This window comes from Cryptomeria japonica, chromosome 3 (genome assembly GCF_030272615.1).
Source record: "Cryptomeria japonica chromosome 3, Sugi_1.0, whole genome shotgun sequence".
In the NCBI taxonomy this organism is placed as follows: domain Eukaryota; kingdom Viridiplantae; phylum Streptophyta; class Pinopsida; order Cupressales; family Cupressaceae; genus Cryptomeria; species Cryptomeria japonica.
In genome coordinates, this window is record NC_081407.1 from 714,271,695 (window position 1) to 714,415,873 (window position 144,179).

At 37.1% G+C, this 144,179-nt stretch overlaps 1 protein-coding gene across 1 annotated transcript; it reads right to left on the reverse strand.

The window, feature by feature from the left end:
- Nucleotides 1-9,784: 9,784 nt before the first annotated feature.
- On the reverse strand, nucleotides 9,785-101,864 carry LOC131034213 (uncharacterized). Its single transcript, XM_057965605.2, has 5 exons — nucleotides 101,492-101,864; nucleotides 101,331-101,405; nucleotides 56,609-56,668; nucleotides 56,447-56,502; nucleotides 9,785-10,863 (listed from the first exon to the last, which is right to left on the reverse strand). The coding sequence occupies exons 1-5, from the start codon at nucleotides 101,588-101,590 to the stop codon at nucleotides 10,011-10,013; spliced, it is 1,143 nt and encodes a 380-aa protein (XP_057821588.1). The 5' UTR covers nucleotides 101,591-101,864; the 3' UTR covers nucleotides 9,785-10,010.
- Nucleotides 101,865-144,179: the final 42,315 nt, after the last annotated feature.

Genomic DNA, 144,179 nt, shown 5'->3' on the forward strand with positions numbered 1-144,179 from the left:
CAATTAAATCCAAAATAAAACCAATTAATTAATAAATTAAACATTAATAATTTCAATAATAATAAATCAAATATCCATTAATTAATTGATTAATTATAACTTTAATAATTATTACTGAACATTAATTAATTAATTAAATAAACATTATCAAACCATAGGATAATTAATCCAATCCATAATAAATCATACACACACACATAACCGACCGCACATAGATAGAACGAGATACCAACTCAAGACTGGACACCACTTACACCCGACAAGACTGACAAGGTAAGCATACTAGACCATGCATAGGTGAGGGCAAACCAAGTCATCTCCAACAACTACCATTGGGATTAGGACACGCTCAGACCTGTGAGACCAAGTGGAGTCGATGTCTGGTACCTGCAATCCTGCATCCATCGATAAACACAAAGGAACATATATACAACATCATAGTAATAGGCAAGTGAAAGAGAATCGCAACACCTTATCATGATCGCGATGAGTGATAAGGCATCGTCCCTTTCACGAAGACAGTCACCCAATACAAACACATCTTATAAAATCATCATCATAAATTAGGGTTAGTACATAGAATGATATAATCAAATCTTCATAAGATAGACTAAGCTAGGGAAATACGATCTTGATACGTAAAATACAAGGTGAGTCAAGGAGGGACACTACACATGAGGGTGATTACACTAACAAATTTATTAATGCTTGCCTTCTAAGGATGAAGCATTGATGAGCAATGCTTATCCCTCTCCCAAAGTTGGTCCTACCCATGATGACATTTTGGTGCAAGAAGAGACTATTAACACTTCTTTCAATAATCTCCCTCCTAGGGATGAAGCTTTGAGGAATGATGTTGCTTTTTCACATGGATCACACAACATAACACAACTTGTTGTCCCATGGAATTTGTGCTTGTCCATGGATCACCTAGCATAACATAACTTGCTAGCCAATGAAATCTATGTTCCTTTCTCTATCTCTCTCCCATGAACCCACAAAATAGCACACTTTGGTAGTGTTGGATCATGATCTCTTCTCCCCTCAATTGGTATACATCCTTTTTCTTTGGATATAAGTCCACGTGTTCTCTTGCAATAACATGTCAAGAATGACATTAGTTGTTGAGAAATTTTAACGTCAAGGTCTCTTTAACTAGTTGACTTGGACATTTGGTTTTAGTACTAACATTGTTTTCTTTGTGTATATTTGAAGGTTACTTGCATGGATCCTATGCTTGGGGACTTACTCATTCCTCAAACTTAGTGATATCCAATCCCTAGCTTGTATTTCTCTCTAATGCTCTTTCTCTTTACTTTTACTTTACTGCGAGTATGAGAGTAAGTTCATGCTTCACTAAAGTGGTGGCTAAATGTAGTGTTCTAAATTGTACTCCTTTAATTATGAGTCCAATTTCACACTCATTTTAGTATTTTCTCATTCCTCTGTGCATTATAGAACCTTTTATTGCATTAAATTACTATTTAATTCAATATTATGAGTCCTATTTCAATTTCATACATCAACACTTTATTTGGGCCCTTATGTTTAGGTGTGCCCTTTATCTTTTATCATCCTAATTCATTATAAGTTCTACCCTATTTCAAATTTTAAAACAACTTTTCCCCTACTTAAATATTATAACTTTTAATATAAGTTATGAGCCCCCACCACCCCTCTCCCCCCTCTCTATAATGGGGGCAGTTCTGAAATCAAGATTCTATTATCTTGCAACCTTCAAATTTTGGGCCTATATTTTTAGGACAATGTTGCCTAACATCTTTGTCTGATGCTTTTCGGCTCAAATTTTGGGAGGTTAAAGAGTTGGTCTTGCCATTTCTATAACTATTCCCAATGCAACAAAAATGGTTATTCTAAGTTAGCCAAAAGGTGAATTAACCTTACATCAAGACCAAAGATGAGAATCAATTGATTGTTATGGTTTATGTAGATGACATCATTTTTGGAGGCAGTAGTAACAAAATGTGTCAAGGGTTTGCAAAGTAAATGGAAAAGGAATTTGAGATGTCTATGCTTAGTGAGTTATCATTCTTCCTTGGTTTAAAAATTTCTCAATCCGACAAAGGCATATTTATCTCATAAAGCAAACACATCAAGGAAATGTTGAAGAAAATGATGATGGAAAACTGACTATAAGTTAAGCAAAGATGATGAACCTCTTGAAGCAAATTAGACATTGTAGAGGTCAATGATTGTGAGGCTACTATATATGACAATATCAAGACCAAACATTATGCAAGCAGGAAGCATGGTTGCACATTTTCAAGTAGCACCAAAAGAAACATACGTGCAAATAGTCAAAAGGATATTTAAATATCTAAAGGATTTTGGCTTGTGGTATTCAAGAGGTGAATATCTCACCCTAGCAGCATACACATATGCAAATTGAGAAAGCAATGTTGATGATAGAAAAAATACGAGTGGAGGATCATTATTTCTTGGCAACAATATAGTGTCTTGGTTTAGCAAGAAACAACCTTCAATTTATTTATCGGCAACAAAGGATGAATATGTAGCAACATCATATTGCAAACAAGTTATTTGGATGAAGTTGACATTGAGTGATATTAAGGCCGAATATGATCATCTCATTTCCATACTTTGTGACAACACTACTACAATCATTATCTCAAATAATCTTGTTATGCACTCTAGAACAAAGCACATTTTATCAAATATTATTTCTTAAGAGAACAAGTAGCAAAAGAGAATGTCAAGTTGAAGTACATTGCCACAAAGGAATAGATCATAGAAAGAGGCTTTTGAGTATCGTAGAAAATAATTGGGAGCATCGATTCTCTCATTTAGTCACTAAATTCTTAGGAAGAAGCATGAATTCAAGGGGAGCTAATCATTGCATTATCTTTCAACTTCATGGAGAAGACAACTCAAAGATAGATTAGATGATGAATATTATTTATGAGTAATGAGCATCCCTTTTCTATTGATATCAAAGGGGGAGAGTTATAAATAGTGGAAGATTTACATTGAAGGGGGAGAAATATGTTCCTGTTGCGTTTAAAAATTATTTCTTTGAAGGGTTTCCATCAATGACAAAGGGGGAGATTGTTGGAAACATTATTGTCATTGATGTCAAAGGAGTGAAGATAAAATCATTGTCATCATATTGTTGTTGTCAAAGAATAAAATTGTATGCATTAACATGTAACTTTGGGTGTTTGAATGTGTGAAGGCTAAAGGAAACTAATTGCATCTTTCAAGGCAATTATTAAGAGCGAAAATGGGTCGACCCTCTTTTGAGAAATTTTGATTAATTGTTGAATGGGGCCTCCTTGAAATGGGTCAAATTCCTTAATATTTTTGCCCCTCTTGGGAATATTAAAATAAAATTATTGTTTTTTATGTGATTGACCTGCTTTGAGAATGTTGACTCTATTGGGTGAAGACCTACATGATTGGGGTATAAATATAAGTTGAAAAGAATATTAGAAAGCAAGCAATTAAATGCAATATCATTCAAATTTAGAGTAGAGAATACTCCCACAACTCTAACAAAACATAGGAAACACCCAATAATGTTCTAGACTTGGGGTTTTTATTTTAACAACACACAAAGGTCCATATTTGGACAAAACATGAAAATGAAGGCCTATATAAACACATTTTTAGATCAATTCTAAACAGGAGTGGAAGGAACCTAATTGAACAAACTAAGAGGGACTCAATGAAATTTTTTGAGACTAAATTATTGAGTCCCAACAATGCCTATGAGAGGCACACATCCCAACTAGAACCATTGTCGATATTTTTTCTTGTATGCCTTGAAACTATGCTATCTTCTCCTATGTGGATGGAATGTACCTATAACATCTTAAATGGTATCCCTCTACATTTTCATCCAAACTTATGCCTCACTTTAGCATTTTGGCCTTCCATGCTTTGACCATGTTTGGTTCTACTCACACCGGCTTCAAATTTCAATCTTCATGTTCACCTGGTTCAATGGTCTTAAGTTCAACCCTGTAAGGCTAGACGAGGATGCCCCAAGTGTCCTTGTCCTTGGATAGTGGCACCCCAAGTACACTTGTCATAGACAATGGTACCCTAGGTGCCCATGTCCATCTTAAAGGAGCCCAATTTTTTACCCTTCAACAATCAAAAAATATAGGTGGGAATTTCCTTCCCCCACCGACCTGCTTCAAAAATTCAAACATGTTTCATCAAGCAAGGTATAAAAGAAAATCTTACCCCCTCATTTGAGACATCTCTCCATAAGTTTCCAATTCAATTTCTCAAAAGCAACATTCAATTCAAGTGAGCAAGCAATTAAGCATTCAAGATGACATCCATGATCAAGACATTATGAAGACATCCTACATTCCTACATGACATCATCAACCTTTTCATGAAAACTTCAAAATAAGACTCATCAAGGTATAACATTACAATTTCAGCATTTTAATTCAAATCCAACCTCTAACCTCTTAAAGGCACGCTCTACACTTCAATTCTATGTCGATTTCAATTCAATTTTAGGGTTAATTTCGAACCCAAGATTTGACCTAGGCAAACCCCTATCAGCAACACAATTTTCCTTCCACTATGTGTAGGTGACAAGTTCAAAAGATATAAGTGCAGATTCAGGCATAGTAGACAAAGACAATCAGATCCATCTTTTGCATAGGCGAAAAGTGGAGGACAAGGTCGCCCCACACACCTATGTCTGAGAATATTATGGCAAAACTTTAGGAAAGATTTTGACCAGCATTCTGATTTCGGAAAGATATGTGTTACCCGTATCCAGCACTCTAAGAACAGGGTTGCCCCAAGCACCATTGTCTTGCACTTTTAGGCTCAACTTCCTAAAACTTCCTAATTTTAAACTTGTACTTATGTTTGCATATCAAATCTGAAACTACTTATGCATGTTAATTCTTGTCAATTTTACACCTTTAGCCCTAGATCTTGCATTCAATTTACATCTTCCCATAGCCCATTTTTAACTCAAACAAAGAGACTTAAATCCACCTTATGCTCAGTCCTTTTCTCAGATTTGTGATTGGGCCAATTGGATTCATTCCTATCCTTAAATGTAACCATTGTGGAAATAGGTCTAGTTCCTAGATTGCATGCTTAAAATTGTAAACCCTATTTACCAACATTACAATACCAAGCACCATCTCTTTGTGATCATAAACTTTTTTTTGATAGAATCTTCTTTAACATATTATTTGTCTTCTAGCTGCTAGTCTCCTCAAATTATTAACTTTCAAGCTTGGAGGTGGCTAGGTTTGCTTTCCAAGCGCCTTGCTTATTTTTACACAAGTGTTCAATGTATTGTTTAAGGTCCATTTTCTCAAGTACAAGGCAATCTAGAATCATCTAATCGTTGTATTAGTCAATGCTTGGAACACCTCTACAGCACTGTTAGCCTAACAACTAGTTTATGTTGTGACATTGATTGCCACTTACATGTCATCAATTTGGCATGTCCCTCAATTCTTCAACTTGCATGTGGTAAAGGCAAGACCAAACAATGTCAAAACTTCCACATTGCATCTCAACACATCCCCACAACCTTGCTAATATTCTTAGAAACTTGTTATTCGACATTAGTGTGTGAGTGTTGAGCTATTGATGGTTCTAGGAAATTTTTAATCATCCAATTAAGTTTAATCTAACAACCAACACATTAAATAAGATTTACAATAGATATCATAAATAATTGTGCTATTGGTTCACTACATGAAAAACAACAAAGTTTAGATCCATTTGATTTCATCACATAAAATGTTGTGTGCACTTATATTGCGTGTCAAAACATCTCCATTTCATTACACCATTGATAGTGCTTCCATGTCAATCTAATGGGTCCAATGCTTTTGAGGAATATCTTCGTGTGCCCTTTATTTCCTACAAAATTTCAAATTCTGCAACAAGATTTGCTATTTCTAGTAGGCATCCTTCCATGTTGTACTCTTCCACCTCCTTTACACATTTTTGCACTTCCCTCTTTGCTATGTTTCTTTGAATCTTTGTGTTTTTGTCATGTTCTTTTATTCCTACAAAGATTCAGCCTATGTGTGATTTTTTGCATGTGCTTCCCTATCCTCATTTCCCACCAATGTCCTACTTCTAGACTTCTTCATGTCCAATGCACTTGTCCATTCCTAGCTAGCAAGTCTTGCTCTAGAGTTTTGGCATTCAAGCAATAATCTTCAACTACTTCCCTTCATGTCTAGGTATGCCAATATAAGCCTAAATTAAATGTAATGGAGATTTGTATTCTACCAGATTTTTCCCAAGTGTCATTGGATCTCTCAAAGGCATAGACCTAAATGCAAGCCACGTGAATATGATGAAAATAGGTATAGACAACCTAACCACCATAAACAAAGACCCTACCTCTATGGATCTAAAAATCAATACCTTGAGCTACTTCTCTAGCACAAAAGATTACCCTAAATGTCATGGCTTGTTTTGCAACTAATCCAAAGAAAACTCTCATGCAGAGTTGTTGTTCTGAGATGATGCGCACTAGCGCTTTCCCACCCAACAAGTAGAAGAAAGGTACTTCATTGTAGTATGTTTTAGTGGGTTGGTTGTTAAATCAATATTCTAACTATTCTCACATAGATTATAGGGTATCAAATAATGAAGGTCCAATTCTGAATGATAAAGCATGTTTGTAGATTAGAGAAAGGGATTGTCTATTAAGGATTTGCCTACAAGATAATGTCTCCATGACAAGTAGTATTTAGGAGGGTCTTTGAACCTAGCTAGTATATCTCACATGCTATATTTGTTGGCATGATTGTAACAAGATTAGATGAAATGTGACAGCATTATAATGCATTGCAAATTTTTGTAATTGTTTTCTTTTGTTGCATCTAGGCTACTACTAATTTGTAAATGATAACTAGGTATGTTTACTTGCAAGTTTCCTTATTCTATGAGGTTGTGTACACAACCTTTGTTTCATTACTAATTGGTGGGCATGTTCTCATCCTTTTTGCAAGTTGAATCTGTCATCCAATGGAGTAAGCATTGATGTAATTGGTGAAAGGCCAAACTTTTTTCATTGTTAAGCATATATCTTATTTGTTGTCAAAGCAATCTAGGTTCCACCATATCTTATGTTTGTCTCAAAACTAATAAATAAAAAGAGTATCATGCTAACATGTTGTCCCTCTTACCCATGTGTACACAATATTAAGTGGATTCACTTGTTCAAAACACTAGTTTGATGCATGGTAATAGTGAGTTTTTATCTACTTGTTGGAGGGCTTGTAGATCTATATGTAGTCAATGCTAACATGAAGATATGATAGATCTTGGGGTTCATAGCATTTTGGGTATGGCTACTTAAGGACCTCGAATCTAATTGTGTATTTCTCTTTAATTGTCCACCTTATGGACCACCCCTCTTGGCTTGCAAAACTTAAAGATGAAAGTGAATTTACCAACACACAAACATTAATCCATTCATATTATTATATGAACATGAATCCTACTTGTTAGCTTAGATTTTAGTGATCTTCCTTACAATTTATAGAGATAAATATTTGAGAGTCTACTAGATAGAAAAGAGCACTATAAATAAAAATCACATTCATTTTACACCTACTGGAATGCCCATTGCATCTACGAGGGCAATTGCTAGTAGATATTATATTGTTTTTTATTTATTTTCATGGTTTAAATCTAAGTAAATAAATTTCATTTACACTTTATTGCGCAAAAATGACATCATATAGATGGAATGCTACTTCGGTCCAAACATCCCCCTCCACCTAGTCATTTATTCGGGTGCGTTCTTTAATCTTGAATTAGCCGTTCTATGGTAACAATCGACGATGTCTTTGGTTCTTCTGGGTTAACCTTGCTGCGAATATGTGACTCTATTGGCATAACCAATAGAGATTGTGCATAGCATTCTACTACTCAAGTACAGTGCATTCATTTTTCATCAAATCCTTTGTAGACGACTTTTTGCATCGTCTTTCTTTTCTCTTTTTCAGGGAGAAGAGCGTATAGCACCATGAGCAAGCAGCTCATTATTTATATAGCTACACAAGAAACCTCAGATCTCTTCAGAGTTCAAACTATAAAAGTAGGCAGCGTAATGTCTACATCCCTCTTTTAAATAAAAATGTAAGTACCACTAGACTTGAACATTATCGGATTTGAAATGCCGGTCAATTATTTTCCTGGCCTTCTAGGAGGAGAATTACAAATCATTTGGGTAAAATCTTGCATTCAATATCATTTGAGCAGCTTTTGCTCACACTGATTTCTTACACAAATAATACCAGAAAAAACAAACAAACATAGTTAGGACAGAGTATTGATCTACCAGGAAACCGTAACATTAACCTTATCTAAAACAAGAATAATCTGATCATGGCCAACCAGCATACAAGGGACAACCTTGGTACATCATTAGTTGAACTATAATGATACACAACTCACTTTTGGCAGAATAATCTCCCACAACGAAATGGACGATAATGTGAAGTTAGTTTATCTCTAACCACAGGGCTTAATTTCTCTCTGATGAGTAGTAGTACAACACAACATATCAGATGGGGAATTTGGCTTACCAGTGCAGCATTGTGTACTACAGATTAAAAACGTCGTATCAATGGCAAAATGTACTTGAATGTAGGTGGCAGCGGCAGGGATGTAACTTTTACAATGTGAAAGGAAATACAAGAGCAAAGAAAGAAAAATAAAATCCAAGTAAGTATATTGATGAAATAAATGTTACCAAGAGAAATGCAAAAACTTTGGAGCAATCACCCAAATGTGAAGGCAAAAGAACTTTTGAAAGGGAAAAAATAAAGAAAAACCCCTTGTGTTATTATGAATGAGGCAATGTCTAAAATGAGAGAGGGAGGGGGAGCAAGAAGCTCTTTATAATATTGTTATTAAGAAGAAATGAGAGAGAAGACATCTCTTAAATAGAGATAAGGAGAAGAGTTACAAAGTAACTTTCAAATCTATGAATGCCACCATTCATAAAATGTGTGTGTTATGTGCCCACATCCTCTAAAAGAGGAAATCTAAAATTTCTTAATAAAGGAAAATAAAAGAAATGAATTGTCCTCACACATGTACTAGAGGACAAATTACATGTAAGAATTCCAAAGGAATATCCTAAACTAAATACAAATGAACCTAAATCAAGTAACAATGCAATCTATTTTTCATTGGTTCTTTTAGTTTATTTCTCTTTCTACTGAGCACAATAAAATGGAAAAATCCTATGGAGAAAATAAAACTAAAATTAAAAAAGATAATGTCTAATGACGCGGGCATGGAGAATAGCTTCCGGTCACATGCGCTGTTTCATGACATAGAGAATAGGATCTGTCTCTTCGGAGTTATCCGATAAAATTAGAACGATACAGAGAATAGGGCAACATTGCCACCAGTGATTAATGTGGCTGACTAAAATCAGTAGCATCGTGCTAAGAATTTAAAACTTCGGTTCTTGATATTGCACTGTTCTGCTTTGACTATGCTTGTCAATCACGTAATTTGGCATATTCACTTGGCTATGTTCCTATTAGCCTGCATTTGATACTTGGATATAATTTTGAACTTACGTAAATATTTGCATATCCCCCACTAGAAAAATATGCTTCTACAGTCAGAAAGTCCTAGTTGACGTAACTGCTACACCCCAACTTTGATATACTACTTAAAGTTTATGGTAATCTTAATGCAAATACAAATCGCTTAAGACATTCATTTTGAGATTCCAAAGATCAACTTCGGTCTAGAAACTGTTAAAAGATTGAAGGAAGCAAATGAATAGTATATAATAAGGAATGTAATTTACAATTTCCATCACAGAAAAGAATTGATCATTCATCTAATGGCAAGCTATCAAATAACTATACCTGAATCCCCAACCCCTATAAACTTTCATAATTCATTCTCAACCTGCACTTGACCTAAGTTCTTTGCTTCCTTGGAATTATTCCTTTACTTTGTTCCTTAAAGCTTCCCTGTTCTCAATGCTAAGCATTATTAAATCTCTTTTCGCCAGATCTATTATGAACAAAAGAATTACTTTTCCGTATTTTAAATAAAGACGAATCATCATAAGAATCTATTTTGCGTGTATAGGCTGCATCAGAAACTTTCCTTTTTACACTGGAATTTCTAGAAACTGTACGGCTAGCATCACCGGAAAATATCTTTTTTTCATTCATTGATCTGAAGGCTGCAGATCTTGGGCTACTTCTACCATCCCTCTCCCTCGTTTGTGATGTCCTGTAATCTCTAAATTCATTGTAACTGACCCTATCTTGCTTCCAATGTTGCGTGACTTGATCATTCCCATTGTGATGGTCCTGCATAACAACTTTCTTCTGTGACTGGCACTCTCTTTTATCATGCCTGAAACTATTTTCTTCCATTCTGTTTTCATGGTGACCTTTAAAAAAGTTCTTATCCTCTTTACTTTGCGTATTGAAACTATTTTCTTCCATTCTGTTTTCATGGTGACCCTTAAAAAAGTTCTTATCATCTTTACTTTGTATACCTCCTGAGCTCCTTTCGTCATCAAGAAGTCTTGGCCTTCTTGTATCCCTGAAATACTGGATTGGTTTATCATTGGCATTTAATTCAGCCAATTCTTTTTGGTAAGCATTTTTATCTCCTGATACTTTGTTCATAGCTTTTGTATCATATGGGCTGAGCCTGTCCATCTCCATTAATGCATCTGCATCTCTAGGTTCTTGGCGACCATTGTCCTGTACTTTGTTTGAATAGCTGTCCCATAAAAGTTCCTCAGATTTGATCTTTATTTGTGCCTCTGTTGACATTAAAGATTTTGGATGTGATTCTTGAGTTTTCAGCTGGGAAACCCTGAAATATAGCCGAAGGTAAATTGAATAAGTCTTCAGTAAAATATAATGCATTCTATTAGCAATGAAAATACGACCTCTCAATATAACTTCACAATCAAGAAGCAAATTCCCATATGGAAGGTCTAATAGAAATAAAATGATTAAGTATTTAACAATGTAAATTTATGGATGCATTATTTGAAAAAACAAACTTGTTCTCTCATAGTTCATTGAATTGTTGAAACATATAATGGTTAGTGTGAAAACTCACTATTCAAAATTGATTTGCCGAAAGTTGAATTTGTTTCAATGTTTAGAACATGCATGAATTTACTATCACAGTTTCAGATCTCTGCAATGACTCAAGTTTTCACTGGCTAACATACACTTGTCAAATTCGGGATGAATTGAATAACCACTCCTGGTAATAAATAGCCGAAATCAACATGGGCAGGGCATGTATTTTTGGATTGCAACTGAGAAATTTGCCAATTCCAGAAATTTGTCACCTATTTTAGCACCCCGAATTAAAATTTTGGACATGGAAATAATTCAATGTGTACATATTTCCACCAAATCATAAATAGATATGAATGCATGGATTTCTAGTAAATAATGGTTTCACTCTGCCAGCTGAGCCAAATCAGGAGCAGAGATTTGTGTTTTTGGTGACCATCTCTCTACAATATTTTGAAAATGAATCTTGGACTATATGCAAAACTGAGTTATTGATTTCAACATCTCTGCATACTATTCATGTCCCCTGGAATCAAAATTGTTTCAAAATACTTACCTTTTTATTAAAACAACCAGATCAAGACTCCTCTTCAGAAGAAATAGCCCTGTGGCGTTCTAGAATAGAAGGTGAAGTTGATTAAAATGCCTCTATAGTGAAGCATGTTTCTCAAAAGACTTAAATAGCTGTTATTCAAATATGCAATTGATCCAAAACAGGATTTCCGAGCTTTCAATGCAACAGCATTCCATACATGTACTCCTTATTGGAGGTCACATGTTTGAATCAAGAGGGCAGGTGCTGCAGTCACAGTTAGGAGGGACCTCAAGGAGATCAATCCAGACCGTTCAGCAGGAGTTAAACACAACGGAAACAAGACATATGATGATGGCAATGCAGAACTGATTGAATTATATCATAAAAACCAATTACAATTTGCCAGCAACATGCAGGCTACAAGATTCGGCTCACAGGCCTAATACATACATGCTCAATTACAATGTCGGTCAGCTCCGGACCTCTTAATCTCAAGATAGATCTTCTCTGTTCTAATCGAATCATTTCTAATGCTCAGTTGCATTGATTTATATGATCAAGAAGGATCCGCGTCGGCCCAAGATGAATCAAATGCCGATGAACAAGATAAAACGTGTAAAACCACCAGGTCGGCCTCTACCAAAGAGAATCCTCCGCAAATCCAAAGGATGAAGTGCAGACCAAAGGGAAGGTTGGCCACACACCAAGGAATGTTGGAAACAACGAACAGAAGCTCTGCAAGCTACGGAAAGGATCCGCAGGACTCGCCAATAGCAAAATAGGTCCAGGCGGTTCCAATGTTCTAAGCCAGAAAACCGTCTCAGATTCCATAATCAATAACTTGTCGGAAAAAGATCCAAACAACCTACGAACTTAGGGTAAGGAAGATAATCATGTCCATAAGCAAAATCCAGCTCCGCAAGATCCAGTGAGAAAATGCAAGAAAATGCAAAAAGAAATGCTAAAACTGCAAAACAGGAAACAAACTGAAAAAAAATGTTTTTGGTTGATGCAAGATTGCCAAGAGCCCCCCCTTTTGCTTTCAGTTTTAGGTTTTAGATAGGTTTGGCAACAGTCAAATAGTTTAGATTAGATGAGGTTGAGTTGATTTACTCCTCAACACCTTGGCTATGAATGATATATGATAATCATTTCATTTGACCATCATCATTAGAGGTGGAGACAATGAATGCAAATATGAAGATCAATCATGAGAATTGAGATGATGAATGCAAGATGAAGGCTTAAACAACATGAAATGGCTTTGATGATGATGAGGGACCCTTTGAGTTGGTGAGATGAGTGCTACTACTCACAAATTTGAGCAAAGATGAGTCACTGTCAGTGACCCCTTGAAACCCCGCGTTGCCTCAACCTACTGTCAATGTCCCCTCAAATGTCCGATCAGCTCATGGGCATTTCCTATGACCCTCTAAATGTCCAACCTAGATGAGGAAATCCTTTTGCTTAGCAAGATAAACATCTCTTGAGGTAATTGCTTGATGTTTGACGAGATTGAGGTGATCAAGCAAGCAAAGTTAACAATTTTTGGCTCACCGTCAATGAGGTGTGAAAACCCTGACCACTTCCAGTCAATGCATCCTCAAAATCGCGACCTCCTTGAGCGACTGTCAATGCATGCTAAAATCCTCGACCAAGGTTAGAAGAGATAATGTCTAAGGCAATGACTATGTTAATGATGAAAGAAAGATGAATTCAGTGTGTCAAGAAAGATAAAAGAGAGATCAAGATGGATCACTAAAAAGTTTGAAGGCATGAACATAATGGGGATTGGAAGCTTTTGCCTTCACCAAGGGCTAGACCACAAGCAAGGCATTGTCAATGCCTACCCAAAAGCCCGACCACTTCCTATCAATGCCCCATGCAAAACCCAATCTTTTTGAGCCACTGTCAGTGACCATGCAAAAATCCGACCATTTTCAGTCAATGGGGTCTGAAAAGCCCAACCATTTCCAGTCAATACCTCCCTAAAACCTCGACCACTTTTAGTCGATGCCCTCTCAAAAGTCCAAACATCCTGTGCCTATCAATAAGTCTGATCACTTCTTGTGATCATTAAAATCCACAAGGAAGGAAGATATGTTTGAGCACTTATGATTGAAAGAGGGGCCTGCCTAGGATGGACATTTTTTTCAAGTTTCAAAGGTAAGACAATGTCAGCCCTAAGCATTGGAAATAGAAATTGCAAAACATTAAATGAAAGGCTACAAGTCGGCCTAATTCAATCAAGAGATACACCCCTTTATTGCCTATAAAGATAGGTTGATCATTCCATTTGATCAACAAACCATTTGCAAAGAGAATTACCTTCTAAGAGCAGCGATCTCAATCAGGCAGGGCAGCAATTTTGGTTTCCATTCAAGCTAGGCGAATTCATAAATGAAAGGATCAGGGAACTTGTGCCTCCTTCAAGTCACAACGAACTCCGTCAACAGTAGGACCAGCGATCTTGCATTAACAAAGGAAGCAATCAGCATCAACAATCAGCGAATTCAAGGCTCAATTTCAGTATTTACCAGCATTGTCACAGCGATAGCACATTGAGACGGGAAATTCTGCCAAATTGATGGCAACCTTGAAGTTAACAGTCAGTTTATAGCTCATTTGCAGGTCTGAATCAGGTTATTTTGATCATTTTGTTGAAATCAGAACTTAGAATGATGCTGATACAGCTACAGGTCTAGGATAATAAGAGGATTCAGTCATAGAATGCTTCTTGCATCATGCTTTGATACCCTCGAATTGATCATTTAACATGCTTTAATGCAAAATCCATTATGATTAGACGATTATTTTCAGATCTTGACAGTCTAGGATTTATATTCCCGACTAGGGTTTTAGCAATTCATTGAGATTTTAATGATTTAGTAAACTTCTAAGAAGAAATTGCCAACCTAGATGCATCTTTAGATGTTGTAGACATTAAGGTTATATCAAAATCCTAACATAGACACCTCTTTCAGGTAGAGCATGGCAGCCCCGAAGGCAAGAGCAATCTCAAGGCAAACCCTCATCAAGGAGGACTCAAGAGGAGTGATGCCCGAATCAAAGATCACATCATTTTGGAGCAATGTAGGAGACACCAATTTTGGTCAATAAGTTCCAAGGTCCCTTATACACAAGCAGGCCATCCGGACTTTCAAAGAGAATGATTGACAGTGGGATAGTAAATGCAGTAGGTTTCCTTCCAGACATCCAATGCAATAAATTGATAGTTGAGTGTGCTAAACACTATGATGTCGGCACTAGAACAGTAGTGGCACCTGATGGTAGAGTACTTGCCTACCTATCCGAGACAGCCATTGGTGAAGCCTTCCACATTCAAGATCAAGAAGGGATGGTCTACAAGAGCAAAAAAGGAGCACAAGCAATCTATGATGATGATCTCAACAAATGCCTAGGCATAATTAACAAGTATTGGGTATTGAAAAGCAGACCCGACATATCAAAGGTGTAGTGTCGTAAATTGTCACCGAGCCAATTTACAACTCATGTTTGTGCCCCTGCTTGAGTGTCCTATTCTCATCACCTATCTAGGTCCATTTTGTGCCTATTCTCTAGTTCGGATGCCATGTACACCCACTGATGCACTCCCTAGAGGGGTATCCTTCTCCCTAAGGCTTCATTGTGGTCCCTTTTCGAGAAGGACTATCCCTCTTAGTACATCCCAATTTTGAGTTAGGGCAGGGGTCCTATCCATCCAATGGGAATCCATCTTCGTGGCTCTGCATGATCGTTGGAGGTCAACCTAATCGATAATTTACCTAGACACCCCTATATAAAGACATTTGATCAACCTAATTTCATCTATCTGTTCTAAGACTCCAAGTGATCTGATCAAGCAATCAATTCCTTGCATCCGTGAAGCATTCATTATCAAGCATTTTCAAAGATCTTCAAGGCTGCATATTCATGATTCAACCATTGTTGAGCAAAATTACATCATTCATATGCAAGTATTTGTGTGTGATTATGGTTTTGTAATGTCCATGCCATTGCATACCACATATGTGATTACATTCAAAGAAGCAAAGCATCATCATCAACAATTGCAGATCTGAGGTATATCTTTCCATTATTTATTTCAGTATTTGCATTTATTCATTCAAGGTTAATTCCTTAACTGGGGTCTCGACAATTTCCCCCTTTTCACTGTGTGCAGGAATAGGTACAGTGCTACGTTCGGGAGGATCAACAATATTCATAGAGACGAACAGGTTCCCTTTTTTATGACAAAAAGTTTGGAGGACCATGGCGACCACCACCACAATCCCGACAATTTAGGCCAAATTTCGAGGAGCAAATCCAAATCATATTTCTTTGCTCAAATCCAGGTTTGTGGCTCTGTGGGACAACTGTAGCTCACTATTTATGCCTGATCTCTTCAATATTCACCCACTTCCCCTGCTTTCAGCATCTTCAACAATTTAATTCAATCTAAGGAGGATAAATTCCTAATCATAGGAACCAAGAATCTAATCAAAATATTAATCGAGGCTAGATTCATTAGATTCCTCTCCTCCTTAATGTAATGGTCTATTAAGCAAAGATTAGTGGTTTTACTACATGTGGTGGTGAAACCCTAATTTTTCACCATCACATTTTGGTGAACTCAACATCTTATGTTAAGTTTTAGTGATCAGATTAAGTAGAGATACTTCAAACACAAATGCACAAAATTTATCTTGGGAAAACCTTCCTCTTGAAGGTGAAAAACCCAACAAAGAAGTTCCTTTATATATTTATAGATATACAAGATGTCTTTACAATGAATCTGCTCCACTCCTTGAAGCTATATGATGGTATAGATTCTCCTAGACTGCTGTATACAATTCGCACTGTTGTAGGAATGTTGTAAGATGATCTATCTAGATCAATCTGATTTCTATATCAATTTATATGTCTTGAAGATGAGAGCACGCTACTGAACAAGGAGTTGATCTGTTAGAGGAAGAACACGAACTGCTGAAAGAGAGATATCGATCTGCTGAAGGATGATAATACCATATGCTCGTTGTGTGTATGATTCGATGTCTTGGAAGTGAGAAGGGAACCGAACTATATACCCATATCAAGCAACACGACTTCTCCAAAGTCGGCTCTTCTCAATCATCACGTCCTTCCAAGGATTAAGTCAATGCTAACTAACATGTCTTATCCATCAAGGTGGCAAGTTAGGTAATTAGTTATGCTTTATCAATAAACCGCTTCATGAAATTGCCATTATAAATTAAGGGTCGGCAATATACGAATCGAACTATATTAAATGTGTAAGGCCGATAGGCCATTCACACATTTGATGGCTAAGTTGGCCCTATAGGATCCAACCGAAGCTACACATCAACACTCCCTCTTAGCTAGGGAGGAATCCTTCTCGATATTTGAGTCATATAGTGACATCCACCATGGCTACTCCTAGAGGGTGGGTCCATCATGGCTACTCCAATGTATGGAAATGTAAGTGAACACAAGTGCTCATCACGGAGTCACTCAAAGTGATGGCGTCATCTCAACATGACGTTCACCATGGCTACTTCCAAAGGGTGAATAAGCACAAGTGCCAAGTCATGCAGTCTCTCACATGACATCCACCATACCTACTCGCAGAGGGTGGATCCACCATGCCTACTCGCAGAGGGTGGGACAAGGGCTTACACCTCAACCTTCTCTCTCACAGAGAAGAATGTATTAACAAAGGCTTGCACCTCAAACTTCTCTCTCCCAGAAAGAAATGCATTATAATACATATCAAGTATCTCAAGATATGCTTGGCTGCAACTAGATGTATCTGTCTTGATTCACACATGAACTGACTCAGTGCACTTATTGCATATCAAATATCTGATCTAGTGTTGACAAGATACATCAAGAATCCAATCAATTGTTTGTACATAGTAGGATCCACAAGATCTAAACTAGCTGCAACTTCCCTGAATTTCTCCAAGTTAGTTTCCATCGGTGTGGACATAGATTTGCAATCTATCATTCCAAATCTTTTCAAGATATCAATGGTGTATTTCCCTTGACTTAGGATAATCTCATTGGGCCTCTGCCATACTTCCAAGCCTAGAAAGAAGTGCATGAGTCCTAAGTCCTTCATTTCGAATTTTGAAGTCAACTCCTTCTTGCATCTATGGATGAGGTGATCTTCCCCGGTGACAAATAGGTCATCAACATAAAGTACCAAGATCAGCATTTCACCATTGAATACCTTGAAGTAAAGATTTGGATCAGCATCATTCTTGCAGAACCCAAGCCCACTAAGTATCTATCAATTCTCTCATATACCAAGCACGAGGTGCTTGCTTAAGACCATATAAAGCTTTCTTCAATTTACACACATGAGACTCTTTCCCATGAATCACAAACCCTCAGGTTGCTCGACGTAGACCTCTTCCTCAATCGCACCATTGAGAAAAGTTGTCTTCACATCCATCTGATGTAACTTCCATCCCTTATCTGCTGCAATGGCAATGATGGTCCTGATGGAAGTATAGCGAACAACAGGAGCAAATGTTTCTTCATAGTCTATTCCCTCTTTCTGGGAGAAGCCACGAACCACAAATCTAGCCTTGTACTTTTCAATGCTTCCATCAACTACATGCTTAATCTTGTACAGCCACTTGGAAGATACAATGGACTTCCCTTCAGGTCTAGGAACAATATCTCACACATCATTCTTGATAATGGATTGATACTCTTCATCCATTGCATCTTTCCAAACTTGTTGTTTTTAAGGCTTACTCAACACTGGAAGGTTCAGTCTCAATAAGATTACACATCAATGCAACATAGCTAGAGAATCTTTGTGGTCTTTTACTTTGTCTGAATGTGCCTCTAGGAGCTGCAAACTATTCTACCTCCTACATAGTGTTTCTTGCCCAAAGAGGTCTCTTTCGAGTCACAACAATATCTCTAGGTCCATCTGTAGGATCCAAAGGTTCAATTGGATCATCATTCTCTTCAGGTTCTGTAGATTCCCTCTAAATCTCAAGAGCATGATCAACATCCATGTCTTGAGGAGTCTCATGATTTTCATCATCTATCTCCAGGCAAGAACCCTTTGATTTTTTCAATGCAACATCTTCCTCAAATGTGACATCCCTGCTTTTACTTCTATTTGCTTCTGACTAGGAATGTAAATACGGTAGGCTTTGGAGGTTTCACTGTAGGCCACAAATATCCCTCTCTTTCCAGAAGGTTCCAACTTGGCCCTCTTGTCCTTGGGAATATGAACATACACAGAACAACCAAAGATTCTCAGGTGACTGATATCAGGCTTAATCCCTGAAAAGGCTTCCTCAAGGGTCATATTTTGCAATATCCAGTGACGACATTTGTTCTGCACATATACAGTTGTTCTAGAGGCTTCTGCCCATAGAAAAGTCTGAAGGTCTTGATCATGAATCATAGCTTTTGTAGCTTCAACAATGGATCTGTTCTTTCTTTTTGCAACCCCATTTTGTTTAGGGTTGTGTTGTGATGTTTTCACACATCGCCCCATTGCAAATGGGGACCCATGTTTTTTTTTTTGCTCGTTTTGCTCGTTTTTGCTTTGCTTTTCTAGGGTTTTGTTAGTTTGTTAGTTGTCTGGATTTAGGGTCAAGCCTTAGGGTTTTAATTACCGTCTTTTCGGACCAGAATCCAGTCGTTTTTGGGAGCTTTTTGATTTTCCTTTTCTAGAATGCAAATTTTGAATGCAATAAATTCGCCAAAGTGATCTAATTTTCAATTGGAATGTTCATGCAGAGCTTAAATTTGTCTAAGTGTTGAAGATGAAATGTGAATTTTTGTCCAATTGAATATTTTTGACCAAATTTTGACATTTTTTATTTTTGATCCTAGGCATCTCAAATGATTTGTTTTCGCCTTGTGAAGTGTTAAAATGTGTAAAATCATGTTATTTTGGCCTGTAGGAGCAAAATCGCTCCTGTCCCTTAGTGAAGGACGGGAGCTCGTTTTCAAATATTTTACTATTCCTGCAGGGTCAAGATGAATTTTACGTTTGAAGTGATGGAGAACGGCGAGATCTTTCCATTGAATATAAATTGAAGATTTTCATGAGCACAGAAATGCCTCCAGGAGGAAAATCGCTCCTGTCCCTCAGTGAAGGACCGGAGCTACAATTCAAATTTCGTCTTGTCCTTGCAAGATTTTGAAAGTTTAATGATTTGAGGACGTCCGAAGGAAGATACTTTGCCAAATGAATATAATTTGAGATGCAAAAACGAAGGAGAATGACCTATATTGACCAAATTGCTCCTGTCCCTCTCCAAGGGACCAGGGCGAGGTACCTTGTAGCTCTCGTCCCTCTCCCAGGGACTAGAGCGATTTCCTTCATTATGCAAAATCCAGACAAAGGTCAAGGCAAGTTTACGTTCAAAAACAAGGAAAAACATGAGATAAATGCGTTGAATATAAATTGAAGATTTTTGGGACGTCCATAACAGTGCTAATTGCCTAAATCGCTCCTGTCCCTCAATGAAGGACCGGAGCTACAAATCCAATTTTTCTTTGTCCTTGCAAGATTTTAACGTCTTGACGATGTGAGAAGGTCCAAAGAGGTACATTTTATCAAATGAATATAACTTGAAGTGCTGTCGGGGAGATCAACAGGGTAGCAAGTCCGGCTTGAGTGAGGTCCTGATCCTGAAATTTGGCTAAGTCTGGAATGTCCTGATCCTGAAATTTGACTAAGTCTGGAAACTGAAAAACCTCCAAAAACTAGATTTTGCAATATAACTCCTGGAGGTCTGAAACCACTCTCAAACATCCTGAAAGTATATATGGAATATAACTTAAAGTATGTCACTTATACTTAAATGTTATATTCCATTAAAATTGTCCTGATCGAGAGTGCGAAAAGTCAAATTTCGCTCGTGTCCTTCTCCAAGGGTCCAGAGCGAAATGCGCTCGTGTCCCTCTCCAAGGGACCAAGGCGAATCGCTCGTGTCCCTCACCAAGGGACCAGAGCGAAAATGCTTAGTTGAGCCATTCCTGACCTTGTTTGGACGAATCGAGACATCAAAGGCATGGTGAAGGACGAAATGAGCATGATAGAACATCCAGACTTGATCAAAAAACAATGAAATGATGAAGTTTTGCCTAGAGGGTCAAGTTCGCTCCTGTCCCTCACTGAAGGACCAGAGCGAAATTCTTCATAAGGTACGATCTAGGCAAAGATCAAGCAAATTTTATGTTCGAAGGCAAGAAAGGAGGTCAATCGAACCCGTTGAAGACAAATTGAAGATTATCAAACGTCAACAAAGGACCAAAATGCTTAAGTTCGCTCCTGTCCCTCAGGAAGGGACCAGAGCGATTTTTGTTGTAGATGATTTTCTCGCCAAATTTCAACCGATCTCAAGGCATGAATGAATGAAAGGAGGCATTGCGAATCCGTTGAATATAATTTTCGAAGGTGATGAAGTAAAATGAGGCCCACAAGAGCAAAATCGCTCCTGTCCCTCTCCAAGGGACCAGGGCGAGGTACCTTGTAGCTCTCGTCCCTCTCCCAGGGACCAGAGCGATTTCCTTCATTAGACAGAATCCAGGCAAATGTCAAGACAAGTGTACGTTCAAAAGCAAGGAAGAACATGAGATGGACGCATTGAATACAAAATGAAGATTTTTTGGACGTCCACAAAGGTCCTAAATGTCTAGTCCGCTCCTGTCCCTCAGGAAGGGACCAGAGCGATTTTTGATATAATTGATTTTCTTGCAAAGTTACAAACAATGTCAAGGCATGAACGAATGGAGTGAAGAAAGACGAATCCGTTGAATATAGACTTGGAACCTGACAAAGTGAGATAAAGGCTACAAAAGGAGGATCGCTCCTGTCCCTCTCCAAGGGACCAGGGCGATACAATGGTGATGTTACTTCCTATGCAAGTTCAAGGTCGATCCAAGTCAAGACAAGGTGGCGAGGGACATTTCAAGGCGTCTTTAGCAAGCACAAACATTAAAAGGTCGTCACAATGATGAAATTCGCATCCTAGGACATAGATCGCTCCTGTCCCTCTCCAAGGGACCAGGGCGATGTTAGATGCATTGGTCATTTTGTGCAAGATTTACGTAAGAACAAGATTTCATAAGGTAATGCAAGGTCTAAGGCATCGTTTGAAGATAACATACAAGAGTTTTGAACGTCCAAACATTGCTAATCAAGGTAAAAAGTTCACATCGCTCCTGTCCTTTGGACAAGGACCAGGGCGATCCTATCAAGAGCACTCATATTCCTTCAAGATCAAAGCAAGGTGAGGTTAAGCGAGGCAAGGGACGACGTTTGGAGGACATCACAATGAAGATCGAAGATAAAAGGATGCATATTGAACGTGGAAATTTGAAGATCGCTCCTGTCCTTTGGACAAGGACCAGGGCGATGAACATCCAAAGACACTCATGAACGCATGCAAGGCAATCAAATTCGAAGAGCTCATCATGATGATTAATGTTGAACGTGGAGATGAAGGAGTTGAACGTGAAAAATGCAAAAATCAAGACAAAATCATGGATCGCTCCTGTCCCTCTCCAAGGGACCAGGGCGATGAGGTACGTCCCTCTCATTTTCATAGTTTTGGCGCCAAATAAGCAATTCAAATTTTCCTTAAATGCTAAGTTCGATAAAAAATTGAAAATCCTATTTAATTTGGCATTTAATGTGGCGTTGATCTTTTATTAATTATTTTGCCTTTATTAAAAATCGAAATTTGCAAATTAAAAACGTAAGGCATTAATAATTAATTAATTAATTAATAAAAATCGAATTTGAAGCGCTACAAAGGGAGGTCGGCCTTGCTAAATCATTTAAAAATCATTTAAAAAATTGTTTTATATCCTCAAGTCGGCCTAAGGGATAAATGCAATCCAAGCGCTATATATGGGGAGTGGAAGATTTCATTTTCACATCATCATTTTATCCTTCTACATGCGAATTAAGGAAGACAAGGGAGAAGTGCGATTTGGAGTTTACTAATAAAGGTGGTGCGATATCTTGGAGACTTCGTTGGAGCGAATTTGTCAAGGATTGAAGACCACGTCAAAGGTGCGAGACTAGGAGGATTTGTTAAGGCGAACTTGAAGATCCATTTGAGCGAATTGTCAAAGAGGCAAGACTTGAAGATCACGTTGAAATCCAAAGGTGGTGAAATTGATCTTTTGAGGAGATAACATTGAAGACTATTTATACCTCAATTTCGCCTAGGCGATTTTATTCATTTTGCATTTTAGAGTTAAGCTCTCAAGTAAGGTATGGCAAGATCTCTTGTTTTAATTTCGAATTTTGATTGTCATTGCCTTAATTTTGAATTTCGAAATTTTGTTTTTCCTTAGCTCAATCGTTTTTTAGGAAATGATTAATAAAGGACTTATCATTAAGTTTCCTAAAAAATTGCTCTCTAATTTATGTTATGTATTGCAAAATCATGGTACTAATTTTGAAATGTTGTGTAGGCATCAAATGGAGGTCTCTTCAAGGAAAATCAAGCCGGATCAAGGACGGTCTTCGCCAGGACGATCAAGCCAAGACAAGGGCGACCTCTTCCAATCCAGCGTTCCAAGGCGAGGTACATCATCCTGCACATCAAGGACAAAAGGAGTTAGAACAAGAGTTAATTAAAGATAGCCTCTCAACGACATCAAATTGAATATCTAGCAAGCTTCAAGTGTCAGATGAGGTGGCATCCCAGTCATCACTCCTCCAGTCAGTGAAGTCCACCTCAGCATGTCCAGATTCAATGTACTTAACTCATGGAAGGTGGCACAAACTTCGATGTACCTACCCCGGCTATCCATTGGTCGATTTTTCTAGAAGGGACATGTGTCCAAGCAATACAATTTTATCATTGGTCAAGCATTAAATGTTATGTAATGGTTGTAACAAACCCTAATTAGGGTTTTCATTGTAAAATCTTGGCCATTGATCTTGAATTGATCTAAGCCATCAGATTGTATTGTGGGCACTATATAAGCCCAGGCATTTCATTTTGTAAAGAAAAAATTTTAGATATGATTAGAGAGAGTTGTAAATAGTTGGAAGAGTTAGAATATAGTTGATAGAATAGCAATTAGAGTAGAATAGGAGGACAAGGCAAGAAATTGTTGCCATTGATTGTAAACAAACTCCATTTTCATTGAAGTAATGGTGAAATATGTCGTTTTTCTTGCAATTTGCATGGTTTCTTGTTGAGTCTTCAATCTTAGATGGTAGATGATTAGATGAATGGAGGAAATGTGATTGATTAATGGTGGAATTCGTACATCCATACTACTAGCAGTTTGTTGATTGCGGACTTGCCTTGCGTAGTCAACTGGAATCATTCAGCCTAAGCTCAATTTCAATTTGTTGCCTCTTCATTGATATGCATCAACTTGGATGGTATCTATGCCTGCGGTAATAATTTGAACATCATAAAGCTCCCCTTAGAAGATTGCACTAGTCTTGTGTAGATGTTCCATTGATGTCAAAACAAGACCTAGTTAGAGTTTCATCAAAAATCCAATCATTGCTCCTACATTCTTAGTATTAGGATTAGATCCTCTCTTCGCCCTTATCCTTTTTCCATTTTTTTTAATCTAAGTTAGTAAGAGCCTGTGTCCAGCAAAGCAGATCAGAAGTTCAATGTAAGTCCCCTTGTGATTCCAGCAAATCACATCATACCACTGGAGCTTGTCCACACGTGGAGACCCCACTAAAAGAACCTTGGAGTCTACCTAACTGATCCTTTACGCGAATCTTCAGCAGTTAGAGACTATTTTCTCAAGAGAGGATAAGATACCCTTAGGTATTTTATTCTGTGTATGATTGTGTACAAAACACACGTCAACAGGTTGTAAGGGACATAAAAATCCCTCTTGATCCCTACCTCAATACAAACACCAAAAAAAGCTACCCAAGGTGTATTCACCTCCATTGTCAGACCTTAAAACTTTAATTCTCTTTTCTTATTAATTTTCTACTTGAGCTTTAAACTCTTTAAACCTACCTAGGACTTCATCAGACTCTTTAGACCTTAATAAATAAATCCAATTCTTCCTAGAGTAGTCATCTAAAAAAGTTATATAATACAAAAATCCACTTAGGGATGGAATTGACATTGGACCACATAAATTTGAATGTACAAGATCTAGAATTTCTTTAGACTTACTTTCACTACTATGAAAAGGATCTTAATATTTTTACCCATAGCACAACCTTTACAAGTACCATCATGTACATGATTAAGTTTAGAAATACCTTTCACCATCTTTTCCAGAGATTGCAGAGCCCTAAAATGAAGATGCCCAAGTCTTCTATGCCAAAGTTCGATGGAACTGGAAGAATCATGAAGAAGAGCTTGGACTGGAAGAGTGGAGATCTTATACAAACTCTCATGTCGATTTTTTATCACACAAGCGGTCTTGATGTTGGAGTTCTTTGGCCATGCTAGAACTCTTCCTTCAGATAATGCAATTTGATAGCCCTTATCCTCCAAGGTTGAAATAGACACAAGGTTTCTCTTGATCCCCGACACGAACAAAACATCACTTAGGTGAAGTGAGACTCCAGATTCTAGGTTTAGAGATGTAGCACCAAATCCTCTTACTGAATAGCGTGCATCATCTCCAATGATCACTTGAAGATTAGACGACTCCACCAAATCTGAAAGGTGCTCTTGATAGCCGGTGATGTGTCTAGAGGCTCCACTATCAATCAACTAGGTATTACTGTCCGTAGGAACATTGCTGGATAATGATGATATGAAAAGAAAACCATGGGAGTTATCTTCTGCCTCCTTCTGAGATGAAACTCCATTGATGTTTGCCCCTTGATGCTTGGGTCTTGTCAAACGATCCCTTGCATAGTGACCAAACTTGTCACATCTAAAGCACTGGATGCGAGAGAGATCTTTCTTCTTCTTTGAATCAGGTGCGGAGTATGATTTTTTATCTCTATTGCTTTTGAAGTTGCCCTTTTTCCAATTCTTTCCTTTCTTGGTAGATTGAGTGGCAAGAACATGAGTATCTTCGTTTTGAGAACTTTTGATAATTCCCCTAGCCACCAATCTTGATTCTTCTTGAATGCAATCCGCACGAAGTCGATCAAACTTAAGTATTTTGGATCTTCCACTTATGCTTTGGATAAATGGCTCCCATGCATGAGGAAGGCCATTCAAAGCCAGCATGACAAGATCTTTATCAATCACTTGATCTCCAATTGCGCTTAGTTGATCTCTCAATTCTGAAATTTTCATGAAGAATGACATAACTGATTCTCCTTTTGCCATCTTTACTTGGTGGAGTTGTTGCCTCAAAGCAAGAGCCCTACTTGTGTTGTTAATCTCATATAAACCTTCCAAGGTCTTGAACATGTCTCTCGCAGTTGTCATCTTGGATGAGAGGTACCAAGTGATCCCTCACGAAGTCGATTAATATCTTCTTTGCTTTGATGGCATTTTTCTTAATTTGAAGCTTCTCCTCATGATCTTCAAGTTCGGATAAATCTTTTTCCTCCACAAATTGAAGAAGATCATTTTCTTCAACTACAATGAGCACTCTAAACTTCCATGAGGTGAAGTTAGATGCACCTTCAAGCCTATCCTCAACTTTAAGACTGTTCACCATTTTTGAGGCTTAGTAGATACTTCTTGAAGGAGAGAGAAGAGAGAATACTTCGCAGTTATAGGAAATCTGATCACGATCTTTCTTTACTGTGGCTCTGATACCATGTTAAGTTTTAGTGATCAGATTAAGTAGAGATAATTCAAACACAAATGCACAAAATTTATCCTGGGAAAATCTTCCTCTTGAAAGTGAAAACCCCAACAAAGAAGTTCCTTTATATATTTATTGATATACAAGATGTCTTTACAATGAATCTGCTCCACTCCTTGAAGCTATATGGTGGTATAGATTTCTCCTAGATTGTTGCATACAATTCGCACTGCTGTAGGAATGTTGTAAGACAATCTATCTAGATCAATCCGATTTCTATATCAATTTATATGTCTTGAAGATGAGAGCACGTTGTTGAACAAGGAGTCGATCTGTTAGAGGAAGAACACGAACTGCTGAAAGAGAGATATCAATCTGCTGAAGGATGATGATACAATCTGCTTGTTATGTGTATGATTCGATGTCTTGGAAGTGAGAAGGGAACCGAACTATATACCTATATCAAGCAACACGACTTCTCCAAAGTCGTCTCTTCTCAATCATCATGTCTTTCCAAGGATTAACTCAATGCTTACTAACACGTCTGATCATCAAGGTGGCGAGTTAGGTAATTAGTTATGTTTTATCAATAAACTGCTTCATGAAATTGCCATTATAAATTAAGGGTCAGCAATAATTATCGAACTATATTAAATGTGTAAGGCCGATAGACCATTCACACATTTGATGGCTAAGTCGGCCCTGTAGGATCCGACTGAAGCTATACATCAACATCTTACACCCTTATTACTGATTTATGTTCTCAGATTTAATTGTTTATGCAGTTTGAAATTCAAATTTACATTTACAAGTTCAATTATCAATTGAATTACATAAATTTAGAGGTTAAATTCACACAAACCCTAATTTATAATTTTAAAATTGAACTTGTGGGTTGCCTGATTTGGATTAATTGTCTCAGATCTGATTTGTGAGCATTTTAATTTTCAATTTTGCATTCATGGATCTTATTTTTAATCAAACTAAATAAATTTAGAGGTTAAATTCATAAAATCCAAAATTTATTTTGGTTCATTTGATTTGTGGGTTGCATAATTTGTAACTTTTATTTTCAGATCTGATCTCAGACATTCATAATGGAACTTAATAGGTGTGATTTATTTGTCATTTCACATATGATTACATTGCTTTTTACTTATATTTATCATAATCATGTGTCGGATAGTGGTTTCTTTCACTTCACATTGCTTCTTTTCATTCATGGCACATTGGCATATTGCATTTTTTGAATTTCTAAGTTGCTTCCTATTAATCAATTAAATCTCAAAGCTTTTATCCATGATGCATGTTGTCTTATGGTGATATTTTTAGGAAAATGCATTACATATGTAGATCACATAAGAGCTTTTGTAGATCCTAATCCTAGAGATGTTAATGAAAAACCTAATACTTGTACCCCCCATAGGGTATCTATTGTGAATGAAGAAAGAGCTAATACTCTTATCAATGATCTCTCTAATGGAGAGAAAGCATTAAAGAGCAACATGGCACCATCTTCTTCTCATACACATACCCTAGCGCAAGGGGGGCAAGGTCAAAATATTGGTGCTTCAATCTCTCTATATCCCCCTTATTCTCCTAGAGCCTATCTTAACCATCAAAACATTTGTAGAGAAAATGATGTTATGCATTTCATTCATGATCTATCTCCCCACATAACATTAAGTAAAAATGAGGTCTTAGATAATAAAAATCTTCCTTCCCAACCTATCAAAGAGGAGATGCATGATGATAGAAAGGAAAATCTCCCTACACAAGATATTCCTTCTTCATCTACTTTTCCGTGTGTTCCTTCTAAATACACTTACACTACAAATTTCAAAGAGATTCATTATCATACTCCTCAATTAAAACATTCTTATAGGAGTGGCTATAACATAATATCAAAACAAGGACTTGGAATATTTGAACAAGGAATTAGAGTCCCTGTAAACCCTCCTACACAAACTAGTATCGAAGGTCTAGGACATTGTCATGATTCACCTATGGATGATCTTCTTAGAATTCAAAACATTAAGGAGTATCTTGCAAGACATAGAACCTATCATCCATCTAAGGGTGCTTCTTCTTCAAACACTCCTTTTTGTTCATATCATCAAACTCATGACCATCACGCTAATGATTGTCCGCATTTTCAAAAAAGTATGCAAGAACTAGTTGATAATAGAACTATTAAAATCATAGATGACAATCTATTTTCTTCTACCAACCCTTGTCCTACATCACAAGAGACAAGACCTAATCCCATTGATGACCAAGAGAAGTTAGCCACTAGAATCTTTTGGAGATTGAAGTATGATAAGAATATTGTTTTTCCTTTCATTAAAATTAACCACAATTCTAAGCATAAGGAAGGTGATGAACATTGTCTTTTTCATCATAGTTATTCTCATTCTCTTGGAAAATGTAAAGCATTTAAAACATTTGTTCAAGACCTATATGATAGAGCTCGCATAGCTCTTACAACCGATCTTGCACTCTTCCTTGGTGAAGAGGTAGTGCCTTAGCACAAAATTTACCCTTCATATTGCTCCTCACCCTATGGCACTAGCAGTTAACTTCATTGGGGGCTCTTTGTCATAAGAGGTGATGATTTTCAATTACAAACATCTTGGGGCAGCAACATAATTCATCCTTGCCTCTATCCTATTTTTTCTCTCTATTTAAAGTTTCACTATTCCCTTTAGGGGTTGCATTTTTCATGTTGTGATGTCCTTTCTTGAATGGAATGGTATGTCTCTTATGATTAATCTCTCCTTAGGGAAGTTTGTGATCCTTTATCTGATTCTTTCTTTCTCTCTTTGAAGATTACCTCTTCTTTAAAGTTGCATTTTACATATCCTAATGTCTTTTCTTGCATTGAATATTCCTTCATGTGAGTACATTGTGCATTTACTTATGTATAATCTCTCCTTAGAGGTTGTGTAATCCTTCTCATTGTCCCTACACTTGGGGGGCATTGATCTTTGTCTTATCCTTTCTAAGGATCCACTTTTCCTTTGTTGAGTGGTGTTTGCTTATGATTTGATGTCATTCCTTGTGTGAAGTTGTTGTTTGCTCAAAGATTCTCTCTTATGCAAGAGGTGTGTATCCTTGACTACAACCTCTTTTATACTTGGCAATATATATCTACTATAAACTTACCCCTCACATTGCGTCAAAAGTGTGTCATCCTTCATCAAGAATCCCTTTCACCTAGCAATAGGAGGATGGTAGGCATTCTTGTTCTCCTTCTCTTCTTTTGGTAGAAGATGCAATGCTTGTTCAAGAACTCCTCTTGGAGGTAGATGTCTTTTGACCAAAGATCTCTTCTCCTCCAAGGATCCTCTTTACACTTGTTGCAACATATCTCTTTTTCAAATATCTTATCCTTGTTTGTAAGAGTATTGCCTCTTTCGCTTGGATTTATGAACATTGTTGCCTAAAGGATATCTCCCTGGTGTTGAAGGTGGGTATCCTTGTTTCTAACTTCCTTAAGACATCAACATAGGGCTATGTTGACATCTTAAAGGGAGGAGGGGGAGGTGGACGGGGTGGGCATACATATCACCCTCTATGTACTATATTTTTGCATGTCTTAAATGGGATGTTCATTCTCGAAACTAGAGAAAACAAACTCTAACATGAGATGCTTCATGCCCAAAACCAGACGCAGCATTGATATATGTCTTATACGGGGTGCACATTCTCAAAACAAGAGCAAACAAACTCTTACACGAGATGTCCTCGAAACTAGGCATATATTTGTCTTACACGAGGTTACACATTCTCGAAACTAGAGCAAACACACTCTTACATGAGATGTTCTTGATACCAGACACACATTTGCATTTTGATTTCATGTCTTACATAGGTTGCATGCTCAAAACCAAAGAAAACAAACTCTTCTACGAGATGCTTAACACCTGAAACTAGACATCACCTACACACACGCACGAGGATGAGTGGAACTAGCAAAACACAGCTAGACTATTCCTACTCTCCTCCCCAACATGGATCACCTAGAAAAACACAACTAGAATGTGTATCCATGTCTTCTCTTACTCTTCTTCTCATGGATCACCTAGAAAAGCACATCTAGAATGTGTATCCATGCTTCCCAATTTCTTCTCATGAGCTCATAGCTTGGCTATTTGTAGTTCATGGATGATGTGTGCTTTTGCTCTTCTAATGTGATCACTTGTGTTCTTGAGATGTCATTTTCAAGAATGATATTAGTGGTTGAGACATTTGGATATCGAGGTCTCTTTGACTAGTTGACTTGAGATCTTGTTTTTGGTATTTAGCTTTTGCGTGTTGTGTGTCCTTTTGCCTTTTTCTTTTTGTTTGTCTTTTTTGCCTTTTTGTTTTTTGTTTTGTTTTGTGTGCCCTTGCATGTGATTGAGTGAGTTAAGATCCTAAGATTGGGGGCTCGGTTCCTTGAAATTAGTGATGTTTTATACTCCTTGTGATTGTGCTCCTAATTGTTCTTCTCTTTCATCTCTTTCGTCTACTTTACCACGAGTATTTGCATAGGCTCATACTCCCATTAAAGTGGGTGCTAAATGTAACGTCATAAATTGTCACCAAGCCAATTTACACCTCATGTTTGTGCCCCTACTTAAGCGTGTCCTATCCTCATCACCTATCTAGGTCCATTTTGTGCCTATTTCCAATTCTAATGCCATGTACACCCACTTATGGACTCCCTAGAGGGGTGCCCTTCTCCCTAAGGCTTCATTGTGGTCCCTTTTTTAGGACCATGATGCCCAACGCCATGGTCCCTCTTAGTGGAGACCAATTTTGCATTAGGGCAAGGGTCCTATCCCTTTGACGGGAATCCATCTTCGTGGCTCCACATGACCGTTGGAGGTCAGCCTAATCGGAAATTTACCTAAACACCCTATATAAAGACATTTGATCAACCTAATTTCATCTATCCGTCCTAAGACTCCAAGTGATCCAATCAAGCAATCAATTCCTTGCATCTGTGAAGCATTCATTATCAAGCATTTTCAGAGATCTTCAAGGCTGCATATTCATCATTCAACCATTGTGGAGCAAAATTACATCACTCATATGCAAGCATGCGTGTGTAATTAGGGTTTTGTCATGTCCATGCCATTTCATACTATATATGTGATTACATTTTAAAAAGTAAAGCATCATCAATTGCAGATTTGAGGTATATCTTTCCATTATTTATTTTTCTATTTGCATTTATTCATTCAAGGTTAATTTCCTAAACCGAGGTTTGACTTAGGCAAACCCCTATTTCCAACCATTTTCCCTTTTTCAATGTGTAGAAACCGGTACAGAGTTGCGTTAGGGAGGATCGACAATATTCATAGAGACAAACAAATTTCTTTTTTGACAATGGAAAGTTCGGAGGACCATGGTGACCACCACCACGGTCACGACAATTTAGGTCGAATTTTGGGGAGCAGATCCAAATCATATTCCTTTGCTCAGATCCAGGTTTGTTGCTCTATGCGACGACTATAGCTCGTTGTTTATGCCCAATCTCTTTGTTGATGTGTTTTTCATGCACATGCGAACACAAAATAAAATACCCAAAAGTATCTTATCCTCTCTTGAACAAAGCTTCTCAAATGCTAAAGATCAGCTTGAGGATCACTTGAGATAACTCCAAGGTTCCGGTATGTCAAGTTACGACGTGTGGATAAGCTCTGTTGGTTTATGTGATTGCTAGTATCACAAGGGGACTTACGTTGAATTGTCAAATGCTTGAATCGTTGGAACTTGATCATCTGATGTTGCAATCTTGTGATGTTTTTTGGTCCTAAACTAGCTTGAGTTGAAAAAAGGGCAAAAGATGAAGGGTTGAGAGAATCTATTCTAAGACCTAGAATGCAAGAAGATAGGTGAATGATTCAATGGAATCCTACTGGGCAAGGTCTCAGCATCAAACTGAACAATTTGACACAAGCTCAGTGCAATCTTCTAAGGAAATTTCAAAGATGTTCAAATCATTACCATCAAACATTGATCACCATTCAAGTTAATGCATAAACAATGGACGCATAACAATTTGAAATCAAGCTCATATCATTCCAATTGACCACGCAAGGCGCACTTACAATCAGCAAGAGGCTAGTGGTATGGACTAAATGGATTCCACATTAATACATTCAACAATTTTCTCCATTCAATCTAATCAACATGAAAATAAATTTGAGAAGTAAAGACTATGCAAGTTGTTGAAGCAACAAATCAAATTCACCTTAACTTCAATGAAATCAATTGTTCTTTACAACAAGGTTTGACTACAATCTTTGCCTTCTCCTAATCTAGCTACCATCTTAGCTCTATTCATTATTCACTACTCTATTCACCAACTATTTTGTTGCTATTCTCTTCTAAAACTATCTATTCTTCTATTCTATTTACTATTAACCTTTACAAATGAAGAGCTTGAGCCTTTTATAATGCTCTCAATACAATTCAATGGCTCAGATCAACTCGAGATCAATGGCGGAGATTTTAGAATGAAAACCCTAATTAGGGTTTGTTACAAAAAACTCTATTTTGGCCAATGAAATAATTACAACATTTTGACATGACCAATAGATAATAGGGGTAGGTGCCATGAAGTTTGTGTCTTCATATGATGAGCTTGGTTCATTAAATCCGGATGCACAAATGTGGAACTTCTTTGATTGGTGGAGATAGTGACCGAGATGATGACTAGGAAGCCACTCCAACTTGCACTTGTAAACTCGATTCATCACCATGAAGGGATGTTGAGAGATACCTCTTGATACTCAACATTTCAAGCTCACTCAAAGTAGTGGTGATGGGAAACATCGAGGTAGCTGAGTCCTTCCTTAATCCTTGCTAGGTTGCCTTGGGGTGATTGTATAACTTCTCCTTCGCATCGCATTGATCTCTTCATGTCTCCATAGTGTGGTGAGGGTTGAGATTCTTCCTTCCTTAATATCCTTGTGCTTGCTAAAGAAGTTTTCTTCTTGAACTTGCATGGTGGCAGAGTCTTGCAATCTTTCTCTTTTTGCTTTGCAATCACCATCCTCTCTCGTTTGCAAAACAAAACAAACATGATATCAAATACACATAATATATAACCTTGATAGCTCTTCTAACTTGATACATTCTTTGATTTTATGTGTTTTGTAGGTTTGACAAGAGGATTTAAAGAAGATATGCTCTTATGAAGGAGCACTTGAAGTTGTCTTTTGCTCCTAGAGAGGTTTGCTCCAACCCTGATGCTTATGAAGTTATCCTTAAACTTGTTTTGAACTCGCTTTCATTCATTTCCCTTCATTCTATGGGTTCAAACATTGAGTCTTTCCTCCATTTATTGATGCAAACATGATAAATTGTCCTTAGGGAAGGGCTCTAGAGGAAATTCGCTCCACATGGTGTGCACATGAAGTTCGCTCCCCTCTCTCAGTTCATGAAGTAGCCCTCTAACTTACCTTTCATCATCTTAAATTCAAAATTGTTCTCTCCTAAGCATATTAAGACATCAAATTAGCTCAAGGAAATGATCTATTAGCTGTTTTGTATCTTATTTTGGGCAAATGAAACAAATTCGCTCCCCTAAGCTTGAACATGAATTTCGCTCCTATAGGTTTGAACTTGATGTTCGCTCTCCTGCCTCATTTCATGAAGTTCGCTCCCCTCCTTTGATTCCTGAAGTTATCTCCTCCACCTCAGTTCATGAAATTCGCTCTTGTATGCTAAAAGGTGAAGTTCACTCCCCTCCATTGATTCCTGAAGTTCGCTCCCCTCTTTTGATTCCTGAAGTTCGCTCCCCTCTTTTGATTCCTGAAGTTCGCTCCCCTCCTCTAATTCTTGAAGCTCACTTTTGACTCAAAATCACCATTTCTCTTTGCATATGAAGTTCACTCTTGGAGGTCGTCACATGAAATTCTCTCTCAAACTCATTCTCATGAAGTTCGCTCTCCATCCACAAGAAATGAAGTTTGCTCCACTCCTTGAGTTCATGAAGTTCACTCTCCTCCATGAGTTCATGAAGTTCGCTCCTATGGGCTTAAACATGAAGTTTAGACATGGAGTTCACTCTCCAAGGCAAGCACGTGAAGTAATTCTTAAATCTCACCTTTCATCCTCTTAACACCAAAGTTACTCTTTCCAAACATCAAATCAGCTCAAGGTAGTGGTCTTGTAAGCATCTTGCAAGTTCGCCTTCAATTAGGGGCTCATGAAATTCGCTCTACTTAGCTTCCACATGAAGTTCGCTCCCTATGCTTAGACATGAAGTTCGCTCCTCTATGCCCAAACATGAAGTTTGCTCCTATATGTCCAAACACGAAGTTCGCTCCTAAGGGCTTTTAGATGAAGTTAATTTCGAACAAACTTTTCTTCCAATCACTTCATTGTTGCATCAATTCAATCCTTAAGAGTTTTCAAGTCTTCATCGTCAAACTTTCCTTATGAAGGCCTAAAATGCAAAATTTGCTCCTATCAAAGAATACATGAAGTGGGCTTTGTTCTAAAGAAGAAGTTCTTGAGGTGTTCTCAAACCGAAATCATACTCACTCTCCTCATCCATACACTCTAATTCACACTCAAACAAGACTTCTAAGACACATTCACTCCCAAAGTGACGCTCATGAAGTTCGCTCTTGAGGCTATATACCAAAAGTGAATTTCAAATCAAGACTAACTTACCTTCGCTTTCTTTCACTCACTCTCTCAACTTAAGTGCACCATGCCATACTCAACATGAAGTGTTAGGGAGAATTTCACTCTAAGGGAGAGGCACATGAAGTGGATTGAACTTTGGCACTTAGTGCTTTCTCACCCCTTCTTCTTTGTTCCATTTGGTTGAAATCATGATGGAATTCACTTCATTCGTGACGAAGGTGCTAACAAACTCACTCATTTCACACCTCACACAAGGCCATCCACCTGACTCCTGACTTCTTGATCATCAATATCTCTTCAATGCAAAGGCTAATAGCTTAGGACTCTAACGCTATCCTAGAAAGCAAGAAAAAAGTGGGGGCCCCCATTTGCGATGGGGCAATGTGTGAATATCCCACAACAAACTTCAATATTCACCAATTTACCCTAATTTCAGCATCTTCAACAATTCAATTCAATCTAAGGAGGATAAATTCCTATCATAGAAACCAGGAATCTGGTTAGAATCTTAATCCTAGAGAGGCTAGATCTATTAGATTCCCCTCCTTAATGTAATGGTCTATTAAGCAAAGATTAATGGTTTTACTACATGTGGTGTTGAAACCCTAATTTTTCACCATTACAAAAGGTACCCACCAAGTTGCATAGAATTGATTTTAAGGAAGAGTTTGGTGATTTGATCACTCTACTCAACCAAGTTACAGGAAGTCCTCGCGCATTTCAATTTGAGAATTGGATATTCTACTTCATGGAAACAGTGTCAACTGGAAGAGAAAAGATCAATTGGGTGAGTATCATAAGCAACAACCTTGACATATAGTTGAAGAGGCTTCAATGCAATAAAGACATTTTAGATGAGTTCATACCTCATATATTCACTAGCCAAAGCTCATGAATATGCAGGATTAACGTATAGAGGTCCAGATGGAATGGGAGTTGGAGAGATGAGAGCATGTGAATCCTACACACAACTACACAACCCTGGCAAAGCACATTGCAGGAGAGTGAACGATGCTTTCACTATGCACTTGACAAGAACGTTGCAAGGCGGCATCCATCAAAGACTATCCCCGCAAGTAAAAGAGTTAGTAAAGAAATTTGGTGCTTCGCATATCCAATTTCCCAAGTTCACCTACATAAGAATTCCAGGATGCTCTTGTTGGCCCTACATGCTACCACACTACCCTACCAACAAGATGGTATTGCTAGAGTTGGTGAAACAGTTGATCACATATGATAAGGTGCAAAAGAATAGACATAAGACAAGGATTGATTTTCCCATCTCAGTTGGGCAATCAATAGAAGTGTGTCCATTCTTGCAAATAGCTAAGAAATTGGAAGAAGAATTGAGATCCTACCCTCTTATCCCATACTTCTCTAGAGAAAACTTTGATCCTTAGGACAACATGAGAAGAGCTAACAAAGAAGGCATAAGCATAAGCTACAATTGGAAGATTGTTGGATGAATGCCCAAGATGATTTAGAGATAAGAAGGAAGATGTGTTCGAGGCTACCGATTGACATCGTTAGGACATGTAAAGTTTTCAACATTCTAGATCAAGCACAAGATAGTGGAGAACGCCTGGACAGCCTGTATATGAATGAGAGAAAGACAAGAAGGTAGAGGTCAATTGGATTGATATTGAGATCACTGATTTGAAAGACTTGATGAAACCAGTCTTAGCACACACACAACGATGGGTAGACATCCAAACTTAGAAGTTAAAGAGCCAGAATGCACAACTGACATTCGATTTGATAGGAGAGTCAGATTCATTTGATGAAGAGACAGAAAGCATGAGCATGAGTAAAAGTGCCACCCAGTCGGTTCACTCCAAAGGTTCAAAGAGAAAAGAAAGTCATAAGGGTCATTACATAAGAAGCATAAACCAAATTTAGGTTGTCCTTCTACTAGTACTTCTTCCATACATGATGTAGAGATGAATCGGGTAGTTGACAAGGAGAGTCAACCACCCAAGGGAAATATAGATCATGGAGTGAATGAATCCATGGAGTCTACAATCCAAAATAGTAGATGGGAAAAGATAGAAAAAGGGAAACAACCCCAAGGGCTCAGTTCCACATGAGCAAGCTAATAGCAAAGTGGGTGAAGATGAATATGTGGATATAGAGAATGACGATGAAGAAGTAACCTCTCCACCCCGAGAAGATCAACAGCTCAAGGAGGTGCAAGTGGGAGAAGAAAGATCCGCTATCCAAGCATGGCTTAGGGAGAGATTAGCAAAGGAAGTCATAGTGGTAGAAGAAGAGCCTGTGGATGATTTAGATAGTTTCCTAAACAAAGCTCAAGGGACAGTTGAAAAGAAGGCTACTAAGATGTCAAAGATAACAGAGGATAGTACAGGATCTCAAGTGTTACAAATTGCCACTCCAAGGGTAGACAAGCCTAAAGATAAGATCACAATGATCTGGAGATTATTGAGTTAGGTCTTCCCACCACTGAGAAGGTGATGGAAGAGTTGAATGACATAGTAAAAATTGTTCATGATATGTTGAAGCTTGAAGTAGAGAAAAACAAAAAGCTCAAGAAAGAAGTGAGTGCATTGAGAAGCTACCTATTGCAATTCAAAGAACCAATAAAGCAACATGATCCTTCAAGAATGCCTCCACCACTGCTTCCTCCAAACTTAGTTGATAATTTAGAAAAGATGAGGACTTCAGCTCATCTGATGGAGAATTGGATAAATAAGTCTTTCAGAAGGGCAAATGCATTTGTGAAGGATCTAGTAAGAATATTTGATAAAGTCTCAAGTGTTCTTGAAAGAACCCAAATCCTCATGGCAGCTTATGATGTTTTTACTTTCACCAAAGATTACACCTTGCCAAGACTGCAAGCAATGAAGATAAGCAGACTTTGGTGAATGGAGAAGTATTGAAAGATGGACAATCACTTTACTTCCAGCGGTGGTATATCTTGCTCTGAATGAGGAGGATCAGCTTCGAGGATATCAACAGTGGTTGCACTCAAGTAGACAATGCAATAAACATGATACATGATAAAATTGTGGAAGTAGCTGAAATCATACTTGAGAAAGAGATGAATGAAGGAATTCATATAGATGTCGATCAGCTAATTGAGAGAGTGAAAATCATATTCTTTGGGACAGTTGGATCACATTTAGAGAAGCAGCTAGAAGACATACACTCATTCACAGTACTCAACAGCAAGACTAAAGATTTCGGGCCAGGATTGGAGAAAACCTTTGCCTCTGCCTTAGAGGAGGTGAGCTTCATGGAAGATCAATTGAAGAACGTACCTACTGCTTCAATAGCTAAGATTGAGATCATAGTGTCCAGATTCATTGAATTTGCAACAAAAGAAAAGGATAACGGAAACAAACTTCTAGAAGAAAGTTTGTTATGATCTCATGTGGCATCTTTTTTTCTCATTGGAGGATTTTTCCTCGAAGTTTGTGCCAAATGGATGTCATATTCCCAATGGCTGATATTAAATAATTTGCAATGGTTAAGTATTTTGTAGTAACAAACCCTAATTAGGGTTTAGGTGGCAAGATCTTGGCCCTTGATTTTAATTTAATCTTGGCTATTCATTGTATTTGAGAGCACTATATAAGCTCCACCCATTTCATTTGTAAAGGACCGAACAGAAGAGTTTTGAAGAATTGTTGCTTTGATGCTGCCAAATATAATAAAGTCATTAAAGTGTTAGTGAATTATTGTGTTTTGGAGCATTTGCTCGTTTCTTCATCCTTTTATGAGAGAACTTAATATCTAAAAAGACAAAAAAATAGATAGAATAGAACTTGCTTAAGTATTTGGATGAATGAAAGACTCATATGCATGATTGATAGTGAAGCTATTATTGTTCATACTACTAATATTTCATCGATGGTGAAGTATCTTGCGTAGTCAACTGAACTCATTTCAGCCAAGCTTAACTTCAATTACTACTTCTTCATTGATATGCTTCATCTTGATGGTATCTATATTTGTGGTAGTGATTTGAAAGTTATCAGCTATTCCTAGAAGATTGCACTAGCTTTGTGGAGTTCTTCGCATGTTAAAGAAAAAGTTTGGTTGAGCCTCCACTTGAAGTCATCCATTGTTCTTGCATTCTTAGTGTTAGTTTAGCATTCCTAAACCCTTACCTCTTTTTTGCATTTTTTTTATCAAGCCAACATTAGTAGTAATAGGAAAGAACCACTGCAACATCATTCAAAAAAACAGCATTCCTTGTGATTAAGAAGTTTCATCTCCTAGAACAATTACTTAAATCCTTTTGGAGGTACAACAAAACACATCAAACCATTGAAGCTATCCAACACGTCAAGACCTAACATTGTAAACCTTGGAGTCGTCTCAAGCAATCCTTGTGTTTAGCATTTAACAAGTCTTTATTCAAGAGAGGATAGAGTATTCCATACTTAATTTTGTGTTCGATAGTTCATAAAACACACATCAACAAGTGGAAATGCCAAAAAAAAGTAATAGATTTGAGCAAATCAAGATTAGGATCCAAAAGTTCACCTTTAAATCAACGGAAGACTACAGAGTCGCCAACCCCCCCTCTAATTATCTAGGGGAGGATTTGGTTGATTATGGGGTTGGTCTCGAGGTGGCTCTTTATTTCTTCTACAAACTGGATTTCCCAGAATAGCTACAACAGGAAATCTCCTTGCCCTACATCTCACCAGACTATGGAGTTGGGCTAATTGTTCCTCTTCTTGTAAAACTCGACTTTGTAATCGTCAGAGTTTCTTCTACACCTCCAAGCCAAAGTTCTCAATTGTGTAATGAGGTCTTCTTACTCATCTTGCTAGCACAAGTTCGGTTGAAGGACTGGAAAGATATCCTTGTGAAGAAACACCATTTTGATTCATCACAAACAAGCAATTCATCAAAATCACCATGCGAGAGTATTTAATATATAACTCTCTAGTAGAGTCGCCAAAAATCTGTCAGTTAACAAATTTGCCAAGTAACTCTGTTTTCTCACGCCCAAACAAATGGCAATTGAAACCATCAGTTGAGTTAGATGTAATGATATTTTACACTTGCTCTCTGCTTATTTTACAAGGCACAACTACCTTCTAATAAAACATAATAAATGAAAACTATGCATGCTTTTAACCAGAAAGCAGGGGAAAGGCAAAACTTTTAACCAAAAAGCTTTAAAAGGAAATAGGAAATAACTAAATTTAGGACAAGATAGAATACAGAGATTCTATACTGAAGAATCAAATCGTAACAACCTCTAACTTAAAGACTGTCATAATATCCATTCAAAGATGAATTATTCATAACAGATACTCTAATATAAAATTTAAATTACTTCTGAAAACAATAAGAAATTATCTAAATAGAAACGCATTCCACATAAGAAGAATAAACCATAAGATTATCGTAACTCAAAGTTTAGGACTCTTAGGAAACAATTCAGATAATTTTCATTAATTACTCCTTCAATAATTGTATTACATCTTCCTCTCTTTTTTTTCTCTCTTGAAAAGAATCCCCCCCCTCATTCTTATTCATAGCCAGGTTTTAATAACTATCATCAAAGGTAACGGCTTCTTGAGGGTAGTCGTTACAAAGATAGTTATACAAAACTTCAAGAAAAACGACTCTTGCAGAGCCATGTCGCATTCTTCCCCGAATATTCAGTTGCGAACATGTGTCTTCCTCATTCACATTCTTCACATCATCAAGATCATATTCTACTCCTAGTGATATCTAAAGGACTAAATTTCAAGCATAATAATCAATCAACCATAAGAATTCTACAATACTGGAATTCAGCAAGTGAGTTTGTATAGGTTCAGGGGAAATACATTGCACGGGGCCAGGTGAGGAACATTCAAGCCCTTCAAGATAACATGTTTGAGAGGGGCACCCTGAAGAGGTGAGGGTAAAGAAATGGGATAAATTGATTCTAACCTATCACTCTACTTCTCTACAACCTCCTTCGCGATGCGGAAAACTTAGAGCTCTTGTTGTTGCGTGTTTGGGATGATAAAGAAGTTAGAAAGATGACGGCCAATTTCAAGGATTAAAACATTAAATGCATTTAATTTTGGTGGTTAAGGTACTGCAACTTCTCTTTAAAATTGCGCTAACACGCTTCTCATGTCCTTTATCATTTGTTGGTCATGAATGAACTGAATTGACTGACATCACAAAAAAACAATGTCTCGAGAGCCGAAAACGCTTTGAGCTAGGCAATCGGCAAAATATTGAACTGCTGAACCAAGCTAGCAAAGAATACATAGGTTCCAAGATTTCCCGATTGACCGACTATAAGAATTCATACATCTTCAAAACCGACAATGTTCTGAGAAGGGTCGGTCGGTCAAGGATTTCTTGAACTTGGGAATCCAAAGGAAAGGTTTAGGGACATGTTAGCCTGTCGATTAGGTACAAAGGTCCGACAAAAGCCTGACTGTAAACAAGGCTTGCTAACGCTAAGTGCGCGTGTCGGGGTGGAGAGTGATATATGAACTCATATTTTAGGCTTGAGGCAGGGAAAATGAAAATTTCAAACATCGAAGCAACTCTAACAACATGCAAGCAAAATTTTCCTTGAGTGCACCCTCAATTGAGTTAGGAATTATTTCAACAAAAGAAAAGTTGCAAGCATTTGTCCAAGCCGACCAAGTGCTAGAGATAAGGAGTACCTGGGTGTCATGAACTATGGGGCACTAAAATCACTCTATCATGGAATTCCAAACAATGAACAAGGTCGCACAAGCACTAAAGTGAGAAGTGCGAGGATAGTTGAGCGCTAGGATCAAGTAAACAAGGAATGCGGGTCACTAAAATAATGTGCACAAGGACAAAATGACTTTGTGAAGAATTTTCGAACGAATTCCATAGATTCACCAAGGAAAAATTGACTTCGATTGTGAATCCATACTTAGATCTTGATTTTGCATCTTAACCTTGAATTCTCTATTGAGACTTCAGATTGAGTTTTTGAGTTTAGAATTCGACACTAAAAACAAGGAATTGAAACAAATTTTGTAAATTTGCACACTCAGCCATGGAATTTGAACTTCAATTTTTGAATTCCTTACTCAAACAAGGATATTAACATCTCAACCTTGAATTCCACATTTCAACATGGATTGCACTTGAATTTTGCATTTTGTCCAAGGATTTTTACAAAAAAATTGTATTTTCACTTCCAACCTGTTGATGTGTCTTTTATACACGATCAAACACAGAATAAAATACCCAAAGGTACTCTACTTGTGGATAAGCACCAGTGTTCGTTGTGTTTGTTGTTTCATCAAGGGGCCTTACGTACTTTCTATGAAAGTTGGTTCTTGCGACTACTTTATCAATGAGGAACTAGATTTTCCTAATACTAACCGATGTTTCATAAAAGGCAAAAGATAAGGGATTCGAGAGGGTTATGCTAAACTAGGCCTAAGAATGACTAAATGGAGGGCGATCTTAGTGAAACTCTACTAATCTCAGTATTGCCATAGAACAACAACTCTATTGGAATCGGTGCGATCTTCTAAAGGAATTCAAAGATTTTCAAATCATTAATGAACATAGATACTATCAATAGGATACATATCAGTATTCAAATAATGATTGAACCCTAAACAATTACAATATTTCCAATTGACCACACAGGGCACACTTACAATCAATAAGAGGCTAGTGGTTTGGACTATGAGCTTCACTAAAAGACCAAACACAGCATTTATCACTCAATCTAACTCTAACATCTAAATATTATCTTCAATAAGAATGATTCAAGAAGATGAACAACCATGTAAGAAGCCACAAAGATTGCAATAAAACACCATAACTTCAATATTTCATTGATCTCATAGCAAAATATAACAACAATTGTTCAACTTTCTCTCTTCACCAAATTTGTATAGCTACACTTCTTCTCTGCTACTAATAAACTTATTCCTCTTAACTCTAACCTTTAAAATGAAATGAGTGAGAGCTCATATAGCATTCTCAAATACAATGAATGGCCCAGATTTAAAGAAGATCGAGGGCTGAGATTTTGACACCTAAACCCTAATAAGGGTTTGTTACAAAAATAACCCTAATTAGATAAGCATTATCATAACATAGCCAATAGAAATTGGCACAAATAACGAGGAAGCATACTCCAATAGGGATTGAATCGCCACATCCTTTCATAACAACTTCTCATCTAGAATTTTGTTTCCTTTTCCTTGTTCCTTTCCGGCGTATTCAATGAATCTGGACGTAATACCTTCAACCTCTGCAATGGGAATCTCAGGCAGGTTCTTCATTCGCTCTTCCAAGTGAAGGACCTCATCAAAGGCCGAAAGAAGAGTCATCTCCCATTCGTGCTCCAACTCTTTTGTTTTCTCGATCAGGAACATAGTAGCGTACATCTGATTTCGCTACTCTTCTGTGATCATGTCTTCCTCTCTACAAAAAATAACCTTGGTCCTATCCTCCAATTCTTGGACATCCACATATGTTTCAATCTCTATCCTTCTATCAAGGATTGCACATAATACATCAAACACCTTATCCTGAATAGGATGGATAGTGTCCTCAATTTGGCTGCACCTACTATTGATGTCCTTGAATAGAACTTCCTTCATTTGGAGCAAAGTTGACCATTGTAGGAGATTATGGGTTCCACCATCAATTATCCTCTCTCATGCTAAAACCTGTCTTGATGTCCTTCTTACCACTTGCAATACTGGGAGGACAATGTCTCTAGTGTGAGTGAATGCATCGACAATTACCACTAGATTATGAATGATCTCAAGGACTTGGATGGCCCTATGGATTGATTTCATCATTCTTCCAACAAATTCCTTAGCTACCATGTAGGATCTATCAATCCATGTATCCATGAGTCAAGCTAAGTTCTTCATCTTTTCTGCCTGATTTATTGACTCAAGAGGGAGTGCCTGCAAGGGTGAGACTACTGGATACTGTCGCCTTAACGGTTGATTAAGGTGGCTAAAATAATTCCTCCAAGCGTTAATCTCGTTTTCCAACCTTTTATTCTTTTCCATTTCTTTTAGTTTATCATTAACTGCCCTTACTGAATCAGTCGCATCTTCCATGGCTTGCTCGGAGGTAAGTGGGCCAAGATCAAATGTCTCTGAATCATATTCTTCTGCCATGATCTCATCATCATACTTGTCCACTGTTGGTGTAGCTATCTGTATCTTTCTAGATCCTGTATCATTTTTTATTACCTTTGACATCTTTGTAGTTTTCTTCCTTTCAATCTCCTCTTAAAATTGCCTAGAAGGCTTTCCAAATCAAATACTTGCTCTTCATCTTCAACCACAACTACCTTTGTAAGTCTTTCTCTAAGACAATTTGGAATGTAAGACCTTCCCTCCCTTACTTGCACTTCCTCAAGCAATGGCCTCTCGGCTCTAAAAGGAGATCTCGCTTCATCGTCATCTCTTTCTCTTTGTTGCTCATTAACATCAACTTGGAGAGGAAGAGACTGACTTGATGAATGCTGAGGTGTCCTTCCTTTGTCTTGTTTATCATTTTGTACCGTGGACTCCATGGATTCATCTATCTCATGCACCTTCTCTCTTTGATCCTCTCCTTGACTTATCTCCTTTTCATGTTTGGAAGAAGCACTCGAGGGATGATCAAGATTTATCTTTTGTTTCTTCTTGGATGATTCTCTCTTTTCAGGTCCTTTTCTCTTCGACACCCTAGAATGAGAAGTGTTCTCACTTGCACTCGCCTCTCCTTCTTCCGTTCAAGACTGGATCCATCAATCTCCATTTCTTTGTCTTCTTTCTCATAGGAAGATTGAAGACAACTCAAGACTGGATCCATCAATGCTCTTAAGTCTGCGACCTCTTGCTCATCCCAATCAATCTCCATTTCTTTGTCTTCTTTCTCATAGGAAGATTGAAGATATCTCCACTGTCTTGTGCTTGATTTGCTACTCTATAAACTTTGCATTTCCTGATACGATCTAAGGGCAATCGAGAGTGCATCTTTCTTTTTACCTCTACATCATCTTGAACATTCATCCAGAAGTCCTCTACTTGAAATACATGCTTGTACTTCTTCCCAATTGTTTCTTCCATATGACCATTAGGATCAAAAATTTCTCTCGAGGCAAAAGATGTGAATGAGTAGAGAAATGGATCCTTTTCTGCATCTTCAGCTGCTTGAGAATTAGGACATACTTCAATTGAATTTCCAAGTGAAATAGGTATAGGGATACCATTCCCATGCTTATGTCTTGATGCCTTAGCACAAGCTGCCAACTATCTAGTCACCTCAAGTAGTACTATCCTATCTGTTTGATACCTTGGCAACATATAAGGAGGTGAAGAACATCCATGTATCCTGATGTAGGTGAATTTAGAAAATTGAATGAACCACACAACATGTTTCTTCACGAGCTCTTGTGCTTCTGGAGATAATCTTTGGTGAATTCCTTCTTGTAGTGTCATGGTGATTGAAGAGCACACAGTTATATTGAGAGGGGGGGTGAATCAGTATAATGAAACTTTTTGCCAATTCAATATTTTATATGATAGAATCAATCACTGAAAAATAGTTATGCACATGAACACAATAATTTTGAGTGGAAACCCAATGCGGGAGAAAGCCACTAAAATGATGTCATATATATATATATATATATATATATATATATATGTAATTCTTCTTTTACAATTGTTTGTGAGCACCAACCCACTGGAAGCACCAACCCCCTAATTTTTGTTTTGTGAGCACCAACCCACTGGAAGCACCAACTCCCCAAATTTTTGTTTTGTGAGCACCAACCCACTGGAAGCACCAACTCCCCAAATTCTGTTTTGTGAGCACCAACCCACTCTATGAAAATCTGATTATATTTTGCACAGCACCCCTACACAACACTTTCTTTTCAGATATATTCTTTTATTTTATTCTTCACATTCCACACATTACACTCCAGATTATTCTGGAATTTTACTTCATACAGTATTTTAATATTTTCAATATTATGCACCTCTCATATACTGTTATAATTGGCTTCTCAGTATACATATGTGTAGTTGTATACTCCTTATTTTTATTCTTATAGCATCATATACGTCTGAAAATCACCCTCCTTTTTGACTGAATAATTCCAGAATTATATCATACACTACACACTTTCACACACATCGTAACTCAATCTCCCTTTATACCATTTCATGCCTTTTGGAAAGCGACGACCATATGATTCAAAGAGATACGTCTCTTTTAATATTAACATTCCCTTGAACTTTAAGTAATGCCTTTTCATTAATTAATGTCCATTTTTTATTATCATAAGCATTAATCGCACCTCGTCCAAACTAGCCACTAATCATACCATTATTTCCAATCGAGATATAATTGGTTCTAATCAACCCAATTATTAAGTCCAAGATATCAAGTTGTTTCTTTGACCAATATAATTTAAATGGCAATAAACCTTAAACCGACTCATATAATGAGTCGAGTTTATTCTCGTATATTATGTCTTTATTAATTTAAGGATCGGTTGTGATAAAATTTGCCCAGAATTTAAGTTGGCTTTCAATCTCCATGGACTTGGTAGATAATAGTCTCGGTTATTCTCTATGCTCATAGCTTCGAGTTTGGAATTCATTTATTAATGTACTATTCTGTCAGCGAATGCCTCCTTCAACGATCCTTTGTAATACCTCTTCAAACAAAGTCGATAATTGCTTTGCACTACATTACAATATCATTTGTTCCTCGAACATATAGAATCTCGACCATATTATATGTTGAGTATTCAACCACATGAGTCGTCTATTTGAATACGTGAATATGCTCAGTATGTTTGACATTGTTGCATTAGTTTCTCCTTATGTGGCTTCAATATGAGCAACAGTCAGCAATTATTTGTTTTCAACACATTGCCACCTTGTTAACATGAGTTCGCCATGTGTATTATGCAAATCTTACAAAGCTATCACTCCATACCACGTGTATGATGAATGGTGATCTCTCTGAGGTATTGTAGCTGCTAATATTCATATTATCTGGTTTGCTCTTTAATTTCTTTATCGATGCTTATTCCCTCATCTTCTAACTTAGTGCTGCCACAGTAATTGATCTGTGCTTCATTGTCTTTAACAAAGTCAGTGCTCTCCATATCTTATACCATCTGTAACTTTACCAGATGCAATCGCTGTCTTTTATTAATCTATGAATCGTCTTGTCTTCATAACAAATCACTGGCTTGTATTGTTCAATATTAACCATAATAAGAATCGGTTTGTATCATGGATCGAACTTTATCTATTGTCATGGGTTGAAGAAGTCGATGCCTTAATATTATCGCTGTCATTAGTCCATTGCTTTAATATCTCTGTCATGTTCTCATCAATCGACCAATTACCCAAACTATATTCCATTGCTTATCGCTGCATCTAATATAAGATTCGGCTACAGATTCTGATCGCTGTGTATTGTTTTTTATTGTCTTTAATGAAATTGAAACCTTACTCCATACTCGCTACCATCTCAAGTCGTCATTCTTCATTTTGTCCACTACTCTTCTCATTTTTTATTGCTCCATAGTACATTGTTTATATTTGCTGATGATAAGATATTCTGGAAATGTATTATTAATATTCTGGACCCGTCCTTTTTTTGATATCAATGACAACACTTTCATCAGTGATATGCATTGTGAAAGTATCATTGACTAGTTTCTAGTAATTCTTAGGCGGATGATGCAATTGAACATAAGAATCACATACTCTTATCTCTCCGGGTCCTCTCCCAACAACTCCTCTATGTGGTACTCCTACATATTCAAAGCATCTGGCTAAAGAATATATAACATATGAACTCATGTGGAATGACTTAGTAGGGACTAGCCTCCTCAACTGCACATCTAAGTTGTTACTGATAATCCTGGTCCAGTTGAACATTCCTTTCCCTTGAACGATCACTTGTATAAAGAACATTCCTTTTGATATAGTACTACCCTTCATAATTCTTTCCCTTTGGAAGGGACACAACATTTCACAATTAGCACCCTTTGAGAGAGTGCAACCCTTCATAATCTCTGCCATTTGAAAGAGTCACTTCCTTATCTACTTCCCATTTCTTTCTTCTACCATTAATCCTCCCTTGATTCACATGCTTCATTCATTTCTTTCCTTTCTCCATATCTCCCCTTCTCAAATGAGGTTCTCTTCTCCCTTTTATATCTCATTTTTGAGGGAGTCGCAACTTTTCCTTCCATGTCTTTTGACCAATCATTAACTTAATTAAATTTTAATTATATTCAATTATATTCTTTTATATTTTAAATTACATTTTATTTTTTATTCTTTTGTATTTTAATTTTATTATTATTATTTATTATTAAATTCTATTTCAAAGTGGGGACATTACAACCTACCTATAAGAGTAGACGAGGAAAAAGAAGAAAGGGTGATAATTAGGAAATATAAAAATCCTAGAAGGATAAGACCATACTGACTAAGGACCATTGAGAATATAAAGGTAAAGACACAACCTAAAAGGACAAGCCCACTCCCATTAATATTTATTGAACAAATAAAAGTAAAGGAGAACATTGCTACAAGAATAGGGCCACATTAGTTGTAATTTATTTTAAAAAATTAAAGTGTACGAGAAGATGCCTACGAGGACAAGACCACATCAACTGAGATTCATAGAAAAGATCAAGGTAAAGATGAAGATACTTCCCCTGATTTGGAAGTAAGTTAGGTAGTAGAATAAAGGGTTTCATAGAATCTAACCCAATAACTCAAGAATAAGGACAAAGACACAAATAAAATGGAAACATGTCAGAACAACAAAGAGGCATTATGCAAATTTCCACTCACACAAATGAAGATCCATGGCAAGAAAGGCCATCATGATTGACTATTGAGAATTACAAGTGGTTTCACGAGATTACCTTGAGGACAAAACAATGTTTTAGGCCTGGATAGAATGTTGACAGCATACAAGAGGTTTTATAGTACTACATGTATAATTTGGGTGATTTATGGAAACAATTATCCATTACATATCACTCAAATAGCCCTAAAAAACCTCTAATATGCCCAAATAAGCCATAAGCAAGTAAAATATCATGAAGGGAAAAATAAATTCGTGGGAAGAAGATAATTATGTCTTAAATGTTGGGAAAGCATTATGAAGAGGCATTTAAGAGGTTATAAAAAGAAAGGAAAAGTGGGAGATAAGAGCATAAATCATGTGAATTATATATGTACAAGAATAAAGAAGATGATAAGTGAGAGTAAAGCATGAGAAATGAATTATAAGACATGCATAAGACATCGAAATATGTTAATAAATATCTTATGTATATTGATCTATATATATGCATGTATATAATTTCTTATGATTTGGTTTCTACTTATTGCTACCTAGTTCTCTCTTTTTATTGCACCACATCAAGGTCCATTATATGTAATAGAGAATAAAACTTTGGACTCCATTCTAGGTTTTTCTATCAAAAACCATGTAGTCCCAATGTTTACCACTGCAACTAGTAAATTAAATATAGAAAATCACAATGTACAAGACAATGCATACCAAACACGGCAGTAAAATATATCTTTATTAGCACATGCAATCATTACAAAGAAGAAGACCAGAGATGGTCGGCCAAGGATTACACAAATCCGACAATACCGTCCCCCTTCCTTGGCAATACACGACATATTTAAAGGACCCGACGGTTGTCAAGAGGTACACAACTGTCAACCAACCGACACATAACTACCCGAGACTAACAATCCACTCAATACAATTAATTAATACATTGTCGGATAACAAATATTATCAAACATAACAAGCAATTTATGCCGGCAACATCATCCCCCCAAAAAGAAAAAGTCGTCCTCTAGACAACAAGCAAACATCAAATAATATTTGGGAAGACTAACAACAAACAGTGACTTCGACTGGACAACCCCAACTTGTAGTGTATTTGCCAAATCAAATGGGGGTCGAGGGGCAGCACCCCTCGCAGGGTCCCCCCGCCACCAACACCAAATTGCAACCTTCAAAACCACACGTAACTCCATGGCGCACATGATTTTCGTGATTTTTTAAGACGCCAAAAACAATGCTGATGAAGCCAAAAAAGGGCTTTAACCAACGTCTGCAACATGTCGTGAAGAAACCATCTTGTTGTACAGAACAATGGCATTGAGAGGATTGTACCATATATGACACAATGAGAACTCCACACACATGCTGAGGTTGATGATGTGCGGCTGATTGGTGTTCCTGTACAGGATGCAACCACTATCGTACGATGCGAAAGAAATGCTCTGGCCGTACGGTGTTGACAATAGGTTTTGTCCATACGAGACGGAGTATCCTCTGTATGGTGTGGGCAATATGATTTGTCCGTACGTGACGGAATTGGCGTAGGGCAATAACTCCTTGGAACTTCAAAATGTGCATTGGCAATAGGGAACGATGCACTAGGTGTCGTACGGAAGGAATGCACCTGTGATACCGTACGATACGAATGAACTTGACATGTCGTACGGAATGAGCTGAAATTCGTACAATACACAACAATAACCATCGTGAAGTCCGTACAATTATTCCACAATTATGTCGTATAGTTGGACGTACGATTCTGAGGTGATGTACGTGGCAAGGAGAAGGTGGTCGTATGGTGGTGATTCCCTCATGGTGGTTTGATGTCTGTACGGTGGTGATTCCCTCATGGAGGTCTGATGTCTGTACGGTGATTCCCTCCTGGCAGTTTGATGTCCGTACGGTGGTAATTTCCTCATGGTAGTTTGATGTGATGTCGTCTTGGTCTTTAATTGCCTTTGTGTCTCCTTCCGTACAGACTCCTTCGTACGGGTTGAGCCTTATTCCCTTCGTCCAACACCGAACCCTGCCAATGTACTGTTTGTCTGTGTGGCTTTTCTGAATTTCACCTCTATATGGATTTGTGGTACGAAACTCTTCTGACCCCAAGTCTTTACTCCTTGTTTGGGTAGTATTCCGCAAGGCATATAGATCCTTTTGAGGTAAATGGTGTGCTTCCAAATTCCGTACGGATTTGTTGTACGGATGATGTGCTTTCAACTTACACAACCTTCTCTCATACAACCCCCCTATAGCATACAGATGACGTGCTTCATTAATCTTGCAACTTCTCATATGGCCTAACCCCATACAATTCCTTTGAGCTTGTTGGACTTTGCACTTCCTCAATTTCACCAATCTGTAGCATGTTATAGTCGGCGCAAAAGACTTCATAATCCTCCATCTACTAGTGAAATAATCCATTAAGAGAACTCGTCTCATCCTCAAAGCAATCTTCCAATTCGAGCACTGCTTCATAGTTGGGTTTCATGCCTTTCCTCCCTCCATCCATACCTAACTCTCCACCCTCAAACTCAAGAGTCCGAGGGTGCCAGTTCTTCACTCACCATCTAGTTCCTCAAGTCAATGACGTGCTTCCTCCCGTCACTCTCGATCGAGGGTGTGTTTCGCTTCCAGTTATGATTCGCCTTGGCAGTAATCAACCATCCCCTCCCGAGGAGTGCATCATACACCTTCTTTTGTAACCGGATGACTAAAAAGTCCAAGAAAACTTGTTGTGTCCCAATCATTACTAGTGCAAGGCACCTAGCACTCCAAGAATGTAAGCTTTGATTTTCTTTTAGTTTGTGTGTTAATGTGTGATGTAATAATGGACCAACCATTGAGGACTCAATAGAGCCATGGTTGAGTTGTCCAAATTTTGGTTTGAGTCAATTGTCAGGATGTTGCTAGCCTGAGAAGTGAGTTGCTTAGGTAGGTCACAGGCAAATACTCCAGATGAATGTATTCATGGATTAGGAGTCAATTGAGTTGTGTTTAGGTCTTGTAAGGTGTTTGAGGACCTTCAAGAGTCTTAGAATGCAAAATTGCATCCTGGAGCAAAAGTTGTCAAAAGTTGTTGGGCAACATTTTGCAATTTCTTGCAAAAGTTGCATTTTTTGGTTATGGGTGTTAGGTAGTTGGTTGAACCAACTAAACTAGTGGATATAAGAGAAATTTCACTTCATTGTACGGGTTGAGGTATTGGAAATGCAAGAGCAAGTTTTTGGTTTGTGAAACAATCTTGTTTCCACCGGGTTTTTGATAGTTTTGTCTTGTTTTTCATTGCTTGTACGGTCCAGTACGGACTAGATGGTGTAAACTCATTGCCATCTTTGTATGTTCATTGTATTTGCTTTCAATAAGGTTGATTTGCAGGTTTGATTGTTCTAGGTTGTGAAGATTTTTGTCATTCTTTGCAACTAGGAGCAACACAGTTGCAAGTAGGGTTTAAGAGCAAGAAATGGCTCTAGCCTAGGCATTCTTTGATGGCACTTGTTGTAATCATTAAGAATGCTAGGTTAGGGTCTGTATATAGTTTTGGAATAGGGTGTGTGATGTTGTAGGTCCAGGAGGAGGAGAAACAATGAAGACCTAGGCTCACCGCTGGGAGTAGGTGAGTTAGGACAGTAAGCAAAGTGCGATTTGTGAGCACTTGGAGATTGATGCAAGCCCAAGTGGCATATGTATGGAAAGCCCTCAGAGTGTCCTTGAAGGTTCCCAAGGTGTTTAGAGCAGGAGTTTTGACTGGTGAAAGGTTCTAGACCAAGTTTGTCAATCCACCGGTTAAGCCTAAAACCCCACAAAATAGTGCAGCATTGGAAACCACACCTGTACGGATAACCCAGATGCACTTTTCCAGTATTGTCTACAACTTCCAAAAGGGTATCTGAATCCATGATTTATTCCTATGCTTGTTTGGGACTTTTGCAAATTAAACCCCAAAAATTGCTTAAAGAGGGCTAATACAATTAGGCCTATTTAGGTGCCGGTAGAGACCTAGAAGGCTTGAGAAACCATGGCAATGGAATTGGTGAGTCTTAAACTTCAAAACACAATGAAGACACCTTATTAATGCATTGGGAAACCATAAGGAGAGTTGGTGTGTTAAGATCCTAGCAAGACTGGTTGGAGCCCAAGAGAGGTGAGTGTGAGTAGCTGAGGTGACAACCTCAAGTGGAGGAGTTGATTGTCCAGAAACCATTGGCTATACCTAGGAGGCAAGTCAAGAAGGTTTAGACCTTGGAGGTCTCATTGTCATAACCCTTACCAAGTGCCATAGGAAGGACTTGAGTAGTTGTAGGGTTGAGTAGGACAAGTCACTCAAGAAGGTGAAACAAACAAGGCTCCAAGACTCTCTGCATCAATTACTTTTTGTGCCATCAATGTTCCCAATGGTTGGATGTCGTGTTGGTCACCACCTACCAAGTGGAAGGTTGGCGGCCAAAGCTTCGGCTTCCCCAGACATTTCCATGTGTCTTCTAGAAGTACATTTACTCCCGAGCCTCCATCGATAATGGTGTTTGTCAGCTTCTTCCCCATTATTTCCATCTTGACGACCGTCGGCTTCCTCTCGATGCTCACCATCAACAACATTGGATCACTGGACTCATTCCCTTCGGCTGATGGTTTTCCCATCAGTTCCTTCTCGTGTGGCTTACATCATTTCTAGATGACTGTGTTGGCAATTGCCATTCTCAATTGGGGCATAATTTGAAGAAGGTCTGCCACCTTGATGGGTACGGTTGTTTGTAGCACCTGTCGGACTATGTTCTTCTCTGACTCACATAATGACATACTTGTAGTTCCATTGGAAGTTACTCGTTCCTTCACCAACACTTGTTCTACTTCGGCTTGTTCCTTTTCCGTACCAGAGTTTAAATACATCGCCTTCTTTGTTTGTGCTCTTGTGATTGCCAAAACTGCATCCTATTGTTCCTCCACGTTCAGCATATTAATACCCTTCTGATTCGGGTAGTTGGTGTCTTCATGGTCACCTGGTCCACACCATTTGCACAATAATTGTATGTTGTCTTTCTTGTTATGGCAGTCTCTCGCAAAGTGTCTCCATACACTACATTGTCGGCACTGTATGATAGGATGTCCTCTGGAGTCGTACTGTATTTGGTTTCGCCCTCATTGATTTCCATAACCACTTGGCGATACATTATGTGATTTCAATGGGCTTGACTCTCCCTGTGTGAAGAGTACTTGTGTACTTCTCATCTTCAAATTGTACGGGCACTCCTTGATTGAATGCCCCAGCACTTGGCAAATTTCACAAAACATATTTCTAGGACAATTACCTTTCGTGTGTCCCTCCCTTTTGCACTCAATAAACCATAGTTCATTACCTTCTTTGTTGGTTCCTTTCTCAGCCTTCAATTCTTTCATCATTCTCAACATATCCCGTCAAAGGGCTCGTACGGTTTTGGATTCTTCGTCACTACTACCTTTAGTGCTCTCATCATCATCGGTCTTCCTCTTCTCTCAGGAGGAGGTTTTGTTTTCACTCTCGATGTCCATCGCTCGATTGTACGCATCAGCGTATGAGGACGGAGGCACTACTTTCATCTTCTTGTGCAGTGAGGGTATCAATCCCTTCGTGAACCACCTCTTCTTCAACCTGTCGGCTGGTTGGTTTTCCATCTTGTTCAACAGTTCTTTGAGCCTACGGTTGTAAGCGCGTACACTCATTTTTCCCTTGCTTAGTATTATAGATTTCGGCCACGATCTCATTATCATCCCTCAAGAGTTTGAATTCCTCCTAGAACACCCTCTTCAGATCACTCCATCTCATCTTGTGTTGGGCATCGAGGTCTATGTACCAGTCAATGGCGATCCCACAAAGGGTGGCAGGAAATGCTTTCAGCCAGTAGTCCCTGTCATCTTGGCCATTTGCCTCCCAAATGGTTATGCATGTTTTGCAATGCCGTACCGGGTCCTACGACCCGTCTCCCGTGAACTTCGGCAGTTTTTGCTTCTCCTGGTTGTTCAACATTGTTTTCACTTGGAAGGTACGTGTGTATTCGCCTTGTGTGCCGGACCTGGGTGGATTGTTTCGACCGCTATGTTTCGGTGCTTTCCCTGCACTCTCGGCCACGCAAGCGTCCTCTACACGTCCACCTTCAACATCCCCAACACTTCGAGTACTTCCAGGTGTGTCGGACCTGAGTGAACTGTTCCGACCACTACATTCTAGTGCTTTCCTTGCACTCTCAGACACGCGCACGTCCTCTACACATCCACCTCCAGCGTCCCAACACTCCGAGTACTTCCAAGCTTCGACTCGTCTTTGTGCTCCCTCCGGCCGAGGGTCGGCAGATCACCTAATCGCTTGGTCTTAACCACCCTGTGGCCTCTTCTCACCTTTGATGGGATCTACTAACATGAATCACTCAAGGCTGACCCGATTTCTTTTAAGGCAACGGCGCCAAAATGTTTACCGCTGCAACTAGTAAATTAAATATAGAAAATAACAATGTACAAGACAATGCATACCAGACACGGCAGTAAAATATATCTTTATTCGCACATGCAATCATTACAAAGAAGAAGACCAGAGATGGTCGGCCAAGGATTACACAGATCCGACAATAACGTCCCCCTTCCTTGGCAGTACACGACATATTTAAAGGACCCGACAGTTGCCGAGAGGTACACAACCGTCAACCAACCACCACATAGCTACCCAAGACTGACAACCCACTCAATACAATTAATTAATACATTGTCGGATAACAAATATTATCAAACATAACAACAGGCAATTTATGCCGACAACACCCAACATCTAGAAATGGACAAACAAATCATGTGGAGATCTAAATAAATTTGTTCTCAATTTCCATTGAGAAACCTCATGTATTGTCCATGTGCAATCTCAAGTGAGCCATCCATCAAACAATTGCCTACAAATAGCATCAAATTTGTCTTTTCCATTCATTGGCACATCAACGGCCTCAACTTAGTCCTCCAATCAGTCAATGGCCCATTAGTGGCTTCAACTCATCCCTCCTATTGATCAATGGCCCATCAATAACTTTCATTGAGCTCATAGTCATTCAAATAACCCATCAATAACCTCTTTTTCCTTCACCATATAATTCCACAAGTAACATCAATTGAGAGACGTGCAACCACAATCAAACAATAAGAATATCATTTATGATAGCCAACAAATGATAAATATGTACAAATTTATCAATTGAATTGATCAAAGCTAGACATACATTTCACATGACTATCCTCCATTTTATATTTTCTGAGATATAAGATAAATTAACAACGGATTTTAATCTTGTTGAATGACAATAAGCTAGTGATTTCCCTCCATCCAGAGCCTTTTTTACTTTTTCAACAACAAAGAACAATGTCTTTATCAAGAAACAAGAACAACCTCTACTAACAAATGGTATATCATTTTACATATTCAATATATGTCTTCTACCCCTAAATCACCATTTCTTAAGGCATCCTTGAGTTTCACAATAGGCAGTATATAGTATATGCACAAATATAAAAAGAGAAATTGACTAAACACTCTTGTCAATGTTATTTTTCAACCTATATGCACAACTGCTTTAAATGTGCAATGGTTGAGCTCGAATAAACCTACTCTTTGCGAAGGTCATTAATTTGTTTGTTCTTCCTTGCAATTTCCATTTGTGCAGTCTGTTAGGAAAAAATATGTGAGTAACTATTAAATCCAAACACAACATAGTAAATCCAAATGAAAAATCAAAGTGAATGTGCCTGGATAAATAGCTCCAAGATTAACCTTGAATAAGCATGAAATGTTGCGAATCAAGACATCCTTGTCTCGTTGTAAGGAGTGATTCTGCATAAATCAATACAAGATCAACATGGTACCTGATTAGAAACTCCTTGCTTTTTCCTGTCTATTCCACTATAAATTAACCACTTAGCTGTAACTTATGACAATTCCATTTCCTTTTATATTAAGGCAAAAGCTAATTTATGTACAATCTAAGTGCTCTTTTCAAGATAGCCTAACATAATGCTTAGAGAAGTAATCATTAGAGAGATAAAAGAAGTTTCCATCTGTCCTCCATACCAAGAAATTTAAAATAAGAAACTATTTTTGTATAAAATGTGAATATTTAGAAAATAATTGTCCAATCAAAACAAGGAGTAAAAAAATTAAATCTACACCAAAAGAAGAGAATTTACATTAATATCTATAAATAAAGAAGAGAATTTATGTTAATATCTATAAATAATCAGTGTACGTCAATTGGACTCGAGAAGTACAAACAGGTATAAAAGAAAAGTAGCTTGGTAGAAAGGGTGTAGTTTATGGAAAGTTAAAATAACAAAGCACAAAGAGAGCACAAATATAATAAAAGGTATTAGACTTAAATTCATTAAACCATAAGATATAGTAAACGTATAAATCAACCTTCCAGGGACGAACCTCTCAATGAAGCATGGAGCAGATGCAGATCGAAAGGAGAAAACATGAAAGGAGGCCAACGTTTGCATGCCTGTAGTAACACTCCAAATAGAAAATACATACATGTAGTAACCCACTTCGTTTTCATAGGAAGCACCATTTGAGTTTAAGAACCTATTTGTAATCTTCTAAAAAACTTAACATGTTGTTACAATTTTTATAACCTTGAGCCCATTGTAATTTGAGTTGTATTTTCTATTTAGCGTTAGAATTATTTTAGCTTAATGTGTTTAGATATATGCAACACTTGTAATATATCAAGGTTAAATTAATCAATTAGATGTTTATTGAAAATATAAAATATTTTTATATTGCTTTTAGTTTTGATGATTTTATTACCATGATAGAATTGATCTTATTGTTATATTTACTTGCAAGGAACACTCGCATGCTACCACATAGATATTAACAAGGGTGTAATGACCTGCATCCCTGCGACAGTAAAAATAACAGCACTTAAACAAACATCACTTGCACATCAACTTCTTGTTGAGACAAAAAAGTCTTTAAATGTGCTATTTAATTTTGTGTGTATTGTTGTGGATGGAATGAGTTGATTATTGTGCGTGTTTCCTTCATTTGACCAACTCCTATCATAACTCTAATGTTATTGGATGAAATAATATATAAATTTCAGTGTTCCACGAGGACGCGTCCCCCCTGAAAATGCAAGCGTTTCCGAGACGGGGATGTCCCCGAGACGCAGGGATGCCTGGGGAACGTCCCTTCACTGCCACCAAGTTTCCTCAGTTGTCTCCGAGACGTTTCCTCACCAGGGGGAGATTTCTCAAAAGTTTCTTGTGTCAAAAATGCCAAAGGGGACGCTGTGACATCCCGAAGACTCCCAGACGTCCCTCAACCTTGGAGGGGACTTGCAAACTGATTTGCAAAGTTTTAAGACTGATTGGTATTGTCGAGTCTATCTCAGGCTGTTTGGCATTGTTTGGGGGCGAACATGATTGCATAGAGTGGGTTTAAGGATGCTTTAAGGGGTTGTTTGGACCTACAATGGTGATGTTTCAGACCTGCAACATAATTTCCAGTTGGATCAGACCTGCATTGTCGTATACAATAATGTAAATCAAAATGTGTGTTCCCTACCTATAGTGATCATTTCAGCTGTCTTTTCAAGGTATTTTCCTTTATTGTTTTCTATTGGGTGCTAGTAACATGCAATTTGGGCAATCTGGAAAGTGTCTTTTCAATGTGCTGCCCTGTACCAACATTTGTATCACTTGTAATTGTTATCAGTACTTGATAGCAGAGATATCATTGTTTCATTTTGCATGGTTCTTATGCTTGTTAAAAAATAAAAGATCATCTAGAGTGATCATTACACATATAAAGATGTTTTTCATGATGACAGAATTGAAAGAGCTTTCACTGTCTTTAGTGTTAGATCCTTTTAAGATATTCCAACAATCTTTCTACTTATAACTTAATGTTCAAAGTTCAATGCAATCATTGCAATAAGTTTACTTATTCCTTATACAGTTATACATAATTTTATAACTAATTTTTCAAGTACTATATGTATTATGTCAGCACTGCTTCCCCACCGTCATTCTAAAACTTAGACCCCAAGTACCCCCATCCCCTAGACGCATCCCCCCGTCCCCCCTTCTCCATGTCCCCAAACTCGGTGGAACACTGCATTTCATGGATAAGCAAAACAGAAACTAACTCAAAACATTATCCACCATTGGAAACTTGCTAATGGAAGAATATAGAAACTTTGACAATGAATGGCATGCAAGCATGCAAACTACTAATCCACATCAGTTATGTAATATCCCAGTTTTTTTTTTGTTTTTAGGCCAATAATAATCAGCCACAAACAAATAACCCATTAAGGTTAGAAAGCATAAACTGAAAACTTGTTGGAAAATGCAACCCTTCCACTTTCTGATCACCAAGTGCCCAATGTGGGAAGGTGAGAGCATACGGTGTTGAGGGGATCGTTAGCTTCAAATAACTGGAAACAATACAATGCTTGGCGGCAAACCAACCCCTTCCGCTTATCCAGCGGGAATGCAAGAAACTTGGCGGTGAACCAGCCAAGAGAAACATACAAAGGCACAAATCACTCAACCGCAATATTTCAGCGGGAGGACTGAAATTACAAAACAATCTCAACTCAACCGCTTATGCAGCGGGAGGACCATTACACTCAGACATCACTCGACCACTTATGCAGTGGGAGGACTGAATTACAATTTACTTGAAAATAGGCGGCAAGCCAACCTCTTCCACTTTTCAGCGGGGTGAGAGTTACAAACCAAAATTGGTTAGTAGTACTACTACTTAACCTTACAATAATCAAGATAGTGTGAGAAGAGAGTAATGCTAAATATCCAAATAAGAACATGAAATTTCTGCTAGCATCAAAATCTGCAGGCTGGAATTGCAAAACCAGCAGCCTATGGATTCACTAAAACGCTCATAACTCTCTCATTACTCACCCAATTCACCCAAAATCTCTTCTAAATAATTGCTATACCCGCTACAATGAAAACAAACCCAAGGAAAGCCATCGAAACACCCATATTATTTTGCACGCTTCCCAATGCATTCACAAAACCCAACGCCTAACCTGGGAGTTCGATTTGCAATATTAAAATCCACACTCAAAATAAGATGCTAAAAACTTACAATATGCATTGCCAATGGTAGGAAGGAAGGATGAGCCGATACCCAGAATGATGGAATCACCTGGTCAATAGGTGTGAGCAAAATACACTTTCAGCAGTACCGCGACCAGCAACCAGAAAACACTCCAATCCCAAATAGAACACTCCACAATCTGCAACTAACTCACCAACAACACTGGGAATACATGGACACAGCTAGGTACTATCTTGCAAGTACAAAACTGAGACTTAGCTAGGACTTCGAAGCTCAGATTTTCAGTCGCCAATTCGGCAACATAACAATGCAAATTCATTTGATACCAAATGAGAGGTCAAGCACCTGTATTTATAGATTTTTCCCTTTGAAATTCAAATGCAAATGGCGCCCAAAACCATTGAAATTCAATTTCATTTCATGTCATAGCCTCCCCTAGACATGGCGTTAATTTTCCCAAATTCCCTAGGCAAAGTTCGAACTTTTTCCTAGGTGACAACTTTGCAATATAAAATAATAAAAACATGAAATATTTCATCTTTCTCAACACCACCTTTTTTTTAATGCCATTGACTTAGGAAAATAACAATATTGCTGGCAGATAGATATTTTTCCTAAGTTGCCCCATAACACAATTAATCTGTAATAAAAATAATTAAATATCAAACCTTAGGATAAGGAATTAATATTTAATTAAATAACTTATAACTCCAATACTGATTAATACCAAAATCAAGGATGAAGTTGTGCGATGAAGACCACTAAACTGTGTTGAGTCAGGACCCTGTCCGAGACTGCTAAAAATAGAAATGCTCAACACAGCCACTTACTAAAAATAGTAAGTCAAGAAATACTGCTCTGAAAAACATAATCGTCGCACCCAGAGAAAGAGGTTGGAAAGCTGAGTAGAACTGCATCAACCAAACAGCCAAACCCTAACTTACTAAAAATAGTAAGTTTTGACTTCACCAAAGAATCAAATGCATGTTATGCCACCCTGAAGTTCATGGAAAACCCAGAAGGAAACCATAAGCAAAACTGAAAAATTCCCTCCTGACAAACCCTAAAAAGCTTGTGCAGAACTCCACAAAGGTTGGAAACCCTAATTCTCTCTTCCAAATAGCCTACGGGTCTCTGGAATAGGCCAATGGACCACTGAACTAATCACTGCAGAGAAGGGGACATTACAAGTTACCAACAAGATGTAGTTTGCTTTCATGTTTAATTTAGAACTCATGGACTATGATATGCTATTCATTTGATGCTAAGTTATGTGTGTTTCATTTGTGGAATTAATATTATTCTTAACCTTATGGATTAGTTGTAATGAATGTGTGTTGGAATCAACTGTTCGTGATTTAGTGCCTTGGGGTAAATGACTTTGATGGTGTTTTTGGTTTCTAGTCATGTCTTTGGTAAGACGAATCCTAATTAAATTTATTGGTGAAATTCATTTTAAATCAGTAAATTCTTCAAGGTTGTTATTAAGGTTACTTAAGGTTTGCTTAGGATTAACCCTTTGTCTATTATTTTGTGCCCTAATTTTCTTGCCTTGGAAGGTTAAATCTTAGTGCTTTGGGTCACTCTATGGTTACAGATACAATTACGGGCCTTCAAGCAACCCAGAAAGCCATTTTGGATGCTTTTAAGACCCTTACGATCACATTCTAGTTAGGTCATGTTGTGACATTTTCACACATCACTCCATTACAATGGGAACCCCCTACTTTTTAGGCCCTCTCGGTCTTTTGGTCTTGGTTTTTGAGGTTTGTTTGCAGCAGTCTCTTCGATCTCTCGGTTTTGCAAGTGTTTGGGGGTCATTTGATTAAGTCTGCAGCTGGTTTGAGGAAATCTGGATAAGTCTGGGGCTTGTTTTTGTTGTTTTAGGGTTTTGCCCTTTAGGCCTAGATTTTGGGGTTTTCTTTTAGGGTTTTGGAAAAACTGAGTGTTACATTGAATCAAGGCCCTTTAAGGAACCTGCACGTGAAATTCGAGCAAATTTTGAGCGACTTTCTATTTTTAGAAAGTTCCTATTCTTAGGGATTTCACTATCTCCCAGATTGGTCTAATTTTGCCGAAAATCAAACTTACTATTTTTAGTGAGTTTCTATTTTTAGTAAGTCTCCTTACGTCTTGTTTTGCCCTAACACTGACGTTTTTAAACACTTTCTATTTTTGGAAAGTGTATTCTGACAGGTTCCTCATAGGCAAATGCTAAAGACTGAGCATTCCTAAACATTTCTAAATCCAAAAAAGTCAAAAAGCGGGCTAAATTGATCAAAAAATGGCTAAGTGTGAGCATTCATTCTAGATGTGGAAAGCATGAAGATCTTCAAGTCTGGCAAAAATCACTTCGATTCCTCAAAATAGCATCCTGATCCGAAAATGATCAAAATCAACTAAGTCTGGAAAGGAAGAAGTCAAATTCCTTGGCAAGATGATTTTGGCACCCAAGATCGGGTATGTGCGCCAAATTCAAGACATCCTGGAAAATATGAAAATGATGAAATTCCATGACCAAGTGGAATTAGCGCCCAAGTGCATTGGAGGGCTCCAAATTCATGTTGCCATGGAAAATGGTAAAATTCCTTCCTCAGTGCAAAATGGCACCCCAATTAGGTGGAGGGTGCTAGAATAGGGTTGTCATGGAAAATCTAAAGCATGGAAAATTCCTTCCTGAGGTGGAAATAGGGCCCAAGTTTGGGCAAGGGCGCTAAAACAAGGTGCCTATGGAAAATCCAAAAAATGCTAAATTCCATCAACAAGTGAAAACAACGGCCAAGCAAGGAGAAGGGCGCCAAAATCAAGGAGGCATGGAAAAATTCAAAAGGTTGAAAACTCCTCCACTAGTCAAGGAAGGAGCGCCAAAATACAAAGGTCAAGGAAAAGTATGAAAGGTGGAAATTTCCTCCATGATCAACATTCCACGCCCAAGTCAAGGATTGAAAATTTTCCAAGGCAAAGAGCGAATTGAGGGTCAAGGATGGGTAGGAAACAGAAAATTCCTCTCGGAAAAAAAATTTAGAAATCCATTTTTCGAGCATCAAATCTCATCCAAATTTCAATGTTTTTTCAGATTTGGACCTGTGAGAGAATTCTCTCTCTCCTGGACCCTGGAACTCAAATTTGAAAAAAATTCTAAAAAGTAGGAAAAGTGAAAAAATTGACGAAGTGTTGGAAATTCCTTCCTTCAAGACAGAATTCCAAGAAAGTGGAAAAATTGACTAAGTGTTGGAAATTCCTTCCTTCAAGACAGAATTCCAAGAAAGTGGAAAAATTGACGAAGTGTTGGAAATTCCTTCCTTCAAGACAGAATTCCAAGAAAGTGGAAAAATTGACTAAGTGTTAGAAATTCCTTCCTCCGGGCTAGAATTCCAAGAAAGTGGAATCAGGACAGAATTCCAGGAAAGTGGAAAAAATGACTTAAGTGTTGGAAATTCCTTCCTTCGGGCCAGAATTCCAAGAAAGTGGAAAAATTGACTAAGTGATGGAAATTCCCTCTTTCAGGACAGAATTCCAAGAAAGGTGAAAAATCGACTAAGTGTTGGAAATTTCTTACTTCAAGACAGAAATCCAAGAAAAGTAAAAAAATTGACCAAGTGTTGGAAATTCCTTCCTTCAAGACGGAATTCCAAGAAAAGTGAAAAAATGGACTGTGTTGGAAATTCCTTCCTTCAGGACAACAAAATTCTTGGAAAAAGTGAAAAATTGGGTAAGTGATGGAAATTCCTTCCTTCAAGACGGAATTCCGAGCAAAGAAAAAATCAAGGATGAACTAAACAAGAAAATTTCCCCCCGAAAAAATTTTGAAAAATCCATTTTTGGGCATCAAAAATCATCGAAATTTCAAAATGATGATAGATTTGGATTTGTGAGAGAATTTTCTCTCTCGTGGACCTTGGAACCCTAATTTGAAAAAAAATCCTAAAAAATAGGAAATGTGCAAAATTGATGAAAAATCTTCTCCAAGGCAAGGAAAATTCAAAACTTAAAGAAAATTCTTCTCGGATTAAATTTTCTCTCCTAAAGTTTTATGTCTCCAAGGGTTTCTCATCAAGTGGCAGCCAAGTCAGTGCATGTTAAATTAATGGAGCACCTTTTTGCATGTAGCCGTCACATTTAAGGCATTATGGCAGATTCCTTTTGCATGGTAGCCATCGTACTTAATGCAGTGGTGGAGCATCTTTTGCATGTAACCGATTTGGGAGTGATGGTGCATTCAATGCACATTGGGCGAATTGAAGGAAGTGGTGCATTTAAAGCATAATGGACACCATTTTTGGCAAGAATGTAATTAATTGTAATGGGATGGAATTAATTGTATATGGGCGTAATGGGCATTTATTGTTGATTCCCACCTTGTTGCATCATGTGTAGGGAATTTTTTAGGGCAAACCCTAATTAGGGTTTTGCATGTAGCCAAGGCTTGAAGCCTATATAAAGGGGTGACCCCTCATTTGTAAAGGAGGGAGATTTGTATGAAATTGTTGCGATAAGTTTTTGAGATGATAACAGTTAAACATTGTTCTCTGATGGTGTCCACTTAAGTAATATTTTCAAAACTTGCATGGTTTCACCTTCCTCAGTAGAATTTTATTTTCTCAATTGTTAGATAAAGTGCTTTGATTTCAATGAAGAATGTAATGATGTTTGATGAATTTCCATGGTTCATACTTTTTGCATCTTGTTGATTATAAGATGCAGTGTAAAGTTAGCCTGAACCCCCAAATTTATGCTAAGTTCGATTGTGACTAGTCGTTTGGATTGAGCGGTGTTGGGTATTCAAATGCAATTTCTCAATGTGAAAATCCTTCAATATCCTCAGAAGATTGCACCGGTTCTTGCGGAGTTGTAGTTAACCTTGGCGAAGCAAAGCTTGGTTTATTTGGAATTTGTCCACCAGAGCACTATCCATTGATATCACTGCCCTTAAGAGTAAATCTAAATCCTTTTGACCCTTTTCCCCTTTAATTTCAGTTCATTCGATGCAGAAGCATCACAAAATTGCTATATCCAATGATGAAGTTCCAGCCACAACAAAGAAGTGAAAGAACGATCCAAACGTAAGTCCCCTTGGATTACCAGCAATCACATCCACCAACTAAGTCACGTTCATTGCATATAGGAACCTTGGAGTCGATTGTCTGAATTTACTGCAATCTGAGCATACAATTGTACTTTGATCAAGAGAGAGTGAAGTGACAATTAGGCAACTTTATTTTGTGTTAAACGCTGTCATAAAAAACACGTCAACAGGTCACTATCTTAGATTGCTTATTTTACCAATTTAGAATATCTCAAGAAACCTTGACTAGAGAAAGGAGCAACCCTAACCTTATGATCTCTCAAGTGACCCTACCTTGCCCCAAGCAACCCTAACTAACAAAAGGGGCAACATTGAGTGCCGAAAGGGGTGACCCTTGGATACTGAGAACTCGCAATTTTTCAAGAAACATTCTTGATGGAGGTTGCTCCTAAGCATTTGCCTTGCTTGCCTAGCAACTAAGTTTGCATGGTACTTTGGGTACCTTGTGAGTTCACAATCTCTCACTGGTCCAAACCCTTTAATGGGGGAACCTGTGAAATAGATATCATTGTTGGACATGTGGTTGTACCTTGGTTAGGTTTGAAGAATAAGAGACTACACTCAAGCTTTCCTTAGTATAAGAAATAGAGGTTTGTTCTCAATTGTTTTTCACATATTTGTGTGATATGTGGTTAGTGGTTTAGTACCCTAGCTCCTTGGTTAGAAAAATATGTATCCTCTTTTTGAAAGTCATGGTGAATTCTTTACATACAATCACTAAGTTTTCCTATTGGACCCTAGATCCTCCTATCCTTGTTCTTCCTTGTAGTACTGATATAAGTTGGTCACTCAATCATGAGGAATTATATCTCTTCTTATCATCATGTCCATGTTAATATGTTCACTAATGTTGGCCTATGATTGGTTGTTAGACCAAGTTGAGTCATGCTTAAGTTGTCACCTTGTCCATTGGTTGTAATGTTGTCCTTTAGACAATATTGTGATTGGGATGCATGTGTTGTTTTTTATCACAAAAAATTTGTCCATTGTTTGTTATCCACTAATGTCTTAAGCAAAAGATTGTGGAATTGCATATACAGGAACATTTAATCTTGGAATTAACCTGGCAACATTTGCAAATTATTTTCTTTTATTTAGTCAACATAGGTTTGATGACCTTGGACAATAGGTGAATTTTTTGGCAAGTATTGAATGTCTTCCTAGGATTGTCCAAATTGACCACTAAAAGCTAAACATGTCCCAATGAAAATTGTTTGACCTTGCATAGGCCCTTTCTCAATAATCGCTCCTTTGGGCCAAGCTTTGCTACAAACACAAGACATTGTTGGTCTCTTATCACAGCCTCCCACTTTCATCTTCATTGGCTCATGCTTCTTCCAATCCTTTCCATGCAAGCTATTTGTAGTTGTACTTAGTTCCTATTGTTTGGGGTTGACTACTTTAAATTATTACTCGACTTGTTATGTTTGAATCTATAGTGTTGTAAATTGTAACCCCTTACAATTTCAAACTCCTTTTTGGGCCATTGCTTTAGTGTGCCTCCTCCTAGGTCTTTTTCAACCTATTTTTGGCCCTTTCGCACCCAAATTGTCGTCATAAGCTCAAGAGGTGACCTGATCCAATGTCCCAAACCTATGCACTCTACATTTGCCTTTGTTCCACCCTTTTTAAGATGGATTGTGGTACTAGTTGGTGGACTAGGGTGCTAAGCACCATAGTCCCTCCCAAAAGGGCCCAAATTTGAAGTTGTCGGGGTGTCAATTCCTGCCATTTGTGATTTTATCCAGATAAGTTGACATGACCATTGGAAGTTGGTCTAAAAGTGAAAATACCTTGAGAACCCTATATAAAGGCATCATCCCTAATTCATTTGAGCATTCTTTCATAAGCTATCATTCCAATTCAAGAGAAAATCTAAGTACAAGAAGCATCAAACAATAGAATGTTATCTTCAAGTACATGTTCATGATGGATATTGTTATGATTTATCATGTTATTGCATCAACACTTGGAGGACTCGTCTAAAGAGCATTGCATCATAAACATTATCAAGTTTGAGGTATAATCTTGTCAATTCAGAATTTTACTTTAGATTTACCCTCTGCCCTACACCTTGGGTAAGCTCTCTTTTCTATCTATCATTGTTGTAAGGTTAACTCCAACCCGAGTTTGACCTAGGCATACCCCTATACAACCCAACACCACTTTTCTCTCTTTGTTGTGTGTAGGATTCAGATCTGACAGAAAAGGATTACATATTCATAAAATACAAACTGAGGCAAAGAGATTCAGACTTTGAAGAAGCAAAAAACCTTGGACACTATTCAAAAGTCTGAAGTGTCTTGACACTTTTCCAACAAAATTTCAGGGAGATAATTGGTGCGACATCCTGATCCAGAATCTGTTCACGACATTTGCATCAGACACCTTCGAGACAATGACACCTAACCACATAGTTCAGCACTTTTGAGCTTAAATTGCATACACAGGTTCCTTTCTAACTCCTATTTCCAGATTTGTTCTCAAACTTTGCATATTTATTTTGTAGCTTACTATTTGTGCTGATTACTATCAATTTTACATCTTCATACCTAGTTCTTGCATTTTCTCATTTCATCTTGTCCAATCATATCAAATCACAAAAAGAAGAATAACTAATCATTGTGCCCAGCTCTCCCAAGGGTTTGAAGTTGGGCCTATTGGTTATTCTCTAGTATATGTTGATGTGAATGGGTTTGATAGTTTGCATGATTAGACTAGTGAATACCATTCCACTACACTACATTTTGGTGAACACAACATTGCTTGCACAATTTCTGATTTGGATGTTCAGATCTGAGTTTAACTACATATCATTTTCAGATTTAGAGACATTAATTCACCTTTTATGTGCTTTGATTACCTCACATTGCTTAAATTGGTGGTTAATTGATCATTTCTTTGCAATTTTGTGTTGTTTAATCGCTTGTTTCATTGCTAGAACTCTTCTTACATTTGCATAACTTCTGATTTTCAGTTTCAGATTTAATTTTTGCATGCAATTTTCAGAAATTAATTGCATACATTGGTTGAACATTGCTTTGGTTACATCATTGTTGATTAATATGGCATATGTTATTGAGTATCTTGTTCAATCGTAGAGCATTTTATGGAGTTGTTATCTTCTTTTGCTAATTCAATTTCAAGTTTTATCCAAGATGTTCATGGTATTCCTTTTTATGTATATGATGATAACTTACCTCTTCCTTATATCCATAGCTATGCTTTTCCCTCTCCCAAAATTGGCCCACCAATGAGGACATTTTGGTGCAAGAAGAGATTATTAACACTTCTTTCAAAAATCTCCCTCCTAGGGATGAAGCTTTGGGGAATATGTTGATCCTTCTCCTAAAAAGTACCTCCCCCATGGGGATACTTTGGTAAAAGAGGATGATATCATGGCTATTTTTCCTAGTGATACATTACCTTCTGTTCACTTTAATGATCTTCCTTCTAGAAATCAAGCATTAATGAGTTATGTTGTCCCTCTCCTAAAGTTTGTCTTACAGATGAGGATACCGTGGAGCAAGATGATGATGCCATTAAGACCTCCCTTCATGACACTTTACCCCATACTCACTTTCATGACATCTCTTCAAGAGATGAAGTATTGATGAATCATGCTTGTCCCTTTCCCAAAATTACACCTATTCATGAGGATGGTTTGGTCACATTTTGGTGCAAGAGGAGGATATCACCAGCAATGTTTCCAATGCTCTCTCTCCTAAAGATGAAGCTTTAGTGCGTAAAGAGCCCAACCAAAGTCAATTAAAAGCTATTCATATTCCTAATCATGTAAAGCCTAAAATTGTTGTCCTTCTCTGGCAAGATGTCCCTCAACCTCAAAACAAACCAATGATTGTTGTTAAAGGTAGGGTGAATCAACAGCTCGATTATCATGCAATAGCTCACACATATAACACTTAAAACAGGCAGCGAGATTCCAATGTTCTTCCCACTTCTCAACCTTTTCTTCCTCCACCACCTCATCTTTCACAACATGTTGGTAAGGAGTATGATCTTGTTGAGCAACTTCGTGCTACTCCAACTAAGATCTTTCTTTGGAATTTGATTCAAACTTTACCTACATACCATGGAGTGCTCCAAGAAGCCTTAAAGTAGGTAGTTGTCTCACCTTCTGCTAGACCAAATGATGTAGCACCCTTTCTTGATCGTATGAATGAAACAAAGTCCAATATTGTGTTTTCCCAACATGAGTTACCTCCTTTGGAAGTTCAAAATCAAAGTGATCCCCTCATGATGGTGCTCAGCAATTGTTGATAATGGCTCGGGCCTTAATATTTGTAGCATTGACTTATTACATAAGATCAAAGTGGATACCACCCTTATTCAATTGAATTATCTTTGTGTTTGTGGCTTTGATAACGTTGGTAAGCAGTCATTAGGTACAATTACATTATCTATTAAAGTAGGTGAGGTGATCTTAGCCACGCTTATCCATGTCATGCCTGGTACTCACATACAACCTTCTTCTAGGTAGATCATGGCTCCATGCTATGCAAGCAATCCTTTCTACTCTTCATCGTAATCTCAAATTCATTTACAATAACAAGACATACACTCTAGAAGGTGATAAAATTCCATGTAATGGTGTCCAAAAAGAGGTAGGATCTATATCTTCCCTTAACACTATGATCACGTCTACAACATAGTCTCTATTGATGATGCTTTCTTAGAAGATAATTGGGTTCCTTTAGACTTTACAACCCACCTTTGTGGAGAATATAAAGTCCCCAAACTCAAAACCAAAGCCTTGAAGGGGCCTATGTTTCATTTGCTCAAGCTTAATCTAAATCCATTGCAACTTCTTCTTCAAATACATGTCTTGATGATGATTGGGGCTCTTTAGACTTCAACCCAATTTGAAAACAAGAGTGAGCCCTCTCCTCTTGACATTTTAGCACCTACTAAACTCCTACAATTGATTTGGAAAAACATTATGGAGTTGGTTTCAAATTCCTTTCTAAACATGGATTCGATGGACATGGTTTAGGATGTGTGCAACAAAGTATTGAAGTTCATGAGAAATCTACATCACACCTTTCTAAACAAGGTTTAGGTTTCCAACCTCCTCCTTTGTCAACATCCCCTTCCCCATTGTCTAATACATTTATGTCTTCTTCTCCCAACTTTTCATCACAACAAGAGAGTATTTTGTGTGAGCTTCTTAAAGCCAACTTAATTGCTCTTCCTTTGAAAAATCGAAGAAAAAATCATAAACAAAATCAGGACAAACCTTCTTTTTGTAAGTATCATCTTATTCATGGCCATTCCACTAGTGAATGTCATGATTTGGAGTGTAAAATTCAACAACTTATTGCAAGTGGTATCATACAAATAACAAGAGACAATGAGTTGCACCCTTGTTTTGTCCCTTCTAAATAACATTTAAGTTCCTATTATGTTGCTCTTCATTATGTGACATTGATACCTTATCTTTTGAGGGCTCATTGTCATTCATGGTGGTACAATTTCATGTGCAATAATAATTGGGTAACAACATAATAGCCTAATTATTCTTGTCTCTAAGTTGGGAGGCAAGAATAGCTTTCAAATCATTGTTCCTTTCTAAGGATCCACTTTCCCCTTGTTGAGTTGCATCTTTTGTAGTAGTTTGCCTTGCTTGCATAGAATTGAGGACCTCTTCCTTGCTTGAAAGCATATCTCTTTTATAAATGATCTATCTTTGGTGTAGAAAGTGTGCAATCCTTCATCAAGAATCCCTTATCCTAATTATTGGGAAAGTGTGTATTTTTTATCTCCTTCCCCTTTTAGTTGAAGATGTCATAATTATTAAACATCTCCTCTCTTTTCAAAGGTAGATATCTTTGGGAAAAGATCTCTTCCTCCCTCCTTTTGCTAGTCATGTATCCTTCATGAGAATCCTTTTACACTTGTTGCAAGATATTTCATTTACAACTATCTCTTCCTGGCTTAAAGAACACACATCCTTTAAAAGGTGTTTATTCTTGATCTCTATCTTCCTTAAGATATCAACATGAAAATATGTTAACATCTTGGGGGGGGCATATGAGGCCTCCTTTTTTGCTTGTAGTCATTCATTGATGTGCCCTCAAAGTGGCAGTATTGTGTTACCTGGCACCCCCTAAGGCGTGGTTATCAATCTTTGTACATTCATTCTTGGTCACCTAGTATAGTGTGGCTTGCCAGTGTGATCATTGTTGTCCATGCCAACTCAGGTGTTGGTTATAGTTCTTGTTTAAGTCTACTCAGACATTGATTGCCTAGTATAGCATGGCTTGCTAGTGTGATTGTTTTGTTGCACTACATGAATTACCCAACATAAAATACCTTGTTGGCCAATTGATTTCATGCCTTCTCCTTTAATCAATCGGTGTACATCATTGTTCTTTCTATAAGTCCACTTGTGCTTTTGCAATAACATGCTAAGAACGATATTAGCGGTTGAGACATTTTGACATCGAGGTCTCTTAAACTACTTGACTGGGAACCCTTTGTTTGCTTTAGTACTAAGGTTGTTTTCTTTTTGTATATTTGAAGGTTTTTGTATGGATTGATAGGATCCTATGCTTGGGGGCATGATCATCCCTCAAACTTAGTGTCATCCTATCCCTAGCTTGTCTTGCTCTCAGATGCTCTATCTCTTCATCTCTACTTTACCATGAGTATGAGCATAAGTTCATACTCCCACTAAAGTGGGGGCTAAATGTGGTGTGTAAATTTTAACCCCTTACAATTTCACTCCTTTTTGGGCCCTTGCTTTAGTATGCCTCCTTCTAGGTCTTTTTCCACCTATTTTTGGCCTTTTCACATCCAAACTATCACCATAAACTCATGAGGTCACTTGATCTAGTGTTCCAAACCAGTGCACTTTGCAATGCCTTTGTTCAACCTTTTTCTGGATGGTATGGCACTAGGCACCATAGTCCTAGTGGACTAGGGCGCTGTTGTGACCATTTCACACATCGCCCCATCGCAAATGGGGACCCCCTCTTTTTGCTTGTTTTTCGTTCGTTTTTCGCTTTCGTTTTTAGGGTTTTGTTAGTTAGTTAGTTGTCTGGATTTAGGGCCAAGCCTTAGGGTTTTAAATATTGCCTTTTCAAGCCAAAATCCAGTCGCTTTTGAGAGCTTTTTGAGCTTCTTTTCTAGAATGCAAATTTTTGAATGCAATAAATTCGCCAAAATGGTCTAATTTTCAATTGGAATATTCATGCAGAGCTTAAACTTGTCTAAATGATGACCGTCAATGTGAATTTTTTTGTCTGATTGAATATTTTGACCAAATTTTGACTTTTTTGAAGTTTGATCCTGGGCATTGGAATTGATTTGTTTTCGCCTCGTGAAGTGTTAAAATGTGAAAAATCTTGTTATTTTGGCCTGTAGGAGCAAAATCGCTCCTGTCCCTCAGTGAAGGACGGGAGCTCATTTCCAAATATCTCATTGTCCTTGCAGAGTCCAGACGAAGTTTACGTTTGAAGTGATGGAGAACGACAAGATCTTTCATTTGAATATAAATTGAAGATTTTCATGAGCACAGAAAGGCCTCCAGGAGGAAAATCGCTCCTGTCCCTCAGTGAAGGACCGGAGCTACAATTCAAATTTCGCCATGTCCATGCAAGATTTTGATAACTTAATGATTTGAGGACGTCCGAAGGAAGATACTTTGCCAAATGAATATAATTTGAGATGCAAAAAATGGAGAAAAATGACCTATATTGACTAAATCGCTCCTGTCCCTCTCCAAGGGACCAGGGCGAGGTACCTTGTAGCTCTCGTCCCTCTCCCAGGGACCAGAGCGATTTCTTCCATTTTGCAAAATCCAGGCAAGGGTCAAGGCAAGTTTACGTTCAAAAACAAGGGAAAACATGAGATGAACGCATTGAATATAAATTGAAGATTTTTGGGACGCCCATACCAGCATTAAATGCCTAGTTCGCTCCTGTCCCTCTCCAAGGGACCAGAGCGATTTTTGATATAATTACCTCTTTTTGCAAAATTCCAAACAATGTCAAGGCATGGACGGATAGAGTAAAGAAGGACGAATCCGTTGAATATAAACTTAGAGCATGGCAAAGTAAGATGAAAGTCACAAGGAAAAAATCGCTCCTGTCCCTCTCCAAGGGACCAGGGCGATACAATGGTGAAAATACGTCCCTCTCAAGTTCAAGGTCGTCCCTCCAAGGTTCAAGACCGATCCAAGCCAGGACAAAAGGTGGCGAGGACATTTCAAGGCATTTACATCAAGCGCAACGTTACAAAGGTCATCACATGGAAGGATTTGTACTCTAAAGACCTAGATCGCTCCTGTCCTTTGGCAAGGGACCAGAGCGATATCTACATAATGGCGTAGATTTCAAAAGGCAAACAAGTTTCGAGCAACCAAGAAGGTCGAAAGGACGTCATTTCACGCAATGAAGTTGATTGCAAGTTGGTACAAACAAGTACAAGCACATAATGATGAACTTCGCTCCTGTCCCTCAGGAAGGGACCAGAGCGATATTAGATGTGTTGATCAATTCATGCAAAATTCGCGTAAGGACAATGTATTGCAAAGTTCTGGAGGGTCCATGGTATGACAACAAGGTGATAAACAAGAGTTTTGAACGTCCAAACATCGCCAAATGGTGTAAAGGCCCCACATCGCTCCTGTCCTTTGGACAAGGACCAGGGCGATCCTATCAAAAGCGCTCATATTCCTCCAAAATCGAAGCAAGGCGAGGTTAAGCAAGACCAAGGACGGCGTTTGGAAAACATCACAATAAAGGATCGAAGGTCAAAAATGCATATTGAACGTGAAAAAATCAAGATCGCTCCTGTCCTTTGGACAAGGACCAAGGCGATCCTATCAAAACACTCGCGTCCCTTCAAAGATCAAGGCGAGATGAGGTTAGGAAGTGCGAAGGATAACGTTTGAAAGACATTGCAAAAGAGATCGAAGTTTAAAATCGCCAAGACCAAGGAAAACATGTGGATCGCTCCTGTCCCTCTCCAAGGGACAAGGGCGATGATCCTTATAACATCGAAGGTACCTTGCAAAAGCAAGTGGAAATAAGCGCAAAGGACACAAGCAATGATATTTCGAAGGTCAAAGATGCAAGGTGAACGCAAAAACATGGAGATCGCTCCTGTCCCTCTCCAAGGGACCAGGGCGATAATGGTCATGGGACGCACTTGCTCGCACAAGAGAGGCATTCAAATTCGAAGGACCACCAGATGATCGATTTGGGACGTGAAAATGAAGGAGTTGAACGTTAAAAACGCAAGAATCTAGACCAAAATCATGAATCGCTCCTGTCCCTCTCCAAGGGACCAGAGCGATGAGGTACGTCCCTTTCATTTTCATATTTTTGGCGCCAAATTAAACAATTCGAATTTCTTTAAATGCTAAATCAATTTAAAAATTAAAAAATCCATTCTTATTGGCATTTAATGTGGCGTTAACATTTATTAATTATTTTTGCCTTATTTAAAAATCGAAATTTGCAAATAAAAAACGCAAGGCATTAATAATTAATTATTTAATCAATAAAAAATCAATCTCAAGCGCTCATATATGGAAGTCGGCCTTGTTATGACATTGCAAATCATTTAAAAAAGGTTATATTTCATCAAGTCGGCCAAAGAGATAAATCGATGAGAGCGCTATATATATAGGGGGGTGAAAACTATTATTTTCACATCATTATTTTACCTCTCTACATACGAATCAAGGAAGACAAAGGAAAGTGTTAAGTGTGTTTAAAAATAGTGCGAATATTATCCAAGGTGGCGCAAGTTTTATTCATACCAAAGGTGGCGCGCTTAGCTATCAAAGGTGGTGCGATTCCAAACCAAAGGTGGTGCGAATTTGAAGATCACGCCTAAGGCGAATTTGCTAAAGACTTGGTGATTTATTTGTACGAAATTGAAGATCACGTCCTGTCCAAAGGTGGCGAAGTCAATGCTGAGGAGATCATATTGAAGATTATCTTTATACCTCAATTTTGCCTAGGCAAATTTTGTTTTTGCATTCTAGAGTTAGCTCTCTATCGAGGTATGGCGATTTAAATGTTATTGTTTTATTCATTCATCGTCATATTTCAAATTTTGATCCTTGAAAATCTCTTAGCTCAATCGTTATATTTTAGGACATGATAACTCTAGGGACTTATCATGAGGTTTCCTAAAATCTATTTCTCTTATCTACGTTATTTATTGCAAAATCTATTTCTTATAATGAAATGTTGTGTAGGTATGGCGACCCCAAAGGCGGGAGCATCCACCAGTCGCTCGGCCCCTCATGAAAGAAGATCAGAAGACTGAAGAAGTGGAAACCAAGATCGTGTCCAAGTGGAGCAACATTGGAGATACAAACTTGGGGAACTTTAGCACGAAGAAGTTCCGAGAGGTCCCGTACATCGGCAAGCCATCACCTGTCGCCCGGAGAATAATAGAAAGTGGCATCATTAAGGCGGCCGGTTTTCCTCCAGCCATTCAGTGTCACGAGTTGATGATCGAGTGTGCCCGTCATTATAATCCACAGTCCAGGACCATTGTGTCCAATGAGGGAAACATTTTGGCGTACCTTTCAGAGGAGGCCATAAGTGAAGCCTTCCATCTTCCAGAGCACAGGGACATGATATACAAGAGCATTGAAGGAGCCAGATCAGTGTACGATGATGATCCAGATGCTTGTCTAAGCATAATCAACAAGAACTGGCTACTCAAGAGTCGTCCCCGTCTGAGCAAAGTACCGAACACACCACACAGGATTGATTTCCAAGAGGAGTACAGAGATTTGATCACCATGCTCAACAGAGTCACAGGAGCACCTCATGCCTTCTATTTTGAGAAATGGATGTTTTATTTCATCCAGGTGATTGTTCAAGGGAAGGGTACAATACATTGGGCTAGGATAATTAGCCATTGCTTAGACGTACAGTTGAGAAGACTCAGGGCTACTAAGTCCTTCCACATGAGTTCATATGTCATCTATGCCTTAATCAGGAGCGTTGAGTACGCAGGACTACCTCACAGAGGAGTGATTGGAAGAGGACCCGGTGAGGTCAGAGTTTGTGAATCCTATACCTACTTGCATCATCCACCAGGGAAGAACTACAAGTTAATCAATGATACTTTCACGATGAACATCACAAGGACGTTGCAAGGAGGGATTCACAACAGATTATCTCAAGATGCCCAGGAATTAATCAAGAGGTACGGTGCTTGGTTCATTCAGTTTCCCAAGTTCACTTACATTAGAGTGTATGGATGTCCTTTACCTCCATACATGTTGCCGAGATACCCGACAGACAGGATTGTGTTACTTGAAGTAACAAGGCAGTTGGCAGCATATGTGAAGGCATTCAGACACCGACATCAGAATGGAGTTCAGGTACCTATTATTTTGGGTAATTCAGTTGAGGTATGTCCCAATGTCTCAGCCATGGATGATGCAGAGAGGGAGTTAGCCTTGTATCCTTTTTCATCTTTTGCTTGGAGGAATAGTTTTGATCCTCATGGACATTTAGAGGAGACAGTCGGTAGAAGATTTAGACATGAGTACCAGATTGAAGATTTTATGATGAATCTCCTAGATGATCTCGAAGTGAAACGAAAGATACATTCTAGATTGCCTCTGGATTTCATCAGGAAATGTAAGATTTACAGAGTAGCCGACCAAGCTCAGGACAACGGCAGGCACATCCAATCTTCATATGATAGAGAAAGCAAAACAATAAGTTTGAATTGGAATGAGCCCGAGGCCGTGGATTTAGATGAATTGATGGCACCAGTCTTGTCTTGTACTCGCAGATGGGTAGATGTTCAGCATCAGAAGTTGAGAGAACAAGGCATAGCCATGTCTTTTACTTTGGAAGAGAAACCAGCCGAAGGTGGAGCCAGTATTAGTGAAGGCAATCCTAATCCTAGGAATTCAGGTGAAGGTAACCTTCGATGTGCCAGTGAGGGCAATCTCCATTCGAGAGGTTCAAAGAGAAAGGAAAGATCAGAAAAGAAAGAGCCTTCCAAGAAAAAGCAAGGTGCCAACAAAGATCAAACACCAGGTGCTTCTTCCAGGCCAGAAGATAGAACAGTTCGAGTGGAAGAATCCATGGAATCGATGGTACAGAATGACAGGCAGGAGGAAGAACAGGCACAGCATGTTTCATCCGATGGATCTCTCCAAGACTATGATTTAGAAGAAGATAATGAAGTAACATCTCCTCCCAGACAAGAAGAAGTAGTACACAAAGAAATTCAAGTTCAAGAGACAAGATCAAATATCCCAGATTGGTTGAAGGAAAGATTGACTAAGGTGATCGTAATTGAGGACGAGGACAGTGCAATCGATCTAGAGAGCCTTGTTGGACGTTCACATATGACAACAGAGAAGAAGAAGGCTACAAAGATGTCCAAGATGATTCGAGATGAGACTGGATCTAGAAAACTGCAGATAGCTACACCGGCGGCAGACAAATATGAGGGTGAGATCCTAGCAGAGGACTATCATATACAGACTATTGAGTTAGGACCATCCACAACAGAGCAGACTTTAGATGATGCCACCGACACATTTGAGGCATTGAAGGATAAATTTAGAGAAGAAGTAGAAAAGAATAGAAAGCTTGAGAAAGAGGTCGGTGCATGGAGGACATATTTCAGTCACATCAATGAACCTTTGGGACGTCAGGATCCAGTTAGATCACCATTGCAGGCATTGCCCCTTCAATCAATCAATGAAGCGGAAAGATTCAGGAATATGGTCCAGCGTACATGTAATTGGATGGATAGATCTCACACGGTGGCCATTGAGTTTATTACAAGGATGTCGAAGATCACCCACCAGGCCATCCAAGTCCTTGAGATAATCCACAGACTGATGGCAACAGTAGCTGCATTTGCCCATACCAAAGACGTTGTCATTCCTGTCTTGAAAGTTATAAGACATACATCCAGAAGAATTTTAGCACAAGAGAAGATCTTGGAAGGCGATTCTCACAGTTTGTTTCAGTGGTCAACCTTACTCCATATAAAGAGTGTTCTCTTTGAGGACATCAGTATTAGATGTGGTCAAGTTGAGGAGGTGATCAATCCGATCCAGGACAGAGTATTTGAGGTACTTCGTACCATTCTTGGCAGAAGGATCGAGATCGAGACAGATGTGGATTTACAAGAATTTGAAGATAGAATCAAGATCATCTTTCGCAAGGACGCAGATGTTACAGATGAGCAGTATGATCAGATGTATGCCACCATGCTCCTAATTGATAGAACTAAGGAACTTGAACCTACTTGGGACACAGCTCTTCTAGATGCATTTGATCAGGTTATCCACTTAGAAGAGAGTATCAAGAATCTTCCCGAGATTCCAATCACAGAAATCGAAGGAATTGTGACAAAATTCATTGCATATGCTAAGAAAGAGAATTGGAAGGGGAATAAGATTCTAGATGAAAGGTTGTTACAGATGACATGACATCTTATTTCTCATTGGCTGATACCTCCTAGATTTTTGTGCCAAATTTAATATTTGGCTATGTATTTAATGTTGTTCAGTAAAAAGGAGGTCATTTGTAACAAACCCTAATTAGGGTTTAGGTGTCATGATCTTGTCCGTTGATTTACTTTCAATCTGGACCTTTCGTTGTAATTGGGGATGCTATTTATACCCCCATTTTTCATTTCATAAAATATAGAATAGTCAATAAAGAAATAGAGAATAGAGTTGAGAGATTAGAATTGTAAGCAATTTTTATTTTGTAGCAAGATTGAGTCTTGAAGAGAGAAGTTCAAGCAATTGTTGTATATGATGACTTGGAAATCAATAAAATATTGAAGTTATGGTGTTTTGTTGCAAGTTTCTTGAGTTATCTTCATGGTTGTTGGATGTACTTGAATCACGCTCAATCAAAGTAGTTTGTTAATTAGAAGGACTAAGTGTGAGATTTGATATTTGGTAGGATTCGCAATCCAAACCACTAGCTTCTTGCTGATTGTAGGAACGCCTTGTGTGGTCGACTGGAAAACACCTTGAGTCCTTAACCTTCAAGCATTTTCGCATCTAGGATATGTACCTTCGTAGTAGTGTCCTTGGTCTTTGATGCATTGAATACCATTATTACCTTAGAAGATCGCACTAATTTCAATTAAGTTGTTATCTTATGGCAAAATTGAAGTTGGTTGAGTCTTGCCAAATCTCATTCATGCTAAGTCGTTCATAGGGTTAGGCTAGATTAGACCCCTTAAACCCTATCTTTTTCCTTTTTTCTTGAAAGTTCCTTTTAGATTAGTAAAACCTTCGAACTATTGAATCCGTAAGAAGCCTTGAAGGAAACAGCAAATCACATCATACCACTAAAAAAGCTTGTCCACACGTGGAGACCCCACTAAAAGAACCTTGGAGTCCACCTAACTGATCCTTTTTGCAGATCTTCAGCAGTTAGAGACTATTTTCTCAAGAGAGGATAAGATGCCTAATGGTATTTTATTCTGTGTATGATTGTGTACAAAATACACGTCAACAGGCGCTAGGGCCCAAATTTGAAGTTGTTCGGGTGTTGGTTCCTGCCATTTGTGATTTGATCTTGATAAGTTGATATGACCATTGGATGTTGGCCTAAAAGTGAAGATACCTTCAAAATCTTATATAAAGGTATCATCCTTAATTCATTTGAGCATCCTTTCATAAGCTATCATTGCAATTCAAGTGCAAATATTCTTCCTCAAGAGCATATCTGAGTACAAGGAGCATCAAGCTATAGCATGTAATCTTCAAGGATGTGTTCAGAATGGATTTTGTTCTGATTTATCATGTTATTGCATCAACACTTGGAGGACTCATCTAAAGAGCATTGCATCACCAATATCATCAAGTTTGAGGTATAGTCTTGTCGTTTCAGCATTTTACTTCAAATTTGGCCTCTACCCTGCAAGGGTAGGCTCTTTTTTCTATCTATCAATGTTGTAGGGTTAATTCCAACTCGAGGTTTGACCTAGGCAAACCACTATACAGCCCAACATCATTTTTCTCTCTTTGTTGTGTGTAAGATTCAGATCTAACAAAAAAGGATTACAAATTTAGAAAGTTCATACTGAGACAAAGAGATTCAGACTTTGAAGAAGCAAAAAACCCTAGGCACTATTCAAAGTCCGAAGTGTCCGACACTTTTCTGACAAAATTTCAAGGAGATAATTTGTGTGACATCCTGATGCAAAATCTATTCACGACATTTGCATCAAACACCTTCAAAACAGTGATACCTAGCGACATAGTTTGGCACTTTCGGGCTCAAATTGCAAACGTGGGTTCCTTTCTGACTCCTATTTCCAGATTTATTCTTAGACTTTGCATATCTGTTCTATAGCTTACTTTTTATGTTGATTACTATCAATTTTGCACCTTCATACCTAGTTCTTGCATTTTCTCATTCCATCTTATCCAATCATATCAAATCACAAAAAGAAGAGTAACTAATCATTGTGCCCAACTCTCCCAAGGGTTTGAAGTTGGGCCTATTGGATATTCTCTAATGTATGTGGATGTGAATGGGTTTGATTCCTAATTTGCATGATCAGAATAGTGAATCCCATTCCACTACACTACAGAATCTTTTTAGTGTTTTCTAGTTAGTGCTTACCTAACTAGGTTATTATTACCCTAGTCCTTTTCTGTTGCAATTGAATGGACTTTTTGAGTCTCACTAACCTATTTTGGTCATTATGGCCATTGATATACTTTATTTTTCCTTTATGCATAACCTTATATGGTTACCAACATGGAAGCTTAATCAAAAAATTGATAGGACAAACTTCCTTGTGCAACCAAGGTAACCATGAGCATAATTGTGTCACAAGCATGGTCATTATGTCAAAATAGACACACAAGGAAAGTTGTCTTGAAAACTAAAAGAGAAAAAGTATGAGCTCTACTTCTAGCAAACATTTGACCCATTATTTATCAAGATTCAAATATTAATGTAATGTCCCCATTTTTACGCAATCCTGTTCTATGAGCATGAGCTCAATTCTTAGTTTCAATGGGGGTTTCCTAATGAGCTAAGAGGGTTTCAGTGTTCTCGGTGAGCTCAATTCTTAGTTTCAATGGGTTTCGACAACAATTACTATTTATAGTAAGTGCTTGCATGGCACCAATCTTTCTCGGCTTTTCTAGGTTTGTTCTCTTTGGTCTTCAAAGAACACTGCTATTTATAGTAAGTGTTTGCATGACACCAATCTTTCTGATTTTTTCTAGGTTTGTTCCCTTTGGTCCTCGAAGAACACTACTATTTATAGTAAGTGGTTGCATGGCACCGATCTTTCTGGGTTTTTTTGAGTTTGTTCACTTTAGTTCTCAGAAAACATTGCTACTTATAGTTTGTACTCCTGTTCGCATCAATTGTTTTCAATCAGCTTCAATTGGTTTCGACATATTCAATTCTCTATTTTCATCCTCGGCAAGTTTCTGTAAGGTTTCAGAAGTAACTTTGTAATATTTAACTTAAGTGAATTAATATTTTGAAAAGTGTGTCTCCAATTGGGACCCTTGAGCTATGGGAGACATAAGTTGTTTTTATAAGTTATATTGGGGCATTTTCGAGGGAATATTATATTTGAATTTGCCCTAATTTCTCCCTTCAAGTCTATATATTGGGATTTTGGCTCTCGTTCTCTCATTTTGCTTGTACACACATAACAAGACGTTATTGGAATGAACTTGGAGAGTTCTTTAAAAGATTGTTCAGGACAAAACCCCTTTACAGTTGATTTGGTTTCAGTGGTGAAAGTTCCACCCTAGCTGGTTGTTGCTTTTCAAATAGAGTACTCAATGTTTGCTCAAAGTTTGGTGATAAGGGTTTGATGAAGATGAAGATTTACAAGGTATTTTGATTTGGGTTTCCTGTTTTTGGTATGATTTATGGCTTTTACGAGGGTTGTTCGAGTTTCAAGAGTTTTTGGAGACATTTTCCAATGCTGAGCCATACCATTCCAGCTACCCTGAGATTCACATTTTTGCTCATCTCTGAAAATAAGACATACATTATTCTAGGTATTGTCCCAAAGGTTTGCTAATGGCTAGGTGATGAGGATGCATATATAATATGTGGATTGTGATTTAGCATTTATTTTTCTAGCTCGAGTCACCCCTTGCAGGCAACACCCAACTTGGCTATTGGCACATGGGAATTTGTGAGGTATTTTCTTGTGTTTGAAGGTTGCAAAATCATCTTTTGGAGGCATCTAAGGGTTCCTAACAGATCTGGAACAGTTTGGAGAGTAAAAGAAGTGACTGGAATTTCTTTGGTGAATCACTCCTGTGCATTTCTTCCTCTCAGTTTGCTGAAGCAGACTTCTGAGTTGATTTTCTAAGTAAAGACTTGGTTTTGTTGAATATGGATTGTGGTTTGACTGAAAAATGATGGCAGACCTGTAGGTTCTTTGTACGAGTGTTTGTTGGTATTTTGAAGGCATTACAGACCTGTAGCAGCAAGAAGACTTATGTTTAGTTAACTTGAATTTGCCAAGTTCATACTTGATTGTAATATCCAAGTTGAATGTCAAAACATCATGATTTTGTGAACAGCAGCATGTATGGTACTTGTATTTCAGTTTTAGATGATGTTAATGTTGCTTTCTGTAGACATGCATTTGCTATGAATGAATGAAACAAATCAGATCAGATATTTGCAAAAAAGCATTTACAGTGTGTCAAAAAACACTTCAACAGAAAATCTTTAAAAAAAATAGGGGTTCCATTACAGTTAACACTTAAGACACGTTAAGGCACACTCTTGCTCCCAATGGAGGAATCATTTCTCTCCATTTCAAGCATAATCATAAGACTAACAGGACAAAGATGTTTTTAGTTTGTACAACCAAGGTAATCATGCGCATAATTGTGTCCTATGTGTGGTCACAATAGGAAAATTGTCTTGAAAACTAGAAGGTAAAGAAAATGAGCTCTACTTCCAGCAAACCTTTCACCCACTATTCATCAAGATTCAACTTTTAATAATTAGAGACATTGAGGAGTGCGCTTACTCTCAATGAAGGAATCATTTCTCTCCATTTTAGGCTCAACAGTCAATTTTATATATTTCAAGGTATTGTGTTTCCCCAACAAATTCAGAACTCTTGTTCATTTTTCTACAGCTAGTGCTTAGAAGCTTTTAAGAGTTTTCACAAAGACAAATGGTTTTTCATAAAATCTTTTGTTCTTATCCAATCTATCTTGACAATTATTTCTTGTTGATTTCATATTCTTCGCTACTAATTAACCATTGTGATGCACAATAAAGCTATAGTTATAGTCCCCAAATTGACTATTAAAGCATGATTGATGCCCATATCATATACTATAATACAGGGCATGTGATTTTTGACCTGTGCATAGTTGGATGTCGGTTGAATTTGTTTCCCATCACATATAGAGCACATTGTGTTCCAACATCCATTTGTGTGTACCACATTTTAGGATTATACAACATATCCCCATCTTTAAAACTAGAAACCTTTGTGTATGGATCTAGCCTTATCTATACATTCATTCAAGTGGTGATGATCATGAAATTAGAAAAAAAGCATTAAGGTTATAGAGTAATGGGAATGCAACTCCATACTCTACCATTGAACCGATCGATCATTACCTCAAGTTGTTCATAACTTGTCAATGAAGATATTTCATGTGATTTACAAACCTCATATACCACATTAGGAATTGCTGCTACTCAATAGATATCCAAAGGATTATGGGCAGAAAGTGAAGCTTACTCACCTTGAAAGGATGCATATGGAGCTCACTTACCCTATACTCTCCTCATGTCAAGGTTGTAATTAAAACATGAAAGCTCCCTATTAACCAATGTGTTTCTCAACTAGTAACATGTTATGCCCAGATTTTGGCCTTCATCAATGCAGGTTTACTAGTTTTAATTATTTACATTTAACAAGTATCCATAATCAATAAATACTGTCTAGAGTTACTATCTCGACAAATCTATTTGTCGCTTACCCTCTGAATAGGAATCCTCCATTCTTTAAGCATTATCTTGAGCTTTGTGATGGTTCCCTCGTTAAGAAAGAAATCAGGTAACATTTTCTGTCTTTCCTCAAGATCATCTACTTTAATTTCCTCCTAATAATTCTATAATCTGTACTCTAAAATAGGCATCAAATTTTCTTATTAAATATGTCAATAAAACATCTACAACGAGCAGTCAGCTTGATGTAATTATGCATAAGGAAAAACAGATACTTGGAAGAGTGACTCCATTGTCATGGCTAGCACATCTTGAATTTACACCTTCAACATGTTTAGAATGCAACTGATCTTGAAGGTATGCTAATGTCAGCTCAAGCATTTTGTTGCATTTACATCATATCTGATAAATAAGCAGATGGACCTTAATGAGGTTTGACATCCCTTAACTGAATCTCCACTCCGCATAAGTGAAAGCATCAAAAATCATATGAAACTATAATTCCAAAGGCCTTCCCAAAGATAGTTTTGTCAAATTATTTGAGGGCATTTCCATGTATATTCCAATAAACTGTTGAGAATAACACAACCTTAAGAAAATACCCTCGTTAAAAGATGAGAAGGAATTGATAATCATTTACCTGTTGGAATTAAGGTGTCTCAACCTTAGAATCCAAACATGTTTATTTTGATTATTTTATTGCACCCACTTTGGAAGTCATAAAATTAGGGGACTAGTGTCATAGATTGCCATTTTGAGACTATGATGAATTTCAATTATTTCTATGACAATTATTAGTTCAGTGGAATAGCCATGGAGAGTTATTATTTGGTAATTGATATTTATGGTGGAGTTCACTTTCGACAAGAGGTGTGAGGTAGGTGTTGCATATGGCAAGATGACCGTTATGGATGTGTTATGCGTTGTTGCGTTGGAAGTTGTTATGTGCAACGTGTCATGGGTTTAGCAAGTTGTTGTTTATGACACCACATACCTCTTTGGCATTGGAGTTGGTTTTGGAAACCATGGGCACTTTCCGCTTGTGTTATTGGATATCTTCTAAGAAGCTTTGATGTGCCGAATGTTCTCTAGAATTCTTTGCTGCTATGTATACTCTGAAGAGCATTGACTCTAGGCATTGTATTGTAACTGTTGGTGTTGATGATAATACAATTGAATCTGGCTTTTGGAGTGTGGGTTTTATCCTGAAAGGGTTTTCCCACATATATCTAGTGTTGTGGTTTTATTTGTTTAAATTCGATTTTATGTGTTTATCTAATTTGCAATAGTTTAAGAGTTTGTAAGAAATTTTTGTATCATCTCTCCTGTTAGATTTAGCATTTGGAAGCATTATTCCGCACTTTGGTTTCCTTTCAATTGGTATCAGAGCTTGGCCAGCTTTGCTATTATTGTTGGGTTGAGAGGTTTTTTGTGTTGATCTAGTTTCAATGGGAGTTTTGCAAACAAAGATTTCATAACTTTGTTGCAGCTTTGATATGGCAAGCACATTCAACATAATAGAGATGGATAAATTTAATGGTACCAATTTTGAGTTGTGGAAACTCAAAATGGAGGACATGCTCGTGGATAGAGATCTATGGGTTGTTGTTTCTTCGACGAAACCTCAAAATACACCGTAGGATGAATGGGATAAAATGGATCGGAAAGCCAAGAGTTTGATAAGACTTTGTTCGGCTGATTCAATGCTCTTGAATGTCCATGAGGAGAAGACTACAGCTACAACTTTGGAAAAAGCTTGGTGATATTTATCAAGGGAAATCCTTGGTAAATAAGTTATTCTTGAAAAAGAGTCTATATTCTCTGAGGATGGAGGAAGGAGGGTCCGTTGCAAATCACATGAATGCGTTCAACATGTTGGTTGCTCAATTGAATTTTGTCGGTGACAAGATTGATGATCAAGATAAATGTATGCTTATGTTATGTTCTTTGCTAGACTCATGGGATCACTTTGCGATGGCCACTAGAAGCACAACAACCACTTTCAAGATGGAGGATGTAGTTTCTTTGCTATTATATGAAGAGATGCGAAGGAAATCTTCTGAGATGGCTAAGGAGGCCCTAGTTGCTTATGGTAGAATGATGAAGAAAGGCAAAAAAAAGGACAAGAAGGGTAAATCCAAGTCTTCGAGGAGATCTAAGTATCCTGGTAAAAAGTCAAAGGCGAAATGTTGGAACTATGACAAATCTAGTCATTTCCGAAAAGAGTGCAAGAAGGAGAAGAAAAACAAAGGTAAAAAGGATTTCTCTGATTCTAAATCTAATAAATCCTCTCATGATGAAGTAGATGCTTTTGTCATAGCCTTGGCAACACATGCATTAGAAAATGTGTGGTTGATAGATTCAGGTGTCTCTTTTCACATGACCTCTTAGAGAGGTTTGTTTTTGAAGTACGAATAGTTTGATGGTGGGAAGGTGTATCTAGGTGATGACTCTCACCTAAAGGTTGTTGGTCGTGGACGAGTCAAGATTCGATTCCCTAATGGTAGAGTGAAGGGGATTGATGGTGACCTGCATATCCCTAGTTTGGCACGAAACCTACTTTTAGTTAGCAAGCTGAGTGATGTGGGTATGCAAGTTGTTTTCTCACAAGGTGGATGCAAAATGACAAGAGGCTCTATGGTTCTTGCTAAGAGTGTTCGGATAAGCTAGATGCATGCATAGTTCAGTGCAATAGTGCTTCTATGAAGTCCAGAAAGAGGGCTTTGGATTCGTCATCCTCACCATCAAATCAAGCAGAGAAGAAGAGTGTTGTTTCAACCATAGTAGCAAAAATCGTTTAGGGAAAAAATCGGCAAATCAAAAGTATAAGATTTTTTGAAAAAATCGAGGAAAAATAGAATTTAAAAAATAAATTAAAAATTGTAGAAAACGAGAAAAACTATTTTTTTGAATTACTTCAAGGCATTTCCATAGCATAGAGATATAAAGAGCAAATAAAATAGAGTTTAACCAATGAATTGTAAAAAATATTTTTTTGTTGTTTATATTCATATTACTGATTACATAGGCAAATAATCAGTTAACTTTTTAAGAGGGCAGTTACCAAATACACCAAGTAGTTGTCTAAGTCAGATCAAATATTAACTAAGTCTATGAAGTAACTGAGATCAAAAGGTAACACAAATAGTAAAAGTGAAAGCCATTTTGAAGTGATCCAAGAATTTCATTGTGATTGAGGCAAGGAGTTTTGTAGGGTTAATTCAATATTTTTGAAAGCTTATCAAATCATATTCCACAATTGCAATGCTTTATATCATAGTAACAAAAATCATTTGGGGAAAAAATCGGCAAACCAAAAGTAGAAGATTTTTTGAAAAAATGGGTAAGAAATTGGATTTTAAAAAATTGTAAAAATTTGTATAAAAATAGACACAAACTACTTTTTTTTAAAACTTAAAAGGCATTTCCATAACATAGAGATATAGAGAGTAAATAAAATAGAGTTTAACCCATGAATTGTAGAAAATAGATTTTGTTGTTTATATTCATGTTGCTGATTACATAGGCAAATATTCATTTAACGTTTTAAAAGGGCAGTCACCAAATACACCAAATAGTTGTCTAAGTCTGAGATCAAAGATTAGCTAAGTCTATGAAGTAGCTAAGATCAAAATTTATCAGACTGAGATCCAACTATTGTTAGGAATTTAGTAAAAGTGGAAGCCATTTTGAAGTGATCCAATACTTTCATTGTGATTGAGGCAAAGAGTTTTCTAGGGGTATTAGATAAGTCTATGAAGTAGCTGTTTATCAGATAGAGATCCAATTATTGTTAGGAATTTAGTAAAAGTGGAAGCCATTTTGAAGTGATCCAAGACTTTCATTGTGATTGAGACAAGGAGTTTAACCCATGAATTGTAGAAAATAGATTTTTGTTGTTTATATTCATATTGCTGATTACATAGGCAAATATTCATTTAACTTTTTAAAAGGGCAGTCACCAAATACACCAAATAGTTGTCTAAGTCTGAGATCAAAGATTAGCTAAGTCTATGAAGTAGCTGAGATCAAAATTTATCAGACAGAGATCCAACAATCGTTAGGAATTTAGTAAAAGTGGAAGCCATTTTGAAGTGATCCAAGACTTTCATTGTGATTGAGGCAAGGAGTTTTCTAGGGGTAGTTCGATATTTGAGAAAGCTTATCAAATCATATTCCAGAGTTTCAATGCTTTATATTCCCTGATGGCAATTGGTAAGTCTTTTATATGGGGTAGAATTCAATAAAAGGCATTTGTTTAGCTGATTTAAAAGATTAGCAAGCCACTGGTTTTGGCAATACCTAGCTTGCAACTACTATTTTAGGTAGAGACAAATTTTAATAATTGTGTGTTGGAGGCTCTTTTATTACAACTATGTAAGCTTGTTTGTTGTCATTCAGATTTATTTCGTGGAGCACTTTAGATATATTGCTCATATAATGAATTGTATGTCTTTGTTTGAGCAAAAATTAACTATATCAATTATAAATTAAAAATCATATATCTATATCTACATATATTAATGTGTCTTTGAATGTTTAGTGTTGTGGTAGAAAAACTCCATTGGTGAGGTAGCCACCAAGGTTCAAACCCCTACTGGTCCATTGATCTTATGGGCTTTCTACCTTTGTTGGGTCATTGAGCTCATGGGTTTGAACAAGTGAAGTGTGGGGAATGATGAACCCCCCGAAAAAGGACAAAATAACAAACTTTTTCAACATTGATTCCACATTGACTCTGATTTTGTCTTAGACCAACCTTATTTCTAAGCAATTCAGTAATTTCACATGTTTTTCTAGGGTTTTGCAAGTTTTTACAATGATTTTTTTCACTTTCTTGCCAATTTTGGGGGTTTTTAACATGATTTAAATGCCAAAAAAACTTTGAAAATTGGGTCAACACTTGGTCAACGTTTTTTCATGAATCGGGATTTTTTGGGGGAATAAATCGGCTAGCTCCAGGATTCAAGATTAATCGGATATAATCGCAATTTTTTGCAGACTATTGCTTCATTGGTTTCAACATTTGATGGTTGTGTTTTTTGGGTACTTAAGGCTGCAAATGCTTTGGAGATGAAGTTCCTAGTAGAGAAGACAATGTTATGGCACCAAAGACTCAGTCACATTGGTGAGAAGAGCCTTAGAGCCCTAATAAATAAGAGCCTTGTTGATTGTAATCTCAAGTTCGACTTTTGCGAACATTGTGTTTATGATAAACAACACCATGTTACTTTTTATTCCAATTCTCATAAGTCTTCTGAGGTTTTGGATTGTATTCATTCAGATGTGTTTGGTCTTGTTAATGTTCCTTCCATATCCTAATTTGTGTATTTTGTCTCTTTCAAAGATGACTACAGTATAAGGACATTTGTGTATTTCCTCAAAGTAAATCTAAAGTTTTTAGTTGGTTCAAGGAATTCAAATCCTTGGTTGAAAACCAAACTAGTAGAAAAATTAAGTGTTTGAGGACTAACAATGGCGGTGAGTTTTGTTTAGTAGAGTTCAACAGGTTCTGTAAGGACCATGGGATTGAAAGACATAAGAAAACTCCATACACGCCAAAACAAAATGGAGTTGTGGAGAGGATGAACAGAACACTAATGGAGAGGGCTAGGAGTATGTTGAGTGGTGTTGAGCTTGAAAAGAAGTTTTGGGCTGAAGTTGTAGCCACTGCATGTTATCTGATTAATAGATCTCCTACTTCGGCACTAGTTGAAAAGAAACCCATGGAAGCATGGTCTAGTAAGAAGCCCTCATTGAGACATCTCAAAGTCTTTGGTTGTGAGGCATATGCACATGTGTCAAGTGTGAAAAGATCAAAATTGGAGAACAAGGCAGTTAAGTGTATCTTCATCAGCTATGGTGTCGATGTGAAAGGTTACAAGCTTTGGGATCCAGTTCCAGAGAAGGTGCTCTACAATAGAAGTGTGATCTTTCATGAGTTGAAAACTTCCACTGTTGATTTGCAACCAAAGAAGGAAGAGAAACAAAAGGAGGTAGTTCAGATTCCTTCTACCCCCGAGAAAGAAGAACTACGAGCTCCCAGTGGACTTGATGATGAGGAGAGATCACGAAGCTTCGAAAGTTTTGAAGAAGAGCAAGAACCTCAATCTCAACAATTGAGAAGGTCTACCTGTGACAGACCTTGACAAATATGGTTATTCACCATAAAGGTTTGGATATTCTATGTTGGATTCTAGTTGAATATTTGCTTTGATTGCTAACACTAATGAGCCTAGGATAGTGAGAGAGGCTATGGGTATGCATGATGCAAATTCCTAGATGGAATCCATGAATGGAGAGATGGTTCCATTGAAGAAAAATGCTACATGGGATCTGGTACCCTTGCCTGAAGGACAGAAACCCATTGCATGTAAATAGGTGTTCACAAAGAAATTGGGTCTAAATGGCAATGTTGAGAAGTACAAGGCATGGTTGGTCATGAAGGGGTATTCTGAGGTGGAGGGAATTGACTATGATACAATATTCTCTCCTATAGCTAAGCTAACATCCATTCAATTCTTGTTATCGCTTGTAGCAGCTTATGCCTTGAAAGTCGAGCAAATGGATGTGAAGACAGCATTCCTTCATGACGATTTGCAGGAAGAAATTTACATGTCACAGTGTTGGTGTGTTTTTTATGCACCTCAAACACAGAATAAAATAACAAGGTATCTTATCCTCTCTTGAACAAAATCTCCCCAAATGCTAAACTATGTAATCAATTGGAAGACTCCAAGGTTCTAAAATGTCAGGTCTTGACATGTGGATAAGCTCAATGGTTTGATGTAATAATGTTGGAATCACAAGGGGGCTTACGTTGAAAGCATGAATGTTTGGGATACCTAGACATTGTTGGAACTTGATCATCTAATATTGCAAGCTTGTGATGCTCTCTCTTCTAAACTAACTTGAATTGAAAAAAAAAAGGACAAAAGGGGAAGGGTTTAGGAAGACTAATCTACTCCTAGAAATGTCAAAAGTGGTGAAATACTTGGTGAGACTCTACTAGACTTGGCTTTGACATCAATGAACAACTCCACAAAGCTATTGCAATCTTCTAAGGTAAATATATGATGTTCAAATTACCATCAACAACATAGACACCATCAAGGCCATGCATATCACTGTGTGAATAACAATTGAAGTTAAGCTTGGATAAGGATTCTAGTTGACCATGCAAGGCAAGTTTACAATCAGCAAACTGCTAGTAGCATGGATATCCGAATTTCACCATTAATCACTCACTAAATCTTCCATTCATCGAATCAACATTAAAGCAAATGAGAAGAGGAAACCATGCAACTTGTTGAAACAACACATTTCACCATATCTTCAATGAAAAGAGTATATTCATTTACAAGTCTTAGCAACAATTTCTTCTTCTCCTACTCTACTCTACTCTACTCCAACTTCTAATTCCTAATTGCCTTAGCAACTATTCTTCTACCCTTCTAACATTAACCTTTTACAAAAGAGAGAGATGAGCCTTATATAGAGGTCTCATTACAATAAACGGTTCAAACTGATTCACAATCAATGGCCAAGATCGAAAGATAGAAACCCTAATTAGGGTTTGTTACAACCACCATTACATTGGCCAATGAGAGATGAGGATAGGTAAGATAAATAATATTTGATGTAGTGCCATGTGCCACCTATTCCCTCCTTGAATGAATGTTGACTTACTACCCTTTGATTGGACAAATGATGATTGGGAAACCACCTCAACTTGCATTGTAGACTTAATCAATTTGCCTTGAACATTCTTCATGGTGTTTGGAATTCCTTGTGATACTTTGCATTTCATGCTTATGTTAGGGAGTTCCTTGAACTATTTCCTCCGTAACATTCTTTGATTTTGAAATCCCTTGAAATAATTCCTACTTCATAATGTGGAATCCCCTGTGATCATGTCTTGGATTTGTCTTTCCTTCACTTATTCACCATCATGGTGAAGTTTTCTTCATGTTTGAGCTAGTCCTCACCTTCGCTTTTTTTTTTTTTGAAATCCTCTTCCCATCCTTGACATGTTGATCTCCCTCGTTCGCATTTGTGATGTTGTCCTTGAATTTCACTTGCTTGTCATCTTGGAGCTGATCCTTCATCATTAGTTGCTTTGAAGTGTTGAGTCCTTGGTATCCTTGCAAGTTGTATCCTCTTTCACCTCAAGCGTTGATCATCATGCTTCCCTTCCTTGTAGCAGACTTGCAAAACAAACAAATATTGAATCAAACACCTATGGGATAAACTTTGTTTCAACCCTTGTGGGAAATCAATCCTTGTAGGGACTAATTCAGTCCTTAAAGTTTATCAATGTCTTCATGATCATTTTCTCATGATGGAAATTCGAAGGTCATAGGGACTCCCTGCTCTTAGCAAATTTCACTTCATTTTGATGCTTTACTAGGGACTCCTCATTCCTCATGACTTATGCTCTTCCTTTGTAATTTTGCCCTCAAGTGGAAATTCGACCCTCATCGAGACCAATTGCCCCCGAAAATTTTGTGTTGATTTGATCACCATTTGATGGAATGGAAATCCGAACCCCGTCAGGACACTTCAATGTTCCTTACTTTGTCCTCATTCCCAATGGGTAAGTTGATTGTTATTCCTGAGTGGAAAATCGAACCTCATAGGGACTTTTGCTCCCAACCTTTGTCCCAGCTTGTGATAGGTAATTTGAACAATTAATCTTCGGTTCTGATTTTGAAATGATTTTCAGATTAAGAGCTTTTTAACAATCAGAAATTCAACATTTTACAGCATAAATTCTGGAAAACATGAGGATCTTAATCAAAATCTGGAAAATTTGCCCTCTAGAAACCTGATTTTCAGACTTAAGAAAGGTCTGATTTTATTTTGTAAGTCTGAAAATGCCCTCTCAACTCAGAAAATTGAATGATATTTCAACCCAGTTCGCTGTCTCAGGTCTGATTTCTGAGTATAGAGGTCTGAAAATATCTCTGAAAAAAGTATTTTATCAGCTGGAAATCATCCTTTCATGGCACAATTCATGTAATTGATGTGATTTGCATTCACTTGGCTGGAAATGATGTGTTTTCCATCTGACATCATGGCCGGTAATGGTGGTCTCAGCCAACAATGGTGCCTTTGATAATGCTGCAAATACCTCCAATGGTGGCACAATTAATGCCTTAGGCAAAAATTGCACCTCTTCCTCCTTAGGCGATTCCAATCCCTCCTTTCTTCCAGATCACCTGGAATCAAATCAGCAACTCCATATAATATTACTTGCTGGCCTATGTTTTTATTCAACATTTCACCTTTCATTGTCATCACACAGCGAATGTGGGATAAATAACATATTAACCCAGCAAGGTGGAAAATCGATATGCATTGGGACATTTAAACTTAGCATAATTTCCCTTTCATTTCATCTACCAAATGGAATGATGGAAAATTGCACTTCATAGGGACTGATTTTCCATTCAAATCATATTCATTTTGCATTAAAACTCATTTAATCTTGCAAGGGGGAAAATTGATAGCCATTGGGACTTAGTTTTTCACAATAAATTCACTTTTCCTTGCATATTTCATCTTGATTGGAAATCCTCTAGTCATTGGGACTAATGTTTCTATATTACCTTTGCTCATTCACCCACTTGCAGCCTTATTCACTTTCATCCCACTTTGTTCCACTCCACAATGAATGTGGGATAAATATTATAAAATACCAGCCTGGTGGAAAAACATGGGTCGTGGGGACTAATGTATTTTTGACTTGTAAACTATCTTCCCTAAGTGAAAATTCGACCTCCATCAGGATTCTCATGATCCTTAACATTAATTAGGTATCTTAATGCTCAAAATGGAGTTGAAAAACAACCTCCAATAGAACTTCATCAATTTTCACCTTTATCACTCAATGGAAAAACGTCTCCCATCAGGACTCTATGTTTTATGACTTAACTGATCAGTGGAAAAACGTTTTCCATCGGTACTAAGTTGATTTTCACACATTTAAAGTCCAAACTTACCCAAATTCATCAATTTATGCAGTGGAAATTCTATTTCCATCGGGACTTTTAACATTTTGTCAAGATTTGGAGGGTGGAAAATAGAAGTCCATCGGGACTTTTAACATATTTAACTTATTTCACCTCCTAGGAGTGGAAAAACGATTCTTATAGGGACTTTAAGGATTTTTAACTTTGTTTTGTATTGTTTTGAGTCCCCGAGAATAGAAAATCACAATTCATCTGGACTTTCACAAAAATTACATCGATTTTATCATTTTTGCCCAAAATTTCTAAGGCAAAGTGGAAAATTGACCTCAGAAGGACAAATTGACACGCTAAAACGACTTGACAATGAAGATCACTCCCTTGCAACTTTAACACCCTTTTGCTTTCTGACCAACACCCTCTCATGAGCAAAGGAAAACAATAGGAAATTATTGCTGAACTAAGACAACCTAGGCAAAACATCTACCCTAAAAAGCGAAAAAGTGGGGGTCCCCATTTGTAATGGGGCGATGTGTGAAAAGGTCAAAACACACAACCAACGCATTTCGTTGAAAAATGTAGAGAAAACCTTGTTTATAAATTGAAGAAATCTCTGTATGGTCTAAAACAGTCTCCTAGAATATGGTATCAAAAGTTTGAGACCTATGTGTTGTCTTTGGGATTTAAGAGATCTAAATATGACCACTATGTATATTATGTTGGCAACAATGCAGCAAACTGAGAAGGGGAGGGGGGGACGGTGAATCGGTTTGCTCACAAATTCTACACAACTCAAACTTAAATTCAGATCTGATAATAAACAGTAAGAGAACAAATCAACACCACATCAATAACACACAACACCAAGATTTTTGATGTGGAAAACCCGGTTAAGGGAAAAACCATGATGGGAACCTAACCACAATGAGATAATACCCTGTTAGGAGTAAGTGAAATATTACAATGGGGAATGCACATGCATTCAAGCACACTGCCTAGAGCTCGCTGCTCAAATTACAAGACGGGCTACAACCCTGAGGAAGACTCACTATCGTACAAAGATCAGACAACAATCCGGATTACATGAACTGTGAAAATAGCATCACCACATGCCTGGTTACAGTTCTGGTTAAGCACAATTTGATTTGCTCTACCACACACTTCCGAAAGATCAAAACACTTGCTTGCACACTTACTCAATCACACACTCGCAGATACCACACAAATACATCTCACAAATGAATATTACATGCATTTATACAAGCCCTCAACCCATATTTCAAGGTCGGCTAAACCCTCAAAGCAAATTAAAATAATAACCTCACACGCTACATTAATAAATGCAAACCAAAACAATGTTGGCTAAGACATAGTCTAGACCCAAATCAACTCCTCGAACACGCAACACCAACAAGAATTATGCCTCGATCATCTGCAACACACTACAATCATCATGAATGCCGCATAACACGAAAAACGCCACCGGGTCAATAAAATGATCAATAACGCGCACAACAATCAATGCGAACCATCAACCCAAATAAAACAGGATCTAGAAACATCCACAAGCAACGTGAATAACACCAAAAACAACCGCACCATCACGACTTACTAAAATCTCCATCATCATTATACCAAACCTCAAGAACATCAACTCAACTAATTGATAAACTAAAAGATTCACTTGTGGACTTCCAAATCACGGACCATCTGAATTGAGGACACACCAGAATGTCTCAAACAATGCCAAACAATGAGAAGTCCTGTATGTGGATGATATGTTGTTTATTGGGAATGGTAAAAGAATGATTTCAGATTTGAAGTCTCAATTAGCAGCACAAATTGAAATGAAAAATCTAGGTGCGGCGAGATATGCTTGGGATTGAGATCATTAGAGATAGAGCTAGTAGAAAGCTTTGGATGAGCTAGAGTATGTTAACTCTATGTTGGAGAGATTCAACATGACAACTTGTGGGCAATTAGTTGTTCCAATGTTACAAGGGACAACTTTCTCTAGAGGATTGTCCAAAATCTCTTACTGAGATGGAAGATATGTCTAGAGTACCTTATGTAAGTGTTGTTGGCAATTTGATATATGTTATGGTCTGTATGAGGCCAAACATTGCCCAAGCAGTGGGATTCTTTAGTCGATATATGGCTGATCCTAGTAGGGTGCATTGGGATGTAGTTAAGAAAGTGTTCAAGTATTTGAGGGGTACTTCTAAGTATTCCTTGTGTTTTCATGGTTATCCTTCTAGACCTCGGAATTTAGTTTGCATATGTGGATATGTGGATTTAGATTAGGCAGGTGACATTGACAGTAGGAGATCCACTAGTGGATATGTTTTCATGATGTTTGTGGTGTAATGAGTTGGATGAGTAAGCGGCAAGCTGTAGTCGCATTGTCCACTACAAAAACAGAGTACATGGCAGCTACTCATGCTTGTAAGGAATCCATTTGGCTTTAGAAGTTGTGCTTATATGTTTGTTTTGATGCAAGTCAGATTACTATCTATTGTGACAACCAGAGTGCTATTTGTTCAGCAAAGAATCCTACTTTCCATGGCAGAACAAAGCATATTGATGTAAAGTTTCATTTTGTTTGTGATATGGTGGAAGATAGAAAAGTGAAGTTGAAGAAAGTTGATACTTAGGCGAATGTTGCAGATGCACTGACAAAGCCACTAAGCACTAAGAAGTTCGGATGGTGTACCGATTCTATGGGCCTTGGGGCCTTGAGCAAATGACAGAGTTTTGACTCTTGACAGGTCTTCGACAAGTGGGAGAATGTTGGGATTACGATGTCTCAACCTTAGAGTCCAAACATGTTTATTTTATTTATTTTATTGCACCCAATTTGGAAGTCCTAAAATTAGGAGACTAGTGTCATAGGTTGCTATGTTGAGACTATGATGAATTTCAATTATTTCTATGACAATTAGTAGTTCGGTGGAAGAGTCATGGAGAGTTAATATTTGGCAATTGATATTTATGGTGGAGTTCACTTTCGACAAGTGGTGTGAGGTAGGTGTTGCTTATGGCAAGGTGACCGTTAGGGATGTGTTATGCATTCTTGCATTGGAAGTTGTTATGTGCAACATGTCATGGGTTTAGTAAGTTGTTGTTTATGACACCACATAACTCTTAAATGTTGGAGTTGGTTTTGGAAACCATGGGCGCTTTCCACTTGTGTTGAGCTCTATAAATATGTGGCTTCTTTGTTAATTTTGTATGATAGGTTGGATATCTTCTAAGAAGCTTTGATGTGCCGAATATTCTCTAGAATTCTCTGCTGATGTACATATTCCTAAAGAGTATTGGCTCTAGGCATTGTATTGTAACTGTTGGTGTTGTTCAATGTTGATAATACAATTGAATCTATCTTTTGGAGTGCAAGTTTTTTCCTGAAAGGGTTTTCCCATGTTTATTTGGTGTTGTGGTTTTATTTGTTTAAATCTGATTTTATATGTGTTCATCTTTCCTGTTAGATTTAGCATTTGGAAGCATTACTCCGCACTTTGGCTTCCTTTCATTACCCAGATTAGGATTTGGCAAAGATTGAACTTCCTCAAAAAAAAGAACAAATAAATTACAAATAAAAGTTGAGGTCAGTTAAACAAAGAATAAAATTTAGGCTTAGAACGATATGTAGAAGTAGAACAAATGACCTCATTTGCTGTTTTAAAGGAACACGGATGACAATTCTCATGGAGGAAGAGCATATCGAATGACAGAAATTGCTTTGGTCTGGGTTAAATGCATAGAAGATATCTATAAATGCTTCAAGACCCATTTCCATTTAGGGAAATCATAGTATTCAATTTTAGTAGCTTCACCAATAGACACGACACAAAACTTTCTACACTTGAAAAATAGGAACATTTGTTTTCTATGATTCTTACTATGAGTTTTTTGCCTTTTGCCTTTCCTTTCCTTTTTGGGAGTGTGGGAGGGAGCATAGCTATAACACAATGAGTAAACAAATCATTCTTCTTATAGCTAGGTAGAAAACATGAAAATTCTTCAGAATTTTGATCCACTTGAAGTGATTGTTTTTCAAGTAGAAACACTCAACCTTAAGTAAGTCTTTCAAGTAGAAATCTGCATCCTTATCCTTGCCTCCATTATAATTTGGGGCATGAATCAAAGAATGCAGTGTAATGTCCAAAATTATCTTACTAATTTAAAATGAAAAAAAATCTATATGCTTGAAGACTGTGAAAGAAAGAAAGATTCTTTATAGTCCACAATGTTGGGCGGTCTGTATACGGGTCTACAAATGGCTTATAGAAAAATGGGATTACCTCATATTCCTTGCGGGGCGCACCTAATGTAATGTCCCCACTTTGAAATAGAATTTAATAATAAATAATAATAATAAAATTAAAATATAAAAGAAATCAATTAAATATAATTAAAAATTAATTAAGTTAATGAATGGTCAAAAGACATGGAATGCAAAGTTGTGACTCCCTCGAACATAAGATATAAAAGGGAGAAGAGAACCTCATTTGAGAAGGGGATAATTTGGGAATCAGAAGTGCAGATCAGAGTTGAAGTAGAAGTGCAGATCTGATTGTGAAAGGTTGGGTCCCTTTCAAAGGGCAGAAATAATGAAGAGTTGCACTCTTTCAAAGGGTGCTAATGGTGAAATGGTGTGTCTCTTGCCAAAGGGCATACATGATGAAGAGGTGTGACCTCTCCCTCAAAATGAGAGATAAAAGAAAGGAATCAAAAACCTCCAGTGACATCACCATCAATCAGATCATATCAGAACTGTTATCAAGTTACAGGCAGTAACATCCTTTTCTTGGTGGTATGTGTTGTACGCCTGAAATCATTGAAAATTGAGTCAATTAGATCAAAGGGGGAATCACGAAAACGCTATTCTAATTAACGAAATTCAAACATAACACAATGAAAATACACATGCAAATTAACGAGAAAATGGAATAAACAAGCAATTAAAACTCCCTATCAATTTGATGTGCATCACCTCCATTGCTCTTCTCTTTCCTACGGAATGTTGGCTCTTAGAGTCGCGTTGTTAACTTGCAATAAGACAGCAAGAATTTGAAGATCGTGAATATTGAAAATGAAGGATCGATGCTAACTTTACAGATTCTAAAAGGAGGATTGAAACGAATGAGATTGATTTGAAGACAGATTTGATCAACGGCTGAAATTGCTTGAGAGTTTGAGACAAAGCTGATTGGAGATGATTGTGATGAGAACTGGCTGCACGACTGAACTGATTGAGAGTTGAACTCATTTGATTGATAGTTAGACTCGTTTGATTGACTAGTTAACTGAGGAGATGACTGAATTGATGGATCTGTTTGAAAAAACTAATTAGGAGTTAGAAAAGATGATTGAAGAGTCAACTGAATTAACTGACCAGTTGACTGAATTGATTGATTAGTCAGAAAAAGGTGATTGGGAGTTGAACTCGACGTGAGTGAGAATTAGAATTTAGGTATGTGCTGTAGGAAATTAGCACGAAATGTCATTTAGTTTGAGTTTGATTTTCAAAAATGTGACGTGACATGCCAATTTAATAAGAATGAAATTAATATTGAAATTAGAATTAATTGGAAAGTGGAGAAAATGAAATTAATTTAATTAAGAGGAAATAAATTAGATAATTAAATAATTTAAAGAAATCGTTTAATTATGTGAAATAAAAAATTGAACTTAATTAAATAATAAATTATTATTTAATTAATTTTAAGAGGAGGTTAAATGATTAAAGAAAAATTGAATAGTTAATTGATGAGAAATGATGAAATATTAATTTAAAAGAAATGCGATTAAGTTAATCAAATAATTAAAGAATTATTTAATTAATAAAGAAGAATAATTAGTGATGTTAGTGATAGGACATTTTTAAGTGTTTATAGCATGCATGGGGATGTACTTAATATATGATGCCTCATAATGTTCTTATGCAGAATTTGATAGTAATATTAATATAGACTGCAATATGTATGACAGTTATACTTAATTTCATATATATTCATAATATATGAGAAGTTAGTATACTCATAGCCTAATCCTTGCTTTTCTGTTAATGCCTACACTAGGATTGGCTGTGGAATTGTTAGGGAAAGGCGGTATTAATACCTCACAAGGTAGATAAGACCTGCAGTGGAATGGACATGTGGTACATCATACAAAGGCAATGGATAAGGCCTGCAGTGGAATGGGCATGTGCTACATCATACAAAGGCAACCAATAAAGCCTGCGGTGGAATGGGCATATGTTATATCATACAAAGGCACTCCTTGTGGAGGATGGTTTTCTGGCACCCTAACAAAGATACTTCCCAATCTTCGCTAAGATTGATCATTAGGATTGATCATGGATTAGACATAGCTATGTTGACTATCCCTTGTATGATGTATGCTAATTGTTCCCTAAAGCTAACAAATGCATAATAAAATATAATAAGTATGATGAGATGTGTTTAATTATTGGAAAATAGAGTATCTCCTAATAGGGGACATTACACCTAACTGTGCCACAAATGAGGCATACATACCTTACCCCCTGTAGGATTTGAACTTGTGACCTCTCTTTCAAGAGCACAAATTCTCCACCACTGTACATGATTCTGGCAAAAACATGCATTTAGTATCATTGGGAAGCTTTTGTGCATGTGCGAGCGCAAATCTTAAGCAGACCAACTTAACCTGGGCTGAATATTGACCTACTTGGAAACTCTAACATGTTACCATTAACACATCCAGACAAACACGTAACTAGCAGACTAGGTGGAATCCTTGAATTAGCAGACTAGGTGGAACCCTTAAATATCACTATTTTTGAACCATATGAATATCGATCTCACTTTTAGCAGAACAATAACTTCCACACTGAAATGGAAAACAAACTACAAATAAACTAGCTCTAACCACTAGGCTTATTTTCCTTGTGATCATCAAAAAGTAAAATACATTTACCCCACTTTTAGCAGAATAATAACCTCCACGCTGAAATGGACAACAAAGTACAAATAACTAGCTCTAACCACAACGCTTATTTTCCTTGTGATCATCCAAAAAATTAGAATACATTTATCCCACTTTTAGCAGAATAAAAACCTCCACACTGAAATGGGCAACAAATTACAAATAAACTAGCTTTACAGTAGAATACATCTATCCCACTTTTACCCGAATAATAACTTCCACACTGAAATGGACAACAAAGTACAAATAAACCAGCTCTAACTGCTAGGCTCATTTCCCTTGTGATAATCAAAAAGTAGAATGCAACTCATTATTTCTCTTTTTATGGTGGCCAGGTGAAAAACAGAGAAGAGATTCAAAATTGAAAGCAACAGAAAAGCGAAGACCAACACAGATTGGAGTAAGTATTGGACCTGTTTTCGCAAAGTTTCGATCTCGATTTGCAACTCCTGAGTTTGGTTGGTGATCTCAGAAATCCTCTCCTCCATCTGAAGAGAAAGCCCAGAAGCTCAACGGAATAACATCACAACAATGAAGCATAAAGAAGAGAAAGGAGGAGCAAGCTGTCAAATACCTGGAGTATAGATGTCTTGGGAAGCTGTCTGCCATCTTCAAGATCTTCATACAGATCTGCATACAGCTCATCCTCTTCATGATCATTTTGATCGCCCATTCTTATCAAACAAAAGCGAAAATTCCTACACCAGCTCAATGTATTTCATCCTGGGCGGTACATTCTTCTCCCGACCCTCAAAATGAACAGGGAAAGCAATCTATTTCATCCTACCCGGTGGATTCTTCTCCCAATCTTCAAAAAAAACACGGAACAAAGCAATCTGAATGCACATTGGCGGGAGTCCGTGATTTATTTATGCATTTGCCTCCCAAGAAATCTGCTTTTGTTGGTTTGAGTCATAGCGAGGGGCTCTTTCTTTATGTCCAAACTCATAGTGGGGGGTTATTTCTTTATAACCAAATTCATTTGTGTTGGTCGGAGTTTTTTTGGTAACATCCATTATTTGTGTTTGATTTACATTGATAACAATGGGAATTAAAAGTTACGTATTGGAAATTAAGCATGCTTACATAACAATTATTTTTTGATAATTTTTTTTTATTATATCAAAGTTAAATAGCATGTATCCATTAAAATTTAATTTTAGATAATTGAATGTATAGACGTCTTAAATTTTTTAATTTGTTTTCAAAATTATAATAAATAAATATATAATAATAATTATTTACTAATTTATACTATTTTATTTACTAAAATATATAATTATTTCATTAAAAATGTTTTATTCATTATAATTGAAATGAAAAAAATCTATGAAGTTATTAAATTTTTTTGTGTTTTTAGTATTTTTGTATGTTGATTATTTAATAGTTTTTGTTAACACATCATGATTGTAGTAAATGTTTTAATAAATGTTCAAATTAATTAATTTGAGATTGATATTAGGTAATTTATTATAAAAGTTTATAGTTCACTTTTACAAGAGTGAAGGTGATTTTAACAAGTGCAAACCTAAACTTGATGCACATATCTAAACTAAAATTTATGGAAAATTGATTAGGCAAACAATTATTTGTTGGAATTCGCTCGCCTTAATTTTTTAATATATAAATATTACTAAGGATTGATTGCGTTTACAAGCATATTTGGAGAATTTGTTGAATTGCATGGGTTGTGTTCTCCTTAATCAAACCTCTTGTGGATCAACACAATGTCTTTAGAATGAGGATTTAAAATAGCAAGCAAACATACAATGGACCTAGGATGTATGTTGATATAATACTCTTAATAATATTATTATGATTATTTTATTATCTTCACAAATTGAATTATAAATGAGATCAATAGATTCATGTGACATAATATATCAACCAACACAAACATACATTAGGTCCACTCATAATAGCTAGTGAGAAGTTTAACAAGGTGTAAATATATATTTTTAATTTTAAAATATAAATGTAATGCCTTTGATGTCTACACTTATTTATTATGTGATTGTTATTGAGCTAGTGCATATGGACCAATTAAGACTTGAACGTAAGACTTTCCATTTGTTGTTTGGATGCTTTATCAGTAAGCTATTAGCTCATTTCCAATCAATCCATCATTAGCTTAGATGTGGCTTATTTACAACACCCCCATAAGTCACATTGAAGGCACTTGGTGCTCCTAGTGACCTTAGCTTTGATAACATATTGAGTTGTTGGTCATGGACCTTTTAGGACTCAAACATTAGAATGCTCTATTATTGAGCTATTAACCCCTTGATGAATATTGGTTTGGGTGTGGCTTATTTCCAGCAGCCTTGTAAGTCACAGTGTGGGATCTTGGAGCTCCTAGCCTACCTTGACTCTGATACAATGTTGAGTTGTTGCTTGTGGACCAATTAGGAATCAAACATAGGACATTTCATTTGCTACTAGAGTGCTCTACCATTGAGCTACTAGCCCCTTTGTGCCTAATCCATAATTGGTTCAAGTGTGTCTTATTTCTAACACTCCTATAAACCACACTACAAGTGCTTGGGGGTCCTAGCCTATCCTTGGTCTAATATCATGTTGAGATATTGCTCAGGGACTAGCTAGGACTTGAACTTGTGACATTTTATTATGTTAGAGTGCTCTAGACCATTGAGCTATTGACCCTGTATATGGTGGAAAATGATGATGATAAACTATTGCAAAACCATAAAAGATCCAACCACGATAAATCCTAGTTCTACAAATAAAGCATTCACAACACACCAATGAAGAAACCTAAGAACATGCAAATCAACAAATAAAATAATAATACCATTCACATGCCAAGTCGGGTTTGATCTTTATTGTTTCTTATCTCCATTGATCTTGCTTGATATGTTTGCTCTCAGATTTTGTATGTGCACAAAACCTTAACAAAGAACAGAGTGTGGTTGTGAATTTGTTTGATCACTTGAAGGTTGGATAGATGCATATGTCATTAGGCTTGTGAAAGGATAAGGGTGTCTCTTATATAGAGAACACCTTAGAAAATGGAGAGATAAGATTAAGAGGTGAAATGATAAATGATCAGCTAGGATTAAAGAGTAGGTAGGGGGAAAAAAATATATGAAGGGGGTAGGTAGAGGAAAATTAAGAGACAAATTACATTTGTCACGAGGAAGAAAAATCTATTGAATTAATTAAATAAGTAAAGATATATTTAATTAATAGAGGGAGTAGGACCAAATAAATGAATAAAATGTTTATTTAATTTAGGGAAAGGATAATTTAAAAAAATAAAAAATATTTATTTAAACAGGGAAAGGCTAGAAGAGGATTAATGAAATAATTAAATAAATAAAAATCTATTTAATTAATAGAAGGTTTAGGATGACTTTGAAGAGAGAGGATGGCTCTGTGTGTGCGTGGGTGTCGTGCTAGGGCCGACATGCCCTAGCCTGTGTCTTGCACTCTGCGTGCTTCGTTCCAGGGGGGGGGGGGATTTCTTGCTTGCTGAGGGTCGGTTTTTTATTGCCCATGGTCGGGGTTTCTAGGCTACCGCAAGGTTTTTTTTTTGCAACCCTTTTCTGTTTCTTCTGCTCTGGGTTGCCATTAGGGTGTGTGAGGTTTTGGGGTTGAGTTTTCTGCCTCTCTTCTTTTTCTTCTTTTGGTATTTTCTCTAGATCCATGGAGAATAGAGGATTGTCCTATTCTCAGATGGCCTCTAGAGATCTGGATATGGCGGATCTGTCTCATTTGATGCATGCATGTGGAAAGGAACACATTGGTCATTCCCAATCAAGGGCAAGCGTCTCTTCTTTGAAAGAGTCTTTTTGCATAAAAAAGGTGAATGGTTGTTTGGAGAGATCCCAAGATCGTCCAGTTCTGGCTATTCAACCTGAGCAAATTTCAGAGGATGTTGAATTTATCAGTCTTTGCTTCTCTATACCTGTTTTAGAGTCTTGGGAAAGCCATGTCTAGAATCTTGAAGGAGACATGGAGCTACTTATGGCAGCCAATTACTATTTTCTGGTTATTTTTTCCAACCTAGCAGATAGAAACAAGGCTTTTGAGGGTGGCCCTTATTTTTTCAACCAGGTGGGACTCTTTATCAAACCTTGGCATATTGGCTTTAATTCTGCCAAGGAGCTTCCCTCTCGTGTGCCCATGTGGATCTGATTGTTGAGGCTTATGTTGGAATTCTGGAGAGAAGATATTCTTCACTCAATCTCACTGTTTCTTGGTAAACCTGTGGGTTCGACTTCACAAACTCAAGATTGAAAGGTAATTTCCTATGCTCATATATGTGTAGAAGTTGATTTAATTAATCCTTTGCCAGACTCTATGGAAGTCTGTTTGGGGACATCTTCTTAGATCCAACTGTTGGACTATGAGACCTTGCCATTTAGATGCAGAATTTGTCATGAATATGGTCATTTACAGCGGAGATGTCCCAGAAATAAATCTTCTAAACTGGTTATTTCTAATCCTCCTCACTTTGTTCTGGGGGAAGATAAGGAGAAATCCCCTATGCCTAATGGTCCTACTGATAAATATGGCTTCATTCCTGTCAAACATCAGAATAAAGACAAGGGAAATAAGAGAACCTGGTTGGATAGGCAAAATGATGTCACCCTAAATAGGTTTGAGGTTCTAGACAATTTGGTCCAAGAGAAAGGAGTTCCAATTGAAATGTCCTTGGGTGCCCAATTTCAGCATGAGGTGTTGGATGGGGATTCCAAGAAAGAGGGTCAGGCCCTTTCTTTGAGAATCAATAGGATGTTCAAATGGTTATGGATTTTCCTTCCCATGTTCAAGACAACAGAGATCTTAGTGAATCACGGGTTCCTGAAGGTGCAATGGTCATGGCATCTACTCCTCCTTCCACTATAGTGGCCTCAGGTTCAGTGAAGAGTAACAAAGCCCCACCTATTTTAGGCTTGCAACAGAAGACCCTCAAAAAGGGTTCTTCAAACAAACCTTTAAGGAGTAGATGAAAAACGGATCAGGAAAAGGTTAAGCTTATTGGTGATACTTTGGTTGAGTCGAGGTTTGTGAAGCCCATTGATTCCCACTTCTCTCAACCACATAAATGATTGTGCTCTCATGGAATCTAAGGGGGTTTAACAACATCCCTAGACAAAAGGTTGTTCACAAATTAATTGACTCTGAGTCTCCTGATGTTGTTTTTATTCAGGAAACCAAGCTTTCAGTGGATGGTTTGGCCAGTTGTGCTTTCCATGTCTAGTCCCAGGGCCTTTGGCAAGGAGTGAGCTCTCATGGAAATTCAGGGGGGGTTGCTTGCTTCTGGAACCTGAGGAAAGTTTCCCCTTTGTGGTGGTTTTCTGGCAGGTCTTCCATTTCTATGGTCGCTTCTAGCTTTGAGACTGGAGAAAGATGCCTCTTCTCTAATATTTATGTTCCTACTGATCTTGTGGGTAAGTCTCATATTTGGGCTAACATAAATCTTGTTCGGGCTTAGGATCCTTTTCTCCCCTGGATTTTGGCTAGAGATTTTAATGTCGTTACTAGTTTGGAGGAAAAGCGAGGTGGGTTATTCAGGCTTGATCCTTCCTCAAATTTACTTAGAGATAATATTAGTCTCTTGAATCTAATTGATGTGAATCCAATTAATGGTGTCTTTACATGGAATAATAGGAGGAGTGGTGTTGAGGCTATCTCTGAAAGGCTTGATAGATTTTTGGTTCCCTGCTATTGGGTGCATGATAGGTGGTCCACCAGTTCAGAAATTCTTGATTGGAGGGGTTCTGATCATTGGCCTATTAAGCTTTCTATTACATCTTTTAGAACCTCCAAAAATCCCTCTTTCAAATTTCAATTGGTGTGGCTTCGTGATTAGTCATCGAGGGATCTTATGGTTGATTGGTGGTATGAAGGGGTGCCTACCCACGAGCGGGCTATGTACTCCTTTGGGAAGAGATTACAACATGTAAAATACAAGCTAAAGAGGTGGAATAAACAATGTTTTGGGAACCTGCATAAACACAAGATGGTAGCTCAATCCAAGCTGGATGAGGTTACGCGTCAAATTAGGGGTCAAGGGATGACTATGGAGCTCAGTATGGTTGACTCCCTTTCTCTAAAGGACTTAGAAGAGTGGGAGTTGCATGAGGAAATTTTCTGGAAACAAAAGTCTCGTGTGGATTGGCTCCAAGAAGGTGATAGAAACATTGTCTTTTTTCATAATTTTGTTAAGGCTCGGAGGTATGGTAACTCTATTACCTCTCTCATTTCTTTAGAAGGGGTTCATCTTTCATCTAAAGAAGAAATTGCTACGGAAGCTGTCAGTTTTTTTTCTAATTTGTTTACCAAAGAGGATCATGAAGCTATGGTGGAAGAGAGGGCCATCTTGAACTATATTCCCCCTCTTGTCTCTGTTGAAATGAATGATTCTCTCTTGCGCCCCATTTTGTTGTCTGAACTTGAGGGGTTGTGTTTCAAATGAAAAAAGGCAAGGCTCCTAGCCCTAACGGGTTTCCTATTAAATTTTTCCAAGAATTTTGGGAGATTATAAAGTATGATCTTCTATATGTGGTTCAAGAATCTCATAGGAATAAACAAATGCTCAAATCTATGAATTATACCTTCTTGGCTCTCATTCCTAAGAAGGAGGGGGTTAATAGCTTGGATCAGTACAAGCCTATTGCTTTATGTAATGTTGTCTACAAGATCATCACTAAATTGATTGTTGAACGACTCAAACCTCTCCTCTGCACTTTGGTTTCTAAGGAGCAAGGTGGTTTCATTAATGGAAGACAAATCCTTGATGGAGTTGTGATAGCAATGGAGGCTATCCATTCGATGACTTACTCTAAGGAGAAGGTTATGCTTATTAAACTTGACATGGCCAAAGCTTATGATAGGGTGAGTTGGGATTTCTTACAGAAGATCCTTTTGGCTTTTGGTTTTGGAGAAGAGTGAGTGAATTGGGTTCTTAGTTGTGTGACTTCTACCTCTTTCTCAGTTCTTATTAATGGGGATCCCTCAGAATTGTTTAGCGCTTCGCGGGGGCTTCGACAAGGGGACCCTTTATCTCCCTATTTATTTATTCTCATGGTTGAAGGTCTTGGCAGATTTCTCACTTCCCAGGTGAGACATGGTCTTATTCAAGGCTGGAGTTGGATTAATGCTCTACCTCACTACTCTCATCTTCAGTTTGTGGATGACTCAGGTTTGATGGGCAGGGCCAGAATCAATGAGACGGTGAATTTCAAGAGAGCTTTGGATATCTATTAAAAAGCCTCAGGTCAAAAAATTAATGAAGATAAATCATCCATATATTTCTTTAATACCCCTCGGCTTATTCAAAATAGGATTGTCAGGATCCTCAAATTTCAGACGAGGTCCCTTCCTTTGTTGTACCTTGGGATTCCCTTAGATTTGAGGGTTCAACGCAGAGATTTTTGGTAAGGAATTTTGGATAAATTTCATTGTAAGGTTAATCATTAGACTTACAGGTGGTTATCCTCTGCTGGAAGAGTGATTCTTCTGAAGACTGTGGTGCAAGCACTTCCCATTTATAGGTGTTTTGTGCAAGCTCCCCCCTCTAGCTTTGTGAGAGAGTTTGATGCTCTTTCCCATCAATTTCTTTGGTCTGGTAGTTTTCTTTCTTCTAAGTGGAGTTTAGTTAAATGAGACTCTATTTGTAGACCAAGACATGTTGGGGGTCTTTAACTCAAATCTATCGCTCTGGTTAGCAAGGCCTTGGCAGCTAAGTTGTATTGGAGGTGGTGTAACGGTCAGGATCAGGATTGGGCCAAGATTTTAACCCACAAGTATCTCCTTGGTGCTAATGATCATGAGGTGTCTCGTCTTAGTTTAGTGGGCAGGGGCTCTTGTATCTGGGATACTCTTAAAAAAGGTGCCCAACTTATTAAAGATGGCCTTTTCTGGATTTGTAATAGAGGCTCTGAAGCTCTTTTTTGGCAGGACTCTTGGGATGGTCACCCTCCTATTATGTCTAGTTATCCATAGCTTCAGCCTCTTTGCAACATTTTCACTGATACTGGATGGGTTAAGGTGGAGAATTTTAAAATGGTTAGGCGCATTGGACAGGTTGAGGTGACTTGTTGGAAGGATCCTCTTGAATGGCCCTTGGGTGGTTCAAATGAAGATCGTGTGGTGTTGGTTAATATCTTGGAGGGTAGGTTATGTAGTTTCCTCGAGGAGAGAGATATTTTGGCCTAGGGTCCTAATCCAAAAGGCAAGTTTTCTGTTGCTGAAGGTTATGCTCAGCTTGATAGGCAATTGCATGGCCTGACAGATGTTCCCTGGTGGAAGAAGGTTTGGAATAGCTTCTCTTGGCTGAAATGTAATTTCTTCTTATGGCTGGTTGCTTAGAGGAATTGCCTCACGTGGGAGAATCTTCGTAAGAGAGGCTTCCAGGGACTATCTATCTGTTATCTTTGTATGCATAATTAGGAAGACTGGTCCCACTTTTTTTTCTATGCCCTTTCTTTAGGGAGATTTGGCACAAGTGGCGGGAGGCTTGGAAACATGCTTGTTTTCATGCTACCTCCTTAATTGAATTTTGGGATAGCTTGGGTAGATCCCCAACAAAGACCTATTTTCTTCAAGTGGCCTAGGCTATTAGGACAACCCTTAATATCTGGAATTTGTGGTTGGAAAGGAATCAGAGGCTCCTTTGTGATTCACATATAGGGAGTCCTCAACTGTGGCAGAAGATAGTTAATAGGATTTAGGAGACAATCTCGGCTAAGTGCAATTTGTTTGAAAATGTTGATCTGGGTGATTATGCTATTGTAAGGAATTTGCAATTGGAAAACATTAAAATGGATTGTGCTGCTGGAAATAGATCTCGACATGCAAAGCAATGGATAAGTAGAGATGGAAGGTGGATTCCCCCTCCTGTAGGAATCTTAAAAATTAATACAAATGGCTCTTCCCGTGGGAATCCTAGACATGCGGGTATTGGAGGTATAGGTAGAGATGATGGTGGTGGTGCATTGTTTCTCTCCTCTATTTATATTGGGCAACACTCTAACAATCTTATGGAGGCCCTAGCTATTAAGATTGTTGTTCAGCGAGGTTTTTATTTAGGATGGAGGAAGATTATTTATGAATTGAATTCTCAGATTGTTGTGGACATGTTGAACAAATAAAATTTGAATGATGTGAGTTGGCAATTAGCTTCTGTGGTCAAACAGATTTTACAACTGTGTAATACATTGGAAGTTGTCTCCTTTTTTTTAGATTCCTAGGAAGTGGAATAGAGTAGCTGATTGTTTGGCCAAGTGGGCTTCAGAGCATGTTGATGGTTGGGATTTTAGTGGAAGGGATGGTCTACCTCTTGATTATCTTGAAACTTTAGACAGGTTAATGCTAGAAGACATGATGATGCAAGAGCACCTAGTGGCGTAGGTTCAATTTTCCTTTTATGTTTCTTTCATTTTCATTGTCATTTTTGAGGCCCTTCGAGGCTCCGGATGAACCTAGTTTTTGGTGTAATTCCAAAGTAACGTCATCTTTCTTAGGGTTTTCCGAAAAGGTATTATCATTGGAAATCTGACGATCAGATCTTTTGCTATGGTCACTGGACTTTGTAATGGTGGTGTTGGTGGCTCTTTTAGGATCCTTTTAGTTTTTGTTGTTGTCTTGGTGGGACTAAGGCATGTTCTTTGTAATTCTGTGATTTCTGAATAAATCTTTACCCCTTTTCAAAATATTAAAAAAAATAAAAAATAGAAGGTTTAGGATAAAATAATGAAATAAATAAATTAATTATTTAATTAGGACAAGACAATTTTAGGTGTCCATGGACCCCATTTTCATGATTCTTAGATTCTTTTAATTCATGTCCATGCCATGCCCACATAAGTGGCAACATATAACCTTAGTTTCAATTAAATTTATTAATTTTATTTGAGAAAAAGAATTGTTGTTTAAAAAATTTAAATGACTATTATATAGCCTTTGCTGTGTAAAAATGATCAAGAAATCAAAAAATGAGATTTTTGGTGCAAAAGAGTATTGTTGTGCATGTGCCAATCAAATGGGTTTATTTAATTAAAAATAACAAATTAAAAAGTTATATTTTCAAGCTTTCATCAATGGCAAAATTGGGGGTTCATTGGTTTTTAATGTGAAATTTTATTTTAAAAAATTGCAAATTTAGAGTGGCTTTGGAAGAATTAGAATTGGGAAAGATAAGTCTCCTTATCAATTCTTCTTGGACCATATTTGAAATGTTATATCAATTATGTTGTCTTATTTTTTGTACCACATCCAATTAGTGAAATGGGGCATGAGGAACCTAGGAAGGTATAGAGAATTGGGAAGGAGTGGATCTCCTCACTATACTGAATTCACAAGTGATTTCAAGGCTCTAATGTGTGAGAATTATTAATTAAGTGATAACTAGAATTAAATTAGGTAAATAAAATTAACCAAGGGATGGATTAAATGGCATACTTAAAGTGTTTTTAAAGGCTCGATGTAGATGTCATAACGCTGATTTATATACCTTGAGTGCTTGGAGAAGCTCAATATGGATGCCAAGGACATGCTAAACTTCGCAAGTGTTGGGTGCTAGGGGGTATCCTCGCATTATAACAAGGGCCACATTTTTCATCATACAAAGCTACAAACCTATTGTGATGACACCCCTTGTCCTACCTCTACGACCCTTGTCATTATTGTCATTAGGTTCTACATATGATAAGAGACTCGTCTCTAGCCATATGTGGTGTGTTTGATTGAGATATTGATTTGTATATGTGTTCATTCATGTTTGTATGCATAGCATTTGACATGTGTAAAAGTCCTACTTCCTTACTTGGTGTGAGTTTTTTTGTTGCCTATACAACTATCTCCTAACATAGTGGGGTGGGACTATGAGTACCACATGATTGAGTGGAACTTGAGAGCTATAAGGAATTAGTACATGGAGAAACATTGGATTTAGTGCATGTTGAAAAATATTCATGTCCTTGGTATTTATATCATTGTACCAAAGCTATTAAAGGTATAATTTGGGACATTTGAATCCTCTTATATATAACTAAAATATTATAATGATACATTTTAAGTGGAAGGATTGTAAATCACCCACATAAGTGACAATGATATGAGTATTAATTTTATTATATATTAATATTGGTGTCAAACATGCATGTCATTCATCACTATTTCTATGTTGTAAAATAAACTTAGTGTACATTTTTAATTGGGCTTGAAATGAATATATTACGATAGAAAATGTTTTAAAAAGATATCATAAGATTCATGTGTTAGCTTCATCTTATTAGATTTGGATTAGAGTAATAGGTTGACCTTCAATACCTTATCAAGGCATCAAAGATGGAAAAAGTCTAATACCTTGCCAGGGAATCAAAGATGGCAAAAGTTTGATACCTTGTTGGCGCATTAGAGATGGAAGCAATCTAATATCTTATTGATGAATTAGAGTTGTGAGTATTCTAATACCTTGTCTCAAAAGGTATCAAAGATGAAGTTTGATACTTGTCGAAGGTATCACATTATGAGAAGTTTGATACTATAGTGTTGTAAATTGTAATCGATCCAATTTATACCTCATGTTTGTGCTCCTACTTTAGCATGTCCTATCTTCATCCTCTTTCTAGGTTCGTTTCGGTCCTATTATCCAACCCTGATGTCATGAACACCCTTTATTGGAACTCATCCTGTAGGTACCTTCCTCATTTCCCTTTGTGCTAGTCTTGTTTGTAGGAGGACCAGGGCACCCCAAAACACCCTAGTCCCCCTTAAACAAGCCCCAGTTTAAAATGGGGCAAGCCCTTTATCTCCCTTATGGCTTCTAATTGTTAGGTCCCAGAGACAACTGAGAGGGAGGGGTGAATCAGTTGTCTAATAAATTTAAACCAAAAACAACTTAATCAACTTTCCGCTTAATACCGGTGAAACAGTCTTTTATACCGATGGATAGTTTTATCAGATAATTGTAATACCGGTAAATATTAATGCATGAAACTAAGACAAAGTCATCCACAACACATAACACCAATATTTGTATGTGGAAACCCTGTAAGGGGAAAAACCACGATGGAAAACCTTACCCACAATCAGATGATTCTACTGCAGATAGTAAGTGTATACAAATGGGGTATGCACATGCAGAAAGGCCAAGCGCTTAGAGCTCACTACTCAAACACAAATAGGAGTCATACTGACTACAATTGGATGGTTAAATCCAAATTAAAATTTACTGCTCAAAATAGCATCTTCATATGCTGGATTCAATACCGGTGTAGTTCTGATTGTCTTCACAAAAACCCTCCTTCACCTTCAAATGATGTCTGCGTGTATAGCTCTGCTTATTCTCGCATATATCTTCACACAATCCTTTTTTGTATTCCACAACCGATCTTACAAATAAGATCTTACATTTATACCATACCCTAAGACCAATTTTAGTAGGTCGGCTCTAAAGGATAATACAATAAAATTAATTTACAAATCAATTAATACTCGATGCAATAACCGATTCACAATGTCAACTTAATGCATTTACAACAACAATAAGTCATATTCATAGCATGCCATGTTGATCTAGAAAAGATAAACCTGCCGTTGTAACCTGGACCTATTTGCCAGTAACAACAAATATGTAAATACAAATATGTTAATTAACAAACCTTCAAGACAAAGTGTCCAAACGATGTCTTCGACATAACCATGTGATTTCTATATCATTCCAAGTGTCGGTGATCATTATATCCTGTCAGTGTACCAGATACCGGTGACTGTTCATAAGTCATTTGCTTGCAGGTGAATGTTGCTGATTCTCCAAAGTGCCAGAGTTGATAAGTGTTTAGTAGGTGTTGACATCAATGACAAAACCATACCAAAATACCAACAATCTCCCCCTTTGGCATTGATGGCAACACAAGATGGAAAAACCATCAAAGTGCCAAAACAGAAATGCCAAATACCAAAAACCAATAATCTCCCAGAAAGAGATCATAACCAAAAATCAAAATACAGATACAGAGAGTAATAATCTCTCCCAAATAACAATCTCTCCCTCTGGGAGCAACATGTGTTTTCCTTGTGTTTTTCCATACCAATCTCTCCCCCTTTGACATCAAATGCCAAAGTAAAAAAAATACCAACCAATTCAGTATACCAACTACTCCCTTTGAGAAGTAGCTTCCTCATCATAGCTGGAATAAAAGATTTCTCTGTTAATTCTGTCGGTTGATGACAATCATCAACTTCCTAAGTCTCTACCGGTGGGGGTATGACCCCAAGTTGGTCTTTGAGATATTCAAAATTCTCCTTAGGCAGAGGTTTAGTGAAGATATCTGCAATCTTCTCTTTAGTATTCACATAAACCAGTTTTATTTCCTTTGCTTCAACATTTTCCCTTAGAAAATTCAGTTTGATAGAAACATGTTTGGTTTTAGAATGTAATACCGGATTCTTAGATATATCAATTGCTGCAGTGTTATCACAATAGATAGTAATAGGTTCCTTGCATTTTACCTTTATGTCTTTCATCATTTGCTTAAGCCATAGTATCTATGTACAGTTAGTTGTTGCTGCAACATATTCTAATTCTGCTGTTGATAAAGATGTACAACTTTGTTTCTTACTCAACCAAGAAACTAGTCTGGTTCCGAGAAAGAATGCTCCATCGGTGGTGCTTTTTCTATCATCCACATCTCTTGCCCAATTTGCATCTGTGTATGCACATAATTCAAAGTTTTCATCTCTAGGATACCATAATCCAAGATTTACAGTGCCTTGTAAGTACCGGAAAATCCTTTTTACTGTTGATTCATGATTTTCTCTAGGATTACTCTAAAATCTTGAAACAATACATACTATATTCATAATATCAGGTCTGGTTTGTGTCAAATACAGTAAACCTCCTATCATAGATTTGTATCTAGTTGGATTAACAGGTGTAGATTCATCCCTTAGTGATAGTTTATAATTTGTAGTCATAGGTGTGCTTACCAATTTAGAGGTCTCAATCCCAAATTTCTTTAGTAACTCCTTTAAGTATTTGGATTGACTCAAGAATATACCTTTATCAGTCTGTGAAATCTGCAATCCTAAAAAGAATTTTATTTCTCCAATCATAGACATTTCAAATTCTTTCTACATTTTAATAGAAAATTCTTTACATAATCCATCTTCTCCTCCAAAGATTATATCATCAACAAAAACTTCTATAACCAAGATGTCATCATTAGTCACTTTATAATATAAATCGTTGTCTGCATTACCTTTAGAAAAAATGATTTTCAAAAGATACTTATCCAATCTTGCATACCAAGCTCTTGGAGCTTGCTTCAACCCATACAAAGTTTTCCTTAACCTACAAACCATATCTTTGTTTTCTATCAAGGAAAATCCATCAGGTTGTTCAATGTAAACTTCTTCTTCAAGATCTCCATTCATAAATGCACATTTAATATCCATTTGATATACTTTGTAGTTCTTATGTGTTGCAAAAGCCAAAAATAATCTAACTGCCTCAATTCTAGCTACCGGTGCAAAGGTTTCATTATAATCAATTCCTTCTTTATGAAAATATCCCTTTTACACTTGTCTTGCTTTATTTCTGATTACCTTTCCATCTTCATTAAGTTTGTTTCTGAATACCCATTTGGTTCCAATTACATTTTTATCTTTAGGTCGGGGAACTAATGTCCAAGTGATATTCTTCTCAATTTGTTCTAATTCTTCTTCCATAGCTTTAATCCAATATTTATCTTCACATGCCTCATTAACTAATGATGGTTCAATTTGAGAAATAAGACATACCTCTTCATTTGCCAATCTTCCTCTTGTCATAACTCATTTGCACTTGTTTCCAATTATCTGATCTTCAAAATGATTCAGTCTTACATACCGGGGTGTCTTTGTTTGCTGTTGTTCCTTAGTTATAGTGGAATTTTCAGATGATTTAGGGGTAACTGGATCTTCATTCTATACTGGTGGGTTTAGTGTAGGTTCATTTGTCAAAATTTCTGTTGCCGGTTCAGAGTCTATATACCTTGAAGTTCCTCTGAATTGTTCACCAATCTTCACATTTGTACTCTCAACAATTTTCTGCAATCTTTTGTTAAAACATCTATATGCTTTACTCTTAGATGAATAACCAAGAAATATTCCTTCATCACTTCTAGGATTCATCTCGTCTGATATAACATTTGCTTCCAAATATTATGAAATATTTAAGAGTAGGAGTAATACCAAACCATAGTTCATGAGGGATCTTACTGGTTTCACCTTTGATGTGAACTTTGTTGAATGTATAGATGGTTGTACTTACTGCCTCTCTCCAATATACATGTGGTAGGTTTGCTTCTGATAACATACTTCTTGCTGCATCCAAGATAGTTCTATTTTTCCTTTCAACAACTCCATTCTGCTGTGGTGTCCGAGGTGCTGATAGTTGTCTTCTGATTCCATTCACTTCACAGAATGCATTAAATTCCTTAGATGTAAATTCTCCTCCTTGTTCTGATCTTAGACATTTGATTTTCTTACCGGTTGCAATTCCCAAACCAGTTCTATTCATGATTTTGCATTTTCCATTTTTGAATTGTAACTGAAATCCTTTCTCAACTAATTGACCAACACTCAAAAGATTATGCTTTAAACCTTCAACATAGTAGACATTGTCAGTATTATTCTTACCATCAAGAGATATTGTACCCTTACCTTTGATCAAACAAGCTTTATCATCTCCAAATCTCACTAAGCCTCCATTGTATTCTTGAAAGTTCAAGAATTTACCTTTATCTCTTATCATATGATGTGAGCATCCTGAATCAATGATCCACTCATCCTTTACTTCGATTTTAGCTGCCAAAGCCTGCTCTACCGGTTGGACTATAGGTGTCGGTTGATCTGCTATTATAGCAACAAAAACCCATCCATTGTCTGCCAGATCCTCATCAAAATCATTAGTCACTCCTTCATCAGCAAGATAATAAGATTTGTCTTTATTCTTCTTAAATCTGTATCTCTGATATTCAGGGTTAGGCTTGTATGTTCTTCTAGCTTCTTCTCTTAGTCTAGCATGTCTATCAGGGCATCTCAAGGCCATATGACCAATCTTATTACAGTTAAAACATTTAAAGGGTGCTTTACCTTCATACTTACTTCCAACTGGACCTTTAGGCATTTTCCTTGCAAATAGTGCTTCAAGTTCTTCATTTTCTTTCCTGCTTTCTTCAAGTTCTCTTGCATAAAAGGCTTTCCAATCTGATTTGTCAAATGGTGGTGCAGATGATGTAGATGCTTTAAAGGCTAAATCTATCTTTATAGTAGTGACAAGACCAAATTCCTCAATTTCAAAGGTTGAAAGTTTTCCAATCAATGTATCTCTACTTACTGATGTGTTAGGCATTGTTCTTAATTTATTTATAGCAGTAACCTTCATTTTATATGTCGATGGTAATCCTCTTAAAACTTTTGAAACAGTTTCATCCTCACTTAAAGTTCCTCCACAACATTTAATACCCAAAACAATTTCATTAACTCTTTCCATAAAAGTAGAAATCCTTTCATCTTCTTCCATTTTCAGATGTTCATACCTGACCCGGAAGTTTTCAAGTTTTGCAATTTTAACTATGGAATCTCCTTCATTCAGTGTTTCCAAATGATCCCAAATAGCTTTAGCAGTAGACCTATCTGATAGTCCCATGATTTGTTGATCTGTTAATGCACTCAAAAGTGCTTCTCTTGCTTTGCAATCATTTTCTTCATCTTTTTCCAAGGTAGGTTGATTAGGCTAACCAGGAGTAGGAGCAGTATAACCATTCTTTGTAACATCCCAGATGTCCTTTCCAATGCAATTTAGATGTGTTTCCATTCTGATCTTCCATATGCCATAGTTGGTTCCATCAAGTTTAGGATTGTCCTTCCTGAAATAGTTAGTAGACATTGGATCTCCTCAAGCTGTTAAACTTCTGCAAAAGAGGACTAGGCTCTGATACCAATTGTTAGGTCCCGAAGACAACTGAGAGGGGGGGTGGTGAATTAGTTGTCTATTAAATTTAAACCAAAAACAACTTAATCAACTTTCTACTTAATACTGGTGAAACAGTCTTTTATACCGGTGGACAGTTTTATCAAATAATTGTAATACTGGTAAATATTAATGCATGAAACAAAGACAAAGTCATCCACAACACATAACACCAATATTTGTACGTGGAAACCCTGTAAGGGGAAAAACCACGGTGGGAAACCTTACCCACAATCAGATGATACTACTGCAGATAGTAAGTGTATACAAATGGGGTCTGCACATGCAGAAAGGCCAAGTGCCTAGAGCTCACTGCTCAAACACAAATAGGAGTCACACTGACTACAATTGGATAGTTAAATCCAAATAAAAATGTAGTGCTCAAAATAGCATCTTCATATGGTGGATTCAGTACCGGTGTAGTTCTGATTGTCTTCACAAAAACCCTCCTTCACCTTCAAATGATGTTTGCGTGTATAGCTCTGCTTATTCTCGCATATATCTTCACACAATCCTTTTTCACATTCCACATCCGATCTTACAAATAAGATCTTACATTTATACCATACCCTAAGACCAATTTTAGTAGGTTGGCTCTAAAGGATAATACAATAAAATTAATTTACAAATCAATTAATACCTGATGCAATAACGATTCACCATGTCAGCTTAATGCATTTACAACAACAATAAGGCATCTTCATAGCATGACATGCTGATCTAGAAAAGATAAACTTGTCGATGTAACCTGGACCTATTTGCCAGTAACAACAAATATGTAAATACGAATATGCTAATTAACAAACCTTCAAGACAAAGTGTCCAAACGATGTCTTCGACATAACCATGTGATTTCCATATCATTCCAAGTGTCGGTGATCATTATATCCTACTGATGTACCAGATACCAATGACTGTTCATAAGTCATTTGCTTGCCAGTGAATGTTGCTGATTCTCCAAAGTGCCAGAGTTGATAAGTGTTTAGTAGGTGTTGACATCAATGACAAAACCATACCAAAATACCAACACTAATCCTCGTGGCTACACTTGATTGTTGGAGGTTGGGGCCTGATCAGTAATTTACACAGGGAACCATATATAAAGACACCCTATCAATTTATTTTTCCATCCATTATCTATCTATAGAGTTCGTGCATCTGTTAAGAATTCATCATCAAGCATTTTTTAGAGATTCAAGATTGCATTTTATCCTTCAAGCATTTTGGAGCAAAGTTACATGAATCTTCATGCAAGCATGTGTGTGTGATTAGGTTTTTCATGTTCATGTGTTTGTCATGCTATTACATTCAACATTTACGAATACATTCAAAGAGCATTGCATCATCAATATTAACAATTGCATATCAGAGGTATATCTCCTTAACATTTATTTCAGTATTTGCATAATTTCATTCAAGGTTAATTCCTAAACTAGGTTTTGAATTAGGCAAGTTACCCCTATCCACAACATCTTTACCTTTCTTTCTATGTGTAGGAAATAGGTGCAAGATCTATACTCCAAAATTCTGACAAAGTTGACAATGACAAACAGGTTCAACTTTCAATGGAGAAAAGTTTAGAGGTCCCGAAATATTAGGCCGAACTTCTAGGAACAAGTTTCAAATCTATTATTTTGCCCAAATCCCAACCTATGGCTCCATGGTACATCTATAACATTTTGTATTCGTCAATTTACTTCAATTATCTCTCATTTTGCCCTAATTTCACAATTACAATTCCACTTTTAGTTTAGAGAGAAGCATGCAAATAAACCAATGAATTATCTAATTAGAATTGTAGCCCTTTCCTTGTTTAGATTGTGGCTAGCTCTATTGGATTTTTCCTTCTTTCAATGTATGGTTAATTTGGTTAGTTAGTGGTTTTATTACCCTAATTGGTGAAACCCTAATTCCAAATTACACCATTACATTTTGGTGAACATGACTTCTTTCATGCTTGTTTTTGACTCAGATTTGATTTGTAGGAATTTTAATAATAAATTTTGCACACGTAAATTATATTTGCAATTGAATTACATAATTTTAATGGTTAAATTAAGAAAAAATCCTAATTTATTATTCTAAAATTGACTTGTGGGTTTCATAATTTTTCAATTGTGTTTTTAGATCTGTTTTCATAATTTCATTATATAGATTGGGTTGGCATTGCTTTGGTTGCATATTTTATGGCTTATGAGTATCTTGTTTGATCATAAGTGCATATGGAGTTCTTATCTTATTTTGCTAGTTCAATTTAAATGTATATTCAAGATTCTCATGATGTTCCCTTTGATGCATATGATGGTAACTTAGTTCTCTCTTTCATTCATAGCTATGATTTACCCTCTCCCAAAATTAGTCCCATTAACGAGGGCACATTGGTGTAAGAAGAAAATATGAATATTTTTTTCAAATATCTCCCTCCTGAGGATGAAACTTTGGATAATTATGTTCATCCTTCTCCTAAAATGTACCTCCCCCATAAGGATTATTTGGTGCAAGGGGATGCTATTGTAGCTACCTTTCTCAGTGATACCATACTTGCCTTTCATTTCAATGACCTTCCCCTAGAGATGAAGCATTAATGATATACGATTGTCCCTTTCCTAAAGTTCGTCTTAATCATAAAGATACCTTAGAGCAAGATGATGATACCATTTCTCATCATTATAATGTTTCCAATGCTCTCTCTCCCAAAAATGAAGAACCTAACCAAGATCAAATCAATATCATTCATGTTGTTGAGAAGCCTAAGGTTCATGTCCATCTTCAAAAATATGTCTGCGAACTTCAACATAAACCAAAACTTGTTGTTAAGGGTGGAGTGAATCATCAACCTGATTATCATGCAATACCTTACACATATAATAACGAAGTGTTTACTTTGGAAGTTGAGAAGAATATACAATTTGAAAGACAAATACACCATCTCTTGCTAAAGATGTTCCTAAATGGGAACTCTTGGAGGATGATTGGGGGTCATTAGATTTCACACCTTGTTTTTGTAGAAAATTTAAGATGCCTTAATTTGATACTCCAAATTTTTATCCTAAAACATGTCTAGATGTTGAATGGGCCTCTCTAAACCTCAATGGACAATCCAACCCAAGAGAAAAAATTTATCTTGATCCTACACATAGATAAAATGGACAAGTTTAAGGATGTGTGCAACAAAGCCTTGAAAGTCATGAGAAATCACATTTTTCAAGTGAACAACTAGGTTTCCAACTGCTTCCTTTGTCAACATCCCCTCCCCATTGTCTAGTTTTAAATCCATGTCTTCTCATTCCAATTTGGCATTAAAACAAGATAATGTTTTGTCTGACCTCCTTCATGCCAATTTAATTTATCTTCTTTGGCCTAAATGAAGAAGGGAACATATAAAACATCTTGAAATTATACTTTTTGCAAGTATCAACAAATTCCCATAGTGAAGAGCTAGGTTTCCAATCGCTTCTTTTGTCAACATCCTGTCCCCATTGTCTAGTAAATCCATGTCTTCTCCTTCAAATTTAGCATTAAAACAAGATAATGGTTTGTCTGACCTCCCTCATGCCAATTTAATTTATCTTTGGCCTAAACACAGAAGGAAACATAGAAAACATCTTGAAAAATCTACTTTTGCAAGTATCATCAAATTCAGGGTCATTCTACAAATGAATGTTGTTGGTGTAAATTATATCTCATAATTAGACTTTACTTAAGTTGACTCAAGATAATACATTCATTGTAGTTTGCACATGAAACACTTAGGGAAGTGTGCATCTAGGGAAGATGGTTGTAGGAGAAATTCCACCTTTAGTGGAATATTCTATTATTTCTCCTACCTACCCTTGTATCTCATTGGGCCACATGTCACGATTGTGTGCTCTCATTTCCATATGGCCTTGCCATTATAAGCAGGCTCATCTTCATTATATGATTTATCCAGTTGATCATTTTTTCATCTTGATTAGAATACAATGTGTTCTTGTCTATCTTTCTCTCTCTTATGTTGTGCTATTCACTAGGCTCTAGATCTTGGTTATTATTGGCAAATTCTTACATGATATCAGAGCCACTGGAGCGTCATTTCTTATTCATTTTAGAGAGATCTTAGTGCATTTGAGATGCATATCCAAGGACAATGTCAATTGAGAGTGTCATGTAGAACATAAGATATCACTGAGAGGGGGGAGGAGTGAATCAGTGATTATAAACAATTTCAAACAATGCGTGCAACTGATAGGATAATGAAAGCACTAACAAGCAACCACACACATGAGCACATCACATAACACTAGATATACGAGGAAAACCCAATGTGGGAAAAACCTCGATGAGAAATGTTGTTGGAGATCTACTCCTCCAATCCAACATCACATTGAAATAATAGTTTTACAATGTTTAGGGCACCAACCCAAGGAGCATCTACCCAAAGGAGCACCAACCCCTGCACTGAGCACCCACTCAGTTGAATATAATGAGATATAAAATCAATACAATGATAAACATCTGGTTACAAATGAGTTTTGTAACACCTAAAAACAATTCTCTGTCCGTTAAACTCCTTTCTGTCACACTGCTTTTCTTTTCTACTGGTCTTTTGTTCTTACTGTCTAAATCCTCTACAATCCAGTTTCTACCTTGCCAGATCTTCTCTGAAACTCACTCTGCTCTCCTTCACTCTTTGTTGTTATCCTACCAGTTTAGACACTGTCAATTTAACAGACTGTTATACTCTATAACAGTTTATCGGTTACCTTAACCCTTGTCGGTAACAACTATCTTACCTGTTCTTCTCCAACACTCAATTGCTTCAACATTCTTCTATCATACTCAGATTGATCAACTCTCATCTCACAGAGATTCACTTTATCATAAATCTCTCATCAAGCATCACATGACTTAGATCTATGATTTGCACATTTATATTTTTGTTTTCCCGCCAAAAACAAAACTCAAACTTCAAACGCTTAGGGTTTTCTTCACCGACATTGATCCATATTAAATTAGATCTCATCTTCTTGAATCGACAGCCTACAATAGTTCAGAAAAAAGCTCTATCCTATTTTATTCTTCCTATAAACGTTTATTATATTTAGCAAACTGGACTCTTTTCATCAGTCTTCGTTTTGTCGATCACAATAAATGATCTATCGGTTTCCTTTTCCAGATCAACAAGATGATCAAATATCCTACTTCGATCATAATGTCAAAGAATAAAATCTCTGCCCTTCGATCTGCTTTGAGCTGCAATCCTCTGCAACTGATCCGTGATTTTTGTAGTCGACATTGAATACCTCATTGATGCACCATTCACCTACCACTGCATGTTCACCACCTAGAATCCACGTGACATCTCTGTCAACATCCATCTCACTTGATTGTGTTGGTTCAAACTCACTCACCAACTGAACATGCTACCAATATACACTAGCTAGTTAACCTTCATATTGTGCACTTCTCTGTTTTGTCGGTTAGGTCATGTTATATCGGACCGCACTTACTTACCGGGTTTGCTTGCTTACCGGTTGACATCAATGACAATACAATGTCAACAATCTCTTTCATATCGGTTGACATACTTACTGGTTGACATCAATGACAATACAATGCCAACATGTCCTACACCAAAACTGACATCACCATTGAGTCTGAAAAGCTATTTCCATAAATTTTGACTATAAATTTGCCTATATTGGGCAAAATTCATTCTAAGGCATCATGAAATTTTTTTTGCCTCCTAGGTGGTATCGTATGGATATTTCAAAAAAAGTATGAATTTTGTTTAAAAAATTCCATATTTTTTTATTCTTAGTTTTTATTTAAATTTGTAAAATAAATTTAAATATAAAATAAATAAAAAAATAATTGTTTGTGGGGGGTCTGTTGTTCACACCCCCCATACCATTTCACCTGTTGGCATAAAGTTTGGAGGCTCCCACTTGTATGCCTTAGGTTGACCTTCATTCTTCGGCTTCTTGTACTCTATTTTCGATAGCTCTTGTGTACACAGTCTCCTCCCGACCACCTCTACACCACCAAGCCTCTCTCTAAGCACCATTGTCACCATCGTTCTTTGTCACTACCTCACCTTTCTAACAACCTACACTAACAATGCCGCCTATCCTCGTGAACCACGTGGTGCCATTTCATTTGCTCATTGATCTCCCAACGTCATCTGCTTGTCGCAATCCACCACATGACAAGCTATTACACACCCTCGACTTGCTCAAATTACCATCCAACGCTTTGATATTTGTCGCTCTTGTGACAAGTGGCATCCCCTCCTTCACCCACATAGACAATTTTCTACACAATAAACACCTTCAATTGCTAGCTCAAATTCCACATTTGTGCCATGTGGCATCTAGTCATTTGACACATCATTCAGGTTGTATTGTTGACTTCAGCACCCGTACGATCTAGTTAGTGCCTAATCATCTATCTATATAGGCCACATCGGATCTATACAAACAATTAACAGGTCCAATTAGTCTGCCACATCAACATCTATATGATCATGTCAACGGGCCACATTAGCATTCATACGGATATGTGTCAACCTTGTCAACTGCCATGTCATCTATCAGTACTATGCAAACTACCACATAGGGGTGTAGTTTTGGCGCAATGGCCATACGACTGCCAAATTTAATACCGTGAAATGCTAATGTTAGCACTAAGTCGACATACTTCTTGAAAATTTTGACCCCTTACCATTTGAATTTTTGTTTTTGTAGTCCAACATCAGAGGCTCATAACTAGTCATTTTGAGGCCTTTTTCAGTGCATGAATTTTTTATTTGGGCTAATTTTTCATGCTCTCTGCAGTGGTGTGGTTAGTTTCTAATTTTGGTGGACATATATTTAGAATGTTTGGTTTTCACAACTGTACCTATCTAATCCTTGATTCTACAACTTCTCAAACTCCGTTTAGGCTCATATGACCTCCTATTAAGGTGATGTTTATTTTAATTGCATAATTTTTTGTCTACTTTCACGTGGTGCTATAAGTTTTTCACCATTTTGAGTATAAATTATACTTTCAAAACTTGATCTTCTTTGGCCTATTTGGTACTTGTAATTTGTCTGGGTCTTAGTTTAGATCTTGTGCATTGTTGGTTTCATTTTTTTGCTATGGGTTCTCCTAAATTTCCACTTCTAACTCCACATAATTACGCATCATAAAAAATTAAACCATGGAGTAAGTTATGGAAAAATGACTCATTCATTACATAAATGGAATAATAACAACACCAATAGATCCCAAAGATGATCCAAATGCTCAATTGGAATGGCTCACTAAAAATTATATGGCTCTTGGAACTTTGAGAAAGTATGTATTAGATGACCTCATTTCTCACATTGAGAAATGTACTATGGTTAAAGAGGCTTGGGATGTATATGGCAAATCGTATGGGCAATTTTATGAGAATAGGGATTACAAGCTTGACAATGAACGCACAATGTTAGATCCTGAGGATTTTGATACAATCCAAGATTATGTCACGAAAGCAACTAGGCTAAGAGCAAAGCTTAAGGATCGTGGCATTGACAAGAAGGATGATCAATTGGTTTACAATTTGTTGGACAAGCTTCCATCAGAGTATGCAACCTTTGTATCTAGCTTCCACACCCATCGATTGAGTTCAGGTGCCTCATTCACTCCACCATCATTTGATGCATTCACAAAGATGTTGATACTTGAGCAAGCAAAGTTGATCAAAACGAGGATTCTCAAGTCTTCAAAGTCCAAAGCTTGGGTGTCTAATCAAGGGAATCAAATAAAAGGCAAGAACCAAAAGTAGTCTAAGCCAAAGCCACAACAAGATCGAGCATGATCATCCTCTCCACAACAAGGCAATTCTTCATCCTCTTCCAATAAGGCAAATACACCTAAGGAGCTGCCAACTTGTTCATATTGCAAGAAATTTGGTCATGATGAGCATCATTGCCACTCAAATCAAATTGATGAGTTGACAAAAATCATTAAGAAGAACAACATCAAATTTCCATTCACCTACAAGAAGAAGAATACATCTCTTTCTACTTCCTCATAGTCAAAGGGAAGAGGGCAAGCATTTGTGGCTAAAATAGGTTCTTCACAGCAGTGGATACTTGACTTGGATGTCTCTCATCACATGGGTTCTACAAGGGAGTATTTTTCCTCATTGGAGCCATCAAAGGTACCTCACATTCTCATTGGTGATGATACACAAGTGGAATTTGAAGGGAAGGGTTCAATTACCATGGATGATGGAACTTTTGGGAATGTTCTCTATGTTCCTAACTTGACCACCAACCTCCTTTCAGTCTACCAAATCACCCACTATGGAAATAGAAAGAAATTTGAGTTTGCACCTGATTAAATTATGGTAAAATAACTTGAGAATGATGCCTAGGTAATAGTTGGACAAGCCAATCACAACTCATGACTTTATTCATTCTCCCACTTTGTGCCTTGATCTCCTTCTATGACCTCGCTCACTCATTAAAATTCAGAAAGTAATCTATGGCCTGAGTGGTTTGGTCGCCTCAACTATTATTATCTTTAACAACTAAGCACTAAAGAAATGGTCACAGGTCTATCTCAAATCAGCTTTTTAGATGGTGTATGTTCAGGTTGTTCCATGGGCAAGCATATCGAAGAGAAGTTTGATAGGAGAAGTCTTGGAGAGCTTTGGAAGTTCTTGGTTTACAACAATGTAGTAGGCCCATTTCTAGTGTCGTCATTTAGCAAGGCCCACTATTTCCTCACCTTAATTGATGACTACTCCCACTTCACTTGGGTCTACTTTCTTGTTCACAAGAGTGAAGTGTTTGATAAATTTCTAGCCTTCAAGGATCACGTTGAGAAGTAATTAGGGAAGCTAGTCAAGACACCCCACACAAAAAATGGAAGGGAATATGTGAACAATAGAGTTGAGGTTTTTTTTACTCTTGATGGGAGCGATCTTTAGCACTCAGTTGCCTACACTTTGCAACAGAATGGTGTTGTAGAAAGGAAGAATAGAACCCTTAATGAGATGGCTAGCTACATGATTCATGCTCATTCTCTTGGTCTGACTTTTTGAGCAGAAGCTATTAGTTGTGCCACACACATCCAAAATCAAGTTTCCCATAAGGCTTTGAAGGGCATCACTCCTTTTGATGCTTGTTGTGGTAGAAAACCAATTGTGAGACATTTTAGAGTCTTTGGGTGTCCAACATGGGCTCGTATTCCTCTACAGAAATGCAAGGCATTGGAATCTTAGAGTAGGCTTTGCATATTTGCTGGATATCCGGGGGGTGTTAAGGCATATCAACTTATGGATCCAAAGACACGTGAGGTATTCATTGAGAGGAGTGTTCACTTTGAGGAAAGCTCTTCTATCTTAGTCTCGCATCCTCCTCCTCCTTCTTCCATTATGGATAGGGATGATAGTGACTCAAATGATTATTCTCCCTCAACTTTCACTCGCGAGATCACACCTCCGCAGGGTCCACTTGCAATTGAGGAAACTTGTCCTTCATCTCCTCCCAAGCCTTGTTATTCTCAATAGATTCTTGAGTCAATGGGTTCTCTTAATGGGGATCCTTTAGACGCTTGAAGGACTTGGTCACAACATCAAGAGCTTCCACATGCTCAAATTTCTATAGCTTTTGATCCACAAATCTTTCAGGAAGCATCAAGAGTTCCCGAGTGGGACTCAACCATGGCAGAAGAGTATAGTTACTTGATGAGGAGAAACACTTGGGAGTTAGTCCCTCTCCCTAAGGGGAGAAAGATGGTTCGATGTAAATGGATCTATCAGGCTAAGTTTCCAATGGATGGTAGTGTGCATAAGTACAAGGCTCAACTTGTTGTCAAAAGGTTCCCATAGGTTCATGGTATTGACTATATAAAGACCTTTACACCTATAGCTAAGATGAACTCTATTTGCTTGACACTTTCTATTACCGTAGCTCATGGTTGGGCTATACATTAGATGGATGTGAAGAGTTTCTTTTTTCATAGAGATTTACATGGAGAACTTGCAGGGATTCATTCGGGATTCTTCTTTAGTTTGCAGGTTGAGGAAGTCTATGGCTTGGTATGCCAAGATTTATTCCTTTCTTCTCTTTGCAAGATTCACTAGGTGTCAATTTGATCCGAATATCTACATTTTGCGATAGGGTGACTCTCACTTGATACTTGTGCTCTATGTTGATGACTTGATCATTATGGGGAGCACCTCATCCATCATTGGTAGTGTCAAATCTACTTTGCATTCAAGATTCGGTATGACTGACTTGGGCCTTTTGCACTACTTTCTTGGGATTGAGATATCTCAGTCATCTTTTGTGATTACTCTTGCGCAACTCGAGTATTCTCTTGATCTTCTTGCACGGTTCCATATGGTTGATTGTAAGCCTGTATAGAATCCCTTTCTCTCAGGAGTCAAGCTTGAGGCTAAGTGTTCCACTCCACTTGTTGATGCCACATTGCATTGTTAGCTTGCTGAGTCTTATCTACTTGACTCTCACAATGCCTTGATATTTCCTTTGGGGTTGACATGGTTTCACACTTTATGTAGGAACCACATGAGATTCATTGGAAAGATACCAAATGCATCTTACACTACATATAGGGTATGTTAGAATATTGTCATTGATGTTTTGATGGTTCAACAACATGAGTGTGCCATAATACATATTGCGATACAAGCCCTACAAGCTTTGATACTCTCTTTGGTCTGGCCTATTTTTGTTTTTGGGTCGACATCACTTCACTCTATCAACTGGTTTTGCAAGGCTTAGGAATCATGTTGTATATCTCATATAATGTTTACATGAGATTTTTGGTGGTGATGTTTTTGTTGTGGCATTACTATGGGTTTGGTAATGAAGTACTCTGCATTTCAGCTTAGTATAGTATCAAGTTTTTGGTTCGGTTTCATCTAGAATCATCAGCAAGATATTAGTTCTAAGTAATCATGATTATTCCTTAAGTTTGGTAAAAAAATTATGTTTAACCGACATCCTCGCTATGATGAAGATCAATTTTTGCAGTAGCTTGTAAAGGATTTTTGGGTTAACCTTTACTCCCATTGAGCCGACTTCATGAAGACTTATCTAGTATATATTTGGTTGCTTAGTGATGATTAGTAAAATGATCTTTTGATCATTTTGTATAAATAGCGAATGTGAAAATAATTATAGTGAATGTATATAATGAATGTGAAAGTGATTATGCACCTCAGTGAAACTGTATCTCATGCATATGATAGATGCAATTATTATAGTTCATTTTTTGTAATACAGGCATTAAGCCATCTTCTAGTAGTGAGTCATTATATTTTGGACAGTGAGTCCATTTGGCAGTGAGACACTTTTGTACTTTGTAACCTGTTACACAATATTGAGAGCTAATCCTCTCTGTGGTTTTTCCCATCTTGAGTTTTCCACATATAAAATACTGGTGTCATGTGGTGTACCTTGTTTTTGCTTATCGTTCTTTTCATTTCTGCAATCTAGTTATGTTATATGGATGGTTGTTGAATTTTTTTAATAAATTCAAAGGAATGTTGATTCACCCCTCCCCTCTCAGTATTTCAGATGTTCAATAATTGGTATCTTAGCAAGGTCTTTTAGAAGAGTCTAATGACTGGAAGGAGATCTAGATAGTTGAACTTATGGAACCTAGGTCTACCTTAGATCATGATAGACATCTAGATGCAAATGGAGAACTTATGACTGCTCTTGAAGACCTTGAGAATGTTGAGAATTAAAATAGAGATATGAGAGAAAATGTTCAATTAGCAAATGAATGTATCAGAAAGGTAAGAGAGCAAATAAAAAAATTTAGAGAAAGGCACAAGGAAGTTAATGAAGAACTCAAGTGGGCAAAAAACACTATTTCAAATCTAAAAACCAAGAGTGAAGGAGATAAAAAGGACAAAGAATACTTGAATAAAATGGTGAAATGCAAAACAAAGGAATGTAAGAAGCTTGAACAAGAAGTCACAACCCTAAAGTCAGATTTGGAAAAGTCAAAGAAACAAGAAGACAAACTTGAGGTAAGTTCAGGTAAGTTTAATCAAATGCTAACTATGCAAAGGTCTCCGAAAAACAAAAGTGGTCTAGGATTTGAGATAGGTGAAAGCTTGCAAAGTAAGTTAGAAAGCAAAGAAGAATCATCTGTGGCAAAGGAAGTTGAATCCGATAAGTCAACAAAGGATGACAAAGGTAATTCATCGATCAAGCAACAAGTAAAAGAACACTTCTTTTAATGACTATTGTTTGAATTGCAATAAATTAGGTCACAAAGGATTCTTTGTAAAAATAGAATAAATCAAAATGATAGATCATTCTCCAGTAGGTGTTATACCTGTAACAATTATGGTCATAAAGATAGTCAATGCAAAAATCATGGTATGATAGAACAAAACAGAAATAGTCATTTTATAGGTTGAAGCTATACATGCAATATATTTGGACACAAGGCTAACTAGTGCAGGTCAAGACAAGGTCAAGGATATGACAGATGTTACAATTGCAACAAATCGAGACACATTGCAAGACATTGCAGAAGAGGAGAAGTTGAGTCAAATAGACCAGTAAAGAAAATCAATAAGGAAGATGTGAAGGTAGAGATAAAGAAGATTTGGAGAAAGAAAGAAGTTGAAGCTCCACACAACTATGGTGCAAATATTTGCTCCAACAATTAAGAGTTAGAGGCTTTGACCCAAGAAGAGTGAGTCAAGAAAAATCTTTCCCCTACCAAAGAGTACAAAGTTTTAGTAACAACGTGTTGAGAAATGTGTGTTGATGGAAACTTTGGCAAAGAGCATTGAACTATGACAAAATGTGGAAGTCCGAAAGATCTCAATAAACTCAGATAGAAAGAATAGTTGGTAAAGCTACACTTTATTTCTTATCACATTTATTGCATGCAAGTGGATTAAAAAAGGATAAATGGATAACTCTCCAAGTCATTTTTCATTTGAAGCTAAAGAGAACTCAAGAAGTAGAAGAATGAATCAAGGGTTAGGGTTTCTTGTTGAAGCGACAAAAGGTATTTTTCCATGCAAATTTGTTACTTTCAATACTTTTCATCCATGGCTATTCCCACTGTCATTGATGTTAGCACTCAAGAACACTCAAATTTTAAGAAGTATCCAAACGAATCAATTGAAAATGATCCGACGAGTGCACTTTCAAGCATTCCTTTTGTCCTTTTGGAGTTCTATTAATTGAGGATATTAGGGCATATATCCATGTGAAATCAAAGAAGTTATGGACAAATGATCTGATTGGGGACAATTTCGAAATCAAACCCTAGTTGACAAAAGGTTGAATGTGTGAAATCTTTTCCCCAATTTATGTCGAGATGAAAAATGGGCCAAGATAGCGATGAGTTGTTTTCATGATGAATTCATATGGCTGAAAGAATCCTTTCAAATCAACAAGAATGTAATGAAAGTGGTAACTAGATTGTGCAACTCAGGAGGTATCTTGACACCAAAGGCGATAAAGAAAAAAGAGATTGAAAAGACGACCAATGCAGTCTATGACAACCATTATCTAAATATTAATACCATAACAAACCGTGCGATATGCATCAATAATGATTGGAAACAAGGTCTACTACACAAACCAAAAAAATTATATTTCAGCCACTATGGTCAATATTACATATGAAACGATGAAAAAGTTTGTTGATTATGATTTGTGCGAGATTTTGAGACAATAGTTTCTTGATAAACTAAAATAATGCAAGGAGAAGAAGCATCAATTTAAATGTGGAACCCTAGCACAATGCATTCTATTCTATTTTTTGTAGGAGATTCCCAAAATTGAGAAAGTATTTTGGCTACAAGACATCCCAGTAGCCCATCATATTGCAAAATGTCTAAAGAGGTTTTCTGAATATACCGTACAAGAAGAAGCATTTACTATGTATTTCTTTTTTTTTCAACTAGAGATGCATAATAAGCAAAGAATTCCCAAATCTATTGTGCAAAAATACAAGGATGACATCAATTTTGTAGTTTCAACTAATAAGTGCATTATGGAAGCCGTTGTTCCAAGAACCAAGTGGATTCTGACTTTGGGTTATGAGGTCTTTGAGAAAATGCTAGAAGGACATACAAAAGTATTATTAGAGAGTCTTGTTGATGAGTTGCAAGAAAGGTATGGGACAACTCAATAGAAAAAAATGAAAATCCTCATGGAACAAAACCATAAGGAAAGAAAGAGCAATGTGGAAAAATCTATTAAAGAATCTGTGAAGTAGGTTGGTATTACAAAAGAAAAAATTGAACAGGTCAAAAGATCCTACAGGTTGGCTACCTCTTCCGATACCCCTTTTAAGGAAAAAGAATCTCCAAGAGAAGTTAAGGAAAAACTAGATAAGAGGAAGAAGGAGATCCCCATACCTTCTCTGTCTAAGCGAGGAAATCCTAGAGAAGTGAAAAGGAAAATTATTGTTCTTGAATCTAAGCATGAAGAATCTGTAGAAACTAAAGCAGAAGGATTCTGAGAATTAGAATTTGTGCTTAATATGATTGTTGTAAAAGGTGAGCTAAAGCAAGTAGGTGATATGTATGTTGAGGCTAATGATGAAGACAAGGAAACAATAGTAAAAGATTTCATTCAACATTGTATTAGAATAAATATATTTTAGAATATTTTAAGAAAGATATCCCACAATACCTCTAGAAAATTCTAAATGAAATTAGAAGTAAAGATATAAAAGAAGATGAAGAGATCAAACAATATGCTCTGGAAGTTGATGGAAATACTCCCTCCAAGAGGACACGGCTACACTCATACAAGTATGCAAAACAAATCTTAGAACCAAGAAAAGATTAGACATTCTTATGGAAGGATCGCAAGATATTGATGTATTGAAAACAAACAATGTAGAATATGTTAAAGGCATCACTAACAAACTCATATTATTACTGGTTATTAAATGTTCGAAAAGTGTGTCTACTGAAGTTGTCGTTGATAGCATTAGCAATGAAAAAGTTATTTCTGATTGTATTGTATCTGATAATACTGCTCCCGATATTATTGAAATGGAAGAAATCTCTCTAGCAAATGCACCTAATATTGCAGATGTCCCCTTGGACAATTCAGAGGAGAAAGAAGTTAATATGGAAGAGAAGAAAGCATAAGAAAAGGTTTCATTTGAGGAACATTCCTTATTGGCTAACACTACTAAAAGGGTGGAAGCTAGTACCAACTCTGACATATTGAAAAATTTGCTTGCTGCTCCATTATCGTTCCAAACCATTTCTTCCTCTACATTATTTTTTGAATTCAACAAGATTGATTCCTTTCAAAAAAAATAGATTGGGAAAGCCATTTAGGCTTCAGCTGAGAAGGATTTGTCGAGGAACTAAAAGAGAAAAACAAGGTGATTGAGGAGGCGATATCTACACTATAAAGTGTCATTATGGATAGTTTCATTGATCCATCCTCATCCAATTTAAACAAATGTAAAATTTTGATAAAATATCTCAAAAAATACTTAGCTATGGAAACAAGGATAACTCATGAAAATGAGGGTGAAAGAGAAAAAATATTGTTGGATCTAAAAGGCAAATGTGCTACTGCAAACGGTAATCTGTGTTAACTTATTGCTTGTGGTCAAGCATGTCTTTCCACTAGTAATGGAGTGTATCTTTATAGTTTGCGATGGCCAGAGGTCACCAGAAGCATTCGTAAGGAGATTGACTCAATCAAGTAAAAAAATCAACAAGCTTTTCAATCTTTTCAGTTAGCTCAAGATCTCATTAGCTCTGATAGATCTGTCATTGAATATTTGCACAAGAGTTATTTTGAACTTCAATAATAAAGGGACAATATCATTCTCCCTCTTAGTCAGTTGAGAGATATGTGCAATGATTGTATTTCGTTGCTGAATCATGCACTCTCAAAGGCACAACAATTCACCTTCTCCAAGCCTAGCTCCATTGAAGAAGCATAACATACTCTTGTCTCTCTCCAAATTTAGTTTGCACTTCTCATAGATGCCATTCAACAATAGGATATCAATATAGGTATTTGGTTTGCCCACATTTAAAAGATCAAGGTGTCTTTTGGGTAATTCCCGTTTATACCCTTAGGGGGAGTTTTTTGGTGTACAATACCTTTCTATTTTTCTATACCCTTTGCCATTGATACCAAAGGGGGAGTGAATATGTAGAAGTTGTATAGAGTATAGACAGTTGTATAGAAGGACAATGTTTATATATTACACCTTTTTTTGGTATATTCTAGTTATCATGTTGCCATCAATGACAAAGGGGGATATTTTTAGAATATTATCGTTGATGTTTTGATGATATGACAACATGAGTCTAACGTATTCCAGTACAAGCCCTACAAGTTGTGGTACTCTCTTTGTCCAACCTATTCCAGTTTTTGGGTCCACATCACTCCGCTCTATCAGATGGTTTTGCAAGGCTTCAATATCATGTTGTATATCACATATAACGTCTCCATCTAAGATTTTTGGTGGTGATGTTTTTGTGCGGCATTACTATGGGTCTGCTAATGAAGTACCCTGTATTCCGGCTTAGTACAATATCAGGTTTAAAAGATCAAGGTGTCTTTCAGGTAATTCCCGTTTATACCCTTAGGGGGAGTTTTTTTGTGTACACCACCTTTCTTTTTTTCTACACCCTTTTCCATTGATGCCAAAGGGGGAGTGAATATGTAGAAGTTTTATAGAGTACAAACAGTTTGTATAGAAGAACAGTTTTTGTATATTACACCTTTTTTTGTATATTCTAGTTATCATGTTGCCATCGATGACAAGGGGGGAGATTTTTAGAATATTTTCATTGATGTTTTGATGATATGACAACACGAGTCTGATATATTCTGGTACAAGCCCTACAAGCTCTGGTACTCTCTTTGTCCGACCTATTCCGATTTTTGGGTCCACATCACTTTGCTCTATCATATGGTTTTGCAAGGCTTCAAGATCATGTTGTATATCACATATAACGTCTACATCTAAGATTTTTGGTAATGATGTTTTTGTGCAGCATCACTATGGGTTCGCTAATGAGGTACCCTATATCCTGGCTTAGACAATATTATGTTTTTGGTCCAGTTTCATTTGGAATCATTGACAAGATATTAGTTCTAAGTAATCCTACTTATTCCTTAAGTTTTGTTGAAAGTTTTTATGTTTTGTCGACATCCTCGCTATGATGAAGATCAGTATTTACAGTAGTGTGTAAAGGATTTTTGGGGCTAACCTTTACTCTTGTTGATCCGACTTCATGAAGACTTATTTGGTATATATTCGGTTACTTAGTGATGATTAATGAAATGATATTTTCATCATTTTGTATGAATAGTGAATGCATATAGTGAATGTGAAAATGATTATGCACCTCAATGGAACTGTATTTCATGCATATGATAGATGCAATTATTATTTCTCCTATCTGCCCCTACCTACCCTTGTATCTCATTGGGCCACATGTCATGATTGTGTGCTCTCATTTTCATATGGCCTTGATTTTATAAGTAGACTCATATCCATTGTATGGTTTATCCAGTTGATCATTTTTTTAATTTTGATGAGAATACAATTTTTTCTTGTCTATCTTTGTCTCTCTTGTGTTGTGCTATTCATTGGGCTCTAGATATTGGTTATTATTGGAAAATTCTTACAAATGCCAAGCTTTTCAAATTAAAATACAACAATATATTGATCTAGGTATCATAAAAGTAACATGTGAAAATGAATGGCATATTTCTTATGATTATTTCAAATAACTTTCAAGTCCCTATTATGTTGCTCCTCACTATGTGACATTGTTGGCTTACCTATTGGGGGCTCGTTGTCATTCATGGTGGTACAATTTCAAGTGCAATCATACTTAGTGAGCAACATAATAGTGAATAGCGTATTTATTCTTGTCTCTATACTCGAGGGGGGGGGGGGAGGCAAGAATAATTTTCTCTCTTTTCTCTTTCTAAGGATTCACCTTTTCTTTTATGAGTTGCATTTTTCATAACATGATGTCCTTTCTTGCATATAATTATCCTTCATGTGAGTACATGTGTGTTCCGTGTTTAGGACCTATTCTTTGTTTTAACTAATATGTCTCTTATGAACAATCTCTCCTTGGTGAATGTGTACAATATTTTACTAAGGATCCACTTTTTCTTTGTTGAGTGGTGTTTTCTTATGATATGATGTTATTCCTTGTGTAAAGTTGTTTGTTTGCTCAAGGATTCTCTCTTATGCAATATGTGTGTATCCTTATCTACAATCTGTTTTCACTTGGAAAATTATGTCTATAATAAACAAACCCTCACTTTAGGTCAAAAGTGTGTTTTCCTTCATCAAGAATCCCTTTTTCTTAGCAATAGGAGGAAAGTATGAATTCTTGTTCTTCTTCCTCTCTTTTGGTTGATGATATTATTTTTATTCAAAATCTCCTCTTTGAGGTACATGCCTTTGAGCAAAGATCTCTTCTCCTCCTGATTCAAAGCATCCACACACTCAACCAACTAAGGGAGATATTTTTCCCAACTCACCTATCCAATTAGGTGATAACTCTTCATTCACTCAAAAAACCCCTCACAAGGTTATTGAGCACTCACAAGGATTCCATACCCCAACAACACACTCATGCTTCTCAACACATTTACAACCCATGACATACACTCAAATTGGGAAACAAAATATGATTAGACCCCAATCCCAACTTTCCAAAACTTAATCACTACCAACAACCTTTTGAGACCACTCACTTAAGATCATTCCCCTTGTAGGACTTCCAATCTCCACCAAGACTCAACTCATAGCATGTAATAGACACTCCCAAACCCAAGTACTCCTTGACACACTTACAAGGACTTATCAACATATACAACCATGACTCTTTACCCCCCCAACCACCCAAGAGGTCATGAAGTACCCTACTGCTACACCACTGTCTTTTATGACAGTCAAGTATGTTTGGGACAATCACAACTTGTTTAGGACAATCATAATAATTTGAGTCAAATCCCCTCACCAAGGCTTCCTAACATTTCCAAGGGTTACTAAGGACTCCCACACACCTTCCCTAATTATCATCCATGTGGGTGCAAAACAATGGCTATAACACACAACTAAGTACTCAGACTAGAGACACAAGTTTCCATTGAGCAACTATCTAAATTCCATTCTTGACTCATTTATTTATCAATCCAAGGGCACGTAACTTGAAATGGGACTGCAAAGTATGTGCACTAAGAACAAATAGGAACAAGTATATCCTACTTTTGGGTAAATGGAAGTGATTAAACAACTGTTTTCAGAAAAGGAAATTGCTTGAAATCACAATTTTAAAGATAACATTAATTTATGCTAACAAAACACCAATTCTTCAACTTGTACAAAAATAACTATTCTGCCCTGTCGTGGCTGTAGGAATAGTCACATTGTTATAGATTGTGTCTGCAAGAATAGACATCGAGTAAGCGAATGAAACAAAACTAAGAAACTTAAAGAACAAAGTGCATAAAATACAACCATATAGAATTCTCACCAAGTGGGCCCCCTTAGACGAGTCTCCTGGAATAAGAACTATAATAGAAATTAACTGATTAAGCCCACAACCATATCAGAAATGCCATATTAACTTGGAAAGTAGATATTATTCTTTATTCAGAAATCAACTCGACAACATAACATTACTTAATACAAAATCAAAAACTAACTAACACAACAATGCACAAAGGATTTATAAAATTCATCCTTAACAATAATCCAGAACATACACTTCACTTCCTACTATCTAGGCGGGAGCTTTATTTAGAACTCATAAAATATAGGAAAGCTAAGATAATAATGACTCTTGTCCTTCTTTGAACATTTTTATATTTTCCCTATATCCTCTCTAACATCCCTCATGACAACTAATAGTCTTTACTAACAGATCAGGATTAGTCTGCAAATTCCTTATTGAGCAAGGACAATAGCAAATAAGTCTTCAACAAATTTTTGAACTCTTCCTGCCTTACTGTCCATCCTTTGTCCACGTTACCCTGTTGCTATGAATGAGACCCTGTTCCTTCATAAAGATCATTCCATACAGATGCCACATAAAGGTTAGAGCAAACATTCTATCCACACATCACGACCATTTATTTTGAACATTCATTAGTCACACATAAAAATAATAAATACTTATAATTGTATTTATAAGGTTCATGGTTCTGTCAAAATAAAGGTTTCAACTACAGATAATAAGACTTATCAAAGTAAGTATATAAGGTCAATTAAAGTATGTTTATGAAGTCCATCAGCAAATACAAAAACCCCTAAAGATGTCAAACTATCTATGAAAGAACCATAAAACTATGACTCATCACACCCCCCAATTGAAGGTTTTGTTGGTCCACTAGCAGATGTCTTTTGATTTTCAATCCAAGTCAACAGCCTGAAGTTAGTAGTAGAAGTCTCTCCTCATGTCTTAGCAAAAGGGCTCCAGTAGAACCTTGGTTCTCTCTGAGATTCTCCCATCTTTCTTGTTCTTGTTCCACGTCATAATATTGCAATTCCTCCCAATGAGGAATAGGCCACCATAACATAGGCAGTTGGAAGATCAAAGGAATCCACTTTTCCTGTTGTGACCACCCCAAATGTATATAGGGGGTTTCTCACCCGAGTGTTGCAAAATAGTTTCTTAAAGAATGTGGCTCTACTTTCTTCAGGTCCTCAGGCAACCCATTCCATCTCCTAGCATGATGCCCATACACTGTTCTTGCATATGTTTCTGCCAATTGTTCAAATTAAATGTGAACTTCTTCTCTTAATGATAAAATCCTTCTTTTAACCCCTACTTCTATAGTAAATTTCATCTGGGTTCCCTACTTCAGCCCTCAGTGGTAATGGGACAACTTGTTCCATATCCATATATTCTCTAGCTTGTTCACCCCTCATATTTTCATTTTGAATATAGGACATGAATGCCCCTAGATGAACATCTTTGATAGAAAGAAGTGTGTTCCACTGAGGTGTGTATGAAATAACATAGTTGTGAAGGTAGAATTCACAGAGTAAATTCTTTTTCTCAGGAGGTGAGGTTTTATAGGCATTGAAAAATTCATCGGGAGTCATTAATGATGAATTCAGTCCTGACAGCTTCCTACCTATCTTGTAGGAAAGATGTAGTTCCTTCAAATAAAGAGAATATACTCTTGGAGGAGGCCTACATTCTATTACCTGAGGTATCAGAGTAGCTAAATTATCTATCCTATCCTCTAACTTGTTTATTACTACATCTTTTTCCTACAGTTTCCTTTCTAAGGCCTCCTTTTCTCTTTTCCATTCTTCCTCCTTATTTTCTAATAATTGCAATAATCCAAAAGCAATCGATCCCCAAGAAAAAGAAGGTGGAAAATGAAAACTTACATTATCTTTTGTTTGTTGTTCTTTCTAGTTCACTTTCTCAGCAGCCTCGACCAGATTTGCTAACCCAGTTGCAATAATTCTTTCATTATCAGGGTTATCTTGACTAGTTTGCTGAGGTCTAGAAGTATTATTGCCAATGTTTAAATCAACATTTAGATTGATTTCTCCTAAATTTCCTAGCACTTCCTTTTCTTTTTCATCCTCTTCTTCTTTCTGTTCCTCCTCCACATTAGTCTGAACCATGTTTTGATTTTCATGCTTAGTTTCATTCAATGTTTCTCCTCCCAATTCTTGATTGCCTCATGTGTTAGTATCCACTTCTTCTTCAGAGAACTCTTCTGAATGGGACATTTTATATTCCTACTCTTCTTCTGAACTAGAAGAAGATAATCGATACAATACCTTAGGAGAGTTTTCTCGAGGAGATTTTTCTTCATCAGATTCTGAGCTTGGAATCTCAATTCTTTCTCCTGTAGCTGCTTTCCCTTTAAAATTCCTTTTCAACCTATGACTAGTTCTTGTATGCTTCTTTCCTACATAATGTCTTTCCATTTCTTTCCTTTTTCGGCTAGATGATCCATCTTTTGCTGTAGGGTTTCCCATTTCTTGAGTTTTTGCAGAGGTCGTAGGTCTCTTTGCTTCCTACTTTTTAGAAATTTTTCATTTTTTCTTCTTCTGAACCCTAGTTCCTAGAACTAATTTTTCATTCTTCTTACTCTTGGATGAGGGTTTCTATTTTTAGGAACTTTTTGAATGACTTTTTGAGTGGCATTTTCATCCTCACTAGAATAATTTTCACTGTGATCCTTAGTAGGTCTAGAGGATGAAGCCCTTGTAGCTTTTCTAGAGCTTGGAATTTGCCTTAATGGATGAGCTCCGCTAATCACCAGGAAATCCACCCACTGCATCCCACAGTTGCTTTCTACTAGGGCTTGCTCAACCAATAGCTGAATTAAGCAATGGTGAGACACATATTGAAGGTTACCTTTTTGTACTTGAGCTGCCATCTGCTTAAGTATATTGTAAAGGAAATTTGGAACATTTATCTGCCTACCATGTCTCAAATGACATAACAATTTGAAATGAACAAAATGCAATTGAGATTGTCTCCTCTCACAAGTAATGTACTTAATAATATAGGTTACCCTATGAACCCAAAGAGGTGCAAGAGACAACCTATTAGTTCCTTGCTTAGTGACCTCCAAAGGAGGGTCACCATGCTCTGTAAATTGTGCTTTGGCAGACCTGACATCATTAGTTTCTGGAAATGATTCATCGTCCCTAGGCAAACTAGAAACTTGAGCAATACACTTCTCTATAATAGGAATCCTCAATCCTTTCACCACAACCATATCATCCTTTAAAGATTGTGAAAATTCAAGGGCTACATCATCATCATAAGTATGCAATTTTAGGAAATAATCTAACCACCCACATCCTTTATACAAAGGTTCACAATCTTCATCTTGTATTATCAGAGTGTAGTCTGGAGGATCTCTTTTAATAGGGTAACCTCCCATTACTGTAGCTGTTACTTTCTTCAAGGAAATCTTTTTCTGTTAAACTCGAAATATGAAGCTTTATGCTTTTAGACAACAAAAGGAAACAATGTGTACTAGGAAGACTTCCGAATAGAATAGGGTTTTATGCAGACTTGACTTAAAAGGAAAACATTTAAAAAAATTACCAAATTAGGAATAAACTAGACTTAATAATAGCAGGTAAAAAACAAGTCATTCCTTTAACCCGAGTTAACATGCTTATTCAAATTTGTACGAGTCTAATAATGGAAATACCTTATATCACAATTAATCCCCCCCCCCCCCCAAACTGAAGATAGACGTAGTGTCCACACATGCGTAAGGGTAAGAAATCAAAATGCAATCACGATTATTTAAAATTTAAATGATGACAAAAATATGAAGTAAAAGTTGTAATCATGAAAGTGTAAATATACTTAAGTGCTTTGTGATATGATTGTGGCGCACTGTGATTTGTGCTGGCATATGCGATACAAAGAGAAAATTATTGCTGAATTTTTCAAAGAAGAATTATGGTGGCAGAAGTGAAATGAAAGACAAGAAAGTGGAATGATATGGAGATGACATGGAATGAAACAAAAAAAGAAACTCCAGGTGGACATGGAGTGCTTATTATGATTTTTGACAACTATCATCAAGTAAATGGTGGACCCAGAGGCTCACCTTCAGTGGCTACAAGAAGAGTCAGAAGTGGTTGAAACTGTTGAAGAAACTCTTCCTTAATACTTGGTTTATGATATAAGCAGAGTTGGTGGCCATCGACAAGCAATTTGAACCGTGCATTATCAATAGTGGCCAACTTAATTGCGCCATTATCAAACACTTGTTCAATTTCATAAGGGAGTAGCCACCTTGTTTGTAACTTCCCCAGATTATCCTGAAATCTTGAATCATACAATAAAGCCTAGTCCCCAACATGAAAAGTTTTAGGTTTGATGTATTTATCATGCTACTTCATATGATGTTGTTGGACTAAAAGTGTATTATGCAATGTTGATTTCCTCAATTCATCCAACTGATTTAGATGCAATATTATTTCTTGTTGTGCCTTTGACAATTACATACCCAGTTGTACTGTTGTACGCAAAGTTTTATGCTCAAATTCAATGGGCATGACAACATGTTTACCATAAACCAGTTCAAAGGGTGTAAACCCTGTTATTATTTTCCAGGATGTGTGGTAGGCCCAGACTGCTTCGAGGAGGCAATTTGCCCAATCTTTCCTGTGTAGTGTAACTATTTTGGTGAGGATGGCCTCAATTTCTCTGTTAGTCACTTCATCTTGACCATTGGCCTGAGGATGATAGGGTGTAGACTTTTTATGTCTAATATTATACTCCTTTATCATAGAAACAATCAGGTTAGATGTGAATTGTGCACCTTGATCAGTTACAAGTTCTTGAGGTACTCCATATCTGGTAAATATATCCTCATATAGGAACTCTACAACTTTATTGTCCCTGGCATGTTTCATTGCTTTGACTTAAACCCATTTAGTTAGGTAGTCAGTACAGACTAAGATGTAGGATTTTCCATTAGATGGAGGATCAATTCGACCAATGAAGTCCATACCCCATTTATCAAATGGGGTAACAACTACCTATGGATGTAGTGGCATCTCATTTGACTTTTTTGGGCACCCCATCCTCTGGCATCTATCACATTTTCTAGTATAGTTAGCTGCATCCTTATGTAGGGTAGGCCAATAATACCCTGTGCTAAGTATCTTGATGGCTATTCTTTTGGCTGCAAAATAACCACCACAAGGTTTATCATGGCATGAATGGAGGATGTCATATGTTTCATCTTCTCTAATGCATCTTCTCATAACATTGTCTGGTCCAATATAAAACAAACATGCATGCACCCATGTGTATGAAAATCTCTTTTCAACCAGAATTCTCTTATATCCTTTAGGGAAAAGATGTTAGGTACATGTAGACACCTAAAATTGTCTCGTCTAATTAAATAAATATTTTTATTTATTTAATTATTTTATCCTAAGTCTTTTATTAATTAAATAAATTCATTAATCCTCTTCTACGCCTTTCCTCATTTTAAAAAATACTTTTTGTAGACACCTAAAAATGGTCAACGCTTGCGGAGTCATGCTTTAACATTTGCACATTGCCTCATTTTAGGTTTTTGCATCGCATTAACATTTCTCCTATGATTCATACTTGGTCTTTATCATTTGCGAACATCGAGTCATTCTTCTACATTCTTCATTTATCTTGCTCTCGAATTTGGTCTTGTCGACAACACTATCCAGTCATGATTTTAATCGATCTTATCCTATTGCATCAATGTGCGTGCTTATTTGTCATCATTTTGGACATCGTCAATCCTAATTAGGGTTTTGTCCTCCTGTCAATCTTGCGATCAATTCGTCATCGATCATTGTCCTCTTATCAATCTTGTCATCTGGCAATCGATTTATCATCAATCCTTCAATTTTGTCGTTTAATGATCAATTTGTCATCGGTCGTTTTCATGTTCGATCTTGTCATTTTGCAATCGATTTGTCATCGATCGTGGTCATTTTTAATCTTGTCGTCTTGCAATCTATTTTCGTCACTGATCGTGGTCATTTTCAATCCTGTCATTTTGCAATCTATTTATCATCAACTCTTGTCATCTTGTTCGATCTTGTCATTTTGCGATTGATTTGTCATCGATCGTTGTCTGTCTCAAATATGTCAATTTGGATCAATTTGTCATTGTTCCTCGTCAATTGGCGCATTTCTCAATCAAATCATTTATCACATTGGTCATTTATCAATCCAAAAATCAAATCGAATCGAGTCAATTATCTTTCATCAAGACCTAATTTATCTTCTAAGGTTTCATGATTTAATCATTTAACCTTGTGTGTGTCATTTCTTCCTTTAGGATTAATAAATTGTTTATTTATCCTAAGTCTTCTCATTGCAATTAAATGTTCATTTAATTGGCTAATTATTCCTCTTTGTGAATTAATTAATAAATGACAAATTATTAATTAATTTACCTAATTCCTAATTCCTCGTTCTCTAATTTCCTAATTTTCTAATTCCTAATTTCAATTTCCTCCTATTTCTTTCCTAAATTCATGGAAATGACATGTCAATTTGTCATAATTGACAATCAATCAATTTTGACATAGAAGTTGTCATAATTTGTCATAAATCATCAATCAACAAATTTTGCATAGAAAGTGCATAATTTGTCATAATTGGCATAATGGATTTGCAATTTCCATTTGAATTGAATCATGCTAATCTTGTCATCTCTCCAATTCTTCTATAAATTGGATGATCTTCATCAATCAAAGCTAATTGGTAATCAGACTATCGAATTTATGCTTC

Bases quoted from the DNA above. Each gene is read 5' to 3' on its own strand.
- LOC131034213 (XM_057965605.2), bottom strand. From the start codon at position 101,590: ATGGGCGATCAAAATGATCATGAAGAGGATGAGCTGTATGCAGATCTG. The intron at 101,406-101,491 runs GTATTTGACAGC...CTTTCTCTTCAG, and splicing joins CCAAGACATCTATACTCCAG to ATGGAGGAGAGGATTTCTGA. The intron at 56,669-101,330 runs GTCCAATACTTA...TGATTTATGCAG, and splicing joins TCGAAACTTTGCGAAAACAG to AATCACTCCTTACAACGAGA.